Source organism: Dermacentor variabilis, chromosome 3 (genome assembly GCF_050947875.1).
Source record: "Dermacentor variabilis isolate Ectoservices chromosome 3, ASM5094787v1, whole genome shotgun sequence".
Classification (NCBI taxonomy): Eukaryota; Metazoa; Arthropoda; class Arachnida; order Ixodida; family Ixodidae; genus Dermacentor; species Dermacentor variabilis.
Window position 1 is genome coordinate 216,564,905 of NC_134570.1, and position 124,082 is coordinate 216,688,986.

At 48.6% G+C, this 124,082-nt stretch overlaps 2 protein-coding genes across 2 annotated transcripts; both read left to right on the forward strand.

The window, feature by feature from the left end:
- Positions 1-22,522: 22,522 nt before the first annotated feature.
- On the forward strand, positions 22,523-118,819 carry LOC142576637 (poly(A) RNA polymerase GLD2-like). Its single transcript, XM_075686850.1, has 10 exons — positions 22,523-22,663; positions 28,165-28,313; positions 59,384-59,459; positions 60,049-60,178; positions 61,234-61,325; positions 72,917-72,980; positions 81,832-82,110; positions 92,259-92,305; positions 109,235-109,478; positions 118,574-118,819. The coding sequence occupies exons 1-10, from the start codon at positions 22,577-22,579 to the stop codon at positions 118,735-118,737; spliced, it is 1,332 nt and encodes a 443-aa protein (XP_075542965.1). The 5' UTR covers positions 22,523-22,576; the 3' UTR covers positions 118,738-118,819.
- A 1,597-nt stretch (positions 118,820-120,416) lies between these two features.
- On the forward strand, positions 120,417-121,291 carry LOC142575022 (uncharacterized). The gene is made up of 2 exons (XM_075683994.1): positions 120,417-120,477; positions 120,690-121,291. The coding sequence occupies exons 1-2, from the start codon at positions 120,417-120,419 to the stop codon at positions 121,289-121,291; spliced, it is 663 nt and encodes a 220-aa protein (XP_075540109.1).
- The last annotated feature ends 2,791 nt before the right edge of the window (positions 121,292-124,082 follow it).

A 124,082-nucleotide genomic window follows, 5' to 3' on the forward strand; every position in this document is an offset into this window, starting at 1 on the left:
TCCCCCTAACCTTTGTAGAGTTTTAAGTAGTAGGGAGCTGTTGGAGGCTGCCATGCGCAGCTACAACCCCGAATTTCAGGAAGCTATCCTGAGGTGGGCTGAGGTGGTAGAGGAGGCCTACCGCGAGTAGGATAACATCCCTCGCCTTATTCCTGCACCTCCTTTCCCTTTAAGATGGGATAAATAAAGTTGTCTCTCTCTCTATCTCCTCTTGTCCTTTGTGTTTCTAGACTGACTTTTAACTCTGGCGCACAGCTGTACAACATTGTAATAATACTGCTCAGGGCATTCCGATGGCAGCTGGGTCCGGTTTTGCAGCCGCAAATAGGCGATTTCGATTGCGTGGCGATTGGCAAAAGATGTTTTCAGTAGCGTCGCCCACTCTCCCCAATTATTAGGAGTATACGTTAAAATGTGAGTGGTGTACCACTTTTTTGCGTCCCTGTCAAATGTGAGATACAAAAATTTAACCTTTGTCGCTTAATTGCACTTGCTGAGTGACGCTACGTGTTCGCAGCAAAGCAGCCGTTCAGAGGTAGATTCTTCTGGAGCGCCTCTGAAGATTGGCAGTGCGACAAAAGGGGTAGACATGGTGGCGAAAACTGCAGGTGGTTCGGTAGTAGTATAGCTATTAGAGGTGGTTTCCTGGACATTTGTTGCCACGACTGATGATGATAGAGAGGGATCTAGAGCGCCACAAAGTGGTGGAGGTTGCTGGGTAGCAAAGCGACGCAGCTGTTAGTGTTCTGACGCATCATCTCACCAGGGAGACGACAATAAAGCGGGTGAGCTCCGGCAGGGGCAAGTTCAGATCCGCAGATACGAAGACGACGTGAGGTGCCATTCGAATAACTAGGTTTATTACCTTGACATTGTTACGATTGGCGTGTAAAACCCAGGGCAAACAGGATGCTCAAAGACCATGCCTAATTGAAACGGAGTTTGGATCCCTAATTCGCTATGGTTGTCTCGAGTGGTTGCCGGTAAGGCAGGCGCCCCGCAGTGATTACAGGCCCCTTTGTGTGTGTGCGACTCTAGGGGAGGACCCTTTTCACGAACTGTGCGACTCTAGGGGAGCACCCTTTCCGTGAACTGTCCAACTCTAGGGGAGGCCCTTTCCGCGAACGAAATAGGACCCGCGGGTTGCCACCAGAGGAGGCAATCACGTGCAACGTCGCCTAGGAGAAAGGATAAGCCGCCCATCACCGACCAGACTCATTGCATGTCACGTGACGTTGACGTGAGCAAGATCCCACCTACTATATTAGCGGGCCTATTTAAACGGCCCCGCAATGTACTTTTTCAATTCATTCATTATCTTCCATATGCATCACCAACCACTGAATAAACAGTGCAAGTTTCGCACTAGAAATCGTCTCGTCCCTGCCTGGTCGCCATGGTCTACCCGACACCTGCAGCCTGCCGGCAACTTTAAACTGCCCAATTGTAACGCCGGTCGAGGTTAGAGAAACAGGCGTCGCATTAATTGGTTGGCATCGGGGGGATACTCTACCCCGGAGACTCCAAGTGTGGATGACATCTAAGAGTTCGTAACGTCTTGTTCCTGGCGACAACGTTCGGAAGGAAGGTGTCAGGATTCATGACTGCATATGGTGAGTGCATGGCTTTTCTTCACTAAGATATCACTTGGCTTTACGTATTTTTTGGGGAAGTACAAAGCAGTGATTTTTCTTTAACCGTTGGCGGGAAGTTTTGAGTACATCTAGGTTGTTATAGAGTGAAGATTTAGCAGCACTAAGGGGCAGCCATGAACTTGAAGGCACTAAAGAAGCCGGAGTTGTTTAACTTGGCCAGAGAATTGGGACTCCAAATTGCCGAATCGTAGAGAAAGCCGGAGATCATTGAGGCGATCGGGGCAGACGCCGATGAACTGAAGGAATGCTTTAAGAGCATTGCGGATAAGGAGGATGAGCGTATGCGCCTAGAAGAGAAAGAAAGCGCGAGTGGGCAGCACGTGAGGAAAAAGAGCGCGACCGTGTTCCACGCGACGCACTCGAAATGAGGCGCCTAGATATTGAGTTTCTGAAGGCTCAAAATACCAGACCTAGCACAGAGACACGAGAAAGCGAGCGCAGAATGACAGACTTGATGGCACCCTATGCAGTAGGAGGAGACATATGTCTTTTTATGGTGCAGTTTGAGCGTGTGTGTGAGAAGGCAAAATTCGCGAGAAACACGTGGCCGCAACGCTTGCTTACGTTGCTGCCACATATGTAGCTGATATCATTGCCTGTAATGGGGAAAGAAGTAGAGGACTTCAATAATATCAAAGCGAGTCAGCTTCAAAAGTATAGATTATCAGCAGAAGCACTCAGGCGAAAATTCAGGGAGGTCGAGAAGACCAAAAGTGAGTCATACTCAGATTTCGCATACACCTTGGAGGTAAACCTGAAGGAATGGCTCAGAGAAGAGGGTGCACTCGGCGACGCCGAAACGACAATGCAGTGCGTTGCATTACAACAGTTCTACCGCCAGCTGCCAGAAAGCATCAAGTATTGTGTTCAGGAAGGCCAGGCGTGGACACTATTACGAGAGCGGCCGATTTCGCTGAGGAGTACGTAACTCGTGCGTTCGAAGGCAAAGAAGCTCCTAAGAAGGAGATGAATAAATACAAACCCGACAAGCCAGAGCGATGGTCAAAGTCGAGTCAGTATAAATCAAAGGAAAGGTCAGATTCTGTAAAAAATAGTGACGAGAACAGCAAGGGAAAGGAGGAGTCACCCAAACAGAGGGCAGAAAGGCAAAATAAAAATGCTTTCGAGGCAAGGAAGCCAGTAGTTGGCTAGAACTGCCAGCAAACGGGGCATATCTCCGTGGGGTGCAAAAATCCCAAACTGTTGTTGATTTCCCTTAGTAACGAGGAAAATCTGAAATTGCTAGAACTGTATATTCGAGACCTCGTGGTAAACGGCAAACTGCGTCGGGTGCTTCGCGACACGGCAGCCACAATGGACTTGGTGCACCCGTCGTACCTGGAGGACGGCCAGTTCACGGGAGAATGTGCTTGGATAAGGCAAGCCGTCGAGGCCTCCAGTGTTTGTCTCCCTGAGGGAAAGATTCGCATAGAAGGCGCTTTTGGAGCACTGGACACTGAAGCCGCCGTCCCGGCATATCTCCCGCAGCAGTATCCATATTTATTTTCTAACAAATCCGAGGATTTGCTGCGACGCAGGGGAATCGGGTTTAGTGAGGGGATAATACAAGCCCTAACTCGTTCCAAGGCAAGGGAGCTTGCGGCGAAGGCAGTGTACGAATGTCCAGTGGTGGAGGAAGCAGCTCTGACGGAGAATTCGTCAACCAGCACCAAACAGGACAGCCCTATAGGGGATATTGCGGAAAGTACACTAGCTAATGACTAGGTCCGGAAAGCACCGGAGCCTGAAATGTCTCGAGAGGCAGAATGCAGAAGAAAGTTATTGAAGGTAAGCCCTACCACATTGATTGCTGAACAGGAAAAAGATTCCACCCTGCGGAACCTAAGGCCAGACGCGAAAGAAGGTGTGGCCAAATAGAACGTCAAGTTCCCTAAGAGGGCAGGCATCCTCTATCGAAAGTACGATAGTAGAAAGGGAGTGCAATTCGACCAATTCGTGGTGCCGCATCCCTATCGCGAGCAGTTCCTGCACCTGGTCCACGGGGGCTTTTGGACAGGGCATCTGGCCATTCGGAAAACCAAGGACCGCTTACTGCAGGAATTTTACTGGCCCGGCTGTTTTCGGGAAGTGGAAGCATTCGTGAGAAGCTGCGACACACGTGAACGCATAGGCAAGCCCGGAGATAATAAGGCGCCAATTAAATTTGTTCCCATTATCCCGAAGCCGTTTCGCAGGCTCAGAATAGACACAGTGGGACCACTTCCTGCAACGAAGTCTGGCTATCGGCATATTCTTACTGTACTATGCCCCGAAACAAAATTCCGAGAGGCGGTGCCCCTCAAAGAACTAAGCTCGGTGGACATCGTCAACGCGCTTTTGTCTATCTTCGCGCGAGTGGGGTTTCCCGCAGAAATCCACTCAGATCAAGGATCCGTCTTTACGAGCGCACTGACCTCGACGTTTCTGGAAACGGGCGGTATTAAAATTACTCATAGCTCAGTGTACCACCCGCAGTCAAACGTGGTAGAGAAAGTCCACTCATTCATGAAAAGGCTTTTGCGAGCCCTTTGTTATGAGCACAAAGCCGATTGGGAGGTTTGCTTGCTTGCAGCAATGTTTGCGCTTCGAACTGAACTGCACGAGTCAACAGGGTTTTCACCTTCAGAGCTCGTTTATGGTCGTTGCCTTCGGTCCCCTCTTCGCATCGTTCTAGAAGCCTGGGAAGGCCGGGCGGACGACCCTTTGACTGTGGCAAACGTGCTAGAGCTGTTAGACCGACTGCACACATCTCAAGAATTAGCAGGGCAGGAAATGCGTAAGGCACAAAGCAATGCTAAGCATTACTATGACAGGATGGCTCGAACGCGACGCTTTGAAGTTGGGGAAAAGGTAATGATTCTGAAACCCTAATTGAAAAACAAACTATAGGCTCGATGGGAAGGACCGGTTGACATAATTCAGAAATTATCTGAAACAACCTACGTAATCACGGTAACGGGAAAACGAAGGACACCACAAGTGTTCCACAGCAATCTGATTAAACCCTACCGGCAGAAGGAGGCCATTGTGAACATGTAGCTAACCAACCTGAGGAGATGCCTGTCGACTTTCCAGAGTTAACGTCAATAACGGAGGCAACAGACATTCACGAGACCACTGACAAGCTAGTAGAGCAGGCGGAGTTTAATCCCAATCAAAGCGCCGAACTGAGGGAACTCGTGTTTGAATTTGAAGGCATATTTTCGGACACACCAGGCAGGACCACTGCGATCGTTCACGAACCAAACAGGACCCGCGGGTTGCCGCCAGAGGAGGCAGGCACGTGCAAGGTTGCCTTGGAGAAAGGATCAGCCGCCCATCACCGACCAGACTCATTGCATGTCACGTGACGTTGACGTGAGCAAGATCTTTATAATCTACACATATAAAATACAAAACGATGATGCTGCTGTCTCCTTCCTCTTTTCAAAACTACTGCAGCATTCAAGGGACCCGCGGACCGGCGGGAGGGGCAGGTTTCTCCACCAGTGTTCTACTTCAACCAATAAGGCTGGCCGACAGGATCCAATAATGGCCAGAGTTTAATAGACAAAATGGTCGCGAAAACACTCAGCATACACAATAAATTTGCCCATAACTAATCAATTTTGACGCCCGATACAGCCGAGCTGAAAAGGTAGCTGATTCACACAGGATGTGTAGCACACTTATGAGTCGTAAGGGGTGTATTATCGGTAATTCAAAATTTCAGATATACACAGAAATGTGTTTATACATTTACGTTCGTACTCCTTTCGTAATAAGACGGCCAGAATTTCCACAATAGGAAGTTTTATACAACACACAAACGCGAACAACAGACATATGCCTCGTTTTCAACTTGGTCGTCAAGCAAATGACATCTAGCACGGAAGAACGTGAACAAAATGTGTGTTAGCATCGTAAACTTCATATTAGGCAATCCACAATCCCGCAACAGCCAAACGAGAGCCCATGTCTGTGAACTCTGCTCCTCCACCACCTCAGCAGCACACCAACCACACATTCAGCGCTGAACAATGGGCGGTCCACGCAGTCGCATTTACGTGACTTGTAACGAGCAGCCCATCCCTCAATGTCCGTTCAGCAAAGTCGGACACGGCGACGCCAGATGGCGGTTCGCAGAACTTCGCTGCCGAGGCGCTAGGCCACTTCGACATTTCATTTGTCACCACCGCCGAGTTCTCAAGGAAGTACGGGTCACACAACGCAGATTCTGTACTGCCAGAGTCACCGAGGCCAAAGCCGCATTGCTGCACCACCACTACTCACAGCTTTCCGCCAAGTAACACAGAACCTACAACCAACACACAAGCAACACAAGCACAATCACATAAGCAACGTTGAACCACAGGTTGAACAATGCGCGGTCTACGCGGGCCAGTGAACGAACACGCCGAGGACGAACACGCCACGGCGTCGCTCGGCGCCACAAACGCGCCTTCTCAAAAATCCTTAAACGATCCTGTCCCTAGGCACCTAGGGTCAGGTCACGTGAGGGATTTTTGTACGTCATTTTACGAGACGTTCATTTGAGGGATCGCCAGCCGTTTGTGCGCAGGCGCGAGTAAGCGTGAGAGAGAAAAACTGCGGGCTTTTGCTCCTTGAATTATGACCCTGCCTAAAACTTCTAGGTGGTGTTGCCCTGCCTAGGCAACACCACCTAGAAGCGCCCTTTAGGAAACTGCCATATATACACGGAGGAAGGAAACTCAGCAGAAGTCCTCACGTCACTCTTTGTGAAGCGAAAGTGAAGCCGGAAGTTGGCGTTGCTCATGCTCAGCTGCTCGGACGCGCGCGCTCCGCAGCAAATACTAAACAATCGCGATGTCTCATTGCATTACCGTTGCCGAAGTCATGTTGAAAGAAGTTCATAATGAACTTCGCAAATTAGGTTGTGAGGTCTAATCGGCCGCTTCAGCCACCGGCGGACCGTAAACAAACTCGACCGCACTCCTTAACGCCGGCATGTCTGGGCGACAAACGCATACAACACGCGCTAAGAAACCTCCTCCGTAGTGCCTAGGCAGAGTCATATATTCAAGGAGCAAAAGCCCCCAAATTTTCTCTCTCACGCCCGCTGTTACTCGCGCCTGCGCACAACCGACTGGCGATCTCTCAAATGAACGTCTCGTCGTCACATATACCGTCATTCCCATGACGGCACAGCGCCCTTTAGGAAACTGCCATATATACACGGAGGAAGGAAACTCAGCAGAAGACCTCACGTCAATCTTTGTGAAGCGAAAGTGAAGCCGGAAGTTGGCGTTGCTCATGCTCAGCTGCTCGGACGCGCGCGCTCCGCAGCAAATACTAAACAATCGCGATGTCTCATTGCATTACCGTTGCCGAAGTCATGTTAAAAGAAGTTCATAATGAACTTCGCAAATTAGGTTGTGAGGTCTAATCGGCCGCTTTTACCGGCTTTTGTGAAAATAAACATGCCTTACAGCGCCAGCTAACTGAACTGTTCTCATCAACCGCAGGTACCGGCCGCTGCCCAGTTCTTGCGTGTTTAAAAAGAAAAAAAGAAAGTCACCTTTATCGCTTCCTTCTACTTGCTTTTCTCTGCCTGGGCTGCCAGGGGCTTTCAGACGGACTTGCGAGCTAGACGTCTGGCAATACGAAAAAGATGTACGCATTCTCACTGCACTGCAAGAACGCACTGGGGACACGTACGACACACCGACCCATTTGCGATCCATTTGGAGTTAATGAGCACGCATTCTCGCTTGAGGAATCGTCGTGCTTTATTGAACAAACTTCGGGTGCCCGCACATCACTACGACAGCGCGGAGGCATGCAGCATATGTCATTTATGACTCCGCGTTCAGATTCATTGACTGCGGCAGGCACGTACCCAAGGGGGGGGGGGGCGAAATTAAGTGACATACCCTCCCCCCTCCTACCCGCCCGCGCCACCACTCCTCACACACATTCATAAAGCGCCGACAAATCAATCTAGTGGCGGTCAACATTCTGCTGCCTTTTAAAGCGAAATCAGTGTATGACTACCTCCGTAGTTTTTTTCGGCGTTCGTTAACAGAAAAGATCATAATGTGGGTCGATCCTGGTGATCGTGCAAAAGGGGTCTAAGATCAATATCACATACGCCTGTGGACTCGGGAACCTACAACGCGCGCTTCGGTATCTTCGGGATGGGCCCACGTATGGGTAATGCTTAACGCCTGCTTCCCCTCCACCGCGGGTCGGCCCATCATTGGACTACTTCGGGATGGAGCCACATATGGGGAACGCTTAACGTCTGCTTCACCTCCGCCGAGGGTCGGCCCGATCTTGCACTATCTTCGGGAGCGGTCCATGTATGGGGGGTGCTTAACGCCTGCTTCACCTCCGCCGCGGGTGGGCCCGGTATTGCAATATATTCGGGATCGGCCTACGTATGGGGAGTTCTTAATGCCTGCTTCACCTCCGCCGAGGGCCGGCTCGGTGTAGCATATATCTTCGGGAGCGGCCCACGTACGGAGGGGGGGATGCTTAACGCCTGCTTCACCTCCCCCGCGGGTGGGCCCGGTATTGCAATATATTCGGGATCGGCCTACGTATGGGGAGTTCTTAATGCCTGCTTCACCTCCGCCGAGGGCCGGCTCGGTGTAGCATATATCTTCGGGAGCGGCCCACGTACGGAGGGGGGGATGCTTAACGCCTGCTTCACCTCCCCCGCGGGTGGGCCCGGTATTGCAATATATTCGGGATCGGCCTACGTATGGGTAGTTCTTAATGCCTGCTTCACCTCCGCCGAGGGCCGGCTCGGTGTAGCATATATCTTCGGGAGCGGCCCACGTACGGAGGGGGGGATGCTTAACGCCTGCTTCACCTCCCCCGCGGGTGGGCCCGGTATTGCAATATATTCGGGATCGGCCTACGTATGGGGAGTTCTTAATGCCTGCTTCACCTCCGCCGAGGGGCGGCTCGGTGTAGCATATATCTTCGGGAGCGGCCCACGTACGGGGGGGGAGATGCTTAACGCCTGCTTCACCTCCCCCTCGGGTGGGCCCGGTATTGCAATATATTCGGGATCGGCCTACGTATGGGTAGTTCTTAATACCTGCTTCACCTCCGCCGAGGGCCGGCTCGGTGTAGCATATATCTTCGGGAGCGGCCCACGTACGGGGGGGGGGATGCTTAACGCCTGCTTCACCTCCCCCGCGGGTGGGCCCGGTATTGCAATATATTCGGGATCGGCCTACGTATGGGCAGTTCTTAATGCCTGCTTCACCTCCGCCGAGGGCCGGCTCGGTGTAGCATATATCTTCGGGAGCGGCCCACGTACGGGGGGGGGGATGCTTAACGCCTGCTTCACCTCCCCCGCGGGTGGGCCCGGTATTGCAATATATTCGGGATCGGCCTACGTATGGGCAGTTCTTAATGCCTGCTTCACCTCCGCCGAGGGCCGGCTCGGTGTAGCATATATCTTCGGGAGCGGCCCACGTACGGGGGGGGGGGATGCTTAACGCCTGCTTCACCTCCCCCGCGGGTGGGCCCGGTATTGCAATATATTCGGGATCGGCCTACGTATGGGCAGTTCTTAATGCCTGCTTCACCTCCGCCGAGGGCCGGCTCGGTGTAGCATATATCTTCGGGAGCGGCCCACGTACGGGGGGGGGATGCTTAACGCCTGCTTCACCTCCCCCGCGGGTGGGCCCGGTATTGCAATATATTCGGGATCGGCCTACGTATGGGGAGTTCTTAATGCCTGCTTCACCTCCGCCGAGGGGCGGCTCGTTGTTGCACTATCGTCGGGAGCGGCCCACGTACGGGGGGGGGATGCTTAACGCCTGCTTCACCTCCCCCGCGGGTGGGCCCGGTATTGCAATATATTCGGGATCGGCCTACGTATGGGGAGTTCTTAATGCCTGCTTCACCTCCTCCGAGGGGCGGCTCGTTGTTGCACTATCTTCGGGAGCGGCCCACGTATGGGGGGTGCTTAACGCCTGCTTCACCTCCACCGCGGGTGGGCCCGGTATTGCAATATCTTCGGGATCGGCCTACGTATGAGTAGTTCTCAATTCCTGCTTCACCTCCGCCGTGGGTTGGCCTGATATTACACTATCTTCAGGCCGACCCGCAATAAAGGTGAAACACTTTGCTTTTCGTTTGAGAGCTTTGACTGTCGTCAGCTTTCGATGCCATTCCGTCTTCACAGAGTGGAATGGTTGTCAAGTTTTTCACTCCTTTTGGATGGCGATAGTTATCGACGTCTCCTGGGGTGTGGAGGCCAGTTTTCTCATCGATTCGGTGCACGCGCGATTAACTCAAGATGAATTCAGCTCTCACCATCTATTGCAGCAGGCAGGGCGTAGTTTTTTGTTTTAGTTATAATATTTTAATTTATTTATAATGCCCAACACTATTTTATGTCACCATCTATTCAACGATAACGCGCATCGCTGTTGCTTCGTTGGACCAACCTTCTTTGTTTAGCCTGATCAAGGGGCTAGGAAAGAAACTCGTTTAATAGTGAGCTGGTGTGTATGCTCATGGAACGAGTTGCGGCCGGAGGAAGCGCCAGTTGCGTTTAACTTTTCATTTTGCTTCATTATTTCCTTGAGTAATGGCTCTCAGCGACGCTGGCAGATCCTCGGAACCATATATCCGCGATATGGGTTAGATAAGGTGGAAAATAGTATATTGCGAAACAGCGTCCATCATCAGGCCCTGGAATAAGCGTTCAACCCATAAGCAATATGACTGTCACCCCGTACATGGTCATGTTTTCCCAAATTGTACAGCACTTTTCGTGAAAAGTTGGCAACTGCAAACTAGAGTCGCAAGGGGATGAGAAATTAAGCGACCGACTACGGCAGAAAGCCAAGGCAACAGGCAAACACGTAGGAAAAGCGAAAATTGTTTGTGAAAATATTGTTACGGTGAAGGAAAGGAAGAAGTTGGATTGGACTAGAGGAAGACGAAGTCTGGCAGTTGTCTGAACGCCATTAACCTCAGTTTTAAATATACATTATTTTACACTCGTGGGCCTGCTTTCTTCCTGCAACAATATTAATGGATCAACATCCTTTTATTTAAAAAGGAAGTAGAGAAAACGCTGCCGGAAGTGGAGAATAGAGTATTTGAGTTGAGCGTCTTTACGGTACGCTACGCTTCGAGCTGCCCCTCTAAGCCACAGCGGAGCGGCGGGCGATTTTCACGTTTTAGTTATACGTTAGTGGAGCGGACCTTTCGTAGTTGCAGCGCCCCCTGGCTAAATTCAGGGTAATGAAAGAAAATAAAAACACTTTATGAACACTCTTATACAGTAAAACGTATATATGTATATATATAACTTATTTCTCCATGAAGTACCTAGACGTGCGCTTGTAATCGGTCCATTTTATCCAATGGAAAATAAAGCGCCGTCTTGAGGAACGCCACGTGCTAGCCAGCGCGCTTGCTTTCTGCATCCAATCCAATCCGTTCTGACGCTAACGCTAGCCAAAGTGCTGCGCGGCACGCTCCGCTCAGGCAGCTTCTTAGCGGACCGTGTTCCTCGCTCCGCTAGCCCGCTTACGGCTAAGCGGATGGCGCATGCGCATTCGCGCTTCCGCTCCGCTTAGCTGCTTAGCGGAGCGTAAACACGCTCAACTAATGGCGTTTTTCACTGGTCGATCTGGAGCGGCCGCCGAAATCCTGGAGCGGGCGCTCGGTTTTCAGGAATCCGAATCGGCCAGCGGAGCGCAAAAACGCTCCGCGGCGGATCACACAGGAAGTCTGTGTACATGTCGCACGAACCGGGCCCTACTTCCGTTCTGTACGTTTCCACGGCAACCCAACTCGCCGTCCCCCGTGTGTAATTTGACCGTGGCAGTCGCATAGCCCGTCATTTCCATGTCGCGCCAGCAGGGTTTGTGCATAGACAACGTGCATAGAAGTCTTCGTACAGCACCTGCGTCACTTCGTAATCGCTGTCGTCCGCGCTCTCGTCGCTAAACGCGAGCGCTGCAGCAGCACCGAACGCAGCCATCTTGCGAAGCAACACAATGTTGTGCGCACCAACCGGGTACAGATTTCGCTTGAAGCCGGAAGTGACGCGAACTATTTCCGCCCGAATCCGCGCCTCGGCGGCGGAGCAAGTCAGAGCGATCCGGCGCGGAGCGAGTTGATCCGAAACGACCAGTGGAACGCGCGAACCCGCTCCAGATCGACCAGTGAAATTCGGATTCGTTGCCACGGAGCAAGAAATCCTGCTCCGAATCGACCAGTGAAAAACGCCATAAAACACTCTAATAATTCCGTGTGTTTTGAATGACTCTTCTACAGTTATCATTCCGGCCGCCTGACGTTGCCACTTTCCTGCTGTGCTTCTAACCTTCCGTGGTGGGCGCAGTACGTCTAGAACCGGAGCGTCCTGCGCTCTACGCGGTTGTACGGGACTGGTGACCAGGCATCGTTACGCAACTTCCCAAATAATAACACGAGTCGGTTTTGGCATATGGTAGAGCAGTAAAGGAGGGATCCAAAAGAACTGTGGTTGTTCCGCAAATATACATTTCGCTATAATTCTTCCAGAGATCATTCACAGAACGCTACTAGAAATCTTTATTTTGCACTTTTTCTGGTTAGCTAAATTTGTTCTTGGCAAGGTTCTTCCTGCGCATCTTCTATGCACGAGTCTATTTGATGTGGTTCTTTATTTGCCAAGTAATGAAGAGGTGTATCTCACAGGCGTACCTGTGAGATACACGTTATTTCTATTCTCTTTGGCGGGTTTACGCGTCTTTATGGCGAATGGTGGGCATTATTCGCATTTGTACTAGTAAAAGTAACATCTCCCTCATTTGCATAGAAAAGTTACCTTGGGTTGCCCCCTGTTTGAATCGCACCGCTGGTACGAGTTGTTGTGGTCGCACCGCTGGTGCGATCGGTTGGGAACTCGGCGCTGACGCCCGTGGTTGTACCTGGGTCGCAAGCCCCAAGGGTAGCGTTGGCCTGGCGGCCTGGGGTACAACTGGAAGCATCCGAAGGTCCCGGCAAAGCATGAGTCGACTGGTAACAACAAAACAACTTGTTTATTTTAACATCGCAAAGAGTTGGCGGTCAGGTTGACCGAAGTAGAGAGACGGGAGAGCACTTTACTCAACAGAAGAAATCGGAGCCCTCCTTTTGGCGTCCGGGGGCAGCTGTTTTTATACTCTCGCAGTTGAGGGCAAGAAGGAACCCCTCAATAGACGAGCACGTGATTGTACAATGGGCTAAGGTGACGCACACTGTCGTAGCGCCGCCGGTCGGGCACAAAGACTGGGAGGAGAAGGTAACTTCGGCTCTCGTAGCGCCTCTGGTCGGGCACAATGACTGGAAGGAGAAGGTGACCCCCTGCTGTCGCATCGCCGCCGGTCGGGCACAATGGCACATACACTCACACACGCACATGAAGACACGTGGCATCGGAACATGCCTGGAAACGCCTGGAAACGCCTGGAAACGCCTGGCGGGGAGCGTAGCGGCGACGCCGAACGGGCCAAAATGTCTGCCGCTTTGTTGCAATCGCGCCGGCTAAACCGCGCGTCGTAGGCGAAACGTAACAGACCGCCCCGCCGGGGGAAGGAGATCCCGATGGACAGGGGACTGCATCCGCTGTCCGGAGGGATGTCGCTCGATGATGCTCATAACCGAAGTCGGGCGTCCCTCGACGTTTCTTGAGCGCAGCGCACAGAGAAGGCCTCGTTCTCTCGTTCAGGTTCGCACAGGACACTGCAAAGTGACTTCGGGAGAGTTCACATTCTTGTTCTCATTTCCGGCAAGCGTTAGAACTACGCTGAAACTCAACCGCTCAGTCAGCAAGCACGGCACAACCCTCACTAAGCCCTGCCAGGCTCTTTCCCCTTTTTATACCACTGCCTAGTTCCTTACAGTAGTCTAGCATCACTCAGAACGCGTCCACAAATTGGAAAATTGCACTAGAAAGCATATCATCACTTTGAAACACTAAACAAAAGCAATATGTTAAACAATCCTGCCTCAGGAAGAAAAACATCAGTAACAAACAATTTTGAGGCTGATTCCTACGTTAGGGGCTTCGACTTAAGCCATCGGCGTTACCGTTGAGACTCCCCTTTTTGTAACGCACCTCAAAGGAATATTGTTGCAAAGCGAGGCTCCAGCGCAGGAGGCGGCCATTTTTGGGAGAGATGGTCTGCAGCCATTGGAGAGGGCAGTGATCCGTCTCAATGATAAACCTCGAGCCGGCTAGATAGCATGACAATTTCTGAACGGCCCACACGAGACATGCACACTCTTTCTCGGTGGCGCTATACGTCTGCTCACGACTGGTCAGCTTACGACTAGCATACAGGACGGGGTGTTCTACTTCTCCCTTTTCCCGTTGGCACAGTACAACGCCCATGCCTCGCTCACTAGCATCGCACTGAACAACGAACCCTTTTGTATAGTCTGGCGATCGTAGCACAGGCTGGCTTGTTAGGGCACTCTTTAGGGCGCTAAAAGCTCTTTCCTTTGTCTCGTCCCAGACGACTGTTTGAGGCTCTGACTTTCTTAGAGCATCCGTCAGGGGAGCCGCGATATCAGAGTACCTGGGGATGTACCTCTGATAGTAGCCGGCGACACCTAAGAACGACCGAATATCGGTCTTTGTGCGCGGTTGCGGAAAGTCTCGCACAGCGGCCACTTTTATTTCAGAGGGGCGGCGACGACCCTGACCAATCACGTGACCGAGGTAGACAACCTCGGCCTGTGCTAACTGGCACTTAGGAGCCTTTACTGTCAAGCCCGCTTCGCGCAGGCGGGTTAGCACTGCCCGCAAGTGTGCCATATGCTCAGACCAGGATGCGGAGAATATCGCTACGTCGTCTAGATACGGTAAAGCGAATTCTTGCTGTCCCCGCAACACTTTATCCATGAGGCTCGAAAAACAGTATGGCGCGTTCTTCAAACCAAAACTCAACACTTTAGGACGGAATGTTCCCATTGGTGAAATGAACGCCGCATACCTACTAGCCTCTTCTGTAAGTGGAACCTGCCAATAACCCCTGACAAGATCTAGGGTGGAAATAAACTGAGCGCTACTAACTTTCTCAAGGCGCTCCTCGATGTTAGGGATCGGATAAATTTGATCCTTAGTGATGGAATTAAGCCTGCGGTAGTCGACGCAAGGACGAGGTTCCTTGCCCGGTACCTCAACTAAAATCAAAGGGGAGGTATAATCACTCTCACCTGCCTCAATAACACCGAGCTGTAGCATTTTCTTTACCTCAGCCTCCATAATATCGCTCTGGCGGGGTGACACCCGATACGCCTTGGATCGTACTGGCTCTGGGGAGGTAAGTTCTATATCATGAGTAAGTACAGAAGTCCTACCAGGCCTCTCAGAGAACAGACCTTGAAACTCTTGTAATAGCTGGTGTAGTTCGGTTTTCTGCTCAGGCGACAGCGATGCTCCACTGACTAAGTCACTAATGACTTGACCGGTGTCTTCCCTGTTCGTCACTGAGCCTAGTCCCGGAAGCTCGACCGGAAGCTCTTCAGGAACGTTTACCATCATGCACACCACTGCTTCGCGTTGTTTATAGGGTTTGAGCAGATTACAGTGGTAAACTTGCTGTGCTTTCCGCTTTCCTGGCAGACTTACCACGTAGTTAACGTCCGACAGTTTCTGAACAATTCGTGCTGGGCCCTCCCACTGCACGTCTAGTTTGTTGTTTAGCGATGTGCGCAATATCATGACCTCATCGCCCACCTCAAAACGACGGGCCCTGGCTGTCCGATCATAATAAACCTTGGCCCTCTGCTGGGCCTTTGCCATTGCTTCACCTGACAACTCCTGTGCCCTTCTTAAGCGTTCGAGGAGCTTAAGCACGTACTCCACCACGACTGGGTCGTCGCCCCTGCCTTCCCACGATTCTCGAAGCATGCGAAGCGGAGACCGAAGCGAGCGACCGTACACCAGCTCAGCTGGCGAAAACCCCGTAGCCGCATGCGGCGCGGTCCTTAATGCAAACATCACCCCAGGCAGACACAGCTCCCAGTCAGTTCGATGTTCAAAACACAATGCTCTCAACACGCGCTTCATGACGGAGTGGAGCTTCTCAACGGAATTCGACTGTGGGTGGTACACTGAGCTGTGTAGCAGCTTTACCCCACACCTTTCGAGAAAAGTTGTCGTCAAAGCGCTAGTAAACACTGTGCCCTGATCTGATTGGATTTCCGCAGGAAAACCAACTCGCGCAAATATGGACAGTAGTGCATTAACTATCTCAACTGAGCTGAGTTCTTTAAGCGGCACTGCTTCAGGGAACTTTGTCGCTGGGCAGATCACAGTCAAAATGTGTCTGTACCCCGTGGCTGTTACCGGCAGAGGTCCCACTGTATCAATAACGAGCCGTCTAAAAGGCTCCGTAATGATAGGTACCAATTTCAACGGCGCCCTCGATTTGTCCCCTGGTTTGCCCACCCGCTGACAGGTGTCACATGACCTCACGAAGTGGTCTGCGTCCCGAAAACACCCTGGCCAATAGTACTCTTGCAAGAGACGGTCCTTAGTTTTCTTAACTCCTAGGTGTCCGGACCACGAACCCCCATGCGACAAGCGCAACAGATCCTGACGATAGCATTGAGGCACGATCAGCTGATCGAACTCCACTCCCCTGCGGTCTAGATACTTCCTGTACAGGACCCAACTTCTTTCAACAAAACGAGTTTTTCTTGGCGATACCTTCCTTGACATTGCAGCGCATGTTTTCTAGGCTGCCATCCTTTTTTTGCTCGGCTATCAAAGCCGACCGGCTGACTTTTAGCAACCTATTAAGTCCATCTGACGTAGGCGCGATGAGCAAATCTGCAGATAGCTCTTCTAACTTTCTGGTGTCGGGCATTTACTCTCCAGTATCTGGTGCCTTCAACGCTACAGGCTCAATTTTATTCAGTTTGGACGTGCTCTGAATATCAGCTTGCTGCGCCTCCGACCCATTCTCATTGTTCGACAACGTCGGCCCCGCAACTATCACCTTTGCAGGGAGCTCCCGAACTCTCGATCTGGTTAAGGCCTGAACGCTAGCCTCACCAAACAAAAGCCCCTTCTCGCGCAGGAGGTGATCGGACCTGTTTGAAAATAGGTACGGGTACTGGGGGGGCAGCATAGATGACACTGCCGCCTCCGTCTCAAGCGCTCCGAAAGGTCCTTCAATAAGCACCTTTGCTACTGGCAGACACACGCTATGAGCTTCCACGGCTTGCTTGATCCATGCGCACTCGCCCGTGAACATATGGGGTTCTACGTAAGAGGGGTGAACTACATCCATCGTAGCTGCGGAATCGCGAAGCACTCGGCACTCTTTCCCGTTCACGAGGAGGTCTCGCATGTAAGGCTCGAGAAGCTTCATGTTCTCGTCAGTGCTGCCTATTGAAAAAAACACAACTTTTGGTGTTGTTTCCGGACACTGCGCCGAAAAGTGACCCGGCTTCTGGCACGTATAACAAACGCGCGCTTGCCTCATCTCGAACCGCTTTCTGCGTTCGGCTTCGGCTGCCGCCGTCTCCTTAGGTTCGGTCGCACTGCTTCCACTCGCATCCGCACTACGCGTGTTCCCCTTTGCTCTCATGGGTGTGAACTTCGGCCTCTCAAACTTCGAGCCAAATTCACCCTTTTGACCGTCCTTAGCTCCGCGAGCCCGACGCGTCACAAACTCCTCGGCTAGCTCAGCGGCTTTAGCCACCGTACAAACGTCTGGCCTATCCAAGACCCAGTATCGCACGTTCTCCGGTAACCGACTATAAAACTGTTCTAGCCCGAAGCACTGCAGAACTTTATCGTGGTCACCAAACGCTTTCTCTTCTTTGAGCCACTCCTGCATGTTTGACATAAGCCTATACGCAAACTCTGTATATGACTCACTTTTGCCTTTCTCATTTTCCCGAAACTTCCGACGGAACGCCTCCGCAGACAGCCGGTACTTTTTTAGAAGACTCGATTTCACTGTGTCGAAATCCTCTGCCTCCTCTCTATCCAAGCGAGCGACTACGTCGGCCGCCTCGCCGGGTAACAAAGTGAGCAAGCGCTGTGGCCACGTTTCCCGAGAGAACCCCTGCTTCTCGCACGTTCGCTCAAAGTTAACCAGGAACAAACCAATGTCCTCTCCAAGCTTAAACGGCCGCATCAGGTCAGTCATTTTGAACAATACTCGTTCTCCTGCACCGCGTGCCTGACTTCCATTACGAGCGCGTTCCATCTCTACCTCAAGACGCTTCATTTCCAAAGCGTGTTGACGGTCACGCTCTTGTTGCTCTCGCTCTTTCTGTTCTTTACGTTCACGCTCTTCTTTTTCTTTCTGTTCTTTACGTTCACGCTCTTCTTTTTCTTTCTGTTCTTTAAGTTCGCGCTCCTGTCTTTTTGCAGTCTCCCTCTCCTCAATGGTCTCAAGGCATTCCGACAGCTCGTCATCCTCAGCTTCTAACTCCAGAATAACCTTTAGCAGTTCAGGTTTTCTGAGTTTGTCTGAGACATCCAGACCCAACTCTCTTGCAAGCTCCAACAATTTCGGTTTGCGCAACGACTTCAAATCCATGGCTGCTCTGAATGCTGCTTTCTCTACTGCTTACTATTGTCTTGCCGCAAACTAACCCGGCAGCAACGACAATCACAATTACCAGCTCTGTTTCTGACACTAACAAAAGCCTGGCAAAGCTCAGAAGAAGAAAGTCCCGCACTCACCAAACCTCGCAGCCAAGAGTTCCGCGCAGTCGTTCCGCTGCAGGCAACCAGTCATCACCCAGGGCTCGTTGCACTGCTCCCGGATCGTCGTTGAGCTGTTCAGCATACAGTCAACTGCATCTCTTCGCTGCTGGCCTCCGTTGTCGCGATCTCACCGCTGGCAGACAGTTGTTTGAATCGCACCGCTGGTACGAGTTGTTGTGGTCGCACCGCTGGTGCGATCGGTTGGGAACTCGGCGCTGACGCCCGTGGTTGTACCTGGGTCGCAAGCCCCAAGGGTAGCGTTGGCCTGGCGGCCTGGGGTACAACTGGAAGCATCCGAAGGTCCCGGCAAAGCATGAGTCGACTGGTAACAACAAAACAACTTGTTTATTTTAACATCGCAAAGAGTTGGCGGTCAGGTTGACCGAAGTAGAGAGACGGGAGAGCACTTTACTCAACAGAAGAAATCGGAGCCCTCCTTTTGGCGTCCGGGGGCAGCTGTTTTTATACTCTCGCAGTTGAGGGCAAGAAGGAACCCCTCAATAGACGAGCACGTGATTGTACAATGGGCTAAGGTGACGCACACTGTCGTAGCGCCGCCGGTCGGGCACAAAGACTGGGAGGAGAAGGTAACTTCGGCTCTCGTAGCGCCTCTGGTCGGGCACAATGACTGGAAGGAGAAGGTGACCCCCTGCTGTCGCATCGCCGCCGGTCGGGCACAATGGCACATACACTCACACACGCACATGAAGACACGTGGCATCGGAACATGCCTGGAAACGCCTGGAAACGCCTGGCGGGGAGCGTAGCGGCGACGCCGAACGGGCCAAAATGTCTATCATCAGCACGTGTATTGAGGTACACCTGTGCAGGTGTGCATGAACCTCGAACGAGCTCTGCTTAAAAGACTTCGTGCTGTCGCGAGTACTGCGAGGAACAAGCAACAGTTAAGCAACTTGTGTTTTAATATGCACGAAAGCAGTTCTTACTGAACACGAACTATGCATTCATAACGTACATTCTACGTGCCACAAATGCACCATATGCGCTGTCAAAAGCAGGAATCACTGACCTGCAAGGCGTTCATTGTGCAGATTCTGAAACGCATCGGTTTCGCCCTTCGATGGCACGTTAGCGAGGGCAAAATTTCCCGCGGATATTCCTTCGTCCGTTGCCATTGCCGTGGCGCGGTACATTGCGTACGGCGTTGCATGTGCGTTCATTTCACGAACTTTAGTTCCTCCTGTCCTACCTGGCCACAGCAACGTCCGGGACTCAGTTAAAAAAAACAATTGGATCGAGAGCACGGTACAGATAACACTGCGCTACAAAACACGGACACCAACGCAAACCTGCCCGCACGGCGCATTTGCCACGGTACGAAACCTACGGAGCAACACGTGTCAGCGCACAGAACCATAACAAGACCGCCATTGTGGCCCGAAAGGCGTGACCGCTACAGCAAAGAAATAAAAAAAACAGCAAAAAAGGAGGACTTACTACGTCATTTCCTCCCCACTTTTCTCCTAGCCTTTCTCCTAGCGCGCGGAGGAGGTAGGGCACTGGGTAGGGCCTCTCCTCAATTCCTTTCCTCCATGCATATTTATGATAACTCAAAGGGAAGCTCATTACTTTTCGAAGCGAGATCAGGAGGCCTTAGAACACGCACCTATAAAGCTATAGGCGGCGTGCACGCCGATGGCCGCGCCACTGGTGGCGGCCTTGCGCGGAACGCATGGGAGAGGAGCTAGCCGCGCGCCGTAGCACGCTGCACGTAGTTTGTTGCGTCGCTGATAGTGCTTCTCCGTCTTGTTTGTGTTTTGAGAGCAAAATAGGCAACACCCTTCGCATGTGTGGGATGGCCATAGCTTCCGAAGAATGTCGAAGAAGAATTGTTGCAGGGTGGGGGGCTCAAATACCGGCGAAAACGTGCCGGCGATAGGGTTCTAATTATTCCCCGCAAAGCCTCATCAGCAGGAGCAACGGTGGCAATGGATCGTCGCTTCGGCGCGAAATTTCTTGTTCTCATCCTTTCCTTCGTCGCTTCGTTTTTTTTTTCTTTTTTATTATTATTTTTTTACTCGATTGTAGTTAGACGCGTAAGCGATAAGTCCTTCTGCAGTGCGGCATGTGGTTTAAAGGAATTTCGCTAAAGTTCGGAATGCCGTTTGCCGCTTATATTGTTTTCCGCTTCTTTACCGCGTTGGGCTAGCTAGGCAGCACGACTGCATGAGCGCATTGTGTTGTATGTTAAAGCTACAGAAGTTTGCAAGAACTGAAATTGTTAGTTTTATGTGGCCCGGCAAATCCTCGCACCAGCTGTCGCGCGCTTCATGTTTTTACATCTATTTTATGCGTGGCTTCGCACATGTTTAACTGTTGCTAGTTGCTTCATGCATAACTCTTGATTCTTTTGAGCTGCGAGGTTTTCACCTTGCCTCGTTTGTAAAGGGTATAAATCACGCTGTGTCTTATCGGAATGACACCAAGCAAGTGCTTCGCATTTCGCCCGAGGGCATCTTAGATATCGTGGTTTTTTGGGAAATGTGTTTAGAAAATAGGTAGCGCAGGGCGAGAATTGCTAATAGTTGCTGCATATGGTATTTTGTTCCATTTTTCGCTGATCCATTTTTCGCTGAATAGTTCGCGTCATGTTTGGTAAGTCATCACACCTTGATGCTGTCTGAGCAGACTTAACACGCCGAGTGATTTGTTTGTTTCACAACGTAGTCGCTTCTTGCAAGTGAATTTTTTACTCAACTAAATTATTTCTTATTATTATGCTTACGCCGCATAGGACTAAACCTGGCCTTGCCGCCAGCGCTGTATCTAATTGGACTGGCGCTGCTCTGCCTTTAAATATATCATGTGGCACCTCTCTCTAGTAACATTTAAAAAAAGTACTGCAACGTTAGACTATAACTTTGTACGTTTCCAAGCAGCTCCCTTAGGGAATTTAAAATTGCAAAAACTGCAGCGCGAACGGCAGTTCTCGGCGGTACAGCGCTAACACGCGCTTTTATTAACCCGTGCGTTTGGTGGCTTCGTTGACTATAGTGTACGCGTTTCTATCAATAAATTCGCAATTATTCTTCTTCAGGCGACTTTCACTACACTTATTCGGCGGCGTCACATGTATTCATCGGCAGAAAAATCACAGCGGCATATATGCAGACATCGCACCGTGCGAATTTGTTATCTAAGCCTGTACTAACGACGGGTGCTTATTATTGAGGTACAGAAGCAGCATTACGGCAAGGGTAGAATTAAAAAAAGAACACGGTCGAGACATCGCATTAGTCAACAAAATTTGTCGGCTAGTTTACATGAGCTCCAGTTCATGTAAATGGTCTTCATGGCGTTTGTCTGCGGGACGCACCTGGCGCGTGTGTGGACCATGTTGCCCCAAACACCGGTAACATCTTGTTCATACCCGCCCCCACAGAGGTCTGCGTCTTCCCTACCGCTGTCACCGCAGAAGTAGCAGTCTGGCGCCCGAACAAGGCAGCCGCGAACTTCAGTCACCCTTGCTGCAAAGCGTTGTCGTCTGCTACTGCTCCCGCGCGTATTGTTGGAAGCGCCCGCTAGGTGGCTATCAGTGGCGCCTCTATAGGCGGTGCACGAGGCCTATATGTAAGAAGGAAGAAGAAGCATGTGCTTGCTGCGGTAAAGCTAGGGAAACGAAGGAGCATATTGTCTTAGAATAGGAAGACATCTGCCCAGCGTTCGATTTAGGCCCCACTGGCCTCCTTGAAACCCTTGGGTTCAGCGAGAGCATGGGGAAAGTACACGTCCGCAATACAGATTAGTAAGAAGCGATTGGAAGATTGGTGGAATAAAAGTAGGGAAACAACAATAAACGGAGACGTACGAAAGCAAAGTCCGCAACAGGGGGTCAGAAAATGTGCAAAAAAGAGGTGAGGCGTGCAGACAGGACACAAGAGTAGAGAAGTGGACAACACGGCGTTGTCCACATCTCTACTCTTGTGTCATGTCTGCACGCCTCACCTCTTTTTTGCATAGTGAATCCTTACCAACTAGCTCAACTTTCTGTCTTTCTAAGCAGAAAATGTGGTTGTGGGAGTTCATAGTGGTTGTTTTCTTTTTAACTTAGGTAGGGCATCAAGCAGTATAATACCAAGAGCTTGGTGGCGCAACCCACCGCCACGTTCCAAAGCAGACACTCATAACATCCATCCACTTATTGGTTCATAGATGGTGGCGCCAAATTTTCCTCTGGTGTTATAGTCGGGATGCAATGCGCTCCGAGCATGGCTCCGAGTTTACCCCTGGGCCGCGAGAACCTTGTGCGGCATCCGACGTGAAAACAGTTCATTTCCCCCAGGTCAGTGTTCTGTGTAGTCAACCTCTTTAGTTGGCTATGATGTGCGCGCGATGTTGTGTCAACTCGAACATGTGCGAAAATCGGTAGGCGGGAGCCGCGGAGCTAGCGAAACGGATCCAAAGCACAACCGCGTACCTTTAACACAACGTTATTATAAACTCAGGTGCTGTTCTGAGGCTCGTGTTTACCGGTTACATGTGCCCTCCTGGAGCAGTATTTGCAAAAAACCCAATCTGTCGTCGCGGTGCACACACAAAAAATGAAATAGAAAAAAAGAATAAAGCGCACAGCAAGGAAAAAGCGCTCCGCGGCTTCTGCAACACCAGTCATAACCTTGCCTCGTTTGTGTATTAGCGCGCTGGTGTGAACTGGACTGCGCTCATCTTTATGCTAACTGAGCGACGCTGCTTGCGTTTATGGGTATGACTGGTGCGTTGCACGGGCCGCAATTACGAGCTCAGAAGATCGTCAAGTTTACGGCAGCAGACTCTACAAGACATATCACTTCGATGAGGACGGACATCTTGTGCCATGCCCACCCGAAAGAAAATTTCGTAGCCTGCACATCGTGTCAGGCGCTCGCGACTGGCTCAAGTTGCGTCGGGTAGCTTCCGTTTTTGGTTTTACGAAACTTTCAAGAAGTTGGAGGACATCATGTGCCGTTGGCGTGTCTACCCTGATAGAACCTTTTAGCCAGCGCTGCATTAAGGGGAGGGGGGGGGGGGCTAAGGGGGCTGCAACCCAGGGCCTCACCTCGGACAGTAGGAGAAGGGGGCCCATTTATTCTAACCTGCTTACTATATGGAACCATGGGCAACGGAACTTCGAGCTACATGTATGAAGCGAGAAAACCAGAACGAGCAGACGGGGCCCACTGCCTAATGTAACAGCATGTGTTTAGCCTTATCATTTGGGGAGAGCTTGTCGAGCTGCAAAAACAGGAATCCCCCGCCACCCCGGTGGGGCCCTCTTTCTTACTACACGAGGTGCGTTTGCTTGGAAGAGTTTTCGTTCTTTCCTGTCAGTCCGTCTGTGCAGTGCTGTCTGGAGAGGAGGGGCAAGGGGGAAACACTTAAAACATGTAATGTGGGATGAGGACCGAAATCTCCCTTGCTCTTCGTCACCACCACGCCACCCTCCACCTCTCAAATAGTTCCGCCGCTGTCCTTCTCATAGAAAGGATGTGCTGCAGTACCCAACAGTGCCTCCCATTCGACTTTTCTTTACCGTGTTGGTAATTTGGGTGGGGGAGGATGACTCCGATAGCAGATGTTGATGAGTCTGATGGCAGAGTCTAGGCAGGAGAGAAGACGTCACAAGTGCTTTTGTCTGCGTGCCGTGGGGCATGGAATGTTCACTGTTTGGGCTAGGGTTGTGGAAGAGTGGAGGGAGAAGTTGGCGAGCTGGACACAAAGGCATGTCTCCAGGGCCCCTTCCTGCCTAGTGGCTGTGCAACCTCGCGCGCGCTCGACGGAAAAAGTAGGTCAGACTGGCCGCCGAACTTTCCAGAAAGAAGTAGAAAAAGATGACTCAGAGGCGACGGAGAGCGCGTAACTTCGCCTGCGCTAGGAGTCGCCCTCTCCCCTTCGTTCTCGCGCTTAGCGCCGACGGGGCGAAAGAAAAATCAAGAACCTCCCAGAACAGACGATTGCTCGTAGCCAATAGGAAGACGAGACAGGAATGAGAGAAGGAGGAAATTTGTACAAGGAACTCTATGCGTATGTGAATGCCTGCTTTGGCGCTAGTAACAGACAGATGCGGCGTGCGTCTATAAAGGGAAGTTGATCACGGGCTGTGATTCAGCCCCAAGCCGCCGGTTAAGCTTGCATAAAGCCCGGAATACATGGAGCGAATAACCGGCGTCCGAGCGACAAACTTCCTTGGGCGGCGAACGCCCGACGGCCGGCGTCCAAAAATTTGACGGCCGCCGCCGATCTGTCTGTCCAAATATTTTCGTCGGGCCGCCGGAAGCGTCGAGCACGCAGCGGTGGACAACAGCCAATCGGGAGGTGCCAGTTCCGGTCGCTAGGCATGCTGGTCTTTCGTGCGCAGCCTTTTCTCGTCTTCTGCAACCACGTTGGTGTCTGCGCTAGTGTTGGTGTATTTTTCAGTTATAAAAGCGGTATATGCCAACTTAAAAAGCGCTTATATTTGTTTCATTGTTTACCACAACGCGTATGCTAAGTCTGATAACACTGGCGCCAACACGGCCAACTCGCGGCGGCGTCCGCCCGCTGTTCGCCTCATGTATTGCTATGCAGCGCATCTTCGACGTCTTGCCGCCGCGCCTCTGTTCGCCGCGCCGTGTTCGCCGTGACTTAAGCCTGCCCGCTGAGGAGCTCCCGGGGGATGCACCACTCTTGGCCTGCCACGGACCATCCAGGCAGCGTGCGCCAGTCATCGGGACGGCCACCATTGGACACTTGCGGCCGCGTCGGACTGACGAAGTGCCTGGTGAACAATAAGCATCCATTCATGGGAAAATGCTCGGTCAGAAGCATGAAAGTGGTACGTCCAAATGAAAGGCGAAGTTAGAAAGAGAAGAGCGTGAAAAGAAGCTACCAAAGATGACAAAGTACCTCCTGAATGCAGCTTCTGCGGAGCAGTATGATCGCTCTACCCAGAGTCCATGTCAAACTCCCAATAGTACCGACTGTGCTTCTGTGGAGGACTTGCCAACTCCATCACCACAGTTTCCTGGCAAGAAGCAAGGTTTGACTCATCTTGGTTGTCTGGATCCTGTGAAAACGGTGCCAACCCTGGTCGTCCATATTTCTGAGCAACCGACGCTAACAGAGCCCTGTCCTGTTCCTGAGTCAGCAACGTCTATGCTACTCGGCCGGGCTCCTGCCACAGAGCTCCAGGTGTCCGGTCCGCCACGCCTGATTTCTACTACTGCTGATCAACAGGTGCCAAACCTCCCCGATGAGCCTCCTTCTACTGACGAGCGCCAGGAAACAACACTCCAAGGACCGACTCACAAGTTTCCTGTTAGTTTGGCTTCAAATAATCATGTTCCCACCCACAAAGTGTGCCTCGAGAGGACGAATGAGACAGCTTCTCGTTGCGGCAACGCTGAAGTACAGACACCCCCGCAGCAAGAGGTACGTTGCGAGATTCTCCGAAGTGACCCTGCTAAGTGGCCGGACGTTATTACTGACAGCTTTCGGAGTGTATGCCTTGAGAAAGGGCCATTGTATTTTCAAAATCGGGCAGAAAATTTTCTGTCTTCCGAAAGGCAATGCAAAACTCAGAAACGCTATATGTCGCCTCATCTTTTCATGCGAAAGGCTGTAAACGGGGAGGCGTACGAGTGACACTGGTTAAAGTACTCGGAATCCAAAGGTTCCATTTACTGTTTCATGTGCAAACTATTTTCAATTTCAAGCAACCCCAGTGCTTTCACCATGTACAGCTTTTCTGATTGGAAAAGAGCAGAAGAAAAGGTGTGTGCACATTAAAATAGCGTCAAGCACCGGAACTATGTGGCAGCATGGCTCGCCAGCTCCAACTCGAGCAGCACAATTGACAAGGAGCTGGTTAAGCATCTTTTCACTGAGACCGTTTACTGGACCGACGTGTTGAAGCGTGTAGTCGCTGTAGTTAAGCTTCTAGCTGAGCACAACCTAGCGTTTAGGGGCAGTGAGGAGATTTTTGGTTCACCGAGAAATGGCAATTATATGGGAGTGCCTTAGCCATTGCAAAGTTTGATCCCTTTTTAGAGGAGAACATCAAATGCTACGTGAACAAAGGAAAAGGTCACCATCGTATCTGTCTAAAACCATTTGTGATTAATTTATCGAGCATGTGGCAGAGGCTGTCAATGAACGTCTCGTTGACGCAGTTAAATGCGCAAAATACTTCTCTTTTAATTGTTGATTCGACTACAGACCTTACTCACGTTGATCAGCTGTCAGTTGTTTTACAAGACTATTTAAATGGGAAAGTGTACGAACGCTTTCTTGGATTTGCTCCAATTGAATTGCATACCGGCTTGTATCTTTTCGGTACCGTGATGTCCCTCTTGACAACCAATGGCATCTCAAATGATGATTGTGCAAGCTTATGATAATGCGAGTGATAATGCGACATTTCAGCTGTGGGGATATTACTTCACCATCATGCATTCAAGTGACACAATACATCTAAACATTTTTGTCTGGCCTTTATCGGTGTGTGATTGTTGTCCAAGGCTTGAAGGGTGCTCAAGCCTGTGATTAACATTCTTTGTGCCAGCAGGTCTAGCTATCAAACTCTCATTACGCATCATAATCAGTTTATTCATGTCAGTAATGAGTTTGAAAAAAGTTGACGCTGGTATTGCCACGTCACCAGTGCACATCGACAGAGCAGATATGGCACCGCGATGCTGCAGAGTGACATGGCTTGTCATCAGTGACTCAGTCGCTTGATGTGCGTTTGTCGCCACCTCGCTCTCGGAAGCTCTGCATGAAGCTCTCATGGTGCGCGGTGTATGTATCTCTCTCTCTCATTGGGCTTTGCTGCTGCACGTGCTTGCCAGCCTTGATGGCTGCTGCTGCTTCTTTGGTCTCTCTGCGCAGGACAATGGTGGCATGCGGTGTTGGCACCGCATCCTGCTTGCTGGCTTGGGCAGCACGTACCACTATGATGCATTACTCGCAACGTAAAACTCTGATCGCTCAGTGGCGTTCAATTGAACGCCAGTGAGCGTACACTGTTTTCGCATTCACAACTCGTAGGAAGGGCTTGGGTATCCTTGGGTTCTTTCTTTTTAAGAACCGAACAGGAGTAGACAAGGAGCATTTTTTCTGTCATATAATGCAACGCAATGAACTTTTTATTGCCAGTGGTTGAGGTCTAGTCGCTATGTCATCGGACCAGTATTTGAATGTCCCAATGTCGAAACGTGAATTTCTCTATTACTAAGCTCTATTCTCAATACTATTGATGCCTTAAATGTTCTTGAGCATTAGTCTATTACTTTAGCTTGACTTAATATTTGCCTTTAGTGTCCCTTTAAATAGTCGTTCACGCAACATTCTGGTTGGCTGATAATGACACGCGTATAAATTGCTTGTTTTTGTTGAATGTTTTTCATGAGCCAATCTGTGTTGCAATGTTATCACTCAGAGCAAGACACGCCATTCTGTATCTGAAGTTTTTTGAAGGTTATCGCTGGTTTTTTATACATTGTCTGTTGCCATTGAACTTTGTGGAATCAAATTGTATGTGCAACATGAATTGTATAGTACTTTCTGGAAGGCACGTAGGCACCATCGATTATGCTGGAGTCTTCGACGAGTCATGTATACTAGTCGACACACTTGACCCGCAGATCACATTTTGACAATCGACGAGTGTGCTTGCTGCTACCATTGGGGTTAGTGTCACTTGCTTTTGTTGGCCACAGGTCCACCCAATAAACAGTTTTGTAACTTGTGTTGTGCCACTGTAGTGCACTCGCTACAAGAAGTGCTTTTTGAGTACCACCTGTTTGCTCATTCCTTGTGCACATGCAGGTTATGCTGCCGCGCCCTGCGTTAAGACACTGGGAGCCACCGATGGTGCCTCCAGCAGTAGTGCTGTATCCACAACCCCCCATAGCGCTGCCAGTTGCTGCCATGTCATTGCCACCCAGAGGGTTTCAGCAGGCTGGCAGGCAACAAAAGTGAGTGCCAATGCTCCTTGAATATGCCAACTCCTCAAGTCTTACATTATGGTGTACGGTATACAGATAAAAGCCACAATTTTAAGTAAGGCCTTAAACCCTTTGGTATTGTCCTTCATCACGACATGCACATTGAGACCACTATTGCTCTCTTTTATATTCCCTGGATTCCCTGATATTTATCATGACCCAGATTGACTGTTGTTGTACGGTGGCAGCATTTTTAAGCATGTAAGTTCTTATATGGACAACCTCCACAAGTTTTCAGGGTTCATTTGTAACACCTGTGGTGTTACAACAATTGAGGTGTTACTAATTTTTAATGAAATTGTTAAAGGGGTCGAGACATGAAAATTTTCGTTCATGCATTCTTCAATTCAAGCGTTGCGTATTGCTTCAGGAAGCACGATACACACCGCGGGATTCATATATATCCGATAAATAATTTAATAATAGCATTGTTATACCGAGCGATTTCGGTTTCGGGGCTCCGGGTGATGCCATGACGTCATAGGAGAGGAAACGCAACACGGCTTGGTCACGTGGGTCACAAAATTAGGGACGTAAAACTATGCTGTGTTGCCTGCTCGCGCATACGCGTGCTCTGCCAGCAGAGGTAAACAAATGGCGATTTGAAGTGCATGTCGCGATTATTATAATTATTGCGAAGAGCGACAACAACAGTAAGAAAATATTGCGGCTTGTGAGAGTCGGCGATCCATTCCGAAGCGCCATAAGCTTTAGCTTTGAACTGGAAAAGGCCTAGCGACGATATCGGCGGCGCCCAACAATCGGAGGTGGTGAGGCTGCCGTCGGCGCCATAGTGACCACTCCTCGGTTGCTGATTGGCCGCTTCGCCATACGGCTGCCGCACAAATGAGTCCTGGGCCCATCGTCTCTATGGCAAGGAAATCTCGCCGTTCGTGAGCAAAACCCGCGAACGGGGCCCACGAACGGCGTGCGGCGAGTTTTCGTGCTGGTAACCTGGACGGGCCTTCACAATGAGGAAGGCCAAGCGAACGAGAGACCGCTCCGAGCTGCCGAACTATCAACTGGCAGATGCTACGTCAACTGCTCTCCGCCACAGCGCTGTGCATGTAACGGTTAGCCAGCGGCCAGGGTTAGCTTGATTACAATGTTCTAGAAGCCTGTAGCGTACAGAGACGATTTTTAGAATGACAGGAAGCTGAGATAGTTGGTTAGGATTCATAGTGCAAATTAAGGGGCAATTGCGTTCAGACACGGACGCAAGAAGAGAGAAGCAGACAACACGAACGCCGCATATCCTGGTCCCTTTCGGAGTTGGCTCGCTAGTACACTCAATGTAAAGGCCCGTCCACATTACCGGCACGGCAACTCGCCACACGCAGCTTGTTGTTCGCGGGCCGCCGTGTGGCGTTCGTGGTGTCGACTTCTCTCCTCCTGTGTCCGTGTCTGCACGCCTTACCCCTTCATTGCATTAAGAAAGGATTTCTATATGCCTGTCGCTCGGTCATAGTGGAGGCTATGCTCGGTCGCTCGGCTCAGCAGGCTGCGTAATCGGCATTTCATCACTACTCATCATACATCACGTTTTTGTGCTGGTGTGCTATGACGTCAGCATTTTCGTTCCTCCACTGTGACGTCATAACTGATGCGCTAGCGATGGGTCTCGACCACGAGAAGGAGCTTTTAATTACTTTTTGGAGCTGAATTAAAATTATTTTGAAATGTTTGCAGCGTCTAATACCTCGTTGTGGGTGTCCTTGCATACAGAAGCAGCCTACAACATATTGACAAGTGTACTTATATTTAACGGGCGACCACGTTTCGCCGCCTAAAAAATGTTATCGCACAGCGCGGGACGTGTCTGCATGTATCCGAAGTTTCTGGAAAGTTATCGATGCTTCTATTCGCTGTCTGTTGTTGCCAAACCTTGTGTTATCTGATTTCTTCGCGTGACTTGAATGTTGTAGAACTTTGTGGAAGGCATGCGGGTCCTAACGATTAGTCTGGAACATTCGATGACTGCTGTATAAAAGCCGACGCACTTGACCCGCTGATCAGATTTTCAACAATTGCCGACCGTGTTCGCCGCTATCGTGGTGCTATAAGTGTAGCCTGTTTTTGTGGGCACAGGTTCGCCCAATAAAAGTTAGTTTTGTCTTTCACAGTATTTGCTACTGTGTTCTTCAACGTCACCACCACGTGACATCTGGTGGAGGTGCTTTTCGTTCATGTACCGGACGCCCCCGACAAGCTGTGATCCAAGCACGGACCGCAAAGAGAACACCAACGTATTCCCGGAGCATCGAGCAAGCCGCCGTCTTCAACAGCTGCCCCCGGAGCATGAACTTCTACCTGAGAAGACCAAGAAGATTGTGGACAAGGCAACCCCAATGGCAGCCCCAGCATCCCCCATCGTGCTGCAGCAGCCCAGGGAACCTCCGACGTTCCGCGGATCAACATTTGAGGACCCGGAAACCTGGCTCGAGACGTATGAGAAGGTTGCTACGTTTAACAGTTGGGATAGCGACGACAAGCTGCGGCATGTCTATTTCGCACTGGAAGACGCCGCCAGGACCTGGTTCGAGAATCGAGAAGCCACCTTAACGACGTGGGACCTGTTCCGAAGCAGCTTCTTGCAAACGTTTACAAGCGTCATGTGAAAAGAGCGAGCCCAAGCACTACTAGAAACCAGAGTGCAGCTGCCAAACGAGACGATCGTGATCTTCACGGAGGAGATGGCCCGTCTTTTCCGGCACGCCGACCCGGAAATGTCAGAGGAGAAAAAAGTCCGCTTCCTGATGCGGGGTGTCAAGCAAGAACTCGCGGGTTACGGCCATCGGCGTAACCCGCCGATGACCGTAGCTGAGTTTTCTGCAGAGGCATCGACGATCGAGAAAACCATGGAGATGCGCACCCGGCAATATAACCGCCAGGGGCTCACACCGCAGTACGCCATCCAAGGACTGGATTCCGGCGACCTTCAGGAGACCATCAGGGCCATTGTACGTGAAGAACTGCGCAAGGTCCTGCCTTCGTCGCAGCCCCAAGTGGCTTCGATCGCCGACATCGTGAAAGAAGAGGTGCACCGATCGCTTGGAGTTCCCGAGCTGCAACCACAATTACCGCAGCCACAGCCAGAAGCGATGACATACGCCGCCGTCGCATGCCGTCAAGGTCCCCCTCCGCGACCATGCCAGGGCCCTGCAATAACGCAATTCCGTCGTCCGCCGCCGCCAGCACGCCCACCCGTCGCCCAGCACACCTACGTGAGGAAGACGGACATTTGGCGAGCCCCCGACCACCGCCCGCTCTGCTATCACTGCGGAGAAGTGGGTCACGTCTACCGACGATGTCCATACCAGGATATGAGACTGCGAGGTTTCGCCGTGAATGCTCCGCGCCCGCAGCAAGGTGAACGCCCCCGTGATATCGCTGACTACCTCGCCGCTACTCGGTGGAGCTCTCAACGACCGTCGCGTTCGCCATCACCAGGCCGCTACCTGTCGCCGCCGCGCCGACCATACACTGGCCCAGCCGGGGGCTGGTCAGCGAGCCCATATCCGGAAAACTAAAACCAGCAACAGATGGAGGTGCGGTTGCTGTTCGTCGAACTGACGAAGATCCTCCGCCGCCGACGAAGACGACAAAGAAACCACCTTAACGACCTAATGACGACACGCCGCCGTCCCGAAGAAGTCAGGAAGCCAAGACTACACCGACGAAAGACGGCTTGACGATGCGCCGTTCCAGCTTCAGTTCAACACGACGCAGTCGTGATCTGACGCCAAGACCCAATTGCAACGCCAGACAAAGAACCACCGAACTCGACGTACTTCTCGACGGCTACGCAGTCACCGTCTTAGTCGACACAGGGGCAGATTACTCCGTAATAAGTGGACACATCGCCGCCCAGTTGAAGAAGGTTAAGACTGCATGGGAGGGCCCCCAAATTCAGACCGCTGGAGGACACCTCATTACGCCGACTGGAATCTGCACGGCAAGAATAACCTTTCATGACTGGACTTGCCCTGCCACCTTCGTTATCCTCCAACAGTGTTCACGAGACATCATTCTCGGCATGGACTTCCTAAACCATCACGGCGCAATCATAGACCTGAAGTCAAAATCGATAACACTGTCGGAAGATCAAGCGATACCGCCGGAGAGCTTTCGCAGTCACCACGCTTTGAGTGTTCTCGAAGATCAAGTGAGCATCCCGCCTCACTCGAGCATTGTTATTTTGGTCGGCACCGAAACACCCGCTGACGTAGAAGGCGTCATCGAAGGCGACCAACGTCTACTGCTAGAGCGTGAAATTTGCGTCGCAAGAGGGATCGTTCGACTGTATGGAGGGAAAAACTGAAGTGTTGCTGACAAACTTCAGCCAAGAGCCAAAGCACATCAACAAGGGCACGACGATCGCGTACATCAAGTAAATTCTGGAAACCAGTAATGCGTTTGTCCTCTCGGATTCCGCCGCATCTACCCGGACAACGATGGTTCCCGAACCAGACTACGACATTAATCCAAGTCTCCCCGTGATTAAGCAACAGCAGCTCAGAAGTCTGCTCCGACGATACAAAGGCTGCTTTTCGACGTCATCGAGGATTCGACAAACACCAGTCACCAAGCATTGCATAATCACCGAGGAGTGCGCTCGACTACTCTGCCAGAACCCTTACCAAGTTTCGCCACGAGAACGTGCAGCTATAAGAGAACAAGTCGACGAAATGCTGCACAACAACATCATCCAGCCGTCGAAAAGCCCGTGGGCATCCCCTGTTGTCCTGGTAAAGAAAAAGGACGGAACCCTACATTTCTGCGTCAATTATCGTCGTCTGAACAAGATCACGAAGAAGGACATATACCCCCTCCCACGAATAGACGACGCATTGGATCGGCTCTGCAACGCTAAATACTTCTCGTCGATGGACCTCAAGTCTGGCTATTGGCAAATAGAAGTCGACGAAAGAGATCGCGAAAAGACGGCCTTCATCACCCCAGACGGCCTCTACGAGTTCAAGGTTATGCCATTCGGACTCTGCTCGGCGCCTGCAACGTTCCAGCGCGTCATGGACACGGTGTTAGCAGGATTGAAGTGGCAGACCTGTCTCGTGTATTTGGATGATGTTGTCGTCTTCGCTGGAAATTTCAACGATCATCTCAGGCGGCTTGCGACAGTACTAGAGGCCATCAAGTCGTCAGGGCTTACTCTGAAGCCGGAAAAGTGGCACTTCGCTTACGATGAGCTTCTGTTCCTAGGCCACGTAATCAGCAAATCTGGTGTCCGTGTAGACATCCACCCGTCCGTGTACGAACAGGTGGATGTCTGACTTTCCCTTTATTCATTACTTCTCTCCAGACCCACAAAAGACAGCTGCCATCGCACAGTTCCCGCAACTCATCAACAAGAAGGCAGTGTGTAGATTCCTTGGCATGTGTGCCTACTACAGGCGCTTTGTCAAGAACTTTTCACGCATCGCCGAGCCTTTGACATGTCTAACTAAATGTGATGTTGAGTTCAAGTGGGAAACGTCGCAGGCCGACGCATTTGAAAAACTCGAACGACGCATGCAGTCGCCGCCGGTACTTGCGCACTTCGATGAGTACGCCGATACAGAAATCCATACTGACGCCAGTAGGCTAGTTCTCGGTGCCGTTCTAGTCCAGAGAATAAACGGAGTCAAACAAGTGATAGCTTACGCTAGCCGGTCGCTGTCAAAAGTGGAAGGCAACTATTCTACGACCGAAAAGGAATGCCTCGCCTTTGTTTGGTTGTTTGGGCTACAGCTAAATTTCGCCCTTATCTTTATGGCAGGCCATTCAAAGTCGTCAGTGACCATCACGCATTGTGTTGGCTAGCGAATATAAAGAATCCTTCAGGACGACTGGCGCGGTGGAGCCTCAGACTACAAGAATACGACATCACTGTAACCTACAAGTCCGGACGAAAACACTTCGATGCCGATTGCCTGTCACGCGCACCCATTGACTCGCCGCCGCGAGATGACGAGAATGACGACGCCTTCTTTGGAATTATAAGCGCGGAAGACTTCGCTGAACAGCAATGGGCAGACACGGAGCTAAAAGGCCTCGTCGAATATTTGGAAGGGCACACCGACGTTGTCCCCAGGGCATTTAAGCGCGGATTATCTTCCTTCACACTTCAAAACAATCTACTCGTGAAGAACTTCTCACCAGTCTGTGCCAATCACCTCCTTGTTGTCCCGTCAGGACTTCGTCCAGAAGTACTGCATGCCCTACATGACGATCCGACCGCTGGACACCTCGGATTTTCCCGGACACTATCGAGGATAGAAGACAAGTATTATTGGCAAATTTGACTTCGCCCTGCCATCTGCTAGCCGCCTGGTTAGCTCAGATGGTAGAGCGGCTGCCCCGGAAAGGCGGTGGTCCCGGATTCGAGTCCCGGACCAGGACGAATTTTTCTTCAACTATGAGGCTTTCCTTTCGAGGAAACCGTATGGATTTTCTTTGTAGCAATTGCTACGAACGGGTGGATGTCTGACTTTCCCTTTATTCATTACTTCTCTCCACCTTGCGGGTTTCCGCAGAACTACTACGTCAAAAGTTTGACTATGAGGTCGTGCCAGATGGCATTTCACATTTACAGCGACGCCGCGCACGATCTGAAGTAGTCCACGTGGTGCGTCTTAAACCCTTTTACGGACGCTGACGAACTTCCTTATTTTGTTGTTTTCTTTGCTAGGAGTGCTTTTCTTTTATTACTTTCGTTTGTTTGCAGCATCGGGTCGATGCTTTTTAAGAGGGGGGTATTTACATGTGTACTTATATTTTACGGGCGACCACGTTTTGCCGCCTAACATATGTTATCGCACAGCGTGGGACGCGTCTGCATGTATCCGAAGTTTTTGGAAAGTTATCGATGCTTCTATCCGCTGTCTGTTGTCGCCGAACCTTGTGTTATCTGATTTCTTGACCCGCTGATCAGATTTTCGGCGATCGCCGACCGTGTTCGCCGCTATCGTTGTGCTATAAGTGTAGCCTGTTTTTGTGGGCACAGGTTCGCCCAATAAAAGTTAGTTTTGTCTTTCACAGTATTTGCTACTGTGTTCTTCAACGTCACCACCACGTGACATATTTTTTATAGCCTCAAAATTTGGTGTCCCAACCCCTTTAAGTATCATGCGGTATACCCAACAGGTCTGTAAGCTTTGGAGATAGCTGAGAACTGACTATGTGCGCGTGTGTGTGTGTGTGTGCGCGCGCGCACTCGCGCGCGCACTTACTCCGCTACCTCTTTCAGGGTGTCTACCGACCGGGAATTCTCAGGGAATTTGAATAGTCTGGAAATACTCAGGGAAAACTCGGGGAATTTGTGCTTCTATCAGGGAAAATTACCTGTAACTTTAGTGAAAGGGAACGAAAGTCGTGTTAATGCTGTCTCCAGTAACAGAGGAATCGCAAAGAATCGTCGTTGACGCCGTGTCATCGGCACGATGTATTGCCAGGGGAGTTAACGATCGATTTTCCAGACGCCTGATTTTTCGTACATGCCCGATAATGGCACCACCACCTACTCCATATAGTCAGTGTATATTGCCCTGACTGCAGGTCTGAAATGGCATTAATCAAAGCCACCACCGCCGCCATTTTGGTTATCTCGCCGCCTCGAACCGGCACCCTCGCATGCAGATCCGCTGGCAGCTGTAGCCACTACCGCGGCAACGTTAAGCTTAGCTGCTTCTACGTTAGCTATTAAGCTTCTTGCCGTGCTGTGCCGTGTTTTTCATTGAAAGAATTCGACGCTGTCAGCAATGGTACCGACTCCGCCCTTGTAATCCTCACGATTGGCTTCGACGCTCGCAGAGCACAGCGCGTTGCATAATTCCAGCCACCGAAAGTTACCCCCGAATGCAGAGATCTAACTTGGATCGGGCTTGGACTTGACTTGATGAAGTCGGCCCGAAGCAAGAGGCGGACTTCAAAACACCCAAGTCGGCTTTCGCGTTTCATAGACGGTCAAGCTGACTTGCTTCGTCAAGACTGTGCTTCAATGCAGAAGCAGGTTGCTTGTCTGTGTTCGAGGTTAACAATAAATTTATTAGCGTAAGGCACGTTGTACAGCAAAAAAGTATGTATCTTTCCAAATTTCTACCAGGGCATAAGTGCTGGAGTATAGTTTGCGTAAATTTATTCCATCTGGCTACGTCCGCCGCTGCGATGGGCAGTGTTGCTTGCGGAAAGCGCGCGTTCCCGGCGGGTTTAGTGGTCTTCAAGTTTCGGTGTTTTGGCGTGCTTTTTGAGTTGCAGGTTTCGCCATTTTTTCAAGTCGCTGCTACACTTTTAGGTGACAGTGTATTTGAGCACAAATCAATTTTATGGTCACATTTATTTTGGTTTTAGCTTATCGTTAACTCAGAGGTCTTGTTGCGTGTTTGTATAACTGGCCGTAGAGAAGTGAACGAAATGGTTGGTTCGTATGGTGGTCTTTGAACGGCTTTTGTTCTCAATTGCCACAAGGCATTCATGCGCCGTCTGGGCCAGCAACCGGATACAAGAGGCCGAGACGAGGCATACGGTCGGTTTCTGAGGGAGCTCGCGCGTCCCTTTTCGCCTATAGGCATTCCAGGAGGAAGGCGACGGCCCTTGTTCTGCTCGGGCTATGTGACCATTTGAAGAAAAAGCCAACCTATTCGAACGCACTAGGCCGGAGTAACAAACAAGAAAAGCTGCAATATGTGCTGCGAACGAAGAGTACCGAGCGCCATAGAGTCTTCTGTCCGGGCCCATATGGGTGAAAACACCTAATAAAAAACAAACTAAATAAAATGACACATGCAAACGACTTGGCTTCTTCGCATGGAGGGTTCGCCGAGAACAACGTGAGGGAGAGTGTGGCACAGTCATAGACATCGCAAATTGGCAGCGCGTGTCCTCTGCTCGGAAAGTGTCATCTGTTAGGAAAACAAGTTGTGGGGCTCGCGCGACGGCCGTGCGCCGCATTTAGTATGAAATAGCTGTTCTGTCAACAGGCTTTGATGCTGCAATGTCGCACTCACGTACGCTCTCCTCCCAAGAGAATGCAACGCAAGACGGCACCCCGTTTTACAGAAGACGAAAACAGCCTGCTGACGACACTCGTGAATGACTACAAGCATATTGTGGAATGCAAGAAAACTGATGTCGCATCGTTGACCAAAAAGAATCAGACATGGAAAGAAATAGCAAAACATTATAATGCCAACCACGGTATTACGCGGCGCGATCACCTGCAACTGAAAAAATGCTGTACCAACCTGAAGCAAAAGCGGAAAGAGGAAGCTGCGAAAGAAAAGGGAAAGTGCCACAAAACTGGTAAGCGCACATGTTCTGCATGTCTGGCTTATTTTGGGCTACTTTTTATTATGTTAATGCCCATGTTTCGTATTCGGTGGATGAGTGCGTTACAGTTCGGAATGCTGAGCGTAAATATGGTCGTGAGCGCTAATAACTGGTGAGGGCACGTGTAGTCACAGGAGATGAGAAAATACACTCGCAATCAATCTTTCCGCGACTGCAGGAAGCACACCAGCATCGGGCGCAGGTGCTTCGCGATGAGCAGAGTCACCTTTCCAACTGCGCGGCACACTGTTGACTGAGGAATGCGGACCGGACCTCCGGTGACTGTTTGAAACGTGCCAGCGCCGTAAAACATCACAGCCATCAGCAACTGCAGCATGGGAGGCACACAGGCGGTCCTCTTTTGTCCCCGCTTATCCAGATAGGAAACATAGCGAGAAGTCGCACGGCGTTCTTCGTGAATCTGTAGCAACCGAGGAATTGTTTGTCGTCGTACAGCTCCATCGGATTCCCTCTGTCATGTAGGGTAGGTCGCGGAATTTTCGGCAAGGGCTGCGCCTCTGAAAATGCTGTATCCATGGCGTGGCAAGCAAACTCGAAAGCAGCTAACCTCCGCACGACGTCTGTTCGGGAGGCTGCCATGTTGGAATAACACCATAACACACGAAGTCAGTCTCAAGCTAGCCTGGGAGCAGACTTGAAACTTGAGCGGACTTCGACACAGCCAAGTCGTTCGCAAGTCGTCCGCAAGATCAAGCACGATTTACGACGCGCGGCGAAGCTGTCTTGAGACTGCCAGAAGTCAAGTTGGAGTCAAGTTAGATCTCTGCATTCGGGGGTAAAGTAGTGCAAGCGAGAGAAATTATGCAGGCGCATCACCCACGTGGTACGATGTTCAACTCGGCTAGCATAAGATCGGGCAGCTACTCAGATGCTAAGTTGATGTGAACGAAGCTCGCTTCCTTGAGTCGAACGAGTAATTTCAATTCGTGCGAGGCTAAATAGAATGAGGGAAGCAAATTGCAACACCTGAACGCCACGGTCCACCAGGTTGTGTCCCTCCACGTGCGACAGGCAGCTTCGTAAAGCCTTAGGCCTAAAGCGTCGCTACCCTGACAACAACCGGCATCGAAAAACAACACCCAAAATGAGCGCAAAACAGGCAGCCGCGAGGAGACGTCAGCTCTGTGAGGTGGTCCTACTCCGCTCGGTGCACACAGCATCCGAGTTGACGGCGCCCACTGTCCCAGACGGTGTCGGAGCGCCCGGTGCCAGGCCGCAAACCAGTCAGCCCGTAGTGGCACCCGTGGCCCGCGGCCACCCGGCTCCCAGAGCCGCGACTTCATCAGAGTCAAAGAGATAAGAGAAGCTATTTACATGAGAAGTTCGGACCACCCACGAGGCTTCCGTACTCACTCGCTTCAGGCTTGCCAATTCTCCGTGGGTGCTAAGTCTCGCTCTCCCAGGATGCAGACCACGTGGCTCTCGTACCGACGAATGTCATTAAAGAAAGAACACTTGCGGAAAGGCTTAGCATGTTGACATGTTCCAACACACTACAGCCACCGTCGCCTCACTCAAGAAAGCACGCCGCCGACGCTAGCGATCAAAATCCATGCTAGGCCTACGCTTCGGTTCAAACAAAGGTCTCGAACGAAGCAAAACTGTTAAAACTATCGTCCGATGCCCCAAGAGTCCCACGTTGGGCAGCCAGATGTGGGATTCTCCTCCGTGCTCTTGGGACAAAAGAACGACAGTACAGTAGTGCAAACAATCACAAGGGCATTTATTGCACCTTTCATAGATCAATGCCTGCTAGCCGAGTTCCTATCCACAAAACATGCCAATGGGTGCGCGACAAATCTAGGAAGTCCGACTCACCGCGACCGGATAGCGAGCGAATATGTTCGCCCCATGCTGGATCCCAACGCCTGGTCGTTCGCATGTACGGTCACGCGAACGGTGGCGCGTTCCAAGGCGGCCATGCGAGACGGTCTTGCAGAAGCATGGATCGGCGCACGCGCAGCACGGCACGTCTCTGCTGCTTGCTGTCCCGACGTCAAGAGAGAGCGCCTTGTCTTGCGGCGCCCAAGTAACCCCGCCTGTCGGCGGCGTTAGCAGCGCAACACTTGCGCCATCTCTCCTACTGCGCCTCAACCACTCCCGACCGCCGCAGGCGCCAGGCCACGCGAGCCGTGCGGGAAATACATTTCAGGGGACGCGTGAGAGTCGCGCATCCCCACAGTGTGTGCGGCACGTGTATGTAAGCCCGCATCCTCCTCCAAGTCGACAGCCCTCATCCTCCAAAAGGGCGGGTCATCTTGAATGACGTCGAACTATGACGTCGAGCAGAGAGCTTATAAGCAGCGTTTGTCGGCTGCTAGTGGCTGCTCGTTGTGTGCTTGTTATCGTGCTCGAGATGTACTAGTGAGCTGAGTGCTTGTTGTGCTAGAAATGTACTCGTGAGCTGTGTGCTCGTAAGCTGTTTGCTATTATGTTAGTCTTGTGGGCTCCATATGGGAGTCATGCTAGACTGTCGATATATGTCTTGTCTAAGATGTAAATAATGTAAATAAATCCTGTTCACAGAGTTCCTCTCTACGACCTTCAACTCCTTCAAATGGTGGCAGCAGCGAGATCGTCTGACGAATCTAATAGCATACAATGCTCATGCGGACTTCTTTGAGTAGCTTTGGTTCTCATGCAGCTGATTGTAAATATTTTCCTCTGGGTATAATTTTCACTAGCTAAATAAATTGGCTCAGTAGTCCTGGACAAGTGGCAACCGTTGCTGCTAGGGATGATCAAAAGTGAAAAATGGGTGAGTTGGTATGAAGCATGGCTAAATTCAGAGCGCGAATCTACTAGGACACATGGTAAGGCACAAGAAAAGACAGGACACGGCGTTACTTGCAGCTTAAAGTCTCATTTGAAATGTTAATGACTATAAACTCAACAAGCTCTACTTCATAAGACATCATCAAACATCATAAAAAGAGCAAAACAACAGCAACAACAAAACACTGACTATTAATCGGTGTTATCACGCCAAAAATACTATTGCACTTCATGATGACAAATGATGAAGTTGGATGGGACATGTTTTAAAGTTGTTACTCTTTCGAATAAAACTTGCAGTTGCGAGTAGCGCCATGTCCTGTCTTTTCTTGAGTCTTAGCCTGTGTCCTAGTAGTTCACGCTCTGAATCTATCCATGCTAGGGACGCCCAGTTACAGAGTCCCTGAGAGCACCCATTGGGTCAGCTGTTTGTCCAGATACACAAGTGCTAAGGGATCATTTCTCAAGTTCTTTTCAGTAGCATGTAATGAATGTTGGCTTTGCCAGTGTGTGACATGACACTGCTCCGGATGTTCTGTCTCACTACAAAGTGGCTCAATTCTTTCGCAGAGGTTACGGTTGTAACATTATTTCTGGTTGCGGTTGTATCATAATTGTGCCATCATAATTGGTTGTAGTTATAATTTTATGATCCAGCAGGACAGCAAAAAGCATGGTTGTGCGGCATCGGTTTCTGGCCAGTGTGGGAAAGACTACAGTCAGCACTTCAGGCAGTGTAGTCAATAGGTAGAAGTGGGTCAGCGTTGACAGACCTATTTTCCCTGCTCAAGCGCAGAGCAAATATCACTGCAGTCATCATAGGACCAGTCTCTAATGTGTTCCATCTCCATTACAGTGGACTAAAGTATAGTGAGAAATGAGATATTTTTCACGCTTGTGTTTCACCCTCTCTGAACAGTGGACAGTGGGCAGCAAGTCGATTACATTCAGTCAGGATTTTGCCTTCCATAGCAAGGCAAGAAGTGCTATAACTTTATGTGCTGTCTCGACATGAACTTGCATTTTGTATGGATCAGTGCATCCACAGTCGTCTCTCCGCAGTCTGCCCCTTGGGCGATACTTAACCATAGCTCTCAGGCATGTTCTGTATCTCCTCGTGAACCCTCCTTTAGTGTTGTGTTTTATTACATTTGTAGCGCTCCAGCACCGACTAGCGGTCCAAAGGGATGATTAAAATAATGCTGCACTAAGAGATCGAGTGTCAGTTCTTCCTCTCCTGCGAGAGTTTGAGACTTTACTGGTCTACGTGGTCGCTTGTCGCCACAGTATGGTGACCCGGACGTGATACTGCCATACGCTCCTGTGGTAGAGACGACCATGGACCAGACCGACGCTACGAGAGCTCAAGGCCAGAACCCTTCCGAGGAATGCGGTGAGCCCTCCTGTTCCGCCATCGCTGTCCGCCTCCCACAGTACTGGGACCAGCATCCTTCGGCGGGGTTTCTTCAGGCCGAAGCGCAATTTCAAGTCGCTGGTATCCGCTCTCAAGCCTCGAAGTTCCATTATGCCGTCACAGCGCTCTCGCCCGCCGCCATTGCCGAGGTAGCAGATTTGTTGAACTGAACTCCCCATTGTCTGCCGCCGCCTATGACGATCTCAAGGCAGCACTGCTACAGCGCAAAGCTTCTTCACAACGTTCTCGCATCCAGCAGCTTCTGTCCGCTGAAGAACTCGGCGACCGACGCCCTAGTCAACTTCTTCGCCGAATGAGCCAGCTGCTCGGAAACAACGCGAGATCCATCGATGACACGCTGTTGCGCGAATTGTTTTTGCAATGACTCCCGGCTAACATGCAGATGGTCCTGGCGACAGCCTCTACCATGGACCTTATCGGACTTGCCGTTTTGGCCGACAAAGTCATGGAAGTAGCCACCCCAATCACCGCAGCTACGTCACCGTCTCCAGGTGACAATACAACCGCTCTGCAAACTCTTGCCTGCTCTTCCGCAGTGCAGTCTTCGCTCGACTCTTTGTGCGAGTGCCTGGAACGCATCATCTGTGGAGCGGAACATCGGCACACATCTCGTCGCCCACGCAGCCGTAGTTCCAGCAGATCAAGACGCACGGGCACCCGCAATGAAACCTCAACTACAACGCCTGGCATTTGCTACTACCACCGCCGTTTTGGAAACGACGCTCGTCACTGTCGGCGTCCCTGCACTTGGCAGGGAAACAGGCCGGCCGACCTCTAACGGCGACGAGTGGTCCGGCCCTGCACACAAGTCACCTTTTCTACGTGACGGACAGAGTTACGGGACAACGATTCTTAGTTGACACAGGTGCTGACGTCAGCATTCTTCCCGCAAAGCACTCCGACCGAAAAGTGACACCTGTCTCGTTTTTGCAAGCCGTCAACGGCACCAGGATTCCAGTTTTCTCGTCACGCTCCGTCATGCTAAACCTTGGCCTTCGACGAGCGTTCCGCTGGATTTTCCTGGTTGCAGATGTCCGTCATGCACTCATTGGAGCAGACTTCTTGCATAACTATGGACTCCTTGTGGACATCCAACGACACCGTCTCATCGACTTCGTGACTCAGCTATCCATTTCCGGCGTCCCATCATCAGGCACATCGCCCATAGCACCTATTTCTACCATGTTGGACGAACCTTTCGCCGCGCTCCTACGCGAGTTTCCCACTTTGACGCACCTGCCGGACTGGACGCAACCAGTGCAACATGACGTGTGCCATCACATCGTCACCTCCGGCCCACCGGTCTATATCCGACCCCGGCGTTTGTCCCCGGAGAAACTCAAGATCGCTCGCGCGGAGTTCGAACACATGCTGCAACTTGGCATGATCCACCCTTCCTCCAGTAACTGGGCATCACCACTTCACATGCTGCCTAAGAAGACGGGCGACTGGCGCCCATGCGCCGATTACCGGGCACCAAACAACGTCACAGTTCCTGATCGCTACCCTCTACCGAACATTCAGGACTTCACGGTAGCGTTACACGGTGCGACGATCTTTTCTAAGATCGATCTCGTTCGCGCCTATCATCAACTACCGGTCGCTGAAGAAGACATCCCCAAGACTGCCATCTTCGGTCTTTTCAAATTTCTCTGCATGCCTTTCGGTTTACGGAACGCAGGCCAATCCTTTCAGCGTTTCATCGATTCCGTCACCCGAGGTTTGCCTTTCATTTTTGCATACATTGACGACCTTCTTGTCGCAAGCTCTTCGGCAGAAGAACATCTTCACCACTTGCGGTTGTTGTTTTCACGCCTTGCCAGTAAAGGAATTGTCATCAACGCTGCCGAGAATGAATTCGGTCAACCCGAACTCGAGTTCCTCGGTCATATCGTCGACCCTAATGGCATTCGACCACTGTCGTCCAAGATTCGCGTCATCGAAAACCTTCGCCGACCGACCACACTCACCAAGCTTCACCAATTTCTCGGATTTGTCAATTTCTACCGCCGATTCATTCCCGAGTGTGCACGACTTATGGCTCCGCTAGACGCTCTCCTGATAAACAAACGCAAACAAGTGCTTCAGTGGACTGAAGAGGCCACCGACGCTTTCACAAGAGCCAAATCTGCCCTCGCCGACGCCACGCTGCTTAGACACCCAAAGCCAGACGCACCTACTTCCATCATGACCGATGCTTCAAACACTGTCGTTGGTGCCGTTCTGCAGCAATTCATCAACAATGCGTGGCATCCACTCACTTTTTTCTCCAAGAAACTGAAGCCTGCACAGTCCCGCTACAGTGTGTTCGGCCGTGAATTACTCGCTGTTTACCTGGCTATCAAGCATTTTCGCCATTTCCTCGAAGGCCGTGCATTCACTGTCTTGACTGACCACAAGCCCCTTGTGCATGCAAAGAATCGTTCGGCGCCCTGCTTCTCGCCCCGCGAGATTCAACACCTTTCCTACATCTCCGAGTTTACAACAACGTTCTGCCACATCAAGGGCACCGCCAACATTCCAGCTGACATTCTGAGTCGTTTCAATGTCGTTTCCACGTTGACATCGGAACCTTTCATCATCGAGGCCGACTTACTCGCCAGTCAACAGCGTGACGACACTGAACTTCGTACACTCCGGAATTCGTCAACGTCCCTGAAATTGGAAGACATCGTTGTGACCCCAGATGGTACGTCCGTCATCTGTGACACTTCTAATGACACACCTAGACCATACATTCCGGCATCCCTTCGCAGACGTCTATTCGAAACTGTGCACAACTTGTCGCACCCTGGCATATGCACGACACAGAAGCTTCTTTCCATTCATTTCGTTTGGCCTTGGCTAAACGCGCAAGTTCGCGATTGGGTTCGCTGCTGTTTGTCGTGTCAACGTTCGAAGATCCAGTGTCACCCCATTCCACCTGCCAAGTCTTTTCTTCCATCAGATGCTCGTTTTGACACCGTACACCCCGACCTCACCGGCCCTCTCCCACCTTCGAAAGGTTACTGCTACATATTGACATGCATCGACCGTTATACACGGTGGCCAGAAGCTACACCTATGTCTGACATCTCAGCGTCCACTGTTGCAGCAGCTTTCATGTCTACGTGGATCGCAAGGTTTGGCTGCCCATCCACAATAATCACAGATCGCGGTCGGCAGTTTGACTCAGCACTTTTCAACGAGCTACTCAAACTACTCGGGAATGACACGTTTTCGCACAACCGCTTACCACCCCCAGTCCAACGGACTAGTTGAACTTTTTCACTGGCATCTCAAGGCCTCCCTTATGGCACATGAATCACCGGAGAAGTGGGTCCTACATTTGCCCCTCGTCTTACTTGGCATCAGAGCCGCACTCAAGAGCGACCTAGGTTGCTCCTGTGCTGAGATAGTTTGCGGCACTCACCTACGCCTTCCGTGCGATTTCTTTGTCGCCACCCCCAAAACGCCTATGCCATCACCTGCCGAATACGTTGCCGAACTACAAGCCTTCTTCAGCCAGATACGCCCCATGCCTACACATTCACAAGAAGCAAGGTCCCCGTACGTTTCTTCTGCACTCAGCTCTGCTACCCACGTTTTCGTGCGTAACTGTGCCGTGCGGAAGCCTTTGCAAACGCATTAATCCGGGCCATATTGTGTTTTAGAGCATCGTCCGACGACGTTTGTTGTGAATGTCAACGGCCTATCAGACACAATTGCCCTGGAACGTCTCAAACCCGCTTACATCGAAACACCCGCGCCATCAGCTCCACCAATATGCGACGCCACCCTGCTGCATCCTTTGCCGCCCCCTGCGCTCGTGACACCCAAGACCAACACCAAGACATGCCGCGTCACGTGGACTTTCCATCGTTCGTCGAACTTTCCTCCTCTCTAGGGGGGAGCCCTCTGTAGCAGCAGCAGCATCGGCGTCGTACGAGAGATGACGTAGACGCTCGCATCTACACGAGGCACGAGCGGCTGGCACGCTCCGGCACCGGCTAGCGTTCCGAAGGGATGTTTAAAGGAATGCTACGCCAAGAGATTGAGTGTCGGTTCTTCCTCTCCTGCGAGAGTCCGAGACTTTACCGGTCTACGTGATCGCTCGTCACCACACATTCAATCCACGGTGGCGCCACTAACACCACTAACGCTGCTTACCCATCCAAAAGAGGGCGTCACTGAAGTGAATTCTATTTTTTACTACTTTGGAATGCTTGGATTGAAAGTTTAGCAACGGCTTCGAAGATCTTGGGGAGTACTGCCAACAAACATAAAGCCGTTGCTAAACTTTCAATCCAAGCATTCCAAAGTAGTAAAAAACGGAATTGCCATGTCGTGCCTTAAGTCTTCCCTCACCAGATCCTGCATGCACAAAATGAGCGCCAGTTTTAATGCGCAGGTCTGGCACCTATTAGAAGCAGGTTATCATAGTGTAGCAGTGGCTGCTGTGTCTGAGCGCCTAAAGAAGTCGGTTTCGAGAGGGACGGACGTGATTACAGAAAGCAGTAATAGCAAAAAAAGAGTAGTGGCTATTCTGTACATTCATTCAGTATCGCACAGGCTTAAAAAGTTGCAAGTAGATATGATGTTAATGTTGCTTTCACTGCTCCCAATAAGCTAGGTAAGATATGCGCTGCCGTACAGAGAAAACAGGAGCAGGTAAAAGGTAAGAAACGAACAGGTATTTGTCCAGTGAAGCACAATAAGAACAACAGTTTTACTGACTGTCGTATGGGTGTGGTTTATAAAATTCCCCTTAGCTGTGGCCAGTTCTACATAGGGCAAATGGGACGGTGTATCAATCAGAGGTTAATGGAACATAAAAGGTTGTTAACCGGTGGATTGCCTTCTAATCTTTCGCTACATTGCCGAGATTGTAACTGAGTTAGATGAATGCACAATATTGTACAGCCATAAGAATGAAGATACGCGTCTTATGGTAGGGGCATGGCATATCTATAATAGTGGAAGTGCGTGTGTGAATCAGCCTTCGATTACATTACATAAAGAAGAGATTAAGTGCCTTAACAGTTATCTCTCATGTAGACCGGCATGTGTACCCGACTGACAAGTGGTGTTACCATTCCTGAGCATGCGCAGATGAGTTTTGTATCTTCTCTTTTTTCGCCTCAGTGCTCCCTTCAGTTGATAGTCGGCGTTCGTGTTGTCCACTTCTCCACTCTTGTGTCCTGTCTGCACGCCTCACTTCTATTTTGCATAATAGATCTGTTTCAAATTGACGATGTCTCAGGACGACAATACTAAGGACAGCGAGCCACTTGCTGCTGCCGGCAAGGGATTCCTGGTAGTCGCTGCACCCCACTTGCAACCGCTCCCTCAATTTGACTTCGAGAACCCAGTGGCTTGGCAAAGATGGTGTCAACAGTTTGAGAACTACAGTTTCACTACAGGTCTTCACGCAGCAGGCGGCGAAGTTCACATCAGAACACTGCTGTGCTGCATGGGAACCAGGTCATGGGGCATTCTATGCTCATTGCAAGTACAGGACGAAGACTGCGCTAGATGCAGTGTCATTGTCGGTAAGCTCAAGGGGTATTTCGTACACCCTGCCAACGCGATGTATAAGAGCGCAAGGTTCCACCAACGCGTTCAACGGGCAGGCGAGACTGCTGGGGCATTCTTCACGGCCCTTGGAAACATGGTGAAGTGCTGCGACTATGCTTCACGCGTCATAGAAGAGCGATTGGTCTGCGACCGTCTTATTGTTGGTCTTCGTAACACGAAGTTATCGGTCAAGCTGTGCCGCTATCAAAAACTTACATTAGATGAAGTGCTCATGTGTGTTCGTCAGGTGGAAGACGCATAAAAGGAAAGAGCAAACCTTTCGGTACTCTCGCGGGCAGTGATAACGCATCTCAGGCTGATAGACATGGACACGACGGAAGTCATGCAGAACTGCCCACATCAGCGAGAAACGCACAACGCAGCGCATGTTTCTTCTTCCCCTTGCGGATTTTGCGAACGGTCTTTTCGTCTGTGCCCAGAATGCCCCACACGCCGCGCAACCTGCAACAAAGGCAGCAAGAAGGGACACTTCTTCATAATGAATAATGAAGTGTCTTGCATAACGGATCCTTACCAACTAGCTCAGCTTTCTGTTGTTCCACACTTTGCAGCAGTGTGCTGTGCTGGCAAGAAACTTTTCGTTGTGGAATTAAGTACAGTCGGTTCGAGCAGCGGAGCCCGGGCCGAGTTTGTCGATGTAAATTTTGACGGAATGCCTCTGTGCTTTAAAGTCGACAGCGGCGCAGAGGTCAAAGTGGTCCACAGTACATTTTCTGAGATTCCACCACGTCTTGAGGCACCAGAAGGGGAGCTCGCAGGACTGGCGGGGCAACCATCGGACGTGCTAGGAATATTTGTCGCCACTCTGCAATGGAAGCACAAGCTCGTGAAGCAGCAGCTGTACGTAATTCGGTCACATATTGGCCCACTTCTGGGGTTTCCTGCCATCCAAGAGCTGGGTGTGGTCAAATTCATGAATCCCGTGGTCGAGACCGAAAACAACCAGGCGACATCAGACCAGCTGTTCTGTGGTTTAGGCGAGCTACAGGAAGCGTACACTGTACACTTAAAACCAGATGCTGACCCCTATTCACTGCTAGTCCCAAGAAGGGTGCCCATTCCGTTACACGGTGCCATCAAGGCAGAGCTCGACAGGCTCGAAGAGGAGGGCGTGATTAGGCACATGACAAAGCCTACACCGTGGTGCGCCGTGTGGTCATTGCACCGAAGACATCAGGTTCATACCGCATCTGTGTCGACCTTACAAGTAGAACCAGGTAGTGTTGTGAGAGCGCCACATCTTGCCCACTGTAGATCAAGTTTTGGGACTTCTGGGTAATGCACAAGTGTTCTTGAAGCTTGACGCAACATCCAGCTTTCATGAAGTAAGACTGGCAGAAGAATCTCAAGGATTAACGACATTCATCACGCTGTTTGGACGTTATTGTTACTGTCAGCTGCCATTCGGGATAACGTCCACCCCGGAATACTTCCAGTGCCAAATGAGCTGCATTCTTGAAGGCCAAGACCACGTCGTAAATATGATCAACGACATTTTGGTTTTTGGCCGAGACCGGGCAGAGCATGACTGCCGGCTTCAAGCAGTGCTGGGTCGTCTTCGGAACGCTGGGCTGACCCTCAGTAAGTTGAAATGCAAATTTGGTGCTACAAGCGTCAAGTTTCTTGGGGTAGTTATTAGTGGCAGTGGTATTTTGCCGGACCCAGACAAGCTTGCCGCTGTCAGGCGCATGGAAATTCTGGCCGATGTCGGTGGTGTCTGCAGACTGTTGGGCATGGCCAACCGTGTAGGATGGTTCTTACCACGCTTGTCAGAGGTGACGGCACCCATTCGTGGATTGCTCAAAAAGAAAAGCGAGTGGGCGTGGGGACCAGCCCAGCAGGATGCGTTCTAGAAGTTGAAGGATATGATGTTGTTCAACATCTGCATGGTGAACTACCACCCACTGCACCCGACCATCATATCCGCAGATTCTAATTCATTTGGCTTGGGTGCTGTTTTGCTACAAGACCAGCCAAGCGAGGAGCGTAGAGCTGTGGCCTATGCATTGCGCTCCCTCACACCAACGGAACAAAGGTACAGCCAGATGGAAAAGGAAGGCTTGGCAGTTGCATGGGCAGTCAAGCGGTTTGATGAGTATGTCCGTGGCCTATACTTCACTGTTGAGACTGACCACTTACTGCTCACGTCACTGCTGGGTTCCATGGATGTCGATGCTTTACCACCAAGAATCTAAAGGATTCGACTAAGGCTCATGAGGTACCAGTACAGGATTCTGTATGTTGCGGTGAAGCTGCTGACAATGGCTGATACTCTTTCAAGAGCCCCTGTCACACCAGCATCCACCACTGAGGGAAACCAAGTGGAGTTGTATGTGAATGAGGTTGTCAGCAGCATCAAGCAAGACACACCAGTCGGCCTTGAAGCAGTTGGTCAACACCAGTCGATGGATGGCGAGTGCATCGCCCTTGTGAAATACTGTAGACAAGGTTGGGCCCTGAAAGAGCAAAGTTCCATCGAACCTCTTGAAGTATTGAAAGTACCAAGGGGAACTGGTACTTCCAAACTTGCAGTGGGCTCCAACAATGTATGATCAAGTTAACACCTGACAGAGGGTCAGAGATGCAAACGTTTTACTGTCAATGCTATGTATGTAGATCTTGTCATAGGTGTATGTTGTCCTTGTCTAATGCATGCTCTTTTGTCACACTGAAGCCACTGGGTATTGAGCCTCTTCACTCGAGCCCAACACCGCATATTGTTTGAATGGAAAAATAGACAGTCTGTTCACTACTCTGTATCTTAAAGATGTCTTGCCACAACATTAAGTAAACACAAACAACGGTGAAAAGTTGACCCAGCAACATTGCCTCATTGACTGCTATATAATGGCACTCTGCATAAATTACTTTTGTTAGAATATCTGATGAATGAAATATTGCCTCTTTATACCATCCAAGTGCCCAATGCAGCTCAGCCAAGCACTTATCTTTAGTACAAGAACTTTGCAAATGTCTTATCACATGCAGCCTGATTTTTGAATGTGCAACAGTACTGTTACGTTTGCAGTACTCTGTTCATGGCATTTTCTAATCAAGGATGCTACGCCTTTGACATTTGCTGCTTCTATGAACATCTGTGCTTTCTGTTATGTATTGTATGGTATGTGGTGTTTAACCTCTGAAAGCTGCACATGGGCTATGATACACGCAGTGTACAGCTTCTTAGCTGCATTGCCAGTTGCAGTAACATCATGTGTGAGCTTAATGTAAGGCAATCTTTGGATAGTGTATGAATCAGACATGCGCCGAAGACATTTGAAATGAATTCTCCACCATTCAGTGTTCATGGTTATCGAAACCAATTGCTTGCTCTATACTACAAGAGTGCGTCACGCATTTCACCTGTGCAATTAAGACGATTACACAAGTATTAGGATGATTCTGTTCAAGGCCATATAAACAGTTTACTTAGGCATAAAATAATTGCACAGTGCCCTAAAATTGTCGAACACAGCTCTTGACTTCTTGGTGACATTGGATAAGTGGAGAAAGCAACACATTGGCACTGAGGGACAGCTCAGTGGAGGGCTCTGGGGTAACTTACACCATCTGGGGTTCTTTAACATGCAGTGATGTCCCACAGTATACAGCCGCCTTGCGTTTCGCCTCTGTCGAAACACAGCAGCCACGGCTGGGTTTGTGCCCATCCTCGGAATCAGCATCCGAGTCAGCCCACAACAGCAGTGTTCATCTTCGCACAGCGCCCAGAAATAATGAAAACGAGCTGAAAATTATGCGCCTTTAGATAATGCTTGACAATAGCGGTATCTCAAAAGGATGCCCGTAGGGCCACTGGCCAGTTCTGACAGCATGCCAGCAAGCCTACAGCAGTTCTTCAGTGGTCCTGACCAACCACGAAAAATTACAATGAAACATATATATATTGACTGTCCTTAACGGTAAGGATATTATAGTGCGATGAATGCACGGGTACACCTGAATTTAGGTTGAGTGCTCAATCAATAGCACTTCTCGCTGAAAAAAAAAATACTTACGAACGGCTGATACGACACGCACAATCAATACGAAGAGACCTGGCTTTAGGGTGGAAAGTAAGGAACAGCAAGGACGTCGAAAATACTGTCTTACATTGCTGCAACTATTTATTGTCGAGAATGGTTTTTAGCTGGTCTTGTTGGTGCATATTAACTTTTGGGTGAACTATGCAAGGACAGGACAAGGAAGGGAAGAAAATTGAGCGCAACCTAAAAATGGTTATTGTAAGTTTCACTTCAGTTGGCAGTGAAGTTTCAAGAGTAATAAAACGAACACAGCATTTAAATGAACTGTACCATGGACTTCTGGAGAGTTAAATGCTCAGACTCCATACACATTGTCCATTTCTGTTGCACACCTCATAGCTTCTGCCAATGAAAGGCTCTTCAAGAACAGCAGATGCTACAGAGCTACTACGTACGACACCATTTTGAAAAGGTCACATGACGATGATTTTTTTTGCTTCTGTGATTGGCTGGTGGAGTAGCGCAACCCCGCGTGGTCCATGTGCCATGGTTGCCAACTGCTGTTTTGTAAGTTGTATCCTACTATAGCGTGGCTCAGAATGAGCAATCTAGTCTGGAAAATTGACCTTTGGGGCCTGAATTCGTCTGAAAAAGCGGTTGCAAAAATGCATTTGCTCTATGGGAACTCTGATGGTACATTTATGAAGTCCAGAATATCCATAAAGTCAAAATTTTTGGAGTGCAGAAATCCGCGGGCGACTATATTCAGTTCTTCTTGTTTGGCCACTTCCTTATTTTCTCGCAGCTTTTTCTCTCTTTATCTCCTCCATTGCCACCTCATGCTTTCTTGCTCTTTGTTTATCTGCTTCTTTTTCTTATTTTTCCTGTTTTCTTTATTAACTTATCACACATATGATAGCCTCTCCTCCAATGAAAGTCAGTATTTTGCATTAGAATCCTTTTGTATGACTTGCTATGACATGCACAAGAATGCTAACTGTCAAGCTTCAAAAACATATGAGAATACTGTATTTCCTAGCTTATACATTGCCAATTTTGTGTAAAAAACACCCCTAGTTTGCGCGTCTTTTGAAGAAAAATTTATATACCAGCTGCACCTGTATATAAGATGCATCTATTTTAACTCAGTCAGCATGCTCTTTTTGTCTTCTGTAAAACGCAGTGCCGCCTTGCGTTGCAGTGCATTCTCTTGGGAGGAGACGATACATGAGTGCTACATTTCAGCATCAAAGCCTGTTGACAGAACAGCAATTTCGTACCAAATGCGGCGCGTGGCTGTCGCGCGAGCTCGACAACTTGTTTTCCTAACAGACGACACTTTCCTAGCAGACGACACGCGTTGCCAACTTGCAATGTCTATGATTGTGCCACACTCTCCCTCTCGTTGTTCTCGACAAAGATTCCATGCGAAGTAGACAAATTGTTTGCATGTGTCATTTTATTTATTTATTTATTTATTTATTTATTTATTTAGTTTTTTATTGTGTGTTGTCCCCATATGGGTCCGGACAGGGGACTCTACAATGCTCGGTACTCCTCGTTCGCAGCACATGTTGCAGTTCTTTTCTTGTTTATGACTGGCCTAACGCGTTCGAATAGGTTGGCCTTTTCTTCGAAGGGTCGTGTAGCCCGACCAGAACAAGGGCCGTCGCCTTCCTGCTCGAATGCCTATAGGTGAAAAGGGACGCGTGAGCTTCCTCAGAAACTGACCGTATGCCTCGTCTCGGGCTCTTGCTTCCGGTTGCTGGCCCAGACGGCGCATGAACGCCTTGTGGCAATCGAGAACAAAAGCTATTGAAAGACCACCATACGAACCAACCATTTCGTCCGCTTCTCTACGGCCAATTCTACAAATGCACGACTAGACCTTTAAGTTAAAAAGAAGCTAAAACCGAAATAAATGTGACTATAAAATTAATTTGCCCTCAAATACACTGTCGTGTAAAAGTACAGCAAACACTTGAAGAAATAGTGAAACCTGCAACTCAAGAAAGTGCGCCAAATTACCGAAACTTGAAGGCCACTTAAACGCGCTGGTAACGGGTGCTTTCCCTTGCTTCTACCTGCGGCAGCAAACACTGGAACAGTTTGAGCTAATACAACGCCGCAGAAAACGATTTTGCTCGAGTCATCTAAAGGTGTCGGAGAAGGCAGAGCGGTGCGTGATAATACAGTCGCCGACCGTTTATTCGGACCTCACGAGGACTGCGAAAATGTCCGAATAAACAGGTGTCCGAAAAAGCAGATTAAGAAAAAAAAAAAATGAAATCCTTTATTTCCACGCACTTATTCGGGCTCGGCAGTAGCCTTGGAAGAAATCGTGAATGCGCCGTTGCACGCTGTTCCGTTTACGCGCAATCAGATAAGCCTGAATCTCGGAGAGGGTCGTACGGTCACTATTGGCGGCTGAAAGCACAGTCACTGCTTGTACACGCTCCGCATGCGACGGCAGCGTAGCACATGGTGCGTCATCTTCCGACTCGGAGTCATCATCCGGCGGCGCAGCAGAAACCTAACGAATGATCTTGCCGTCGTCGAGTTCCGCGCATGTCAATACAGCAGTGTCAGCACCTATGAAACTGTCAAATGCACGACCTACTGTATAAGGGGCGACCTGCGCGTGCGGCGCTGCGCCAGCGCCGCTGATTTGCTTTTGCTTGTGTGGCTTTTTTTTTTTGTTTTCCAAACCACCGCCGCTAACAGTGGCGCTAGTGCTCACCCCCACCTACCCCAACCCCGTGGCCGGCCGCACGCACGGACAGCAAGCATTTTCAGCGAGAGCACGGAAGGACACAAACGCACGCGCGCGAAACAGTCGATTAGCTGAGTGCTTGGTGATCTGTTGGTGTCGCTAGACCTTGATTGCCAGATTCTATTTCAGTGACACTGTGATTCTCAGCCCCGTGGGCGCCGGCTTTCGCGTTTGCGGCTTCTCCATGCACGATGGTTTTCTTCTGCATACCGTTGTGAAAGTCAAGCGGCCGAGCATCAAGAGGAATTTCATTTCATGAGTTCCCGTGACCGATATTAGAAACCAATGGTTGAAACCTTAACAAAAAAAATGGCTGGGGCTTAGCTAAGGTTGAGCCTGGATATCTCGAAGCGAAAAGGTTCGGTACGTGATGCTTATGGTTTAGCTTATATAGTTATGCTTTATTATTTAGCCTATGATTATTCTTACGGTTCAGCCTATGGTTATGCTTTATGATTTAGCCTATGGATATGCTTGTGGTTTAAGTTATGGATATGCTTATGGTTTAGCTTATGCTTTATGATTTAGCCTATGGTTATATATGCTTACGGTTTCACTTATGGATATGCTTTGGTAAGCTTATGGTTATGCTATACGTGTGCCTTGTGTAGTGATGCAAATTGCTTATGAATGATATATACCATAAGTTATGCTGGATTTTTAATCTTCTTTATTCATTGTTGTTGGGCACATTGTCTTGCGATTTCTGCACAGCCATAAACACAGCTCTCTGTAACGGTAGTATCACTCTCTTCTCCTTCCATGTTGAATGCGCATGCCTGTTCTCTGGCAAGCGGTTATATAGTCGGCCTCCGCGATAAACACGCGCTTGCGGCGAACGTCAAACGACGACGCATACCGCGCGGCAGTGGCCACCAGCGCCGACTCCGAACACGCTTACGGAGCAAATTCCGACATACGCCAGCTCGCGCGAAGCGCGGTGTTGACTAGCGTAGCGAAGCTTTTCGTTTCAAAAGCCCAACTCCAGAAAAGTGCTTGAAGTGTAGTGACTATCTGTGTGATGGCACAATAAAGCGCCCTTGTAATTTTTCAAGCTAGACTTTCGTTATCATTTGGTAAAGTGGCGTAAATAAATATGTCAGTAACAGCACATTTTTACAATTGTGACATGCACTGCAATTAAAACCACTCACGTTCTGCCGCGCTCTCAACGGCACGTCACTTCAGTGAACGTGCCGAATGCAGCAAAGGAACGCGTGGGCCCTGCAAAGCGGTACGTAGTGCGTTCATTGCGTCCGGCTCGCGACTAGCGAAACCTACGGGAGAATGAAGTGCGGGCGCGCTCAGACCTCGGCTAGCGCGGAAAGTGCGCACCAGACCTTATTGGCACCACAGCACTAACCAACATTTTAGCAGACAATGAGGGAGAAAAAAAGCTCTAAGGGATTACACTATTTCAATCCTAGCAGCCGCGCGGCCGCGCCTTCAAAGTAGTTTAATATTTCATTGCACTGCACAGCGAAGATACCAAATATCTGGGGCATGTATCGCATGTATCGGCGCACATTTTTCTAGCCGCACCCTGTCAATAATGTGAAATGCCGAGTTTATTGCAGCTCCTCTACGAATTTTCACCGTCATCGCCGTACTCGTAAAGGCAGGGCCGGAGCGTTTCGGGCGTTGCTGTGAGGGTGAGCACTGGCGGCCTCTACCGGCACGCTTGGTCCCTACTCAATGATCACGTGGTATTTCTTCGGCCGCGCGCTGCCGTAGGCGACCACGGGATGCGCAGGTCGCCCTTTATACAGTAGGTCGTGGTCAAATGAGACGGTGTCCGGAATCGCAATGCCACCACTGCGTAGGTCTCGGCAGAACATTTTCCGCGTCAGTAGGGAGCACATCGGAAGGCAACAAATCTTAGGCCTCCCGGCACCTGCTTGCCGGCATTCCCCAGCGCAGTCTGCGCGGGCACTGTCGGCGCCATTAGACCCTTGACGCGATGTTTACGTATGCCGCGTTGGATCACCGAAACCTCGACACAGCACACAAAGCAAACACCACCGTGCCGACACCAGTCGCACAAACGAAAAACGCGGCCTGCTCGCTGCGTCTTGCGCGAGGAAACAAATCAGCTGCTGGATTGTCTTGACATGGCTTACTAAGCTGAAACCGGAACTGCTGCAGAGCCGCTCTATCTAACCAGGCAGAAACGATGATGATGAGCGGGGATTCTAGTAGCGCCACTTCGTGGGGAAGCAAGGAAGCTCCGTTCAAAATAAAAATGGCGTTCAGCAAGTCGAACCATGCACCGGTCAGAGTCGGTGCATGGTGCTCTCGACCGAGTTAGCTAAAGGAGTGTCTGAAAAATCAGACGAGAGGTTTTAAGGTGTCCGAATTTTCGGCAGTTGTTATACATTATGGTCTATGGGGAGAATGGCGGTGCCGCGAAGCTGTCCGAATTTTTGGAGTCCGGAAAATCGGTCGGCGACTGTACCCCTAAAGGGGGGGGGGCGGGGCGGAGGAATGAAAGCGAAGCGTGGCGGACGCGCATGCCAGCCCAGCCGCAGCCGCTGGGTAAAACAATGGCCCAGATGCGACGGAGCAGATAAAATGACGCCCAGTGGACGTTTAGTCTATGAGCACCATAACCACGTCAGCTACATGTCAGGCCAGCAGATATGATGGAACGCGCATGTGCACCGCTGCTCTAGCGGCCCTCTCGACAGCAGGCACTGCGTCAGTAGACAGCATGTCGATGCAGTTTGGCACGCGCTCCCGTGGTCCATATACTTTTGCTCACGGGTGTACGTCGACGTCGAGCACAAGACCTGGGATGCCGTCCTGCCGTACGTAACATTCGCTTACAACATGGCGGTGCAAGAAACAACACATGTCACGCCGTTTAAGCTGGTTTACGGCAGGAACCCGACGACGACGCTCAACGCCATGCTGCCGCACGTCACTGACAAAGAGAATCTTGACGTCGCTACCTATCTCCAGCACGCTGAAGAAGCCTGACAGCTTGCCCCCCTACGGATCAAAAACCAGCAGTGTACCGACAGCTGACACTACAACCTCTGACGACGCTTCGTCAAGTACCAGCCCGGCGACCGTGTTTGGGTTTTGACCCCGATACGCAGACGAGGGCTGAGTGAGAAACTATTGCGATGCTATTTTGGACCCTACAAGGTCATTCGACGTATTGGCGCACTGGACTATGAGGTCGTGCCAGACGGCATTTTGCATTCACAGCGCCGCCGCGCAGGATCTGAAGTGGTCCATGTGGTGCGTCTTAAACCATATTACGGATGCTGACGAAGTTCCTTATTTTGTTGTTCTCTTTGCTACGGGTGTTTTTCTTTATCATTTTCGTTTGCAGCATCGGGTGGATGCTTTTTAAGAGAGGGGTATTGACACGTGTACTTGTTTGTCTTTATTGGGCGACACGTTTCACCGCCTAACAAATGTTATTGCACAGCGCAGGATGCGCCTGCATGTATAGGAAGTTTCTGGAATGTTATTGATGCTTCCATCTGCTGTCTGTGACCGAACCTTCTGTAACCTGATTGCATGTGTGCGCAACACGAATAATGTAGAACTTTGTGGAAGGCACGCGGGTCCCAGCGATTACTCTGGAACATTTGACGACTGATGTATAAAAGCCGACGCGCTTGGCCTGCTGATCAGATTTTGGCCGATCGCCGACTGTGTTCGCCGCTGTCGCTGTTCTTGGAGTGTAGCCTGTTTTTGAGGGCACAAATTCGTCCAATAAGATGCTAGTTTCATCTTTCCCAGTTTGGCTGCTTTCTTCACCATCACTACCTTGTGACAATATCGCTAAGCATTGATGTTCTACATTGAAAAGAAAAAGAGATTTATTGCTAAACATTTATTGTTTTGCCTATATTTATTATATAAAGTTCTAATTGCTTTATATCCAATATCTCTGCATAGAAAGGTTGTATGAAATTTCATTTAAAGCCACAGCAAACTGCATTTCATTATGCTGAATGGTTTCGCTGTTAATTGCGGGGACCCTTTTGGACCCCTATCTCGTGTTCACACGCTACTTGGGCCATTCCCCCGCTCAACGCGGAGCCTGCTGCTTGTGCACGCGGCTCACGTTACGCTATGCGCCGCGCGTAGAAACAGTGCCTAAGGAGCGGGCCCCTCTCGCTACCTCTTCGGCTTCTCTCTCCTTCAGCATCAGGGGTACGCAGGGGCCTTCACCCGACACATTAACTTTTGGTGCTCTTTGCTGTCGGACGTGCCACTTGGTCACACGCCCCTCTGAGCAAGGCAGCCCTTCTCTGTGTGGCGAACCTGCTCAGAAGAGCCGATGTGGCGGAGCACACTAGCTGGGAGCTTTCACCCACAGTCTGCAACTGCCACCCTAGTGCTGTACTCCTGTATTGTACACACATTTTGTACATACCAGAAATAAACCCCCATTCGTTTGTGCCACGGTTGGAGTGGTCTCTGCACTTTGCTGGTGAGCCAGCGAACCCGCTGTGGTGCCCCTTTGCGAGCGCTGTGGAGTGGGGACAAGCTAAATGTCTCCTTACATCTTAGCTAGCCGTGTGCGGAGGCGTTAGCCTGAACACCCACAAAATGCAGTACAATGGAGGCTAGTACAGCAAAAAGGCTGTTTTTGCCTCGTTATGTTTTGATTGCCATTGGGCAACGCTTCATGCTGGGCAATACTGCTACGTGTCATTCGACAGTACAGAGAGTAATGCATTGTGGCTTACATCTGCCTAACGCATGCAGAAATCAGAGTGTGTTCGCATACATTGTCTAAAATGCAAAGCGTGTGCTACAGGAGTGGCATCGCCACCTTAACACACATTACAAATTCTCTATTTTCTTGAAGTGTTTTGCTTAGGAAACTTGGAAATGCTGACATTGCTGTCACATTTAACGAATGTAATAGAAATAGCCTATTCAACTACTGATCTGTTTTAAAGTGTACTTAGAAAATGTTTGCACTCACATGACTTTGAAGTATGGTGTTGTAACCAATATGCCACAGCCGCTTTGTACAGTCGAACATGTAATACTTGCTTAAGTCCAGCCTACGTTGTCTGGAATGGGCAAAATGAATAGCTTCATGAAACAAATCCTTCTTTGCCGTATGTGCCAGCATGTCCAGGGTAAATCGTGCACTGACAGATCATGGTGTTGTATGCAGGCGCAGGTGGGATGACCGGGAGGAGGAAAGGCCCCAAGTGAAGCGGCGCCTCCCTGGAGCAGACCGGCAGAGCCAGGTAGGAACCAATACGCTGCACAACACATTCAAATTGCTGCTTGAAATCAATCGCGGTCTATATTTGCTTGGCTAAGTTGGCTGCCAGTAAGCAGTGGTTAATTGGAAGCTTTCTTGCTCGTGACAGTTACTGGGCTACATTGTTGCCTTTTCCCTTGTGCTTTCAAAGCTGCCCTGCATCACATCACCAAAGTGTTGTTGCGTCCTCATTTGGTGCTCAAGATGTAAGTGACAGACACACAACAAAATCACAGTTACAGTGTGACTACAGCATGATAGGTTGGCAGAGTGCTAAATGTGTCACATGGTCTTGCCCCAGGAAAGCACGGAGATCTGCACCAGACTGCACTCGGAATAGTCAGCTTCCTTCCCGCACCTTGATTGTATACAATCATTTGTGCAGGTGTCGACAAAGTCTAAAGGGCAAAAGACTATTCTGGACGTTCTGCCATTTTTCATGAAAACACGGGATGCGTACGTCGTGGCCCAGAGGCCAATGAAGATTGCATACCATTTTTTGGATATGACACCAAGTGGTCACTTGAAGTATATGTGTAACTACTTATTACAGCGTCTCTATGTACATGCAGGATGAATGGGCGTCAGTGTCTGCAGCCCTGTGGGCCCACTACCAGGTGTACCAGCATACCGAGGAGCTGCTGAAACGAAAACTAGAACTGCGTGAGCGCCTGCACGGAAAGCTACGCACCCTTTTTCCATGTGAGTATTACCAACTGGTTGGTGCACGTCTCTTCTCTGCAAGAGAATGTCTGGAGAAAAGGTCACACCATTCAGCTTTTGAAAATAAAAACCATCCTCACTCGAACCTCTTTATAATGAAATAGTAAATGTAATGAAGTAAATGAAATCATCCTTGAAATACCCATAGAGATCAATGTATGCCCCTCACCAAGCCACACAGCAAATTTCGGTTACCGTATTTACTCGCATAATGATCGCACTCACGTAATTATCGCACCCCTGAATTTTGTCGTCAAAATTCGATTTTTTAAAATTTCCTGCGTAATGATCGCACCCCGAACTTGCCGCAGCGATATGTCGAGTGCCAAGTCTAGCTAATAATGATTGCGCTTACCATCTGTCGAATGCTGCGTGAACAACTCTTCAATATAAACCAAGCGGTCTGCACGCACCAACCATTCTTAAGCAGATGCACCATTTCATTCCTTTCATCACTTTCCTCACTTCCATGACAAAAAAAAAAAAAAAGCTTGCCAAACTTGCTTTTGCTGTGCCATGCGAGGAACGGTGATTTGCACCTACAACAGGCTCGTAGATCGCAGACAATATTTGTACTTTGTTATTGACGGTGCATTTCAATAGCTTCAAAATGCCTAAATACTTAAAAACGTTATACTTTTATTTTCAGAATTGTTAAATGAGCACAAAAAAGCACTCTCTCGCATGACACCAATGAACTTCAGCGAGGCCATAGCTGCGAGCCAAGTGCATGGCTTGGTGAGACAGCCCGAGCACTGACATGTCTGAAACTGAACCCCGCTTAAGTTGTCCCACATCATCGGCACATACGTAGCTGCACAGACGCGAGCTTGTGTACTTTAGCATCTGTGCGTGTGGTCTGACCTTTATACTGCAGTACCGCTCGTAATGCAGATTTGCCTGACTCCTGCGACATAAGTTTTAAGTGGTCTAAGTGACATCATAAACAATGTTAAATCCCACCTGGAATGAGAAGTCGCTATAAACATGTGCTTTACTATTCACCCTAAATTAAATGTTGATTGTTGGTGCAGTGTGTGGCCTGTACATTGTGGGATCCTCACTGACTGGCTTTGGGTCCAACACGAGCGATGCGGACATGTGCCTCGTGCTCACCAAGGACCAGGTGAGTGTATGACACATTATGCTGGAAGCTTCACTGCAGTGTCTTCACTTGATGCTGCGACAAAAGCAGCAGAAAGAATGTGGATTTCTGGCCTAGGTCCATTTACAAGCACTTGCCCTGAAGAGGGAAAGGGAAGGAGGCAGGTGATAAAGATAACACTGTGGTGATGCATCATAAAAGTGTGCGACAACAAAATATTTGCTGATAATTTGTGCTCTGTTGGCAGAGACTAGGTTGTTCCTGATACAAGCCCGCTGGAGGCAGCACTGGCTTTGAGCAATGTGAGTGCACAAACATAGGGAAAAGAGGGTATGTAAATGCAGCCCAAATAAAATATTATTTAGGTCAGTCCTAATGTATCTGCAGCTCCATTATCTGCGCACTTGGTTGCCTCCCATTGCACTCATTCTGTTACTGTCATAAGTGTTGCCACGCAATATATAGTGACTTGCATAGCAGCAGATAAGATTTTTCAGTGGAATCATCTTTAGCTGATAATGTTGCTGGCATGTTAACAGTATCGTGGGCTTTTAACTCATCTATACTGGACTGCAGCCTGGGTATGAGCTCCTCCAACTAATACCCCTGTCAAGCGGGCAAGTTAAGTGCACTTACGGAGAGTGCACTTCAGTACCTTGAGTGACACTTAACCCTTTAAGGGTCAATGACGTAAATATACGGCGCCGTGAACAAGTCCAAAACAGTCGATGCCGTGTATTTACGGCGCCATCTGTATGTTTAAAAAGCGCATCAATTTCCGAATTTTTTCTTTCCTGGCATGTGCTGCCACTATGTGGGAATACAGGGAATTTTTTTGTCAGGCCTCCCTCTCTCGGTTTTCGTTGCACGGTTTGTTTTAGAGCTAGTTTGCTCCAGCACGTCTATGTACTACCGCTCACGCATTGGCGCACGTGTGGGCCGGCGGTAGTTTGGATTTTGTTCCGCAGGCAGTTTCAGTTTCTTGCGCTTGCAAAACTAATGGCTATGTCATTACTAATCATTCAGAGGGCGGCCGCCTGTTTCTCGCTCGTTTAGTGCTCACAGGGGTGAGCATAGGAAAGATGCTGCCGCCGTGCATGCGTTTCCTTTTCTCTCTTTTTGCGGGGGGGGGGGGGGGGGCGACTTGCGATATATAATTGCCTCTGGTTGACAGTAAGACGAAGATTAGCAGAAGTTTGTCACACGTCATACCGTAACATATACCGTAAAAACCCGCGTATTACACGAACCCGCTTATAGTACAAGGTGAAATTTTTGGGACGCAAAATGGAAAAAGAAAGTTTTATCCACATATAATACGAGTTAGAAATACCTGAGGAAAACATTTATTTAACTTGCACTTTGCACTTCAATCGTTGTCTTCCTTAGCTGCACTCTCCGGATAGTTCCTTGTCGGACATATCTTCCCAGAGGTACTCATCCTCTGTGCCATTAAGCGTGTTCAAGATGCCACACTTCTTGAATGCACGATGCACAAGGTCCTCAGGTATGCTGGCCCATGCGTCCACAATCCACTTTCATAGCGCGGCTGGCAAAGCCCGCTTCAGCTGCCCAGTCGGCGTCACTGCAGGTTCACCTGAGCACATCCAATCTGTGTAACACTGCTTGACCGCGCCCTTGAATGGCTTGTTCGTGTAAGCACAGCTGAGACGTCATCCCACTCGGGATAATGACGAGTTCAGTGCCAGATTCACGCAACAGCCTCTTCACTGAGTCAGCCAAATGGAAATGAAATGCGTCCAGCACGACGATGGACGGGAATGACAACAGTGCGCCGGGCTGCCTACACCACATGGACTTTATCCAGTCGAGTACAAGATCCTCGTTCAGCCAGCCTTTCTCCTGGCATCTCACAGTGGCATTTTTGGCAGCTCTTCACCTTTAGGCACTGTCTTGCACTTGAAGAAGACATAGGGCGGGAGCTTGCATTCGTCTGCCGTGCACGACAACATGACGGTAACTTGCATTTTCTCGTTGCCAGTGGATCGGACATAAACTTGTTTAGAACCCTTTTCGTGCACAGTGAGGGGTGATGGCATGTCCAGATAAACCGGCATTTGGTCAGCATTGCCGATTTGCCCTAGCTGGAAGTTCTTGGACTTCTTGGAAATAATGTGGTGCTGGAAAGCCATAAGCAGCTCTTCGAACGATTCGGACAGCTTTTGTGAAATCGAAGTTCGGCAGTTTAGGAAAAACCAGAACGGCACATGTAGCAATAAATCCAGTGCTTGCTTGCTTTGAAAGCGGAGTTGGGTAGCCCTTTTTCTCTTACAAGCTCCTTTGCTTTTGCCTGCATAGCTCCACGTTCACAGCTAGATGCGCGGCTTGCTGTTGGCATACGAACTCCGTCAGGCCGAGTTCGATTTCCGGGAATGTCCCACTCTTCAGGCCGCAAAAGCTTCTTCGCGTTCCGCTGCACGCAAAAAGGACTTGCTTCTGACAACGCCATCTCCGAATGCTCCCCTGTGACACTCCACTCGTGGCATTTAGATTTGGCAAAGTGCACTTAAACCGAGTGACACTCTGTGAACTTAACTTGCTTGCTTGACAGGGGTGTAAATTGCAATGTGCCTCCACACTCAGATAGTTGCCAAGGGATATGGAAAGTCAGTCTCCACCGCTGTTAAGCCAAAATGAGTGAATGCAATTATCTGGCACATCTACAGTATTTCCTTTGAGTTGAACATCGTATTTGCCACTTCTTAGGCTGTTGTTGACTGTAGAAAAATACTTTACAGAAAATGGCCTTTGTAGTGGCTTCTTTTGTGGAACCATGAGTACAGCCATACTCAGTTAGTGCAAGGGTCCCACGGACAGCATAATGGCTGCTACTGTCAAGCTAGCAAAATACTTTTTTGTTCAAGATGTGCATAACAGTTGTGGGTTTGCCACTTCTGCAGAATCTGAGGACAACTTAGTGAACTGGGTGTCGACGACGATGAAGACGCACTCTCAGTGAAGGTTCAAGTTCTTTTATTAATCACATGAAGTTAAGTACGTGGGGCATGGTATAAAGATGGGGCCCTATAACTCTCGTAGGAGTTATGTTATATACTATATGCTGTTATATAAACACTAGAGCACTTGAGAAAAAAAACAATGTGTGAAATAGTACAAATACGGTACATACTTGTTGAGCAACTGATGCAAGCATAAAAGAGTGAAGGTTAGTTTTGTAGCTGGTAAATGGCTGTTGTGCTGTCAGATCTGTTGGTAATTCATTCCGGAGCTGCGATGCGAAGGTGTTGGAAGATCTGTTGGTAATTTATTTCACAGCTGCAATGCGAAGGTGTCATACAGGAACTATGTCCTTTAGCTACATTAAACTTGATAGTTCTTGCCATATGTATAGTAACTTGACTACATGTATATTTCAAAACGTACAGTGACAAATGCACAATGTATTCACTCGTGCAAGGCCTGCACTTTTTTTTCTTATTCACAGTGCCTCTCACGAGGTGGGCTTATTAGCTACACACTTGTAGCCCCAAACTGTTATGCTCAGACTGCTATGCGTAATAGCCATTGGCAGCAGCCAACAATGAGCACATCTATTCAGTGGTCCTCATAGCCTCTGCTGCCCTCGTCATTTGAGAAACTTGTCTCAGTGGCACTCTCCTGAAACTAGTGGTCCACTGTGCCGTCCATATGGGATTCCTGTCATTTTGGAGTTCTTGACACCAGTCTCAAACAAATCTGCATGACAAACATTAAAAATCTATCTGCATACATCTTGCAGCGATACCCTCTTTGTTTGCCCTGAATGCAGGATGCAGTCAAAGGGGCTACACAGCATGCCTCACTACAGTCAGTACCATTGAAGCACTCTGGGACTGTGCTGCGGCTTGATCAGATAGTGACCCCGTGGGATACGGGGACGATGACACCTTGTGTAGTACTCAGCAATGACTATGGAGTCTTGTTTCTTGTAGTGAAACAGATCAGCTTCAACTATTTCCCATAGGTATTTTGGCAAGCTAGACGCCATGAGGGGCTCTGCAGTTTGATGGTGACGATGCCACTGTCAAGCTTGCCTTCCCGGGTCTCGGGAGGGAAGCCAGGTCGTGTTGCCAGGAAAAACAAAATTTACGACAAGGGGCAAACAGTGGATGGTGGACCACTTTTGCAGCAGCAGCACCCAGTATGAACAATATCGAGCCACTCAGTCTTGGCCAGCTGTTACCATCGCTGAGGCATGCGGAGAAGCAAGCGCAACTGAGGAGGGTTTTTCATCTCAAGAGGTGGGCTCCATCACCAACTGACCTCCTCTGACCACCAGTCCTTGTTGACATTTGTCATGCTGCTAAATGGCTATCGTACCTGCCATGGGTGGTTCCTCCAATGTAGAGGTTGTGATGGATGGATATTATGAGGGTCCCCTTTGGAATGGGGCAGTGGGTTGCGCTACCAAGCCCTCGCTGTTATACTGCCTAATGTCCTACCTATGTTAGAAAAGAAAAAAAAAACAAAAGAAAAAAATTTGAACTTCCACAACCAAATTTTCTGGCCCCTTTTTGCGAACTCTGCTTTTGTAGGTCTCCGTTTTTTAGTTGTTTCCCTACTTTTCTCCCACCAATCTTACAATCATCTCTTACTAATCGCTACTGCAGAGTTGTTTACTTTTTCCCTGCTCTCGCTGAACCCAAGGGCTTCAAGGAGGCCTGTGGTGCCTAAATTGATCCAGATGTCTTCACATTCTAATAAAACATGCTCCATTGTTTCCCTAGCTTTACTGCAGCAAGCACATGTTTCTTCTACCTTTTTGTATCCCACTTTATAGGTGCGTGTTCTAAGACATCCTGATCTCGCTTCGAAAAAAAATTAGTTTCCCTTTGAGTTATCATAAGTTGTTTCTTTCCCAATTTCGTTTTTTCCTCTTAAGTATTTACTCATGGCAGGTTTATTTTCTATTGCTGCCACCCATGAGATTATTTCAGCCTCTCTGACTTTCCGCTTGATGTTCTTTGTTGCTGTTTTGCTCACCCTACAGGCCGCATACTTGCTGGTAAGCTTCCTAGTTCTTTTCCTCCACTGTGACTCAATGTTTTTCCTGTACAGATACCTGAACACTCTCCCAGCCCATTTACTTTCTTCCATATTCCTCAGCCGTTCTTTATACTCAATTTTACTCTGAGCTTCCCTCACTTCAAATCTAGTACAGCCTATATTACCCTGCACAGCTTCATTTGTAGTCTTCCCGTGAGCACCCAATGCGAGGCGTCCCATTGACCTTTGGTTCCCAGCGAGTCCTGGTTGTACCCCTGATTTAGAGCAAACAACCACATTTCCAAAAGTAAGACCTGGAACCATTACACCTTTCCACATACCCTGGAGTACCTTGTACCTATTGTATCACCATAGCGATCTGTACTTCATTATGGCTGCATTTATCTTCCACTTTACTGTTATTGTTTTTTCTGTGGTTCCATATATCTGTTGCCTTCATTTATCCATATACCAAGTTATTCATATTTTTTTACCCAAGGTATTTCCTGGCCCGGTATTATCGCTGTCTGTTCACTGTTTTCGTTGAATACCATAACACCCGATTTTCTAACACTAAATTTCAAACCTACTAAATTCTCGCCTTCCTGTCCACAAATATTAGCCAGACGTTGCAAATCACTTTGCTAGCAACACGATGTTGTCCGCGTAAAATAAACCTGGTGGCTGCTGCTCTACTACTGCACTTGCCTGTCTGCATGAGAGATTAAACCCGATATTACTTCCCTCTAGCGCCCTCTCCATCCTCACCATGTACATCATAAACATCAGTGGGGATAAAGGGCACCCCTGCCTCAGTCCCTCGTTGATATCAACTTTCACCTCACTCCTCATCCCTTCCCATTCAATGCAAACGGTATTTTCTAGATAAATCTCTCTCAAGAGCTGTAGACAATCGTCTCCTTAATCTTCCCCTTCCAGAATATCCCACAAGATGTTGCAGTTTACGTTGTCACACACTCCTGTAATCTCTAGGAAGGCCACATATAACGGTCTGCTTTCTACTCTTGATATTTCTATACGCTGAGTAGGAACAAACAAGTTATCATCGAAACGCTTACCTACTCTGAAGCCATTCGTGCATTCTCCCAAAATGCCATTATTCTCTGCCCATGCTTGCAGCTTTAATTTGATTGCCTGTATATTACTGATGTAATGGTCAACAGTCTATACGGGTGAATTCTATCTTTCTCCCCCTTACTTTTATAAATTAAGTTCATTCTACTTTGTTGCCAACTGTCTGGTATTCATCTATCTTTTAATGTTTTTTCCACTATTTTCACCAGAGCTTCCTTACTTTTTGGTCCTAGTTTATTAATTAGCCTAACGGGAACCTTGTCTAGCCCTGTGGCTGTGCGCTTACGAATTTTCTCTTTGGTTTTCTTCCAGTTAAAATTTGTCAGCACCAGCTCCTTTTCCATAAGGTTCTCTTTCATGCACTTTTTTTTATTTTTCTTGAAATACAACCTCGTCATTGCCTTGGAAAGATTCAGCTGTTATTTTTCGGATGTAATTTAATGCCGCTTCTCCATCCAGTTTGTTTTCCTCTTCGTCTAGGATATAGTGTTGTGCTGTTGTTGACTTCCTGCCGAATAATTTTATGTGGTTCCAAAATATTCTAGGTGTGGCCTTCTTTTTCTCACGTACTTCTGACAACCAACGTTTACTTTCACCTTTTATGTTTGCTTGCATCAGTATTTGAACCACAGACATTTTCTCCCGGTATATTTCCCATTTTCTGGCTACTTCATCCTGCAGCAACCGCGCCTTCTTTGCCTGCCTGTGCTCTCAGGACGCATTCTTTCTTTTGGCGATTGCTTTTCGTATCTCCCTGTTAAACCAGTTTTTCGGTTTCTTTTTTCCTTTCCTACAAACCTGTTGTTTTTCTTTCCGTATTACTGTCATTAGTACACTTAGAAGCTCACTATAGTATTCCCACTCTTGGCCTTTTGCTAAGTTCTTCCTCAACTCTAGTGAGTATATTTGTTACTTGTTCAGTACATTCAAATTTGGACTGGCCATTTTGCACTCCTTGTTCTCTTTCCCAACTACATATCCCATTTTCAAAATGATGCGTTTTTGGTCACTCCCTATGCTACTACGCCCTTTCTCATCAATGACCGTTTCTCTCAACTTATCATGAATTCCTTCTGTCATCAGACAGTAATCAACGGTTGATTGACGGTTTCCCACTTCCCACATGATCTGCCCTTCACATTTAGGCCTTGTATTCACGATAACGAGATTATGTTGATCACAAAGGTCTAGGATTGACTTCCCATTGTTATCGGTATAGCCATCTAAATCCTGTATGAAGGCATATGAGCGCACAGCCAAATTTTTTTTTCACTCATTGTGCCTGATAACCAAAGGTGCTCTTGACATTTTGAATTTACTCTTTTCCATTTGGCTCCCTGATGGGTGAGCATTCTGACTCCCCCTCCCTTTCTTTTCGACTTAGTTCTTTTGCACCCTTCCCAAGCATAATTCTCAATCACTGGCGGCATTCAGTTCCTGTAACCGCATATACCCCTATGTGTTCTCTACTTAACTGCTCCTCAATCACTGCCCACTTTTCCTTTCTTCTGCCACCCTGCATGTTTATGTAGCCTGTTGCGTGGCAAGCTCTCGTTCTTGCTTTCCTCCTTTTTCTTTATTGATGCCGATATTATTCTGTGGTTCCCGTAGGGGACCTTCTACATTACTACCTACTCTGGCCTCCTGAGCACCCGTGGGCCCCCTAAAATAGCAACAGCACGACCAGCAAGTCGCGAGCCCACTTCTTGTGCTAGCCTGTAATCGAAGTGGATATCCTCAGGTTGAAAACCACGACACTTTCTCACTTCCCTGTTTATCTTGACAACCTGGAAGCCTTTCTCTCAGGTCATTTTCCATATTGCCTCATTAACAGCCACTACGGCTCTTTGCACTGGACTGTCACATACAGGCACCTCCGGCACTGCACACCACGATCTGCACCTGAGGGGACAGCTCACGCAAATCGTCTACCCCCTTCATCAAGCACTGGGCTAGTCCTGTCCCTTTCCTGTTTAGGACGTCATTTAGCCCACCTGCTACTATGACAAGGTTGCGCATGTGGGCATTTTCTGTAAGCTTTGCTTTTGCTCGCTCCATGACAGAACCAAGCATCCGCCCCAGAAATGTCCCTACTGTCACTCTTTTATCGCCTTTCACCCTCTCCACAGTTGCTTCTGAGCACCTACCCAGGTGCGATTTGCTGGCGATAATCACAATTTAACTCTCTCCCACCTCTCCCTGCTTCCTTGTCCTTTTCCGCAAGATTCGGACTTAACAAGGGGTATTGACTCACGCACTCCTGCATTTTGCGCGTGGTGGCCTCAAGGTAGGTGCCACTCCTTCCAGCTAACCCCTCACCACGTTGCACACATTACACGTATTTCGCTGGCACTCCCTCTCCTGTCATGTAGAGGGACTGCATTCCATTGTCAAGACCATTCTCGTTCACAATGGCGGCCCTGTTCAGCTTTTCCTTAGCTGCTTCATGTCTTTTTTAAACTACCTTCCATGCATCACGCTCCCCTATGTAGCTCATTTTTGAGCTCTTCAACCTGTTTGACAAGCTCTTCCTCGAAAGCATCCATTTTCTTCTGCCTTGTGTCAACATCACATTGTGTGCCGATTGACTCGATTCCCTCTCTATTCTCATCTGTCCCCTCAACTGACTTGAGGGACTCCCCGCACGCTCCCCAGACTCCCCGCAATTTCCTTAGATTAGTAAGTAAAATGTTTGGCAGGTCATAGTGAAAAAAGGTTCGCTTGGCATCGTGAATTTCAATTAAGTACGCAGTTTCAGCAGACTAATATTTCTCCCTCACAACTGAGCTTGCCTTAACTTTAGCGTGGCGATAAAGGCACCTTATTTTATTTTCTAGTCGTTTTAAGGATCTCATAAACCTTGGTTTTTGTCGATTGGATCTAATGGTTATCCTGGGAATAAATTGGTTCTTTTGTTCACATAGCTTGTTTTTAAACAGCCAGTTATCATAAATCGAATAGTTATGAAATTCATCTGCAAAGGTAGAAAACAATGTGTTTAATTCAGTATTTATAGCCTCATAGTTACCTTTGTCATATAAACAAATTGTCATCTCGTCCATGTCGCGTGGTGGGGGAGTGAAAGTGAAGGCAGCATGAATAACTTTGTGATCACTAATCTCACGAAGATATGTAAGGGATGTTAAGCCTTCAGGATGACTGGTTAGTATAAGATCTAAAATAATGGCAAATGTCCCTGACACACGGGTTGGTTCCAGTACTAGCTGTGTTAAATTGTAATTTAAACACACTTCTATAAGGTTGCTCGCCTCAGTTTGATTTGTTAGTAAAGCATTGCCATTGTACCAGTTAATGCTGGGAAAATTAATGTTTCCAAAAAGGAGGATAATTGCATTGAGGTGCTTTAAAGTAATTTCATTTAATATGTTGTTTAAGAGATTAGAAAAGTCTGATTGATGGCGAGGTGGTCTGTAACAAACACTTAGCAGTACTGTTTGTGGAGAACATTGACATTTTAACCACTGTGTTTCTATGTGGCTGTCAATCTTAACTCTTGTGCACGGCAATTGTTGGTTCACGGCAATCAGAACACCTGCGCCAAGTGCATCTCTCCGATCGCATCAATAAACGTCGAAGTTGGGAAGATCGACCAGGACTTCTGCATCACTGATTTCTTTTGTAAGCCATGTTTCTGTTAGTATCAGCAAGTTACTGGTGGATGATGACATAAAGTTTGATACATGTTCATGCTTTGGCAGAAAGCTGCGTATGTTCATGAAAATTGCTGAAAAAGACAGATTATTACGTGGGATGGGAGTGCGAGTTCTTAGATTCGTAGGATAATGTGATTGCTGTGCTGTTTCTTTGATGGTCTGTCTCATCAAATATGTAGTATTTAGTACCTGTGGGCAAAGTTTTGTAACGCAATGACAAGTGAGCAGATTTTACTTCCGCAAAAGCAGCAAGGTGCCTACGGGCATTTTGCACAGCCTTCGAAAAAACTTCGCCGACACTGTGTTCAGTGCCTTTGAACTTGCGGCCATTTGATAGGACAGTCTCTTTTGTCTTGAAGTATGTAAATTTAACAATTATAGGGCGACGGCGCCCAGCGGTATACCTCCTGAGACGATGTGCTCGTTCAATTTCTTTTGTATGTATGTTAATGTTAAGGTGCTCAGAGCACAGCTGGGTTACGACTTCTTCAGATTGGGTGAGTGTTTCCAAGGGATTAGTATCAGGAACACCATAAAAGATTGGGTTATTTCTGTGTGATCGGTTTTCAGCGTCATCCATACGCCGTTCCAAGCAAGTGGCCAGGTCAGTAATTTTAGTAGTTTCTGCTTTTACTGACTCGATTTCATTTCGTAATGGGATGATGCTCTGGCAAAGTTTTTCGACTGCTGTCACTCGGGAATTCAAATCTGACACCATCTTATTCGTAGCCAGTAATCGGTTCTTAATGTCTTTCATTTCTGTGATTATTTCTTTTTGACCGGCTGATAGTTTTTGCAGCTCTTTTAGTACAAAGTCAGCACTAGCGGGACCCGAGTTAGATTTGATGTCTCTTGACAAGAGAAACAAGGACAGCATGGCACAAACACTCTAAAAAGCAATAGCGACACAGTACTGGGGGCCCGGCAGCTGCACCAGAAGATAATTGCTAGACTTCTTTGCAAAAAGAGAAGACTTGTTACCAACCTGTGTGGTGAAGAGCAACGGGTCAGTTGTCTGCATTGTGGTACAGCAACCAAGCCCACAGAGCAGTGTTGACAATCGTGGCTGCTTTATACTTGGCGGGAGCCCTAGTATCAGTGCCGATGGGTCTGACACTCATTTTCCACATCCGACCTCTACTGTGCTCACTGTGACTCGCCACTCAACACCACACGGCCTTCTGATCACAAAAGAATTCCCAAGCGGTTGCTGCACGGGCGTGTAGGGAAGTGGACCCCTGCCTTGTAAACGTAATGCAGGGCAAACTCGCGTTGCTGTGAAAGTATACAAAAGAAGCACGTGGCCTTACACCCCCTTCCTCCTACAGCCTTAGTGTAAAATAACTGATCAGTGCTTCAAAAGGCACAATGAATCCATATCAACACAGCCCAAATGCTATCATTATTTAAGACGTGCAGTCCTGCTGTGGTCTTCCAATTATCATATGAATTGCATAAAATGTGCATCAACAACTGTTGTGTTTAAGGGTTGTAATGCAAACTGTGGTGCATTGATTATTGCTGCAAGTCCCAGAGCACACTTCTGCCTGTGCCTCTGCTCTTTTTATGCACACGGCCTGACTGCAGCAAACACAGAATTGAATGGGCTTGACAGTGCAGCCCTTTCAAAGGTGAAGTTGGATAGTTGGCTATGAAAGACGTGTTCCATGAACCCGCTGTGGTGTGTAGATTCTGCTTTACTCTCCCTCGAGAGTTTAGCTGATCATTAGTGCCAGAACTGAAATCCTGCCTGTAAGCAGGGAATGATTTTCAGTAACGTTGTTACGACAGAGTTCCAGGGCAACATGATGTGCACATGTGACACCACCTGTGCAGGTTGACCAGCGGCAGCAAGCAACAGCCGTTCTCAGCCACGTGGCCCGCCTTTTGGCCAGGACAGGTGAGGGCGCGCGCAGCAGCAGCTAAATTTGTGCCACCATATTATGGCAGACTTTTTTGCGCGTCACATGCGTTCGAGGAGTCTCCAGAATAACTAGCCAAGAATTCTTGGTGATGCAGGGGAACACAATTATGGACACGAGAACACAGAGCTATCTGTTATTACAGTCGTGTTTGCTTTATATTGACCTTTACGTTTCCTGGGAAAATTGTCCATAATAACGAATGAAGATAAAAAACCAAAAAGCTTTGTTATCAGCGTAACGAGAACACAACTGCCATTTAACCAGCCAAAAAAATGAAGAACTGAGGGTTTACACTGTTGATTTAGACCCTGTTCTGGTGTCCAGGAAGCACAATACATCAGATAGTTGTTCAAGGTAGGCTGCTTCTAAGCCACAGAGAACAGCTTGTCATATGAAGCTCTCCTCTTCGTCGTCTTACTGTACTGTATTTACTTGAATCTAACACGTGCTTTTTTTCCTGATAGAACGGGTCCAAAAATAGCCTGCGCATTAGAAATGAATATGACCCTAAATCTGCGTTACCATATCGCCATCATCGTTTCAAAATGGCCGCCTCACACACGCTTTAAATCAAATCAATTTTATTCTCTAGTTTACGTACTGGAGGATCATTTTAGGGTAAAAGCTACATATGTAGCTTTGTGTGACCCAAATGACCAGACAAGGCAGTAGTACAGCAAACAGTGTGTGTACATATACAATAATTCACATATAATTCCATCGATAGCAGGAGTACTTCATGAACGGAAATACTGAAACATAATTTCCATCATGGCAAGTTACCAGCATTTGAAATAGTTTTAGCACAATGAATTTTACACAACACTACTATAGCAGTACTAGACATACAAGACAATTAACCAGCTAGGCAACACAGCATTAGAATGATTTTAGAAGATCAGCATTTGCTGAGAAAACTAATGTTGTTCAGTATACACTTATAAAGATACACAAAGGCAAAATAATAATCATATCGGATATATTACAAGTGAACAAAGTATGAGCGGAGTTCTTACCTGCTAAAATTCTCAATATGTTTGTATTTGTTCAAAGTGAATAGTAACGACTGATGTTTATACAGTGTTCTGAAGTATGGAAGTGACCATATCTCAGGATTTCTTCTCCTTGCAAATTCTGAAAAATATATTGAATAAAGGGAAAATAAGACATGATACAAGATATTTTTGTAGCGATTGCTACAAAAATATCTTGTAGGCAAAGTGCAAAAAAACACGAGGACAAGAGAAGGCAACGAAGACACAGCGCTGTGTCTTCGTTGCCTTCTCTTGTACTCATGTTTTTTTGCGCTTTGCCTCAAGGTATGCAGTACCAACGAGCCCACCAGTCTGTTCTCTTGAAGAATATTGTGCAGTATGTAATAAACGAAAAGTGTATAGGCTATCAATTTGAATAATGTTATACTTAGGGAACCGCCCCTATAGTGCTTGAATAGCAACCTATATTTCCAACATATTGAGTTATCTTCTTCTGTAGCATAAGAACATTATGTATGTTATTTCTGTGGTTGTACACGACACTAAAGCGCAGTAATATGTGTGCATTAAATAATGCATTATAAATCTGCACTTTCGCTCTTATAGGAAGTATATTAGGATATTGTGATACAACCTCTGTCACTGAAGAAAGCTTTTTACAGAGATAATTTACATGCATGTCTCGGATAAGCAATATAATTTTCAGAAAAATAAATAGACCGAAATGGCATTATTAAGAGTCCGAGATACAATTATAAATAACATCGAGGAAATAAACTTTACCATTGGTATATTCCTAGACTTTTGCAAGGCTTTTGACAGCATAAAATATAATATATTACTAGAGAAACTCCAAGTATATGGCATTAGAGGCATAGCATTAGAACTTATGTGTATAGCTACCTCGAATCTATATTTCACTACACTTCCTTGAAAGGGTACAGTTCTGAAAAGAGCATGATTAAAGGGACACTAAAGGTTACTATTAAGTCAATGTGAACTGGCATCTCAGAAACCTCGAAACGCTTGTTTCGTGCCAAGGAGAGACTTATTTTAAGAGAAAATGCATTCTGAAGCGTCCGCGTACCTCTAGCGCAGTTCAAATCGCCCGCCCTCCGATCGAGGAGTACTGACATCATGGTCTCATAGTGACGTTGCGCCATCGGTGAGTAGAACGGCGTCCGCAGACGGCGCTATGGCTTTTCTGCGCAAAACGCAAACGCGCGGCCGGAAACGGAGCCAAGACAGAGCCGACAGCAGCGCGAAAGCGGGAGTATGGTGGCTTGCGGAATTGGAGAAACACGCGACCATAAGCTGGTACTTTTATCTATGACGCAAATGTCGACGCTCGTCGCAATGGGCCCTGACAACAACAGCTTGGCTCGCGATGCTGGGCTCAACTTCAGCGATTTGAGCACTGACGAGCGCGTCCTGCTGCTGAGGGCTCGCGCTCCCGGCGTCGTTGCGTACTACGACGGCGGCATCGACACCAGTTCTCCGGAGCGGGAAAGCAACGAGGGCTTCCCACGACATCACATGGACGTGGCATTCTCGCTGCTTGTTCCAAATGAAAGTTTCGCAAGCCAGCAGAACCCTCACAGCACGACGCGATAACGAAACTACTGAAACTCCAAAGCGTGCGCGGCGCAGAGTCGAGAGAAAACGAAACCTTTCGACCATCCATATTACTAAAGGGTAACGTCAAAATCTTATTTTTTCTTAGAATCGAATAGACGTAGACTTGTAGTATTTTTTTCCGTCTTATAATCGAATTGAATGATATTTTTAATACGAGTAGTTGAGTATTAGTAACACAAATTATGAGGAGTGCTTTCATCATCAGGCTAGTACCGGAATGTCGCTGGGGGGTCTCAAGTCGTGTCATGCATTTGCCTCAATTTCTCGGTTACTAAAGCTCTGTTCGCAATTATATTGACGCCTTAGACGTTCTGGAACATTGCTCTACCACTTTAACTTGAGTTTCTGGTAACCTTTAGTGTCCCTTTAAATATGGGGTACCACAAGGCTCCATTTTAGGGCCCTTATTATTTATTATTTACATAAATGGGACCTAACCAACGTTCTATTGACAGAGGAAATCATACTGTACGCTGATGACACTAATGTCTTTTTTTATGGAGCAGACCTTCACGAACTAGAAGTTAACGCAACCCGTTGGTTACAAGAACTTAGCGAGTGGCTCTATCTAAATAAACTTGACTTAAATGAAGAAAAAAAAACGAAATTTACAGTTTTTTATTCCAAGAATAAGCAAACAGATTACGACGTAAAACTTTTTTATTCTGGATTGCAATTTGAACATGTCTCAAGCCATTCGTTTCTGGGTGTTACATTTCACAAAAACCTAAGCAGGACAGAGCACATAAATAAGGTACACACTAAGGTTGCACGATTTGTTGGCTTGCTACAATGGATACGATGCTTTGTGCCTATCAGGCTTCTCATACAATTGTACTTTTCGTTTGTGCACTCGCATCTTAGCTACTGCCTCTTAGTATGGGGAAACGATAATAAAACAAATATAGAAAAATTGGCAGTACTGCAACGTCGAGCTTTTTCGGTTTCTGAACTTCTCGAAACAATACATAGGATCTTGATGCTATGATGATGCGTTACAACATTCCTAATATTAGAGACTCTTACAAAACAAAGATATGCATACGGCTATTTAAAGAGATCTCCAGCAACAGGGAACTATTTTCAACTCGTTACCTGAGTAGAGATACAGGATACAACCTACGTCACACATCAGTAGTAATAAAGAAACCAAGGACAAAATATGGCATGCAAACGATCGAATATGAAACCATGTCTTTATGTAATACGTACCCTAACATTATTGACAAAGCTATAAATTCTAGAACTATTCACAAATTTAAACATGCAATACAAAACATAATATTTTCTGATCAGTGTGTTTAACGAATGTTAATAAAGTTTCTTTGTTTAATGTCAATAGTCATGTTATTAATGTTCTATTCTGAATGTATAACTTTTGTTAATAACAGAATGTTCTTATTTTTGCTGTGCTGTATTTATTCAGCTACGTCCTATTTGGAAACAGTTGATACTTTTCAATGTGTTTAAAATTTTGCTGTAAATAGTTTTGAAGTTTTGTGTCGTATTAGTTGTACTTTGTTTTATCAGTTGACTGCTCCTTCTGCTGCTCTAGCGAGGTAAAGGCCTTAGTCAGGAGGATTACGCCCTCCTTTTGCCTTACCTTGCGGGCAAACCTTGTATTTGTGTTGCCCAAATAAAATTAAAAAAAAAAAGATAGGTGCAAATAGAAATCAACTTAAGAATTTTATGACTGTGAACTATTTATATTTTTTTTTACCTTTAAAGGTAATGGTATTGTACAGCAAGATCGGCCCTTGTACGCTTGTAGTATGCCAAATCTGTTCATTACGAAAGACGACATGTGACCATTTGCGTACACGCTCTGGAATCTGCCACTTATTTAAGATTTAAATAGAGATAAACAGCTACCACGTATTCCGTAACACTCGAGTTTATTTAACAAGATGTTATTGCTGAGGCAGTCAGATGCTTTACTAAAATCTATAAATAGCGCAAGAGTATAGATATTCCTTTCTATGTTTTTTATTATATTTTCCTTTATTGACATTAGGGCTGTTTCTGTTGATCTGTGTTTCCTAAATCCATGTTGCGCTTTAGTTACACCAAATTAATCAAAGAAATTCGCCATAGGACAGTGTATAATTTTCTCGAAAACAAAGGCAGCACTGAAATTGGCCTATAGTTGTTTGGATCATTAGGACTACTGCCTTTCAAGATTGCCGAAACTTTATCATACTTCATTTGTTGGGGAAAGATGCCTGCTTGAAGTGTTCAATTGAATATATGAGCAAGAGCACGGGAAATTAAAGTTATGCAGCGCTTAATGGGTCCTAATTGTAGGTTATTGATGTCTAAGGCCTTAACTTTATTTAAGGAATTAAAGGTGGTACGCACTTCATAATTGTCACTAGGCTGGAAGTAAATGCTGGCGGTAATAATACTAGCATTTGTTGTTCCCGAAGTTGCTGCGCGAAGGGGGTAGGCAGAAGGAATGAAGCACCAGTAGTGACGGCTGACGAATACATTGCGGTTGACGACGGTGTGATGATCTGCTTGGAACTGATGACTACCGACATCGTCGAAGCCATCAAGGACGGGAAGGAGGTGAAGGCTGACGAAGATAGCAGTGGTGAAGAACCTGCAAGCGAAACGAGAATATTGACGACAAGTGAGGCAATAGCGGCATTCGATGCTCTGCACATGTACCTTGCGTCGCTCCTGGGTTTCACAGTGGAGCATGCTGTGGAACCTTGGTGTGATAAGGTTGGCTGCAGTTGCACATTGCACCAGACGAACTGTCCAGAAGAAAAGTACCGACTTCTTTCATTAAGTACCTCTTTAATTCATGTTAAATAATGGTTATATTTTTCCGAACGTGCTTAGCTTGCTCTATTGCATGTAATATGGTGCACAACCTTTACAACGAAGTATGTTGGAGGCCCCGAGCTCTTAGTTATAAAGGCGTTCGACTGTAATTGCATTTTCTTGTTATAATGCACACCAGTCCAATTTTTCAACAACTTGATATATTACCCTTTAAAGATCTCATTATGTATAATCTTCCCAATATAGTCTGTTACATAATATCTAACCTTTATTCGTTGTTTATCATTGGTCAGAATCACCTGGTCAACCCAAATAATACGGCATTTGCTTTATATTTACAATGTGTTATTGCCTATAACTCATAGCAACAGGCTGTTTGGTTTTCCGGAATAAAACTGTGCAACTCGCTCTCTTTTGTAGGAGAGTTATCTCCATCTTTCTTCAGTTGTTGTCTGTATAGATGTATAAAACATAGGTAATTTGTTCTCACGGATCACTTCTTTTTATTAGTTTTTTCGATTCACCTAGTTTTTTGCTTATTTTGCTATATACAACCTTTGTCCGTAAAGTTTCGAGACTGATTTATTTTCTTCTCTAGAAATGGTTCCCCAAAACAAATGTTGGTGCGTATGTGTAGTGCCATCTTTTCGGACAACCTGAGCTATTTATGTTAATTGCTGTGGCAGCCGCTGGATGGCATTACGTGTAGAAAAATATGTTGTCACTAGTCGTCTGCACATTCTGCAGTGAGTGAATGTGGAGAGATGGATGTCCACCTCAAAAAACGTGTAAACATAAAATTTTGTGTTAAGCTTGGCAAGACAGCCACACAGACATATGAGCTTCTTCGTGATGCTTACGGCAACGAGACATTATCACGGGCGCGAGTTTTCGAGTAGCACAAAAGGTTCGTTTCAGGGAGAATGTCGGTGGAAGACTACACAAGGCAGGCATGCCCTGCAACCTCACAGAATGAAAACAACGTTGCTCGGATCAGGAAGATCGTACAGCAAGACCGCACCATTACAGTCCACATGCTATCGGATGCTCTCGACATTAGTAAGACAACATGCCACCAAATTTTGTGTGAGAACTTGGGGACATGAAAGCTGAATGCCAGACTTGTGCCGCACTCCCTCACACAGGACCAGAAGGACACGCAAGCATCACTGAGCGCTGATTTGCTCTCAGAGGCAGACGAGGATGCTGCATTCGTTGCCAGCATCATCGCTGAAGACGAAACATGGTATTTTCAATACGATCCTCAAACAAAGAGGCAGTGTGCCGAATGGCGGTCCACAAGCTCTCCGGCGTCGAGAAAGGTGTGGGGACAGAAGAGCAAAACGATGCTGATAAATTTTTTCTATGCCAGAGGTGTCATACACCATGAGTTCGTCCCACAAGAGCAGAGCTCCCCCCATGCGATTTTTTTTTCTGTTTCCTCATGTGAAGAGAGCCCTAAAAGGCCGCTGGATGGGGAGCGTGGAAGGCATTCAAGACGCCATGACAAAGGAGCTGACAGCCCTGCCAAAAGAAGCATTTTCCAACTGTTTCCAAAACTTCAAGAAGCATTGGAAGCTGTGTATAGACTGCAAGGGAGACTATTTCGAAGGGGTGCTGCACAAATGATTTCAACATTAAAAACATTTTTTTAATTGACTCAGTCTCAGAGCTTTAGGGACAGGGGTTGTATGTTACCACTACTAGAACTGCTTGTATGCTGCTGATATTCATTTATGTCATGTAACTAATTACAAGAGGCCCCATTTCAGTATTATGACCTCATTCTGTATACTATTCCACCATGTATGTATGGTCAAAAGACAAAACACTACTACTACTGCTGTAATGGCAGTAGCTTTTCGAAAATTGCCGCCACAGTTTTTTAAAGTTGGCTTCACTGCAGTAGCTCCATGTTATGCTGTAAAGCATACAAACGCCGTTGCAGGCGTTTGATAGGATGCCAAACTGCACCGTGCAGGCAATTTTCGGCCCAACTTTCTTGCAAAAAAAAGTATTTTAGAATCGGGTAAATACCATAATCAGACATTGTAAGTTACGGTTATTCCTTGAAAATCTTCCTAAAACAGGCAGAAAATAGGTGCTTTCGATGGGAGTTGATGTGTGTTCAATGCGTTTGCTGTCCCCTAAGCTCCATCGAGACAGCCGCTGCCACTAATGGGATTGCTATTGGTCAACATAGGGGTCAGGCGTGTGCATGCTGAATGGTGAAGTTTGAATTATCTAGTGAAGGTTAACTGTAAGATCTAAATACAAAACTTTGGGCCTGGGGAAATGCGTGGGTGCCAGTCGTAATTATATTAACCAGAGTCAAAAACGGAACTCTACTATATTGATGTATTCTCTTACCATAGTTAGTGTAAATTATTTATATAACATACCGTTCTGTTTGTTTGAGGGTTTTACCTTTCATACTGCAAGTGAAGCGCAAGAAACACAGACAGAGTGTAAAACACATATTTCTGTATCTTCCCATTTTTTTACACTTCACTCGCCGTATGTCCTGCCAACAAAGAGTGAATTTCTATCCTTCTTAGCTTTCATAGTTCTTTTTTTTATAGTCTGCAGTATAGTACCTGGAACGAAGTATAGCATTGAGTATTTTAAAAAAGTACAGTCATGATGATTCTAAATTTAGTTGTGTGAAATCGCAAACCAAAGGTTACTTCTCTTGCAATTTTTTGAAGAAGCTTACTAATCTTACCTGCCTACTTACTCAGTGCGTAACCACCATATATTGTCAGACCACATCAGGTGACATTTTCCCCTATCAGTTCGTACACTGTATACTGAGTATTAATATTGGCTCTTTCTCACAGCCTATAGATATATGATGATGCTGCCCTCAGTATTTTGCACACTTCTGAAACATGCTCATCCCTTGTAAGCTGCTCATCTAAGCACAACCCCTAATATTTTACAGTTGGGCTATATGTGGAAAGTACTGCCAGGGTGCTGAAAAAGAATTGTGCAAATGTTGTATTTGTCACTGGAGCACATTAAACTCTCTCAAACATGTCAGCAGCTATGCTTCGTTCACTAGCTTAGTGGCTGATAGCAAAAAGGAAATGCGTTATACTTGTAGCGCCTGGTGCTTTGTCAAGGTGAGCAGAAAGATTCATGTTGTCTATGTGCAAACAAAAGGGTTGCAGCTGAGGCAAAGGAAACAGCACACTTTGAAGATTGCAGGATAGTTTCTATTGATGTCAGACACCTTTCTGCTGATAGAGCTTTTGAAGATAATTTAGAAGTAGGCCACTTGTGGGGCCCTTGTCAGCCTTAGCGCCGTGTCCCGTCTTTTCTTGTTCCTTAGCTTGCGTCCCAGTAGTTCATGCTCTGAATTTAGCCATCCTTGTCAGCCTTCTTGATGCTTCATGTGCAGGTTGGTGCGTGGGCGGCCGACCGCTGGTGATCCATGCCAAAGTGCCCATCCTACGCTTCTGCGACCGCACCACGGGTGTTGAGGTGGACATGAATGTGAACAATGTTGTGGGGTTACGCAACACACGGCTGCTGCAGTGCTACGCGCGTCTGGACCCAAGGGCAGCACCCCTTGTTCTGGCTGCCAAGGCATGGGCTGCTGGACACCAAATCAACGAGGCCAAGCATGGGACCCTGTCAAGCTACTCACTGGCCCTCATGGTCATCCAGTACCTGCAGTGTACGTAGCTCTTCTAGTGGCTTCTCAAAAAGCTCTACTGCTCCAGTAGAACAAAAGGCAGTCCACTAGAATTTTTTTTTTTTCTATGCGTTGGCATTCTTTGAGCACCTCACTAATTTCCCGGAATCCATCCATCCATCCAAACTAACGAACGAATGAACAAACTAATTAACCGACTGACCGACCGACCGAAATTTTCCTGCTACGGTCCCCACCATGGTTGCTTAGTGGCTATCTACGGTGTTGGGCTGCTAAGCACAAGGCCACAGAATTGAACCCCGGGCATAGCGGCCACGTTTTGATGGGAGCAAAATGCGAAAACACCCGTGTACTTAAATTTTGGTGCACGTTAAAGAACCCCAGGTGGCCCAAATTATTCTGGAGTCCCCCACTACGGCGTGCCTCATAATCAGATCGTGCTTTTGGCTAGTAAAACCCCATCATTTTTAGCAGTCCATTGTCGAATAGTGCTGCTGTGCTGACATAACAGGGTTCAAAACCAACCATCGGACCAACTTGGCTCACTAAACGTGTAAAACCCCATCATCTTTAGTAGTCCATTGTCGAATGGTGCTGCTGTGTTGACATAGCAGGGTTCAAAACCAACCATTGGACCAACTTGGCTCACTAAATGTGGCAATGTGAATGTGGCAATATGTATGTTCCACTCTTAAGTGAACCTCCTTCATGGCGACGTGGGTCACTGTAGGCGCGGAACTTGGTAGGTGCCGCTGTTCAAAGAAACTCTGACGCTGATTTGGATTACTGGGTATTTGCCACTCTGTTTGAGCCGTGTCTCCAATGAACCTCTTTGATGCCAACTTGGGTCACTGGGTATGTGCCAGTAGGGGTGTGCCAGTCTTCAAATAATGTCTTTGACGCCAGCTTGGATAACTAGGGAGCGTGCCTCTCTGCAGTGATAGAAAAGATCGCCTAAATTTATTTGATGCTGACTGGAATCGAACCCATGTCACAAGGGTTCCTCAGGGACAGCAACCCGACACGTCTGCAGGCTGTGCCACAAGTGCACTAGGTATGTGCCACTCTTCAGTGAATGCCTTTCACGACAATGGTTTAGTGAGCTGCACCACAAATGCACTGGGTGTGCATACCTGCCGACCCTCCTGATTCGCCCGAGAGACTCCTGATTTTTTACTAAACTTCCCATTGTACGATCGCTATCTTATATCTCCCGAAAAGTGGTCTCTGTTCGTGCAATAATGGTTTTTGTCAAACCGGCGCCGCGGAATCTGCAGCCACATCGTAATCGTCAGCATCACCAACAACGGCAGCACTAGCACCATCGGTATCATCGAATAAGCAGCCGATTACAGCGCCTAGTAAGCTGACCAAAGCCAGAACCAATGTAGTTCTTGCATTTCATGTATGCCTTCCTCCATTGTGCATCTTGGTGCTGCTGCTTGTGTATATGATTAGTGTTTCCTATGTTGTCTGTGTTGGTGCACCGTGTAAAGTTTGAATCCTTGTGTGCTTGATGCCATGGCGCTATCAAAGCCGAAGAAAAGGTATTTGCAGAAGTTGTGCGAACTTATACTTCTGAATTTCCGTGCTTTTTGACATCAAGAAACGGAGAACATTTTGCATATTGTAGAACGTTTCGATGCGACATCAGTGTGTCTCTCAGTGTCAACGACGGCTTGAAACTGTGCATTTCCATGGCGAAGCATAAAAGCTGTGTTCACACTGCTGAGCAGCAAGGCAACATAGTGAACTTTCTCCGGAACAAGTGCGACGACAGTGTCATAGGTGTGGAGTGCCTGTTTACGGGATTCCACGTCAAACACAACCTACCTCTTAGTACGTTGGGCCTCTTCTACAGAAAATATTTCCGGAATGCGATGAGGCAAAGCGCTATGGATGTAGATGCAACTCTGAAACGCAACTCTGGTTAAACGCAACTATGAAGAAGGCGGAGGTGGCCAACGTGAAATTTATTTCGCAGGCATCGTTCTTGAGTGTTCGTTTCATTATTCAGAGTTTCTCTCAGCTGCTGCCCAGAGATTCCAATGAATCTGCTGGAGACGCTTTAGATGCTCTCGAAGCTGAGTTTGCCACACTACAAGCATACAGTCTTCCAGAGGACATTCTTAATAAAGAAAGGTGGGACATGCAGTGGTCTGTGGTTGGAAAAATGAAAAACACTGATGGGAAACATGTTTCACCGAGTTGCTAAGGCGATGCTGGATTTACTTGTGATGCCGCGTAGCAACGTAGAGTATGAGAGGATTTTTAGCACGGCGCGAAAAACTAGGACTGAGTTCCGCTCATCAATGTACAACACAACCCTCCAACACCTGCTGGTGGTGAAGGGCCGTCAGTCTGGACCATGTTTTGAGCAAAGCTACTCCGAGAAATTTTTGAAGTGAGCAAAGTCTGCTACTGCAATGTCCTGCAAAACGACTCCTCGAACACTGCTTTAAGGTTCGAGCGACCCCCCCTCCGTTGGCGCAAATGAAAGGTCTCCCGATTTTAGATATGTATGGGTATGTGCCACTCTTCAATTAATGCCTTTCACGTTAATGCTTTAGTGAGCTGTGCCACAAATACGCTTGGTATGTGCCCCTGTACTATGATGAAAAAGATCAGTTAAATTTATTTGATGCTGACCATAATCAAACCCATCTCACAAGAGTTCCTCAAGGTCAGCAACCCGACACATTTGCAGGCTGGGCCACAAATGCACTGGGTATATGCCTCTCTACAATGAACCTCTCGACAACTTGGGTCAATGGACACGTGCCACTTAATATGAGACAAGTGAGGGAACGATTCTCGGTGTTTACAAGCACCGGTGCGCCACACCTCTCATGTCGTAGGCCAGGCATGGACCTCTCGGCAGTGCCACTAGACGGCACAGCGTGTCCAGAAAGAAGACCAATAGGGGAGCCCATTTGCCGCATGACGCGTTTCTCGTTCGCACGCACCGGCGTGGCATTGGCGACGCTCGTGGCAGTGGTGGTGTTGGCGATGTGAGGTGGTGCTGAACGTTCTTTGGGAGGTGTGAAATAGGCCTCCTGCTTCAGTACATGCCTCATGCATAGCTTGTTTTGATGGTGGCAATACGTTGTGTCACCATATTGATTCAGTGCTAATGCATTACCATCGACAGTCATCGTGAGATGGGTTTTGCTACTCTTTGGCTGTGCAGGTCCTCAAAAATTGGTTGACACTAGATGAGCTGCAGGTCACACATTTTGTCGAATAATATGTGTAGAAAGAAATTGGCTATTTCTTCCACAAAGCATCTCTTCAATTTGCAGTAAGCAATTGTTTTCTTTTTGCTGAACATGCTTAGCCTGCTCTATTGCAAGATGTATAACAAAAAAGTTGCCAAATGCTTCGTTGTCGAGGCTGTACATGGTCGCTTTAGAACAGGTGTAGTTCACAAAGTTGCGACATCTTTCATTTGGCACAGCGATATTTGGTGCTTCAATGTTATTAAAGGTTACCTAATATTGGCAGTGTTTTTCAACAATGAGGCCAAAAAAATATGTACATATGAGGGTTGATCCAGAAATAAGGTTCCCAAAGAGCTCCAGCCACAAGCGAAATTGCGAGGCGAAATCCGGCCACACGGCTGCTCGCGGCTGTTCCCTCACTCTCGATTCCCCCAAGCTGCGCTTCGCTGTGCCACTCATTCTTGGCTCAGCAGCCGTCCGATATGGATGTTCCCATTGCTGATCCCGCCAAGTGCAAGATTTGTTCTGTAATTCGCTTTTTGCACACCAAAGGCACTCCACTCGTGGACATTCATCATCAGTTGACAGAGGTGTATGGTGACAAATGTATGTCCATTCAACATGTCTGGAAGTGTTGCAGGGAGTTTAGTGCTGGTCGGAAGGAAGTCCACAATGAAGAACGGAGTGGAAGACCGTCAGTTTTGGAGGCGGTTATCGAGATGTTCCAACACGAAGTGCTTCGAAACAGCAGGATCACCATCCGTGAACTTGTTGCTCAGATTTCTGGGAGTTCTTAGAATACAGTGGAAAGAGCTTTGACTGAAAAATTTGGGTATCACAAGTGTTGTGCTCGATTGGTACCACAGCTATTGACACCAGACCACAAGGAGCAGAGTCAAGGACGCCTTGACTCTGCTCGCCAGTTTCTTCAAATGTGTCCAGAAGATAAGGAAGGATTGTTGGACTCCATTGTTATGGAAGATAAAACATGGGCATTTCATTGCACTCCCGAAATGAAACAAAAATCCAAGCAGTGGCGTCACCCGGAGTAACCAGTCGCAAAGAAGTTCAAACAAACCCCTTCTGCTGATCGATTTCATGGAACATGGGACAACAATCAACTCAGACACTTATTGTGCAACAATAAGAAAACTCAGGCGAGCTATCCAGAACAGGCGGCAAGGACGACTGGCAGCCGGTGTAACGCTGCTTCACGACAATGCTCGATTTCATGTCTCACGTCAAACCCAGGAACTTTTGACAAGCTTTGGGTGGACTATCATGCCCCACCCACCATACAGCCCAGACCTCGTGTCTAGTGATTATCACTTGTTTCCCAAGTTAAAGGAACATTTGAGTGGCCAAAGCTTTGGGAGCGATGATGAAGTCAAAGAAGAGGTGGAACGCTTCAACGCTTTGGCGGCGGAGTTCTACGACATTGGGATACAGAAACTGGAGCACCATCTACAAAAATGCATAAAAAAGATGGCGATTATGTAGAAAAATAGAGCAAAGTTTCATCTTTCCAATGATGTAAATTTCTATGAGAATAAAAAATGGTATCTATTTCTAAAATTGATGGGAACCTTAGTTCTGGATCAACCCTTGTATATATATGTATATATATATATGTATATATATATATATATATATATATATATATATATATATATATATATATGTATATATGTATATATATATGTATATATGTATATATATATGTATATATATATGTATATATGTATATATATATGTATATATGTATATATATATGTATATATGTATATATATATGTATATATGTATATATGTATATATATATAGTGGACATTTATAAGCTATTCTTTGTCATCTGTACATGATCATCATCATGTGGGGTTTATATGGCGTTCTTCTTCATCATCACTTGTGGGGTTGGCTCTCGAGTGTGATCCATGCTGTGGGCGTGATCGGTTCGCCACATCTTCGACTCGGAATAAACGTAGTGACAACTGCTGCGTCACAAGTGTTGGAGTGTGCTTTTCGGTCCTCCGTCCTCTGACTCCCAGCTCAACCTCCTGAAGCTTCAATCGGGTCGCCGATTGTGCCAGCTGTCCGCCAGCATGTCGCAGGACGAGCCAACAGGCACTTCTAGTACTTCCACCATCTCGGCCTCAGCTACCCCAGCCTTTCCGTATTGGGTTGTCAGCTCTGTGAGCCCATTGCCTGCCGAGCCCCAGCGCAAGTCGCAGTGTGATTACTCGCCTAGGTCATCAACACCCAAGAATTCAGACCAGCCGCCTCAAAACTCCAGGCAACAACCCACCAGTCCACCGCCTTCACGTCCACGTCAGTGCATTGCCGAAGTGCCCGTGCACTGGCAGGAAGCCAAGTATGCTGCCATCTCCGCTCAGTGGTGCACCAGCATACCATAGTGGCCAAGACCTCAGCACAGCCACGTGTTTCAATTGCTGACAGTTAGGCCACCTGGCTCCCAGGTGCCCTGAACCCCGAGCTAAAAGTCAGACTCCCAGACAGCAGCCATCCCCATACTGTGGCCATGTCTTGCCTACAGGGATCACTCATGCAGTGCGCTCTCGAAGAAGCTCATGTAACAGGTGTTGGAACTGTCGATGCCTTCCCAGACAGTGGCTCTAAGATAACCATATTGATTGAAGACCTTGTCCCATCATCTGCCTTGTCACCTTGGACAAAGCCTCCTATCTCTGTAGGGCGGGGGGGGGGGGAGAGGTACAGTGATGCCTGCACGTACAATGTCGACTTGCATTTCACTTGGGCCCATCTCTGCAATTGTAGATGTGACAGTGCTTTCCAGTACCCCCCTACCCTTGATCCTCGGAGAAGACTGGTTTAAAGCTGCTCAGGCAGAACTCGTTGGGAAGCCACCAAAACCCACAGAACGTCACCGCCCATTCACAAAGACCGTCCTCTTCTGTCATGAAAAAGTCTTCCCAAGAATGTCTAATGCCATATTTCTCCACAGCCAGCCCTTGTTGGCTTCAATGCACTTTACCACTGGAGGCCTACAGCTCGAACCCCTTCCAGATAACCAACCGCCATGGCTGTCCCTGGCATGCCGTGAACCAATACTTGAACAACAGTGTTGGTGAGTCCCACCCCTGTTCAGGCAACTCCACAACAGACGAGGGTTCGGAAAGCCCAGTTCGGGTGAAGGGGGAGGACCAAATACCACCGGCAGCAGCAGACAACAAGAAGCAGATGGAGGCAGGACTGAGCACCCCCAACATAGATGCCAGTACTGTTTCGGAAGGAGACAGCACACCCAAAAACGATCCTGTCACAAAGAAAAACAAGAACACTGTAGACAAGGTTTCATCAAAAAAGAAGAAGGAAAAGGAAGAGGCCCCAGTGAAAAAGCCTGACAAAACTTTGCCCGTGAAAAAGGAAGCTCCACAGAAGCCTGAAGGCCGTGTACGGAGACGGAAAATAGTAAAGGTAAAGGACATGCTTTTCAAGGCATTTGACTGACTTGAACGAAAGCCAGTAGTGAAGCCTAAAAAGGCATCTGAGGAGAAGGCCAAGTCTAAGGACAAGTTAGAAGATGACGTGGCTGCCATCAAAGCAGCTGAGGCCAAGGTTGTTCCACCACCTTACAAGCCCAAGAAAGAGCAGGCAAAAGAAAAGCATCAGGGAGAAATCAAGAAATGAGATGACAAATCTAAGACCAAAGCAGAGCCAGAATTGAAGGCCGAAGTCAAGCATCAGTCTGAAACCCAGCCGAAGTCTGAATCCCAGCCAAAGGCCAAAGTGCAAGTTGCAAAGGCGAAAGCTCATCAAAAGGCCAAAGCTCAGCCAAAGGACACAGTCGATTCCAAGCCTGAAGGCCAGCATTATGCCGAACCCAAGACGAAGGTAAAAGCAAAGCCTGTGTCTGAGCCACAGTCCGAGTTGGAAACCCAAGCTAAGTCTGAAGACCAGTGTGAAGCTCACTCTGAAGCTGGAGCTGTTTCTGAAGCCGAAGCTTCACCTGAAACCCAACACAAGTCCGAAGCTCATCCTCAGCCTGAAGTGCAGCCTGAATTTGATGATCAGCCCAAGTCCGATTTTCAGCCCAAGTATGAAAAACAGGCTGGGTCTGAAGCCCTTCATGACTCTAAAGCTCTATCAGAGGTCAGAGCTGAGTTGGAGTCTGATGCCAAGCCTGAAGCCAAGCTTGAAGCCCAGCCAGATCCTAAAGCTCAACGCCTGAGACCCATGGTGAGGCATAACCTAAGGCCACGACCCGCCCTAAGGTTGCGTTGAGAGCCCAGTTAGAGGGCAAATCTGAAGCCAAGCCTAAGGAGAAACAAAAAATGAAGCACCTGAGGGAGGAAGATGTCTTTAACCGCATAGCAGAGCGATCCAGAAAGGACTGAACAAAAAAAAAAGGTGGGTGAAAGTCCCAAAGCAGTGCCTGAAAACAATACTGAGACAGCATAGGATAAGCACGACACATTGTTGAAATCAGATGAGGCTGCTGAACATTACGACCACGGGACCTGGTCTCCAAGGAGGGGGTGAGATGTGAGGTGTCAGCCATCCCACACTGCCTATCTCCTGTGTCTCTGGACAGATGGCAGCACCCACAGCTGCTCCGTTTAGCATTTCGTCCTCAACCTACTAGAGGGTGCCTGATGAGACGCCAGCAGTGTCTGCCGAGAAGTGGGCGTGTTGCCTGTGGAATGACCGTTTTGTATGCGTGTGCGAGCATTGCCCTGTTGCGCCACAGTGTTTTCCATTACTGTCATTATTAAACATGTAATTACCAAGAGACAGTGCCCGTGTGCCTTCAGTCGTTCGCCCTTGAGCCTCACAATATTGTTCTTGATTGCAAGCACCTTGTGCATTTTCTTGTTTACGTGGGATCTAGTGGCCGGAAAATGTATCATACGATCGCAGTTTGGTGATGTACTGAACGTTGGTGCCAGAAAATCATGTTTTTCTGGAACGTATGAACCAGTAAAACAGCGTAACCCTATTGGGTAATTTTTTGTGTTCCTATTTGCGAACGTTGGCGCAGGGAAAATTTATGTAACAGGAACGTATCAGTGGGTTTCTACTGTATATAGTGCAGTCTACTCTTATTAAAAGGAACACCAAATTAGTATGTCAGCATTGATTACAGCTCGGTTTTTCTATATGAAAATCTGGAAAATAATTTTTTTATCAATGGAACTTCTGTTGAATAGAATCAAGTGCTTCTTTTCTCTGAAACTAATTGATTGGGGACGTTCTGTTGCTCTGAATACCAATGAGGTTCTCAGTTTAATGGCAGACTTATGCTTTGTGGCAATCTTTTATTTCATAGAAAGTATTGCCGTCACACCCGCCATTTAAAACGAAAGGTAGTCTTGTGACATGTACAAAAAGGGACCAATGTGCTTTATGAACGGCATGGGAAATGAGAGACGACTGTACAGTACAGTGTGTCGCAAAGATGACGTCCGTGAACAACTTTGTTGTCATCCCGTGCACTAGTTTTTTGTTTGTTGTCTGTTTGTTAGCTTTCCAAGTGTCGTGTGGCTGCTGCAAGTAGATTTGCATCAATTCAATTCAGCACCAAACCATAACTTATGTAGCCCACGCCCACGAAGCCTCGCAGATTAGGCCTAATGGCCTAGGCAGTATAGCCGTGACAAAAATCCGTTGCTGGCTGTCGTGGAACGCCTGCCGCTAATATGTTCACACGGGTGGCTCATCGGTAATCGGTCCAGAGATCACACATTCCAAATACATTGATGGCTGTTGAAGCAGTGCGAAGTTCGTCACTGCATATCCAACATGGTCTGCATTCCTGTCGCATGCATTGCACTTTTCGAAATACACGCAGTTTTTTGTTGCCATTCCCTGTCTCTCTCCGGCATCGCATTATCCTTTTTATTGGTCTTGTCAACCTGGATGAACCTTGTGCTGACATAAGTGGACCCTGCTGATGTGGCACCGCTGTGTGGGTGATCCCCACATCGAGCTGATGCTCTCACAGTGACAAAGTCTGCCACTGCATCAGCCGGGGTGGCCCATTCGCAGTGTGCTCAGTGCTTCTTTTGCACTGAAAACGAAGTGAAACGCTCACTTGGGTGGCATCGAGCACAAGGGGTACTACAGCACATGCAACATGTGGCATTGTGTGGGTCGCTACCCCGAATTATCGAACATTTAAAAAGTCAAATAGTAGATATTCGATTCACAAATTAAATTATTTTAATTTTTGCTGTTCTGTTCATTAATGTATCACATTTGTCCAGTTCAGGTGCTTTAACAGCTGCATTGTACACAAATTAGATTTTGGTGCACGTACACATTTCTAGACTTATCAATGTACAAGGTTTGGTGATATTCGAGTACTTGCACACCTGTAGCGATAACCCGATCGGGCCACCCTTCCCAGCTGCAGGTGGTGTAAAATGTATGAAATGAGCGTTGCGTTTCACTCTGGCCGATAAAAAAATGACAACACACATTTCATACTGCTTGGGCCCCAACAGCTTGATGTGCGTCGGAATCTCATGCTACAACAATTGCCGTCAAGTGAGCACATCAAAGGTTGCTGCCAAAACGCCCCGCCCGATAAAGCTGCCAAGCCAAGCCGAATGTGCAGAGCACAGCTGCAAGCTTGCCAAAGCTGCAAAAACGATGGCACGTGCCTCGGGCCACTCGTGCCCCACCAGCTCGGTGCTTGTTGCCATCTTGGGCCAACACGATTTGCGCAGCACTTCAGATTACGTAGATCTCATCTACATTTGGAGTCTTCCAAATTTTCTAGTGACTTCTGGTAGTACGTTTATTCAGTTAGTTCGGTTTTTCTTGCATTCTCTTGGTAAAACGTAGAAACCAGGTTGTACTGTATGTTATTCGGAAAATTACCCTTGCAAAAATCTGTTTAGCTTTTGCAGTTTTGACATTACTTTGATGGAGTAGTTGCTTGATGTCAGCCTTTACTCTGATGCAGGTGGCTGTGAGCCGGCCGTTCTGCCAAGCCTTCAAAAGATGCAGCCGGTGAGTGCACAAGAAGAAAGCACACATTACTTGACTCTGCTCACCTCAATGTGTATGCAGAAGTGGCATCCCCGATCGTAATCTGTCTTGCTTGCATTTCATTTCTTGAAAACTTGTCGCAAATCCCATGTCACACTGATAATGCACTTGAGCAGATGGCCTTGCACAGAAAGGAAAGGCACGCAACAGCTGTTGTACAAGGGAACAAAAAAGAAAATGAACTTGGCACTCCTGTACAGGTGTTACAGTTATACCTCGATGTAAGAATGTTTAACAAAATTGTTAATGTAAAGCATCATTCTACCTAATGTCCCTATACAGTTAAACCTCGATATAACTAACTTCAGCATAACGAAATTTGTGATATTGTTGCTATACCCTGCTGAAGTATACACGCTGAATGGGGATCCAGGCGTTTGTACTTCACGAAACGCAACGTTGACCAGCGATGCCAAATGAACCTCGTTCTCCTCTTCTTCAGTCCCCTTGCTGTGCCACACCGTGTGACACTACCCCCTCTAAAAAAATAATAATAATAAAAGGATGAAAACATACATAGGTTTGACGTGAGAGCGCCGAGACAGCCTAGGACGGGACACATAGGCTATAGTCACAATCACTGTGGTGTGCGATATAGTCACAAGGCACTGAGGGACGAGCAACAACAAAAACTAACGTAAGCGGCTGAAAACGTCGAATTTTAGGGGCTATATATAGTACAGTTTCAACTGCACAACGTGCACAATTTCAGATTGCGGTTGTTGACATCGGGGAGGCTGGCTTTCGTCAGGATGGACTTCGTAATTCACGTCACTAATTCGCTGCAACGCTTTGTAAGGTCCGAAGTAGCGACTCAAAAGCTTCTCGGATAGTCCCTTTCGGTGCATGGAAGTCCAGACCAAAACTTAATCGCCAGGTTGGAACTCGACTTGTCGATGGCGGAGATTGTAACGTTTCGCATCGATACTCTGTTGTTTCTTTATGTGCACTCAGGCAAGCTGACGGGCTTCTTCCGCGTGTTGCACGAAGAGTTCGGCATCTTGGGCGAAATCGAGGTGGTCGATGTTGTCGCACGGCAGCATTGCTTCTAACATAGTCTGCACTTCACGGCCATAAACGAGGTAAAACGGCGTGAAGCGTGTTGTTTCTTGCGTAGCAGTGTTATAGGCAAACGTTACGTATGGGAGTATCTCGTCCCACATCTTGTACTGTACGTCTACGTACATAGACAGCATGTCAGTCATCGTTTTGTTCAGTCGTTCGGTCAAGCCGTTTGTCTGCGGATGATACCGTATTTACTCGCATAATAGGCGCACTTTCTTTTCAGAAAATCCGGCTCGAAGTTCCGGGTGCGCCTATTATGCGGGGTAAAATTTACGAAATTTTTTCAACTCGCATTCTCGCGGTTTAAATTTTAACATATGTCAGGAATATGGCTACTCTCACATAATTTACCGATAAATCCAGCATAAAAGGGAAAATAAAAGCTACCTACTTACCTTTTAATGAACAGGCGAGAGACGTTGACTGAACACACACGTAAAATTTATTAAGACTATTCAGAGTCAGAGTCCGAGTCGGAGAGAACATCCTCATCACCGCCGGGTGGAGACTCGTCGTCTTTGTCTGAGCTCCACAGCATGTCATCTTCGCTTGCATCCAGTGCATTGGAGATCCAAGTCTTCTTAAAACTTTTCCTGACGACGTCATCGGAGATCTCTCGCCAAGCTTCCACTATCCATTCTCACAACATTTCCATAGGCGGCCTCTTAATTTTGCCACCGGGCGTTAGTTGACGCTGTCCTCCAGCCATCCAATTGATGTACAGCCTTCGAACGTTGTCCTTAAAAGGCTTATTAAGGGAAACGTCCAAAGGTTACAGCACGGAAGTGAGGCCTCCCGGAATCACGGCAATATCTGTGCGCAGCTCTGACAACTTTTCTCGTACACGTTCTACAAGGTGCCCGCGTAAACTGTCTAAAACGAGCATGGCCGGATACAACAGGCCGCCCGGCCGCTGGCCCCAGACGGTCTTGACCCAGTCCACCATCAATTCCGCGGACATCCAACCTTTCTCTTGGACCCTCACGTAGATGTCTTGAGGGAAATTTCCCTTTGCGAGCGTCTTTCTCTTAAAAATAACATAAGGCGGTAGTTTGCACCCATCAGCAGTCACTGCCAACATGACAGTACACCTTTGTTTTTCTGCGCCAGATGTTCGAATAAGCACCCTTCGTGCACCTTTTCCCTCTACTGTTGTATTTCTCGGCATGTCAAAACAGAGAGGAGTCTGATCTGCATTACCTATGTGTGACAAAATGAAGTTTTTTTGCTGCCGGAGCCGTATGACGAAACGGTGGAACTCGAGTACCTTGTCCTCGTATGCTGAGGGCAAGCGCTGGCACAACGTTGTGCGCCTCCTCAGGGTAAGTCCGTGGTGTCGCATGAAGCGCGTTGTCCATCCGGAGCTTGCTTTGAAGTCTTTTGCTTCGATGCCCTGCGCTCGCGCAATTCTGCGCGCCTCAGTCTGCACTATGTTGAGAGACACTGCACAGCCGTCCTGTCGAAGGCCGCGTATGTGTTGAACTAGTTGATCTTCCACTTGCGGATACTTTCCCGACTTTGCACCGCGGAAGGCCCGTCGCGACTTCTATGTGGCCTGAAGTTTTTCTTGCTGACCTCGCCAGTAGCGAATGCTTGTTTCACCGACACTGAAATGCCTGCTTGCAGCACGGTTTCCATGCTCGAGTGCATACTGCACAGCTTTCAGTTTGAATGCAGCCGTGTAGCTGCCGTACTTGCCCATTGCGGAACACGCGACCACACCAACTGTACAGCGCTTGCAAAATGGCGAGATGTGGCGTTTTGCCTTTTCTTTGCCTGTGTCAGCCTGTGTAGAGCATTGATGGCAATGGCACTGTCGCTTGTGTCGAGTCACCCGGCCTCCGAGAGTCACCCAGCTTTCCAAGCGAAGGTAGCAAACGTAGTGAAAAGCTTACATCCGCGCGGCGGTTTGGAGGGAAGGGGGGTGTTATCGATAGTTGATGGAAGAACTATTTTTCGCTCATTGATGCATTTCTTTTTCTTTTTTTGTTTCTACGGACGCGTTAAGTCGTCGTGCTCGCTGGCTTCGCAGCGGTTCGGGGAGGGGGGCGGTTCGGGGAAGGCGATGTTGTATGGGCTGTGGGCCCTCAGCAGCTGCGACGGCAGCAACACTAATGAGACTAGTAGTCCAGCAAATGCGTTGATAAGCTTGAGTTGTGGAATGTGCGTGCGTTTTTTGTTTTTTTTTTCACCCGAGATGGAGGGGCAGGAGGGCGTCGGCTTGCAATCGTGTAAATGTGGTACTGATCACAGTGCCAAGTTCGGGGTGCGCCTAGTATGCGCGGAAATAAAAAAATCTGATTTTCCGCGTCCAAACTGGGGGTGCCCCTATTATGCGAGTAAATACGGTACGCAGTTGTCCTTCGATGGGTTGTGCAGCTGAGTTTAAAAACGTCTTCAATGAGCTGCGCTGTAAAGGCTTTGCCCCGGTCTGTGATGACATGCGATGGGGCGCCATGCCGTAGGACAATGCTCTGTATGAAAAACTGGGCAACCTCGGAAGCTGTGCCTTGAGGCAACACCTTTGTCTCAGCATACCGCGTTAAGTAGTCTGTGGCGAAGATTATCCACCTGTTGCCAGAAGATGACAGTGGAAACAGGCCCTGAAGATCCATGCCGACCTGGTCGAAAGGTTTGCCAGGTGGGTCAATCGGATTCAGCAATCCTGCAGGCTTAGCAGCAGGCGACTTTCGGCGCTGGCATTCACGGCAGGCTTGGACGTACCACTTAACACACTCGGCAAGTTTCGGCCAGTAGTACGATTTGCGCACTCTATCAAGCGTTCGCGTAAAACCCAAATGGCCAGACGGAGGCTCGTCATGACAGGCGAATAAAACTTCGGCACGGAGGTCTGCTGGAACGACCAAAAGGTATGTCTTGTTGGTGGCAGCGGAGTTCTTCTTATTGACGCGTGTACTTATCTTTATCGGGCGACCATGTTTCACAAATATAACAAATATAATCGCACAGCGCGGGACACGCCTGCATGTATCTGAAGTTTCTGGAAAGTTATCGATGCTTCTACCCGGCTGTCTGTTGTCACCGAACCTTGTGTTATCTGATTTCATAACGTGACGCGAATGGTGTAGAACTTTGTGGAAGGCACGCGGGTCCGAACGATTAGTCTGGAACATTCGACGACTGCTGTATAAAAGCCGACTCGCTTGACCCGCTGATCAGATTTTCGACCATCGCCGACTGTGTTCGCCGCTCTCGTTGTGCTTTAAGTGTAGCCTGTTTTGTGGGCACAGGTTCGCCCAATAAAAGCTAGTTTTGCCTTTCACAGTATCGCTACTGTGTTCTTTGACGTCACGACCACGTGACATCTGGGGGAGGTGCATTGTGTTCATGTACCGGACGCCCCCACAAAGCCGTGACCCAAGCCCTCATGCGGAAGACACCAACGTCGCCAAGAACCAGCGAGGTAGTCGCAGGCTGCAAGGACTGCCTCCGGAGCATGGACTTTTGCCTGAGACGACTAGGAAAATGGCCACCAAGTCCACCCCAATGGCAGCCCCAGCATCCCCGTCGTGCTGCAGCAGCCCAGGGAGCCTCCAACGTTCCGCGGTTCAACTTTCGAAAACCCGGAAAGCTGGCTTGAGACGTACGAGAGAGTCGCTACGTTTAACAACTGGAACAGCGACGACAAACTGCAATATGTCTTCTTCGCATTGGTGGTTCGAGAACCGAGAAGCCACCTTAACGACCTGGGAACTTTTCCGTAGCGGCTTCCTGCAAACATTTACAAGCGTCGTGCGAAAAGAGCGAGCCCAAGCTCTGCTGAAGACCAGAGTGCAGCTGCCGAATGAGACGATTGCGATCTTCACTGAGGAAATGAGCCGTCTGTTCCGCCACGCCGACCCAGAAATGTCCAAGGAGAAGAAAGTCCGCCTGCTGATGCGTGGTGTAAAGGAGGAACTTTCTGCCGGAATGGTACGAAGCCCACCGAAGACTGTCGACGAGTTTCTTCGCGAGGCCACCAGCATCGAGAAGACACTCGAGATGCGAAACCGGCAATTCGACCGCCGCATGAACTCGACAAACTACGCCGGAGTTCAGTCACTGGCCACCGACGACCTACGCGAGGCTATCCGAGCTGTCGTGCGGGAGGAGCTACAAAAGCTGTTCCCATCATCACAGCCTCAAGTGGCTTCAATTGCCGACGCCGTGCGTGAGGAGCTCCAACAACAACTTGGAGTATCCCCTGAATCGCCGCAGCCTGAGCCGCAAGCGATGACCTACGCCGCCGTCGCACGCCGTCAAGGTCCCCCTCCGCGACCGCGCCAGGGCCCTGTGACGCCGCAGTTCCGTCGTCCGCCGCCGCCAGCACGACCACCTGTCGCGCAGCGCACCTACGCGAGGAAGACGGACATTTGGCGTGCTCCTGACCACCGCCCGCTCTGCTACCACTGCGGAGAAACGGGTCACGTCTACCGACGATGTCCATACCGGGAGATGGGACTGCGAGGTTTTGCCGTCAACGCTCCGCGCCCGCAGCAAGGTGAACACCCCCGCGATATCGCCGACTACATCGCCGCTACTCAGTGGAGCTCTCGACGACCGTCGCATTCGCCATCACCAGGCCGCTACCTGTCGCCGCAGCGCCGACCATACACTGGCCCAGCCCGGGGCCGGTCAGCGAGTCCATATCCAGAAATCAAAGCAGCAACCAATGGAGGTGCGGTTGCAGTTCATTGAACTAACGAAGATCCTCCGCTGCCGACGAAGACACCGAATAAACTACCTCGACGACAAAATGACACGCCGCCGTCCCAACGAAATCAGGAAGCCAAGACTACACTGACGAAAGACGACTTGAAGACGTGACGTTCCAACTTCAGTTCAACACGACGCAGCGGTGATCCGACGCCAAGACCTAACTGTAACGCAAGACAAAGAACCACCGACCTCGACATGCTTCTCGACGTCCACGCAGTCACCGCTATAGTAGAAACAGGAGCCGATTGCTCCGTCACGAGTGGACCCATCGCCGCCCAGTTGAGGAAAGTTGAGACTGCATGGGAAGGCCGTCAAATTCGGACCGCTGGAGGACACCTGATTACCGCCGACTGGGATCTGCACGGCAAGAATTACCGTTCATGACCGGACTTACCCTGCCACCTTCGTTATCCTCCAACAGTGGTCCCGAGACGTCATTCTCGGCATGGACTTCCTGAATCAACATGGCACAATCATCGACCTGAAGTTGAAATCGATAACGCTGTCGCAAGATCAAGCGATACCGCCGGAGAGCTGTCGTAGTCAGCACGCCTTGAGTGTGCTCGAAGATCAAGTGAGCATCCCGCCGCGCTCCAGCATTATTATTTCCGTCAGCACCGAAACAGCCGCTGACGTAGAAGGCGTCATCGAGGGCGACCAACATCTACTGCTCGACCATGAAATTTGCGTCGCAAGAGGGATCGCTCTACTCCATGGAGGGCAAGTGGAAGTTATGCTAACCAACTTCAGCCAAGAGTTCAAGCACATCAACAAGGGCACTACAATCGCATATATCGAGGAAATTGTGGAAACCAGCAATGCCTTTGTCCTCTCTGATTCAGACGCATCTACCCCGATGAGCATAGTCCCCGAACCAGACTTCGACGTGAATCCAAGTCTTCCTATGAGTAAGCAGCAACAGATCAGAAGTCTTCTCCGATGATACAAAGTCTGCTTTTCGACGTCATCAAGGATTCGACAAACACCAGTAGCACAGCATCGCATAATAACCGAAGAGAGCGCTCGACCACCCCGCCAAAGCCCTTACTGAGTTTCGACGCGAGGGCGTAAAGCTATTAGACAGCAAATCGATGAAATGCCGCGCGACGACGTCATCCAGCCGTCGAAAAGCCTGTGGGCCTCTCCTGTAGTCCTGGTGAAGAAAAAGGACGGAACCCTACGCTTCTGCGTCGATTGTCGTCGAATGAACAAGATCACGAAGAAGGATGTGTACCCCCTTCCACGGATAGAAGACGCATTGGATCGGCTCTACAACGCTAAATACTTCTCGTCGACGGACCTCAAGTCTGGCTACTGGCAAATGGAAGTCGACGAGAGAGATCGCGAAAAGACTGCCTTCATGACGCCAGACGGCCTCTACGAGTTCAAGGTCATGCCATTCGGTCTGTGCTCGGCGCCTGCAACGTTTCAGCGCGTCTTGGACCCGGTGTTAGCCGGACTGAATTGGCAGGCGTGCCTTGTTTACTTGGATGACGTTGTTGTCTTCGCCGTAAATTTAGACGATCATCTTAGGCGGCTTGCGACAGTGTTAGAGGCCATTAAGTCATCAGGGCTCACTCTGAAGCCGGAAAAGTGCCGCTTCGCTTACGATGAGCTTTTGTTCCTAGGCCACGTCATCAGCAAATCAGGACTACGCCCCGACCCACAGAAGACAGCTGCCATCGCAAAATTCATGCAGCCAACCGACAAGAAGGCAGTGCGCAGATTCCTTAGCATGTGTGCCTACTATAGACGCTTTGTCAAGGGCTTTTCATGCATCGCGCAGCCGCTAACACATCTAACCAAATGTGATGTCGAGTTCAAGTGGGAAACGCCGCAGGCCAAGGCATTTCAAGAACTCAAACGACGCATGCAGTCGCCGCCGGTACTTGCACACTTCGACGAGGACGCCGATACCGAAATCCACACTGACGCCAGTAGTCTGGGCCTCGGTGCCGTCCTAGTCCAGAGGAAAGAAGGACTTGAACGGGTGATATCGTATGCTAGCCGGTCACTGTCAAAAGTGGAAAGCAATTATTCTACGACTGAGAAGGAATGCCTCGCCATCATTTAGGCTACAGCTAAATTCCACCCTTACCTCTATGGGAGGCCATTCAAAGTCGTCAGTGATCATCACGCGTTGTGTTGGCTAGCTAACTTAAAGGACCCTTCAGGACGGCTGGCGCGGTGGTGCCTCAGACTGCAAGAATATGACGTCACGGTAATATACAAGTCCGGAAGAAAACACTCCGACGCCGACTGCTTATTGCGCGCCCCCATCGATCTCCCGCCGCAAGACGACGAGGATGACGACGCCTTCCTTGGGATAATAAGCGCGGAAGACTTCACCTAATAGCAACGAGCAGACCCGGAGCTCAAAGGCCTCGTCGAGTATTCGGAAGGGCACACCGACGTTGTCCCTAGGGCATTTAAGCGCGGGTTGTCTTGGTTCACACTACAAAACAACCTGTTCGTGAAGAAGAATTTCTCACCAGTTTGCGCCAGCTACCTTCTTGTTGTACCGTCAGCGGTGCGTCCAGATACTGCACTCCCTACACGACGATCCAACCGCTGGGCACCTCGGATTCTCCCGGACGCTGTCGAGAATACAGGAAAGGTATTACTGGCCGCGTCTGACCGCCGACGTCGCCCGTTACGTCAAGACATGCCGAGACTGTCAACGGCGCAAGACACCACCGACAAGGCCAGCAGGATTACTACAGCCGATCGAACCTCCTCGCCGACCATTCCAGCAGATTGGGATGGATTTGTTGGGGCCGTTTCCGATGTCAACATCCGGGAAGAAGTGCATCGTCGTGGCGACGGACTATCTCACCCGCTTTGCTGAAACTAAAGCTCTACCAAAAAGCAGCGCAGCCGAAGTGGCGAAATTTTTCGTCGAGAACATCCTGCTGCGGCATGGTGCCCCAGAAGTCCTCATCACCGACAGGGGAACGGCTTTTACAGCAGAGCTCACCCAAGCTATTCTTCAGTACAGCCAGACAAGTCACAGGAGGACAACTGCCTACCATCCGCAGACGAACGGTCTCACGGAGCGCCTGAACAAGACCCTCGCCGACATGCTAGCAATGTACGTCGACGTCGAGCACAAGACATGGGATGCGGTCCTGCCGTATGTAACCTTCGCTTACAACACGGCGGTGCAAGAAACAACACAGATCACGCCGTTTAAGCTGGTTTACGGCAGGAACCCGACGACGACGCTCGACGCCATGCTGCCCCACGTCACTGACGAAGAGAATGTTGACGTCGGTAGCTATCTCCAGCGCCGAAGAAGCCCGACAGCTCGCCCGCCTACGGATCAAGAACCAACAGAGGACCGACAGCTGACACTACAACCTCCGACGACGCTGCGTCGAGTACAAGCCCGGCGACTGTGTTTGGGTGTGGACACCGATACGCCGACGAGGACTGAGTGAGAAACTATTGCGCCGCTATTTCAGACCCTACAAGGTCATTCGACGTATTGGCACACTGGACTATGAGGTCGTGCCAGACGGTATTTCGCATTCACAGCGGCGCCGCACACGATCTGAAGTGGTCCACGTGGTGTGTCTCAAACCCTTTTACAGACGCTGACGAACTTCCTTATTTTTGTTTTCTTTGCTACGGGTGTTCTTCTTTATTACTTTATTTGTATGCAGTAAAGCCCCTCCATACAGGTTTCCGCCGACCAGGTTAAGTACCGCCAACCTGCCCTCCTCCTCCACACTCCTCTCCCACTCACCCCCTTAGCCTCCGGCTTCAAGCGGAACTTACATAGCTGCAGCTTCCTGTTCCGAGTGGAAGTGACACTTTGTTTTTTAGCGTTGTTTACTTTCATGCCACTGGAGAGGCTTTAATTGCACGAGCTACGGTTGAAACTGTGAATGCGATTCCATCCAAGAACCACCGCCTACTCTAACCAGCGATCTGCTCGTGTTTGCTGCTTCGCGTCAACCTACGACGGGTTGTGGCACGAGCGACAACGTACAGTGGAATGTAGTGCCTGGGCGCCTGGAGACCACTGCCGTTTTTCGCGCATTTGGACAACAGCGACCACGAACTACTACTTCAGCGGAATACAACAGCTTGTCCCCTTTGCATTCTTCTTATGGTGACTGCCACAGCTCTGCTAAGCATGCGCGGATGTCTCACCATCGTCTAACATCATTCAAAGCCGAAAGTTCCGCAGTGCAACTCCAGGAAACGGAAACGCCGGAACCGGAAATACCGGAACTGGATTTGGTGTGAGGGGAAAAGGCGGTGCACAACGAAGGTTGGTCGCTACTTAAGAAAGCGGCGGTGGCGCGTAGATGCAGGGGCTTTAGTATGCAGCATCGGGTCGATGCTTTTTAAGAGGGGGGTATTGACACGTGTACTTATCTTTATCGGGCGACCACGTTTCACCGCCTAACAAATGTAATCACACAGCGCGGGACGCGCCTGCATGTATACGAAGATTCTGGAAAGTTATCGATGCTTCTACCTGGCTGTCTGTTGTCGCCGAACCTTGTGTTATCTGATTTCATCGCGTGACGCGAATGGTGTAGAACTTTGTGGAAGGCACGCGGGTCCGAACGATTAGTCTGGAACATTCGATGACTGCTGTACAAAAGCCGACGCGCTCGACCCGCTGATCAGATTTTCGACGATCGCCGACTGTGTTCGCCGCTCTCGTTGTGCTTTAAGTGTAGCCTGTTTTGTGGGCACAGGTTCGGTTCGCCGAATAAAAGCTAGTTTTGCCTTTCACAGTATTGCTACTGTGTTCTCTGACGTCACGACCACGTGACATTGTACAAGACGCCATGTCGTAAACAAAAAGACAACAATCCTCGAGCGATGTGCCGGGGTATTGATGGTTTCCTCCCTCCAGATGTTTGAATATAGGCCGTAGTGAGTCGTCTGCACACTGCCGTGTGGACAAATCAGTAACGCTTACGGCCCCAAGGAAAACGCCGTCGTCCTCAATGTCTTGGTCGATAGTGTCGATGGGGGCGCGCGACAGTGCGCCAACGTCTTCGTGTAGGCGACCTGACTTGTGCACGATGGTCACGTCATACTCCTGCAAACATAGACTCTACCGTGCCAGTCGTTCAGAAGGGTCCCACAGATTTGCAAGCCAGCATCACGAGTGATAATCAGTTACATCTTTGAATGGGCGCCCGTAGAGGTAAGGTCGAAATTTGGCCAGTGCCCATACGACGGCAAGACACTCTTTCTCTGTAGTGGTGTAGTTGGTCTCTGCACGCGATAGCATGCGATTTGCATAGGCGATCACTCTTTCAATACCTTCCTGCCGTTGTACAAGCACCGCACCAAGACCAACGTTACTGGCGTCTGTATGAACTTCCGTGTCCGCCTCCTCATCAAAGTGGGCCAAAACTGGTGCTGACACCAGATGCTGTCTAAGCTCAGTGAAAGCAGTCTCTTGCTCTGAGCCCCAGACGAACGATACATCGTCCCTCGTGAGTCGAGTCAGCGGCTCCTCCATCTTCGAAAAATTTTCAATGAAACGCCGGTAGTATGCGCAAAGGCACAGGAAGCCTCGGACACCTTTCTTGTCGGTCGGTGTTGGAAACGTGGCTAAGCGGCAGTTTTCACAGGATCGGGGCTAATGCCTTCTGCGCTGACTACGTGTCCCAGAAACATGAGCTCTTTGTAGCCGAAATGACACTTCTGAGCCTTAAGAGTGAGGTTAGCTGATCGGATGCCTTCGAGAACTTGCTGCAGTCGTTTCAGGTGGTCGTCAAATGTCGCCGAAAAAACAACCACGTCGTCGAGGTAGACGAGGCAGCTTTGCCACTTCAGACGAGCGAGAACGGTGTCCATCATTCGCTGGAAAGTTGCTGGTGCCGAACAGAGCCCAAAAGGAAGTACCCTGAATTCGTGAAGGCCATCTGGAGTGACAAAAGCAGTTTTTTCGCGGTCTTGTTCATCTACCTCAATTTGCCAGTAACCGCTCTTTAGATCGAGAGACAAAAAATACTTAGCTCACCGCAACCTGTCTAAAAAAGAGTCATCGATACGTGGTAGTGGGTACACGTTCTTCTTGGTGACATCATTGAGGCGTCTTGTACGAGAGAGTCGCTCTTGTAAAGACAGAAACGAAGCGTTCCGTCTTTTTTCTTGACCAGAACGACCGGGGACGACCACGGACTGTACGAAGGCTGAATGACACCATCATCTAGCATCTCCTTGACTTGGGCTTGAATTGCCTCACGTTCTTTCGGCGAGACACGGTGAGGCTGTTGTTTGATAAGCCGTGTGTCGGCGGATCTCGTTATTCGGTGCTTCGTGATTGGCGTTTGGCCCTCCTTAGTAGACCAAGCGAAGCACGCGCAGAATTCGTTCAAGAGTTTCTGCAGTGCGCTCTTTTGGTCGTCCGTAAGCTCGGAGTTTACATCGATGTCTTTGAGCAAACCGTCGTCTGTGTCCACTTCAGAAGCAAAGCACTCGACGATTTCCGTTGATGATTCGGCGTAGGCGGGCGGCAGTGCCACGAAAAATGTGCCGATGCTCAAAGGTAAAGTTGGTAATGAGGACCGCTGTCTGGCTAGCACGAAGTTCCACAAGGCTTCACGCTACACAAATACCTTGGGTCAGCAACATAGAAATGTTGCCTTCTACAATGGCTTCACCGTCTTTTAGCTCGTCAAACTTGACCGGAACCATAACACTCGCATGCGGCGGTATCGTGATGCTGTCGTCCGAAACGCAAAGTGCGGATCTGTGTCCAACGGCGTCGGTCTGTGTTGTTGCCCTTTGCGTCGAGAAAGTGATGCAGGGCTCGCGAAGGTCAATAATGACGCCATATTCCCGGAAAAAGTCCATCCCATGAATTAAATCGCGGGAACACTCGCGTAGAACCAGACAAGTGGCGGGAAAATCAGCACCGCGAATTTCCACTCTCGCCGTGCATAAGCCAAGCGGTGTGACGACGTGGCCACCTGCTGTACGAACTGGTGCTCCGTTCCAGGGCAACGTAACTTTTTTCAGAACGGTCGCCAGTTTGCCACTAAGAATAGAGTAATCGGCGCCGGTATCTACAAGTGCACTTATTTTTCTGCCGTCGATCAACACAGGTATGTCCAGTGAGATCTTGTTCACGGGAACTGGTTCTGGCGTTGTCGTGTTTTCGTTGTTCTGCAGTTGGCACGATACAAGGTCTTCAGCGCGTTGAGTATCAGCGGCCCCGCCTCGGTAGGTCGCTGACGTCAGTTTTTCCAGCGTGGACTTGGTGATCTCCCTTGCGTCGTCCTCGAGGTGGTATCATGAGCAGGGAAATATCACCGTGGGGAGGGTGAGCGTGACTGCCGCTGCGATGGGCCTGGCCTGCGCTGTTGTTCGATAAATTCTGCAATGTCGGAAGGCCTCTGGCCATAACTAGGTCGAGGCAAGTCGATAGAAAAACCCCGCAGTCCGAGTCGTCGATAGGGGCACTCCCGATACACATGACCAGTTTCGCCGCAGTGGTAGCATAGCGGTCGTCGATCGGGTGCTCGCCAAACTTCTGATTTCCTCGCGGGTGTTCGGTGGTCGTCGAAGTACAGTAGCGGAGTTGTCAGAGTGGCTTGCGCCGATTGCAACGCAACTGGCGACGCAACATAAGTAGGTGCGAAAGCTTGGGTGGGGCTCAGCAAGGTTTCTGCGTAAGTCTTGAGCCGGGACTCACTTGGCAGAGGTGGCGCTTCACTGCTGGAAAGAGATGCCCGCAGTGCCTGCTGTACTTCGTTGCGTACGACGCTGGCGAGGGAGCTGAGTGGCGGCGGCGACGTACCGTGGTGCTTCTGCTGCTCGTTGCAAACCACTGAGCGCATCAGCTCACAAAGCAAGGCGACGTCGCACCCGAAGCCTACCGGCATATCCGGAGTGCAGGCGGCTTTTACTTGTCGGTTGTACATGTTCGACCGTTGCGGAAGCGTTTTCTCCATTGCGGTGGCTTCGGTGAGGAACTCTGTGACAGTCTTGGGCGTATTCCAAACAAGACTGCCAAAGAGCCTTTACGCCTCTCATCAGATGACGCACCTTCTTCTCTTCCAACATGCTCGGATCGGCACGCTGAAAGAAACGCATCATGTCCTCCGCGTACATTGCGACGCTCTCGTTGGGCTTTTGGACGCGTGACTGAAGGGCTCGCTCCACTTTTTCCCGGCGATTGGGGCTGGAGTAAGTCTCCAGTAGCTTGTGCTGGAATTCAGGCCAGGATAACAGGGCACTTTTGCGGTTCGTAAACCATGTGCGAGCACCATCCTGGAGGCTGAAGTAAACATTCCTGAGTTTGGTGTTCCACTCGTTAAACACAGCCACGCGCTCGAACTCCGCCAGCCAGTCTTCCACGTATTTAAATGTGTCGCCATGAAATGCCGTCGGCACTTGGGGGTTCAGCAGCGTTAGGTAAGTCGGTGTCACCCTTTCCGTAGAAGTCGCAGTGGTCGCCTGCCTCCTGCTTCATCAACGCCGATAATCACCTTGAAGAGACTTTGGTCGACTTCAAGGAGAAAAGAACTAGTCATCACTTTTTCTTGGAGGTTTACAAATTCTGGGGCGAGGCCTCGGATTCGCCGGCTTGTGCGGTGAACTGGAGCCAACTCCAATTGTGCAAGGTTCTTGCTGCCCAGTGGGGTCTCCTGCATAATTCGGGTTTACCCAGCAAGCTCCACCAAATTGTCACATATACCCTGCTGAAGTATACACGCTATATGGGGATCCAGGTGTTTGCACTTCACGAAACGTAACGTTGACGAGCGATGCCGAATGAACCTCGTTCTCCTTTTCTTCAGTCCCCTTGCTGTGCCACACCATGTGGCAATATAATGAAGTATTTAACTTTTCATAACCTCTTGTCCACAGAACACCATGTAATTAGAACCTCAGTATAACGAAGTGTGTTTGCGATTTCAATGTAACAAAATTTCACTTCCGCAGCAAAGGAATGCAGAGACAATAAATGGAAACTTTTGTGGGCACAGATGGTCAAATGATTGAATTACAAGCAGGTGCTTGCAAACGCACCTCTCAAATCACACACAGCACAGCAAGAGCGACCCCCGAAGGGAAGCCGCATCATGTTCCGTATAAAGTCCATGTGCTATAAGATCCTATTGCGTCCTACGCACTTTGTGCTTTAGTTGCGAGTGAAAGTGTCCGAGGGTGAGAAAGAAAGATGGTGAATTCACGATCGACTGATGCCTCCCCGCACGAGCGAAAGGAAAGAGGGGCAGGGGAGCTCCGTCATGGTAATGTGATCAAGTGCACGTGAGGGGTGGGGGGTAAGCTAGTGCGGGTCTCGGCCGTGGTTGCGCATGATTGCAAGTGCAGCTGAGTGCACACACAGCCACGCACTCTGCTTTAGAGCTAATCTGCGGGTTGTGCAATGAGTGGGTGTGTCGAGACGCGTGGCACTATGTAAGCTGCCTTCCCACGCATTTAGTATTGAAAGTTTTGTAATCTCGAATTTGGTCACCCGTTGGAGCGAGAGGCAGACGAAGCATTTGCTTCCCATTACTGGCAGTTTTCGTGATAGTCGTTCCAGTGCGAGCGACATCATCAGCTGCGGGGGTGGAGTGGATGCGAAAGCGTGGCGGGGTTCACTTAATTCGTACTGCCTGTGCGAGGGTATCGTCGACGTGGCACGAAACCATCTCATTCGTTGCCGACTCCCAAATTCATCAATTCAAATTGTTTTCTCATTCAAATTTGCTTTTTTTTCTATTGCACTATCATTAGGAAAATTCTACGGCCCCTTCTAGTGCAAGAAAAATCGATCGGCGGCTGTATTCATTTGCATAAAAGGTTGAATTTCAATGCAATGACATTTTATTATAACAAGGCAAATTGCTGATTTCACCTACTTTGATTATCGAGGTTTAACTGTAATTCCACGTATATTTAGCCTCATTACAGTCGAACGTTGCTGATGCAATCAGTCGTACAAAATTCAAAGTGATTAGAATTTAGAAAAACTTTTTTTTTTGGAATGGCTACAGTGGGCTAAGAATTTCCTAGTTTTCAAGAGACTTCTCAGAGTAAGAAAGGTACAGCGCAGTGTACATTCGCCGATTCGGTCTCCATGAACCTGCTGAAGACACTTGAAAAGCACTTGCAATGTTTGACAGTGTACACGAAGAAAGGAGGTACAAGTTTGTGCGTATTCCAGAAATGCCTACTTGTTTAGAGAAAATAGGTGCAGAAAGCCATGAAAGGGATGCTAAAGGAAAAAATGATTTCTTCGGCAAACGACTCTTCTACAATGTCAAACATGCGCCTCTTGGTGAGTGCAATAACCAAGGACACCTCTTTCCCAAAAGCGCCAGCTCGCTCTGGCGTCGTGGGCCTTGTTACGCAAGTGCCACACTGTGTTCACCCACCGGTTGAACATGGCAAGCATGGGGAACTTTTGCTGACTGAGCCAATGTGGCCGAAATGCAAAAAAAGCACTTTGAAATCTGTGACATCACAGTGACGTACCGGCATTGAGAATTCAGCGCGAAATTGAGAAACGAAAACTTTGACCTTGATTTTCTCTCCTAGTAATGCTTTAGTGTTTTGCTTTGGTGTCCCCCTTTAAAGACTTGTTGACCCTACTCACCATTAATCATCACAATTTTGCTACCTTTGTTGTGGTTTCAGTAATTGTGTTTTTTTTTATGGATCGTGGGAATTTAAGATTTTAGCAATATTTTTCCAAGTGCCGTGAAACTCGTATAATTGAAATGGTGTTGCCAGCAAGCAAGTGTGTTCATCCACAGTTTCAGTGTAAAAGAAATTCGTTGCTGCTGTGAAGGAAAAGCGAAGCTTGTAAACTGTAGTGCAGCCAGCCAGTGGTGAAATGGCTGAATTACATGCAGTTGCTTGCAAACACATAGCAATGGTGTGGATGTGGGGACATAAAGTTTGCTGCACAAACGTGTACGGTTGCTTATGAAATGCACTGCCACAGTGTATGAGCTCCATACGCATATCGGAAAGCTCGGCACACAAAAGGTGCGGGGCACTGAGATTTAAATTATGCGCAGGCTTAGTTAATAAGCAAGTGGAGACAAGGAAAACGAAGGATACCACATCGCGTGTGTAACGATGGGTGGCACTGACTTGTACATGCAGAGCAAGTTCCGCAGTGACGGGGACGTGCGGTTGCTGCGGTTGGGTGAGGATTTGCCGCCCTGGCGCTCGGCCAACACCCAGAGCCTGGGCGCACTGTTTGTGGGCTTCGTTGACTACTTTGCCAACCGGTTTGGCTTCTCGCGCAGCTGTGCCTCGGTGCGACTGGGCGCACCCATCAGCCGCACGGAGGTGGTCGGTGCATCGGGCACGGCGCGCTCCCAGTGGAAGTACGTCTGCGTCGAAGGTACAAGTACTTCTTGCTCAAGGGGTTGGCGCCATCCATAGGACTTGCTTAGGGCTCACTCCCACTCACTCACCAAAATTCTTCTCAGCCAGGATTACTTGGATTTACTTGACAGAACCAGACTAGGGCAGGTCCACTTACACTACAGACTTTCACTCACTCAGACTTTCTTATGAATTGAACTTATAACATATTACATGACCTTCATACAAGGCTAATATGTAGCATATGCAAAGGAAAAAAAAATTATTTGACATTAAAAGTGCCAAATAGTAAAGAAAAGTTATGTAGAAGAGTCTTAACGAGCACATTAGAAAGTTCTTTATTTCCTATGCATCACATTATCTAGCAACAAACAAATCACGATGCCCTGTGGTCTTGGCACTGCTAAAACTACTTAGCTTAAGGACAAAACTTCCAAAAAGGATATTTAGAGAAATTTCAATACTGGTTTGTGTGCGGTGCATGCATGTGTTTTTGGCAGCTCAGGATAAAACTTGGTCCTTTCTGACACCGTGCAGGGTGAATGCCGGCCTTGTAAATAAATGAGGATTCTGCTAAAATTTTGCGCAATAAGAGGCTGAACTTACATAATGGCACTTTTCAATTATGATCGCGAGAGTGCCGCAGAAGGTCCGGTTTGATTTTTTGCTTTCTCAGTTGTCGAACATTACTCTAGGCACTGAGAATTCTTAAGTCCCAGTTGTTCCACAGAATCAACAGTAATTCTGTCATGGACACAATTGCTGTGGGCTGTTAATTAATATTATTAATATTGGCTATCAATCGTGCTGAGCGGGAGCACCAAGAATAGAGGACTGAAAAGAATTAGAAGTGATCATCATATGACCATCTTGAAGCCTAGTCAATAAATATACTGTATGAAGGAAAACCCTATGAGAATTAGACCTTCACCATGTGATGTGCAAGTGGTAATTTCTAGCTGCTGAACGCACGGAAAGTGTGTAGGAGTAAGCAGGCTGTAGAGTGCGTGGTGAGGGCACAGGGTCGGTGGTGACCAAGGCACCACTAAAAGCTACTGTGTACCAAGAAGACTTTTTAAAAAGTCGAAACCATAAAGGTCCTACTCCCAAAAAGTAAACGTACAGATAGGGCCCGAAGAGAAGGTAGGGTGATTTCAGAGGAGGCCTACTTGCAGTGGCTAGCAGCTTGGCGTCATCCCCTTCCTACTTATAATGCAAGGCATTCTTTGCGATCTTCAAGCGTTCTGAGTGTATCTACCGGTTTATCAAACCTCCTACGTCGTGATGCTATTGTGGTCGTTTCTTTGACTCAGTATATATCAAAAGAGGCATGAGGGGGCATGACATGCATACATAACATGAATGACATGTCATGACATGCCATATTTACTCGATTCTACCGCACCCTCGATTGTAATGCGCACCCGTTTTTCATGACAAAAAAAAAGAAAAAAAAAATGCCCTCAATTGTAACGCGTACCCGTCTGCCGTGACTTAAAGAAAGAAAAGTCCTTTACAGTACCACGCAGCTCATTCTTTCATACAGAAATACAACTTTCTCTCATTTGGAAAAAACATATTTACTCTCAAGGCACTGAAGTTGCAATATATAGAAAAAGTCGCAGTTTCATGCAAAAGGCGAAGCATCGATTACACTAACAAGTTAGTAGACAGCTATACGAAAAGTAAGGATAGTAGTTTTATCGGCCGTATAAACTTTTAAACATTCGCTTACGAACTAAATTAACAAGCACAGTGTCATGTGCACACAAGCACGAACACGTCTCATTCAGTGACTGCGGAAACTCTTTAAACGCTGGAGTGAGGAAGTGCGGTAGCAGGAGGGATGCTAATTGATATTTGTGCAGCCTCTCGCTTCGACGCAAACTAAACGATGAGTACAGCGTGGTGCGCCTACATGCGCAGACTCTTGTCTCCAACACAGATTGCTTTCAAGATAGGGGCCGCACGGCTGTGCTGTGCATAGCAGCCGCCGGTGTAGCTCTCCTCTTTGCGCCAGTCTCACACGCAAGTTTGGGGAACTCCGAATGCCCGTGATGTGGCCCGATTTCCATCAGTCTCCGCACACGTGATCAGTTTCCCTTTAATTGCGGCATCGTGATGAATGCAGTATTTCTTTGTTGTTGGCACTTCCATGCTCGTAGAGCAAATGCAGAAAACGGGAAGACGGACAGTGCACTAACCTAGGCCAAAGGAAGCATTGCCTAAGCACAGGTACTACAGCAGATGGAGAAAGCTACGGCAGCTAGGCTCGAAGCGCATACGAGGCGGCCATATTATTACGATATCATCGAACGACGAAGAAGTTGGTTGGTGCCCTTAGCACGAGCGAGTGTCAGCCTGGCTGCCTGGCTCCAGTATAAATAGTGTGTAAATAGCATCTTTCATCTGTGTCTTTCCACACGTAACATTTCTGGTGGAGGTCAGCGATCCCCGTCCTCACCACGGAACTCCGAAGTGGTCAGCACACCGAGCTTGTCACCATGCCTCCCGGTGACGAGCCCGCCTCTGCAACGGCTTCGGCTTGTCCAACTGCTCCAATCGTCACGGTTGCCCCACGCCGTGACCCAGGTGTGTTCTCTGGCCTGGAGGGACAGGATGTCGATAACTGGATCAAGCTGTATGAACACGCCAGTGCTAATAATAGGTGGGACCCAACGATTATGCTCGCCAATGTCATCTTTTATCTCGGCGGCACCCCACGCGTGTGGCACCAAATGCTTGATGACGAAATAACCAGTTGGGACAGTTTCAAAGAAAAGCTACCGGAACTGTTCGGCGACCCCATTGGGCGCAAGGCTGCCGCGAGAAAGGCTCTTGCGTCTCGTGTTCAGTCATCTACTGAGCCATACGGTTCCTACATCCTCGACGTCTTGGCTCTATGCCGTAAAGCTGATAATAAAATGTCCGAAGCAGATAAAGTGGCACATGTGCTAAAAGGCATCGCCGACGACGCTTTCAATTTGCTTGTTTTTGGCAACATCTTGACTATCGACGCCATTATAAAAGAATGCCATCGCCTTGAACAGGCCAAGAGCCGCCGTATCTCACACCACATTGCGCGGCTACCCAACACTGTTGCTACGTCGACATGTGAGGGTCGACCGCGTCAGACCACCACCTGTGACGATGTCACCCGTATTGTTCGCCGCGAACTCGAGGCCGCCTGTTTGCCAGCCTTCTCCACAACCCCTCCCGATCCGCCAGCAACCACCATTGCGATGATTCAGGCTTTCGTCAGACAGGAATTTGAAAACATGGGTCTGAACACCGTGTGTTCCACACCTTGACCCAGCGTTCCCCAGTTATCTAGCGGCCCGCCTCGTCCCCGGCAGTCCTTTTCTGCCACATCTCGCCACAACTCGTCCGAATGGCGTGCCCCTGATGACAGGCCGATCTGCTTCCACTGCTGTCGCATCAGCCACGTCGCCCGTCACTGCCAAAACCGATGGCCACCACCTCCTCGGACTTACGCTGCCACTTATTCTCGCAGCTTTGGACCTTCTGTACCCTATGTCACCCGCCATGAACCCACTACCGCTGATGCCCCTGCTCAGAACCTTAGCTACAGCCGCTCGCCCTCACCACGACGCCACCAGTCTCGTTCGCCCCAACCCCGCCGCTTCGCTTCGCCGCCTATCGCCTCCCGGACCCAGCCGGAAAACTAGGCACAGCAGCTTCTGGAGGTGAAGCTGCGTTGTCGACTCTGCCCTCAAATCCTCTGCTCACGTTACCTACTAACCGAAACCTTCTTGACGTTGATGGCTAGCCTGTCACGGCACTCATCGATACAGGAGGACATCTTTCTATTATGAGTGCTGCCTTCCGATGACGACTGAACAAGCTCGTCACCCCAGCGTCGGCATGCGTCGTCCGCGTTGCGAATGGCAGTACTGTGCCTATCATCGGCATGTGTACGGCATGTGTCAGCATCGCCGGCCGCCACACTCCTGTCCTCTTCACCGTAACTGCTCATTGCCCCCACGACCTCATTCCCGGCCTCGATTTTCTCTCCGCCCATTCTGCTCTTATTGACTGCTCTTCCAGTACCCTTCGCCTTGAGTTGCCAATGCTCGCAGAACCTTCTAACGCACCCCACTGCCGCTTACGCTCCACCGGCTTTCTTCGCCTGCCGCCAAAGTCCATAGCCTACATTGAATTGTTGCCTTTCCCACCAGTTCCTGATGGCGAGTACCTTGTCACTCCTCTGCCCGACATCCCAATAGAGTATGATGTCAACGTGCCTCACAATATACTTAATATTACTGCGAACCACACTCGCATGCCTGTCTGTAACTTTGGATTGACAAACCAAATTATACTGCAAGGTATTTGCCTTGCCACCATTGATTGTCTCAGCGACCAATACGTGACAGCGTTATCGACCGATGGTTCTCGCGAGCTTAGCATGCCCCTCGCGCCAGCCTCGGGCGTTGATCCCAACATAAAGAAAATGGTTGCGACGGACCTGTCCTCTATGCAGGCTGAAGACCTTTGCGAAGTATTATCATCCTACCGCAATATTTTCGACTTCGACGATCGCCCTTTAGGCCAGATGCTCGCGGTCAAGCATCGGATTCTTACTGGCAATGCTGCGCCTATTCACTGACGACCGTGTCGAGTTTCTGTGTCGGAACGCCGAGCAATTAAAGATGAAGTGAACAAAATGCTCGATGAAAACATTATTGAGCCTTCGAGTCCCTGGGCGTCACCTGTGGTGTTGGTTAAGAAGGACGGCACGTGGCGCTTCTGTGTGGACTACCGTCATCTGAACAGCATTACAAAGAAGAACGTCTACCCGCTCCCACGTATAGACGACGCCCTTGACTGCCTGCACGGTTCCAGCTATTTCTCGTCTATTGATCTTCGTACGGGATATTGGCAGATTGCTGTTGGTGATATGGACAGAGAAAAAACCGCGTTCATCACACCTGATGGCCTATACCAATTTAATGTAATGCCGTTTGGATTATGCAATGCCCCTGCCACCTTTGAGCGTATGATGGACTCCTTGCTCCAAGGTTTCAAATGGTCCACATGCCTCTGCTATCTCGACGACGTCATCGTCTTCTCGCCAACGTTCGACACTCACCTTGGGCGTCTCACAAGTATACTTGATGTATTTCAAAAGGTGAAGCTGCAACTTCACTCGTCCAAATGTCGTTTTGGCCACCGACAAATTACTCCTCTGGGCCATCTCGTTGACGCTTCCGGAGTACAGCCTGATCCCGACAAAACTCTCGCTGTCCGAGAGTTTCCGGTTCCGAAGATAGCCGCAGACGTTCGAAGTTTTGTAGGGCTGTGCTCGGACTTTCGTCGTTTTGTTTGAGATATTGCGACAATTGCTAGGCCTCTAATTAATCTTTTGAAGAAAGGCGTACAATTCTCGTGGGGTACTTCAGAAGCCACCGCCTTCTCTCGTCTCGTCACTCTTCTAACCTCACCACCCATTCTCGCCCACTTTGACCCTGATGCCCCTACAGAATTACGTACAGATGCCAGCGGTCATGGCGTAGGTGCCATCTTAGCCCAGCGTCGGCGTGGCAAGGATCGCGTTATTGCTTATGCGAGCCGCCTCCTAGCACCATCGAAGCGCAACTATTCCATTACGGAACGCGAATGCCTTGCTGTTGTCTGGGCGATTGCGAAGGTCTGTCCTTACCTTTACGGTCGCCCTTTTTCCGTAGTCACTGACCATCATGCTCTCTGCTGGCTCTCGTCGCTAAAAGATCCTACAAGCCGGCTTGGTCGATAGGCTTTGAGGCTACAGGAATTTTCATATTCCATGGTGTACAAGTCTGGCCGCCTGCACCAAGACGCTGACAGTTTGTCGCGTTACCCTGTTGACGACTCTGACTCCTCCAATACTGCCAGTGCTTGTTGCGTATTCTCTGTATCCCAGCTGCTTCATTTCGCCGACGAGCAATGCCGTGACGCCTACATCAGAGCACTCATCAACTGTGTTGAACACTCTCCGGCCGATGCTGCTCTACGCCTCTTCGTCCTCCGCAACGGTACTCTGTACCATCGTAACCTTCATCCGGACTGCTCTGAGTTCCTGCTTGTGATAGCTAAACACCTCCGCTCCACCATTCTAGAAGAGCTTCACGACGCACCAACAGCAGTACACCTCGGCGTATCTCAAACCTATGACCGTCTACGTCGCCGTTCTTTCTGGCTGGGCCTTGCCCGTTCCGTACAACGTTACATCGCCGCTTGTGAACTTTGCCAACGACGCAAGAAGCCTTCCCAACTCCCCGCTGGTTACCTGCAGCCGCTCGACATCCCTGCCGAGCCCTTTCATCGTGTCGGCTTGGACCTTCTTGGCCCGTTTCCGGAATCCACATCAGGAAACAAGTGGGTTGCAGTCACGGCGGACTACGCAACTCGCTACGCTGTAACCCGTGCTCTCCCGACCAGTTGCGCAACTGATGTTGCGGACTTCCTCCTACATGATATCATTTTGATGCATGGTGCTCCGCGTCAATTGCTTGCAGACCGCACCCGCACCTTTTTGGCCAAAGTCATTGACGACATCATGCGTGCCTGCTCAATACAGCATAAATTTACCACCTCCTACCACCCTCAAACGAACAGCCTCACTGAGCGTTCGAACTGCACCCTTACAGACATGCTATCCAAATATGTTTCAGACGACCACCGCGACTGGGACCTGGCTCTACCTTACATTACCTTTGCATACAACTCTTCCCGTCTCGAAACTGCTGGCTTTTCCCCATTTTACCTCTTGTATGGCCGCGAATCAACGCTAACACTGGACACTGTGCTTCCGTCCGCCATAGCTTCAACTAGCGTTTATGCCCGTGATGCAATCGCCCATGCTGACCATGCTCGGCAACTTGCGTGTGCTTGTCTACAAGTGGCTCAAGACAAGCAGAAACAACGCTACGACCTCCGTCACCGTGATGTCCATTTTGTGCCCGGCGCCCTTGTGTTGCTTTGGTGACCATCGCCTAAAGTCGGCCTTTGTGAAAAACTGCTTTCCTGTTACACAGGCCCATATCGTGTGATAAGCAAATTTACCGATGTCACTTATGAAATCGTTCTAGCCACGCCCACTGCGTCGTCCGCTGTGAGAACCTGTGACATTGTCCACGTCGCCCGACTCAAGCCCTACAACTCTCCATGCACCTTGGATATTTAACAGCATCGTGATGGTGCTTTTGCCGCCGGGGGGTAATATTACGATATCATCGAACAACGAAGAAGTTGGTCGGTGCCGTTGGCACGAGCGAGTGTCAGCCTGGCTGCCTAGCTCCAGTGTAAGTAGCGTGTAAATAGCATCTTTCGTCTGTGTCTTTCCACACGTATCAATATTGAAATGCCAATGGCGATATGGTAAAGCAGATTTAGAGTCGTACTCGATTCAAACGCATACGTAATTATCGGATTGTTTTATCGGGGAAAAAAGTCCGCATTAGATTCGAGTAAATATGGTATTTGTTATGGCACATATGTCATGACATAAATGGTATGAATGACATGGTGCAAACATGGTCGTTTCCTTAACTCAGTGTATATCTGGATATGAATGGCATGCATGCATGACCTGACATGGATGACATGACGTAAATGTCATGAGATGAAAAGCGTGCATGTCATGATATGAATGACATATTGCTTGACATGTCATATGTGTCATGACATGAATGACAAGACCCATGCAGGGGTGTTTGCATTAGCAGGCATTTAGTGTGTTGCGTCACCACGTTACTGAGCACACGAGGGTGGGCCCTTCCCACGTTTAACCGTGCCTGGCTTAGCCGTTTCCAGGAAGGGGATCCTGCGGGTTGAGCCAACGCTGAGTGTTTGGACCTTTAAAGCACTATGCAAAGGCAATACACCTCTTTGGCCTTGTCGTCAGGTAGTGGCACCCCCGGACTGACCCATCCGAGGGAAATCGGTAGTTGCCTTTTCTTGTTATCTTCTCCAATTCATCTTTCTCTCTTACTTTCCTGTCTCCTACTCACCTCTGTATTACTTCCGATCTTCCAGGCAGCAAGGGTTAACCTTGTGTGAGTAGCCAACCTAGGTTATGTCATATTCTGTTAACGTACAGCTGGCATTTACAGGACCTGTTTTTACAGGCCCTGCAGCGTCCCGTTGTAGGGCTCCATGGTGGCTGGCTGGCATTGTGCCGAAAACTTCACGTTTGCCTATGGCTATTTCCTTTCCCCGACTGCCTGTTCGCCCTCAGAAAAGAGGACGCACCGATGAGGTGTTCCAGTTTTTTGCATGACAAAAAGAAAAGTTCCAGAGATACCACATGAAAAGCTCGTTAATTCAACACCCATTAATTCGGAAATTCAGATAATTCGGACGGCTCTATTGGTGCCACTCAAAGTGCATGGTAGTCTATGAGACCAAACCTTCGTTAATTCGTCAGAATTCGGCCCCACACCGCTTATAAGACCCCTATAGGCACCCCTAATATAAGATTCCTGACAAACCACATGTCATCTACTGGCTCAACCACACAACTAGTATGGTCACAACATTCCAGAAACTGTTTTTTGATGACTTGAAGCGAAGTATGCCTCAGTTGAAACAGTGACTACTTTTCGGACAGATCAGTTTCACATTACAAAGAAGAGAATAATTTTGTGAGCCTTTGCTATTGCATCAATGATTACTGGCTGCGGTGACCAGGAACTTGCAAATATTTCAAAGGCAATGCAGTAGCAACCACATCTTTCTACAAGAACGTCAGTTAGAGAAAGTGTGCACAACAGCATGTGTTCAGGGCAGTGCACCATGGAAGGCAGTGTGTACGACGAGCAGTGGAACAGGTGCTGGAGAAAAGACTGGTCGATAATCTAAGAGAAAAATGCAAATTTGCTGCACGTTGTCGACAGCATTTTGCTTTCAAGCTGTCAGGCTTTCTACATTGCATCACTGGTTTTTCTCTTCTACTAACTGGGCGGTGGTGATTTTTTACTTTCTAGAGAAATCACAGAAACGAGTAGCACTGTGGGAAATATATGCAACTCTGATTATGCAGCACACTTTCATCATGTTCTGTATTAAACATGCTGTCCTGTACAATGAAAAACATTGTTGTATTTGCAGAACCCTTTGACCGGTCCAACACAGCTCGGGCAGTGTACAACTGGGACACTTACCAGCAGATTGTGCGTGCCTTCCATAGTACCCTGCAGGACTTGCAGAGCAGCCACAGCCCTGAGTGCCTCCTGCTGCCTCGAGTGACCACTGCTGTACAGCATGTGTCATAATTTCTTAAGACACAAAAGAAAAATGCTTCATCTGTTTTCCTTTTGTAGCATTCTATTTTAATGAAGAAATGTTTAAATTACAGCCCCGTATGTCCATGTTATTTTCAAGTTTGTTTTTAACGTGTGCCAATGTGAAGATTGCAGAATGATTAGAAAAAATTTACTTTCGCCATATACACCTTTTAGAGCTAGAAATCCGCACACCACGTAGCAGGGGCCACCACAGACATGCTGCCATTGAACACCTTCTGATGATCTTGAGGATAAGAAAGGTGGCAATGTCTCTTCGAAGGTTGATTTCACTGTTCGGCAGCTGATGCTTATGACTCTTGACACTCGGGAAAAAAAAAAGATGAAGAGGTGCATCAGTGAGTTTAGTACCACTCAGTTCACTATCAAACAGACACAATTCAATGAGTAGATGGATTTGATGGAATCCTCTTCACAGCACTTTGCTTCAACCCAGGAAAAACTCATTACATTGGAATTGCAGGTTAATGCTTCTACGTCTAAGTGTTTCAATAATACATAAAGGTTGATGATTTAGAAAATCGCAGCAGGAGAAGTAACATTCATGACCTTTATGAGGCCAGTGGTGAAACAGTATAGTCATTACATGAGACTGCAGCTACTACTTTCTTTAAAGAACGAATGAATCTGAAAGTAACCGGGATTGAGTGATGTCATTGTTTGGGAACAAGGCACACCAGCAAAATTAGGCCTGTCATATTGAAACTAGTTAACTGTCGCGAAAAGATGCATATACTACAAAACAATGGAAAGCTGAAGTGTCCTGGACTATATGTAATTGAGAATTTTTCTGGAAAAGTTCGCCATGTTAAAAAGAAATTATGCGAAAGTACAACAGGAACCTGAACAAAACTGTGCAGCTGCTGTTCGATAAAGTGTCAGCGAATAGAAAACCTTATGCCTGGGATGAAACAGAGTATGACATTCATTTTACCAAAGTAACTACAAAAGTGACACAACGAAAGGTGCCCTTCACTGAAACTGTTAAGTGTGAACTGCTGAAGTGCTCTGAACAAAACACTTGACCTTGAGCACTTGTTAACAATACATAAATGACAGGTGATTACTCTTACCGAAACGTGGCTTGATGACGGTGTTTTTGATAGTGAATTTGTTCTGCCAGGCTTTTCTGTCTACTGAAGACTGCAATTCAAGGCGAGGAGGTGTTGCATTTCTTTTTAAAGATTTTTTAAGTGTGGTGCAAATAACATACATTTGGTGTTGAAGCACAGTTTTGTAAATTATTGTGGGATAACTTATCTTTGGTAATTAGAGTTGTCTACAGGCCACCCAATTCTGATGTAAAGGTTCAAAGCATTTGACCAACCATATTTTTTCCCGAATGATGCAGAACAGGAAAGTTATTCTGTGTGGTGACTTCAATTTGCCTGCCACCACTGGTTTACATTTACTGCAGGAAGTGCTGACTTTGTAGTGAAACAGTATGGTGCCGCTTCCGTGTCTGCATGCCGCGTCGGTGCTTCTCAAAATGAGCGCCGGTAAAAATAAGAACACTCTCGCCAACAGAAGCTAGATAAACCATGTGTGCACCTTGAAGGGGATTATGTAGTTGTAATGTCTCGACTGGAAGCATTACAGCCATGCTTTCCCACATCTGGTGACACGGGAACTAAACCTACTGCACCGCCATGGCCGACCAGGAAGCCCTTGCCGCTCTTCGCCAACAAGTGCAGCAACTTAACAGCAACTGTAGGCCCAGCAACAGGTGATCCAGAACTGAGAGCAGCAACTTCAGGAACAGCAGCGGCACATCCAAAACAATTTTTCACAGCCCCGCTAGGACCATTCCTCCCAAAGCTCCGCTCTAGCGGTCGCCGTTAACGCAGGCGCTGCTACTACTGTGGCCGTCGGCGACCCGAACATCTGCCGTGTCACTGTAAAGCTTCCACCATTTTTGGCAGACCCACCGGAAGTGTGGTTCAGACAAATAGAGGTGCAGTTTTCCCTGGCACGTATCACCCTGGATCGGACGTGCCACGATTACATCGTCATCCCTTTGGACTCTTGCTGTGCGACTGAGCTTCGCAACATACTCACAAGTCCTCCGGCTGACAATTGTTTCCTGCCTCTGAAGACAGAACTGATCCGACAGCTTTCACCTTCAGAAGACCAGGAAGTGTGTCAACTACTTCAGCACGAAAAGCTCGGCGACTGCAAGCCATCACAGTTCCTGTGCCATATGCGTGCCCTCGCGGGCAACACGTGGGTTGACGACTCCCTCCTCCGAACCATCTGGCTTCAGCGCCTACTGTCATACGCACAGGCCATCCTCCAGGTTCAGCCAAATCTACCGCTGGACCAGCTTGCCCAGATCACGGTCTCTCTACCAACGGCACCACTCACAGTCCATGCCGTCAGCGCCCCACAGCCCACCCTCGAGCTCGCGCGCCATATCGACATCACCTGTCAGCTGAACTCAATTCAAGGGCACCTGGATCAACGCCCACAGTCGCGTCCCTGCAATCGCTCCCAAAGCTATGACCGCAACAACGACTCATCGTAACGATAACGGTCACTGCTACTACCATCTTCGCTTTGGTGACGGCCCTGAAATGTCAACCACTCTGTTCAGCCGGACGTCACAGAAACTTCAACGGCAGCTAGAGACTGCTGCGAGCTGCCAGCTTGGAGGCCATCGCATTTTTGTCACCAACCAAGTCGCTAAGCGGCTACTCCTCATCAAATGTGGTTCTCGCATCTGCTGCTTTCCACGGGCCTTCCTGCATGACAAACGCCCTTGGACATTCTTTGAGATAAGTGCGGGGAATTACTCAAGCATTAAGACCTACGACTCGCTCCGCCTTAACATCCACCTCAAAAACCTACGTTGCGATTTTCCATGGAGTTTCGCCATCGCTGACGTTGCAGAGCCAATTATTGTGTCCGACTTCTTAGCATACAGTGCAGTCCACTTGTAACGATATCGAAAAAGACGAAAAATATGATCGTTATAACTGATAATCGCTATATCTGGACTGCAGTTATTGAAAAAAAATAAAGAAACATGGAACATACCTTTGCAGCTCCGAAATCGAATTCGCTACTTGCTCTAAAGAATGGATGATGTAGAAAGTAGGCTGTGAAAAACAAACTTTATTTCTAGCACCAATGACCGTGTCAAGGGTTAGGCACGCCGAAATTGTCCGAAATCTGCACTTGCTTTTGCGGCAGCTTCAGCTTCACAACCGCGGTGTGCATGGATTCCAGCTGCTGCACGAAACTGGTGGCAATCCTTTAGCATGCATAAAGTCAATTAAGGATTCGATCGACGACAGTGCACTTTGCGTGGACATCGAGGTCGGGGTCAAGGAGCCACTGTCAATCTCGTTGTCACTGTCGCTGCTGCTGTCGCCACCGTCGCACAACTTTGCCGTCTGTCGAGACAGCACATCTTCAGCGATCGCTTCGGCGGTGACCTCATTGCAGAACAAGGCAGCACTGTCTGCAGTCAAAAACTCCTCCATCGGCACACCACCCGTGTCACCAGTAGGAACGAGCTCCCAGAGCTCGGTTATGTCAGCGGCTTCCACCGTGTTGGTCTCAATGGGTTGGGGAAGTTCGTCCTGATGCACAAAGCCCGCCTTTTTGAAGCAGTTGTATATGGTTGACTGCTTTACTTCATACCATGCACCATAAACGAAGCGCACGGCTTTCAAAATGCTGATCTTCAGGTCAGGGGGCCCGTACGCATGACCCGACGTGCCAGGAGCTGCATGGTCCATGGCTAAAATTAGCCACTCCAGCATGCGCCGCCAATACAGGACTTTAAAGTTGGCGATCACGCCAGCGCCCAATGGCTGCAGGCCTGCCGTAGTAGTCGGAGGCAGAAACATCAATTCGACACATGTTAGCTTCGAGTTAACACTGTGTGCGCTACAGTTGTCAAGTAGCAACACTACTTTTCTTCCTTGACCTTCAATTATTCTGTCAAACTCGAGCAGCCATTCTTCGAACAGGTCGCGGGTCATCCACGCCTTCTTATTGCTGCGATAGCGAACAGGGATATGCTGATTCTTAAAGCATGTTGGCTTCTTTGATCGCCCGATCATGAAAGGCTTGAGACGATGGCTCCCGTCCATGCTAACGCACAGCAACACGGTCACCCTAAGTTTCGAGTGCTCCCCACCGGGGCATCGATCTCTTTTAAGAGCGTGAGTCTTCGACAGCAACATTTAAAGAAACGGAGCAGTTTCATCACATTTATATATGTCCTTCTCCGCGTAGCACTCCTGCATGCCGGGCAGCTTTGTCCGCAGCCACTGCTGCTTTGCCTGTGTGTCCAAAAACGCCGCTTCCCCTACTACATTTTTGTAAACGATTCCGTGCTGCTCTTTAAAGCACTGAATCCAGCCTCCCCCAGGCTCAAAATTTGGGTGTCCCAGAAGAAAAGCGAAGTTTTTCACTTTGGTGGCAAGTATTGGCCCTCTAATAGGCACATATTGCGCGTGGGTTGTGATGAACCACTGGTAAAGCACCTCTTCGACATCGGCGTACAAAGGGTCTCTAACCCTTTTCCGCTGATCGGCATGGCCGCTGATAGCTCCTGCATTCACAGTCGCGGTGCTCCCGGTTTTCAAAATGGTTGATATCGTCGACTGGGAGAGCTCATACTTCTTCACGAGGGCGCTCACCTTGAAGCCGCGTCGAGAGTCCTACAAAATATTAATCTTCGTGTCAAGTGACACAGCTTTGCCCTTTGTTGGCGCCATCTTCAAGCTGGGTCACTGGGTTGTACCGTTGGTTGCACGCTGCTTCGGTGGCGTCAGCCTGCCATCGCGAGAGAGAGAGAGACTGAGTGTCGGAAGGGCGTCGCCGCACCACATTGCTTGTCGCTTCTTTTTTTTTCTTTCTCTCTCTTTCAGAGCGACTGTGGCTGACAAGCATGAAGCAGCTAGTGCCATCTGGTGGCGTGCTGAGCCTACTCGGGTACTCTGCGGTGTGCAGGCGGGACGTGCCGCGCGGTAATGGCGGCACATACGAACTTACGGAGGTAAACATCGCCTCGTCTCGACATCGTTCATTTCAGGGAACTAAGCAACGCAAATGTTACGATTATTTAGAACGAAAAATGTCATCCAGACGGCAAAATTTTGACCGTTATATCCGATATGCGGTGAATAACCTATCGTTATAAATGTTTTTTTCCCCATAGACCTAATGCATCAAATGGCACTCATGTCGGCTCATCGTTATAACCGATATATTGTTATATGTGGTATTGTTATAAGTGGACTGCACTGTACTACCATCATCTACCAGACTGTAGACATGACCAACTTATTAACGCCACAACA

Bases quoted from the DNA above. Each gene is read 5' to 3' on its own strand.
- LOC142576637 (XM_075686850.1), top strand. From the start codon at position 22,577: ATGCGCTCCGAGCATGGCTCCGAGTTTACCCCTGGGCCGCGAGAACCT. The intron at 22,664-28,164 runs GTCAGTGTTCTG...GTGCACATGCAG, and splicing joins AAACAGTTCATTTCCCCCAG to GTTATGCTGCCGCGCCCTGC. The intron at 28,314-59,383 runs GTGAGTGCCAAT...TGTTGTATGCAG, and splicing joins CAGGCTGGCAGGCAACAAAA to GCGCAGGTGGGATGACCGGG.
- LOC142575022 (XM_075683994.1), top strand. From the start codon at position 120,417: ATGGCCGACCAGGAAGCCCTTGCCGCTCTTCGCCAACAAGTGCAGCAA. The intron at 120,478-120,689 runs GTAGGCCCAGCA...CATTTTTGGCAG, and splicing joins GCAGCAACTTAACAGCAACT to ACCCACCGGAAGTGTGGTTC.